The 124,865-nt window shown below is 44.0% G+C and overlaps 3 protein-coding genes across 13 annotated transcripts; 1 reads left to right on the top strand and 2 right to left on the bottom strand.

The window, feature by feature from the left end:
- Positions 1 to 30,950: 30,950 nt before the first annotated feature.
- Selenbp1 (selenium binding protein 1) lies at positions 30,951 to 39,992 on the bottom strand. The gene is made up of 12 exons (XM_027953768.2): positions 39,894 to 39,992; positions 37,218 to 37,274; positions 36,967 to 37,079; positions 36,536 to 36,721; positions 35,304 to 35,424; positions 33,986 to 34,168; positions 33,528 to 33,706; positions 32,323 to 32,401; positions 32,103 to 32,224; positions 31,780 to 31,872; positions 31,525 to 31,643; positions 30,951 to 31,311 (listed from the first exon to the last, which is right to left on the bottom strand). Exons 1-12 carry the CDS (start codon positions 39,895 to 39,897, stop codon positions 31,149 to 31,151), a joined length of 1,419 nt encoding a protein of 472 aa, XP_027809569.1. The 5' UTR covers positions 39,898 to 39,992; the 3' UTR covers positions 30,951 to 31,148.
- Positions 39,993 to 70,598: 30,606 nt separating this feature from the next.
- On the top strand, positions 70,599 to 73,353 carry Psmb4 (proteasome 20S subunit beta 4). Its single transcript, XM_027953846.2, has 7 exons — positions 70,599 to 70,771; positions 71,008 to 71,214; positions 71,438 to 71,584; positions 71,757 to 71,838; positions 72,522 to 72,638; positions 72,969 to 73,057; positions 73,244 to 73,353. The coding sequence occupies exons 1-7, from the start codon at positions 70,632 to 70,634 to the stop codon at positions 73,254 to 73,256; spliced, it is 795 nt and encodes a 264-aa protein (XP_027809647.2). The 5' UTR covers positions 70,599 to 70,631; the 3' UTR covers positions 73,257 to 73,353.
- A 2,889-nt stretch (positions 73,354 to 76,242) lies between these two features.
- On the bottom strand, positions 76,243 to 124,317 carry Pogz (pogo transposable element derived with ZNF domain). 11 transcript variants are annotated; one of them, XM_071618430.1, is made up of 19 exons: positions 124,061 to 124,317; positions 109,737 to 109,861; positions 108,567 to 108,722; positions 99,399 to 99,574; positions 98,212 to 98,320; positions 96,575 to 96,865; positions 96,277 to 96,495; positions 92,999 to 93,105; positions 91,706 to 92,043; positions 91,087 to 91,241; positions 84,542 to 84,642; positions 83,879 to 84,025; positions 80,522 to 80,656; positions 80,240 to 80,433; positions 79,943 to 80,083; positions 78,873 to 78,929; positions 78,588 to 78,700; positions 78,310 to 78,334; positions 76,243 to 77,940 (listed from the first exon to the last, which is right to left on the bottom strand). In XM_071618430.1, exons 2-19 carry the CDS (start codon positions 109,858 to 109,860, stop codon positions 76,269 to 76,271), a joined length of 4,260 nt encoding a protein of 1,419 aa, XP_071474531.1. In that variant the 5' UTR covers position 109,861; positions 124,061 to 124,317; the 3' UTR covers positions 76,243 to 76,268. The 11 variants fall into 11 exon arrangements, with proteins under 11 accessions (XP_071474531.1, XP_027809499.2, XP_071474532.1 ...); XM_027953698.2 differs by having other exon boundaries at positions 80,261 to 80,433; XM_071618431.1 differs by having other exon boundaries at positions 96,277 to 96,468.
- Positions 124,318 to 124,865: the final 548 nt, after the last annotated feature.

Below are 124,865 nucleotides of genomic sequence, written 5' to 3'. Positions count from 1 at the left end.
TCTTAAAGGGATCGCAGGACGGAAGCCCTGGAGTTCGGCTGTCTTTGGAGCCTTTTCCTCTTCGGTCCTCTCCTCCCACGTCTCAGTGTTTTCCGGCTGATCGTCAGTGCTGCCGGAAGAAAATCACGGGGTGACAGAATAACTGGAAAATCATGGGTGGTAGTGAGATGGGAAAGGAGACCACCCACACGCAGATCGGACGCGTGCCGGGGAGCGGGAAGGGGACCCCGGGCCTTTTAGACATCTGGAGGCCAGTTCCACCACGATGGAAACGGGAACGCGGCTTCTGCCTTTGATGTCTGCGACTTTACAGTTACCCCTTTGCTTAGTTAGGGTCGTCGTACTGGATGGAAGTCAGCGCGGTAGCCTGTCCGCCCAGGGCGGTGGCTGCTTGCTGTTGGACTGCGGCTGTTCTGGGCTCTTCTGTTCCAAGCGCACAACTTCTGCAAAACACCAACAGAGAGCAGTTGTACAGTGCAGTTAGCAAGAGCGAAAACTTATTGATTTGTAAACATGATAGACACAAGCAATCTTGATAATAATGTTGCCGAAAACTTGGTCTTTGCTGTGTCCCTGATATTAATAAAGACATAATTTTGAGATAAAGGAAAAAGAAGTTTTATTTCTTAGAAAAGGTGAAACCCAGGTGACAAATAACAGTCCCTTAGAAAAGTTGTTTTAATGGCTGTATTTCAGTTGTGCTCTGTCCAGGATCATAATTTATTTGTAGCTTTGAGAGAGAGCCATTTATAAGGTTTTGTTTTAATGAGACCTGTTGTTTTTAAACATAGATAATTAGACTTTGTTCTATGTCAGTGTATTAAAAATTGACCTTAGTGGTGGGGGTGTGATCTTAAAGCCAGGCATCATAGTGCATGCCTGTAATTCCACTGGCTGATGCAGGAAGATTGTGAGTTCAAAACCAGCCTCAACAACTTATCGAGGTCCTAAGCAACTTAGGGAGACCCTGTCTCAAAATAAAAAAGGCTGGGGATGTGGCTCAGGGTTCAATCCCTGATAACAAAAAAACAAAAAACAAACTAAAAGCATCTTTAAATAACTTTAATGGACTCTGCTGGTTCTAGCCAACTTAATCACATATAGACTTTTTGAGACTTACCATTCACAGATCTTTTGTAACTTATGGGAATACTCTTTCACCTGTTTACATCTTTTGTCTTGTCCTCTCCTTTTTATCTTGGACTTTATTTATTTATTTATTTATTTAGTGGTTGATAGATGTTTATTTCATTTATTTATATGTGGTGCTGAGAATCGAACCCAGTGCCTCACACATGGCAGGCAAGTGCCCTACTGCCCAGCCACAACCCCAGCCCTATCTTGGACTTTAGGACAAGAATATTACTTTATCATACAGAATACTTTCTCTTCCTGAAACATTTCTTTTTTCTTTCAATTTTTCTTAAGAAAATATATTCCCATGCTTATAAAATTCTTATACATCCCTTTTTCCAGTTGCTGGTATTTATAAAAATTTACCTTTTGAGTCAGGTATGGTAGTGTGTGCCTGTAAGTCCAGCAACTGGGGAGGCTAAAGACCGGAGGATCAGATTGCAAGTCCCAGGTCAGCCTCAGCAACTTAAGGAGGCCCTGTCTCAAAAGAAAACAAAAAGGGCTAAGGATGTAGTTCAGTGGTAAAGTACCCCTAGGTTAAACCCCCAATACCAGTGAAATTTATCTTTTGAAAAATCCTTATGAAACTTCTGAACTTAGACAAATTACGCCTTTTTAATAAGACAAAATACTTCATGCTTTTTACAGTACTTTACAGCTGGAGCTTTTTGTACTGTTTGCATATGGATTTATAGAATCTTAGAATTTGAATTCTTAGTAACACCTGGCTTTTTAGTGAAGACCCAGAAACAGATCACTCTTAAACTATTTTTCTATTTACCAACAAATTATAAAAATATATTAATAGACCCCAATATATATATGTTGTCTTACAGAATTCAAGAAGCCAATAGTACTTGTTGATGTTTCAGAAGTATAACTTTGCACATTAATCAGGTGTCTCTTCTAACAAATATATTTATGAAAATCCCATTTATGTTAAATCTAATTTATCCATTTAGTTGTTATATTTAAGTTACCCATGAAAATCAAGATATTCAACAAGCCTGCTGAAGAAAAATCCTAGAAGCAATAGGTATTTCATTTTAAACATTTTATAGAATCCAACGCTCTATTGATTGTTTGACTACCTAGAGAAATGTGTGGGTTAGTAATTTTTTTTCTCTTTCCACGTTTTTAATTGATGCATTATAGTTGTACATAATGATGGGATTTGTTGTTACATATTGATACATGCACACTATATAACAATATAATTTGGCTAAAATCCCCAGCACTTCCTCCCTCCCTCCCTCCCTCCCACCCCTGGTCCCTTTCCTCTACTAATCTCCCTTTGAAGAGATGTTTCTTTTCCTTTTCCCTCTATAGCTTCCACATAGGAGAGAAAGCATACATCCTTGACCTTCAGAGTTTGGCTTATTTCGCTTAAAATAGTAGTCTCTAGTTCCATCCATTTTCCTACAAATGACATAATTTCATTTTTCTTCATGGGGAGCCAGGCATGATGGCACACGCCTGTAGTCCCCAAGGCTTGGGAGGCTGAGGCAGAAGGATCATGAGTTCAAAGCCAGCCTCAGCAACTTAGCAAGGCCCTAAGCAACTCAGTAAGACCCTGTCTCTAAATAAAATACTAAAAAAAAGGACTGGGGATGGAACTCAGTGGTTGAGTGCCCCTGGGTTTAATACCCAGTACCCCAAACAAACAAAAAGCTCCATGGTGTATATATACCACATTTTCTTTATCTATTCACCTGTGGATGGCCACCTATGTTGGTTATTGTGAATTGTACTGATGTAAACCTGGTATGCATGTATCACTATAGTATGATGACTTTAGGATTCTTTAGGATAAATGCTGAAGAGTGGTTCAGCTGGGTCATGTGGTGGTTCCATGCCTTGTCTTTTAAGGAGCCACCATACTGATTTACATGGTGGTTGTTCTAATTTACAATCCCACCAACAATATAAAAAACATTCCTTTTTCTCCACATCCTAGTTTGTTTAGTAATTTTAAAGACATCCTTACTCTTAACCATTTAACCAACTTAAGTCATGTGAACTGAAAGGCATTTGGATCCATTCTTTATTTATGAGTGCTCATTTATTTATATGATTTATAGATATAAGCGTGTATGTAGACATAACTTATAATACATACCTAGGTGTGCACACATATACATAGAAACCGAAAGAAAATGAAGATTTTGGGGCTGGGGATGTGGCTCAAGTGGTAGCGCGCTCGCCTGGCATGCGTGCGGCCCGGGTTCGATCCTCAGCACCACATACCAACAAAGATGTTGTGTCCTCCGAAAACTGAAAAAATAAATATTTAAATTTTCTCTCTCTCTCTCTCTCTCTCTCTCTCTCTCTCTCTTTAAAAAAAAAAAAAAGAAAGAAAATGAAGATTTTATAGCTTTTTTTTTTTCCAAGTATTAGATCCCCTATAGGTTGGAGACAAAAGAGCTGCAGATATTGAACTATACAGATTGTCAGATTTAACCCCTTAGAAATTAAAATAGAGCCTGTCACAGATTTTTACAGTATGACTCAGACATGGGAAGGACCTGAGCAGTTGAAGATGTTAGGAATAGAGTCTATCAGTCATGGTGGACACTGAAATCAAAAAGATGGTAGCAAATTCACTCCCACCATTACCACTGTTCCTTCTTCCTCCTTAGAACTCTTCAATGGAGAAGATCTCTTTCCTTTTCCAGTGTATTTGAGAGTTAACCCTTGAATAATTGGTCTCTGAATAAAGACAGCAGGAAAAACAAAGGGCTAACTCCAGTTAGACAAAAGGGCTAACTCCAGTTAGACAAAACAGGACTATTTGGTGCAAGACCAAAGGTGAATTCACCAGAAAAACCTTGAGCTTAGAAAAAGAGACTTTTAAAAAAAATGCCATGGTCATCCATGCATGTATATGTCAAAATATACTCTACTGTCATGTAGGTCTAAAAAGAACAAATTTAAAAAATGACCTGGTAATAATTACTCTAGTAAAAGAGCACATAGAAGATCTTTATCAGACCAGAGTGTAATTTTGGATAAGGTTAGAGCCAACCTAGATATTTAAAGAATGTGGGAGCCCACAAATTCCTTAGTGAAAGGTTTTTAAGAAAAAGAATTTGGGGCTGGGGTTGTGGCTCAACGGTGGAGCACTCAAACCTAGCATGTGCAAGGCCCTGGTTTTGATCCTCAGCACCACATAAAAGTAAATAAAATGAAGATATTGTGTCCCACTGCAACTAAAAAATAATAATAATATTTTTTTAAAAAGAAAAAGTATTTGCTGGATGCGGTGGTGCATACTTGTAATCCAGCAGCTGGGGAGGCTGAGGCAGGAGGATCATAAGTTCAAAGCCAGCCTCAGTAACTTAGTGAGGCACTTAGCAACTTAGCAAGATCCCAACTCTAAATAAAATATGATAAAAGGCTGGGATGTGGCTCAGGGGTTAAGCCCCCCTGGCTTCAATCCTCAGTACAAAAAGAAAAGAAAAAAGAAGGAAATTTGTACATATGAGATCTTTTCATTTTACTGGGCCCATCTGAAGAGATGAGAAATCCCTGCAGGAATTCGGGTATCCCTTGATATTCCTGGGCCTATTGTGTCAGTGTCCTGAAGCTGAGTCCCTATGATTTGGGGCAATTCCTCTAGGTTGTCTCTGAAGCAGAATGTAGACCTCAAAAGATCTGGTGCCTGATGCAACTGGCTTTTCCAGATTCCCTTCCTCTCTGTCTCTTCCTTTTTCTAGCATTTATAGAGGAACTAACTGAAAGAGCAGAATCCCGGAGAAGAAGATAGGAGAAAACAGGTTTTTATGCCCACAGCCACATGTATTTAAAAATGATACCTTTTAAAACAGGCCCTTGCTCATGTAGCTTACATTCCAGATGGATATCAGGCAGGCAGATAAGGAAAAAGCAAAGCTGCCATTTAGAGCATAAGAAGCAAAAAGCTTATTCCTAGGGCCTTTTGATCATTTTTCTCCTTTTTGTAAAACAAGTCTAGCTGTAAGATGGTGTTTTGGTTCATGATTCCCTCTAAAGGCCATTTTCCCCTCCATCCTCCAGCTGGGGATCAGGACATAGAAAAACCCTAGACATTTCTTCCTTAAGGTCTGGGAGTTGCATTTATCCCAATTTCTTTTGACAAATTCCAGAGGAGTGGGTCTGTGGTTGTGGTTCAGTCACAGAGTGCTTGCCTAGTGTGTGTGAGGAGCTGGGTGTGATCCTCAGCCCCACATAAAAATAAATAACTAAAATAAAGGTATTGGGTCCATGTACAACTTTAAAAAATATATATTCCAGAGGAGTAGAAACCTGATTTCCATTTTTTGGTCAAAAGGAGTCAGGGCATCCCCCAATATCACTTATCTCCAATAAGCGAGGGTGTCCCTTGGATTTCATCCTGTGTAGCCACAGGTCCTCTCTCACGTGCAACCACAGAGATGGGGCCTATTGGATAGTTGTGCTTACCAACAAGGCCCTACCTGAAGCCTTCTCTAGCGAGCTGGGTAATTCCCTACTTGGAACAATCTGGACTTGTTTATCTGTGCTGCGTCCTGAGCCCACCACCAGTTGAGAAACTGTTGGAGGAAGAACTGGGCCTCACTCAATATGGAGGATCCTAACTTCTTGATAAATACTTGAGTTAAAGGAGAGCATCTGTCAACTGAATGTGCCTTTAAATTTTTTTCCTAAAGCCTGGCATGCGTGGGGCGCTAGGTTGGATCCTCAGCACCACATAAAAATAAAAAAATAGTTGTGTCCACCGAAAACTGAAAAATAAATATTAAAAAAAAATTATCTGTCTCAAAAAAAAAAAAGCTTCCCTGCCCTGTGGGTCCTTGTACTTGTTTGAACAAGGAGGCAAGTCTGTTCTGGGTGATAGCTCCAACTGAGAAGGGCAAATGATTGTGCTCCCTGAACTCGGAGAGATAAGTGGTAGTTTACTGTAATTATGTGAAATAGAACTTCTGGTCTTTTCCCTGCAGGACAGTGGGGCACACAGAAGAAAAGGTGCTTAAGAAGGTCTAAAGAAGGAAGTGTACGTTTGAAGCGAAGGGAGCTCCATCTTGGTCATCTCCCATGCTGGGTCCCTATTTCAGAGATAGGGACACCAGGGACAGACTTGGGGTTTGGGTCCCAGAAAGCATTTGAAAGCCTGGAGGTCCTTAGAGACTTTATTAAAGCACTTGAAAGAGAAAATATGGAAGAATTGAGGGTCAACAGGACTTACACTTAGAAGTAGACTGAGCACTAGGGTGTACATGTGGAAGAGGCATTTCTTACAGAAGGAGAAAGACTCCTTGGCTTGTGCTCAGGAACAATGGGTCACCTCTTTCCAAAGACCTCTGCTCAGTCTAAGACTTTGTCTCAGGATCCAAGATTTGTCAGTGAAAAACCAGCCTCTACCTCAGGCAAAGCCTGTCCAAGGAAGGGACATGACCTTTGTCCTTGGAGAGACCCACAGAGCACTCCTAGGCACATTCCCACCCTGCTAAGTGGTTTATTTACAAATAACAGGAGAGATCTGCTGGGCCAGGTGTCCCTGACTCAGTCAGGCTAGGTGGGGACCCATAGCAACCCTCTAGCTGCCACCAATCAGCATGAGACAGGGAAATACCTGGGATGCCAGATGACCCTCCCAGTAGTTTATGGTGGTTGATAACATGTTGGGAAACCATGTAGTTCAGCAGGAACACCCCTCTTGGCTTAAACCAATCAGTTCAAATGAATCCCCCTCTTGTAGTAACCAATCACCCCTCCCCAACTTGTTCCTGCCAGTGAATGTGCTAATCATGTTTTAGAGTTGTTATTTGATTTTCCCACGGTGTGTGATGACTTGCTAAGAGATGCTATTATGTATGGGGGGTCCCTGCCTTCTCCAAAGAATGTATAAAACCGCTGCAAACCCTGGGCTCGGGGCCTCTCAGCGTCACCTGTTGGTGTGTGTGCGCGGAGGACCAAGCTAGCTCGCAATAAACACCTCTTTGCTGTTTACATCGATCTTGGTCTCTAGTGGTCTTTTGGGGGTCCCGAATTCGAGCATAACATCAGGTGAGAGTGCCCTCCACCCTCAGACCAAGTCATTCAGAGACAGAAAGACAGATAGTTGTCAGTACCCCTGAGGGCTGTTGGTGTCAGACTTGGGACAGGAGACCTTCATGCAGCATCGGGGAGTTACCCCAGTCTGTCTTCTGCCTTCAATTGTCTAAAGCCTTCCTCTGTCCCATGCACCAGTTCTCTCCCACAGAAAGGAAACTGAAGCTAGTAAGGACATTTCCAATGCCTAGGCGAAGGGAAATCTGCCCGACCTACCCAACAGGCCTGTCATCTGACAGTCATGCTAGTCACTTTAAAAAAAAAATTAACATAATTTTTATACCTCTATTTTATTTATTTTTATGTGGTGCTGAGGATCAAACCCAGGGCCTGGCACATGCTAAGTGAGCACTCTACCTCTGAGCCCCAGCCCCAGCCCCAGGCTATCACTTTTAAAGTGTTTAAAGACAGTGCCCCCCCCCAAAGAGCACAGAGAAGAGAAATGAGAGCTCCCTTTTCTGTATTACTCATCCTCCCTCAGATCCCTGATGAGCCCCACAAATATTACATGGAGCATGATATCAGGCAGTATTTCTGTCTTGCTAATTCAAAGAATGAAATTTACAGATACAAGGGTGAGTGCAGAGAAACAGGATTTATTAGAGTAATAAAAAGAAAGCAGGGCTCCTGATTGGGAAGGGATGCCAAGAAAGGGTTGTATGTTTTCTAGGGGTTTTTAGGGGCTTGATCTGTCCCTATAGATGATTAGTGGGATGATATGTAAATTTTAGAATGTAAAAACGTGGATGTGTAACTGATGTGATTCTGCAATCTGTATACAGGGTAAAAATGGGAGTTCATAACCCACTTGAATCAAATGTATGAAATATGATATGCCAAGAGCTTTGTAATGTTTTGAACAACCAATAAAAAAATAATTACAATAGAAAAAAAAAAAGGAGCTAATCATTTCTATTTTGTCTTCTTCAACAACTGGGGGAGAGTAGTAGTTTTCAAGACTTTATTAACATAAAGGTGGCATGAGGGTTTGTTGGCGCAGGAGGAAGTGCTTTAGAGAACATTTTGTGGTTGTCCTTGTTGCTAGGTGTAGCTAAGGAAGAGCCATTGCAATTGAAGCTATCAGGGGCGGCAGCAGGATGTCCCCCAGGTCTGGTGTCTCCTTTTCCTCTCCTCCTCCTATGTGCCTGTGGGTGCTCTATGTTTCTGTCTCAGTAGTGATGAAAATTCACTATAAATTCATATAACCCACTTTTTTTCCTTTTCACAATTTTTATTGGTGCATTATAGTTGTATATAATGATGGTATTTGCTGTAACATATTGTACACGCACACAATATAACAATGTTATTTGGCCCATATAAAACTCACTTTTTTAAAAAAATATTTTTTAGTTGTTGATGGACCTTTATTTTATTTATATGTACGTGGTGCTGAGAAACCAGCCTCTAGCTCAGAGCAAAGCCTGTCCAAGGAAGGGGGCGTGACCCTGGTCCTAGGAAAAACCCACAGAGCACTCCTAGGCACATACCCACTCTGCTGAGTTGTTTATCTACAAATAACAGGAGAGATCTGCAGCGCCAGGTGTCCCTGACTCAGTCAGGCTAGGTGAGGGCCCATAGCAACCCCCTAGCAACCACCAATCAGCATGAGACAGGGAAATACCTGGGATGCCAGATGACCCTCCCAGTAGTTTATGGTGGTTGATAACATGTTGGGAAACCATGTAGTTTAGCACGTATACCCCTCGTGGCCTAAACCAATCAATTCAAAGGAATTCCCCTCTTGTACTAAGCAATCACCCCTCCCCAACTTGTTCCTGCCAGTGAATGTGCTAATCATGTTTTAGAGTTGCTTTATGATTTTCCCGTGGTGTGTGATGATTTGCTTTTGAGGGTCCTAAACTCGAGCATAACAGATTGAACCCAGTGCCTCCCATGTGCTAGGCAAGCCCTCTATCACTGAGCTACTACCCCAGCCCTGTAACCCACTTTTGATGTCAAACAAATTGGACTAATCCCCCACACCCCACCTGTCCCTAGTCACAGACAGACAACCTGCAGACGCACTCATTCGCAGGGAGTCAGCAAATGGGCTCTCCTTTCTCCTTGATGGAGTCCTCAAAACCTCAGCAGTTGTACCATATTAAGCTAAAATGCTTTTCGCTCTTCATGTCCCTGTTTCTGTGTGTACTTTAATTTCCTCTAAGGGTTGCCAATGCCTTTGCACCCTCAAGGTTCTGTTCCCTTACATGGGAATTTTGACTGACTCCCACAACTGGGTGGGGGCTGGATGGCCTTGCAAACTTTTTACCGTCAGAGAACATGGTGCTGAGTAGGTCATGGGTTCTTAACCTCCTAGTGAGACTTTTTTTTTTTTATGTCCTGAAAGCAATGGATCTCCTCACATTGAGACAGGAAGATAGACCACTCATAGACAGCTGGGGAGGGGTCTCAGAGAAGAAAGGAGGAAGAGAGAATTGGGAAATCCAGCTTCTGACTCCAGCTAGACTTAGCCCCAAGGACAGTTCCTTAACAACCCCTAGCAATGACCAATCACAAAATGTTTTCTGAAGCACTTCTTTGTTCCTAACCCTCACCCCTGCCCTTATGCTAATGAAGGCTTAGAAACTACTCTCTGGGGATGTGGCTCAAGCAGTAGCGCGCTTGCCTGGCATGCATGCAGCCCGGGTTCCGATCCTCAGCACCACATACAAGCAAAGATGTTGTGTCCACTGAAAACTAAAAAAGAAAGAAAGAAAGAAAAAAAAAAAAAAAGACTCTCTCTGGATTTGCTGAAGAAGCCAAAATAGAGAGTTGATCAGCCCCTTTCTGAATCTTATATTCACATGTTGTCCCACCAATCACCTGTAGGAACAGGTCAAACCCATAAAAACCCCTAGGCAGAAGACAGCGGACTCTTCTATGGACCTCTCCTGTACTATAGGAGCTTTTTCTGCTTTAAATAGATCTTGCTAGTCTACCCTCCACTTGTCCAAAGAACCCCTCCATTGAGATCAAGCTCCATGTTACACCAGGAAAAATGTACATACAGACCACGTTTTACATCTAATTTCAGAGAGGGTGTAGACTCCGGGGTGACAATCTCTTAATCTATTTTGTTCTGCATAGCAAGGGTATTTGCAGTACTGACTACTCCACCAAGGTACTTTTGTAGAGAAGGCAAGGGTGCTGCTTGATCTCATCACCATTACTCTTTGTAGCCTCCATTTCCCTCCTCTCTTCTATGGTTTCTAGGGAAACTCAAAGCATTGTAGAGTTAGTGGAATCAGGAGACACTGGCAAGAAAGTTTTCTAATAACAGCTAAAATGTATTTGAGCTTTATTGTGTATCAGACACCATACTAGACACCAAACACCTCACGTAAGGCTCACAGGTGAAAAACCAGCCTCTACCTCAGAGCAAAGCCTGTCCAAGGAAGGGACATCACCTTTGTCCTTGGAAAGACCCACAGAGCACTCCTAGGCACATGCCCACCCTGCTAAGTTGTTTATCTACAAATAACAGGAGAGATCTGCTGGGCCAGGTGTCCCTGACTCAGTCAGGCTAGGTGGGGATCCATAGCAACCCCCAGCAGCCACCAATCAGCAGGAGACAGGGAAATACCTGGGATGCCAGATGACCCTCCCAGTAGTTTATGGTGGTTGATGACATGTTGGGAAACCACGTAGTTAAGCATGTATTCCCCTTGTGGCTTAAACCAATCAGTTCAAACGAATCCCCCTCTTGTACTAAGCAATCACCCCTACCCAACTTGTTCCCGCCAGTGAATGTGCTAATCATGTTTTAGAGTTGCTTTATGATTTTCCCGTGGTGTGTGAGGATTTGCTAAGAGATGCTATGATGTATGTAAAGAGTGTATAAAACTTCTGCAACCCTGGGCTCGGGGCCTCTCAGCGTCACCTGTTGATGTGTGCGCACGGAGGACCGAGCTAGCTCGCAATAAACACCTCTTTGCTGTTTACATCGATCTTGGTCTCTGGTGGTCTTTTAGGGGTCCTGAATTCGAGCATAACACAGGTAGTAGACACTATAACTGTCTCCATTTTATAGATGAGGAAGTTGGGACTTGGTGACGAAGGGGCTTGTCCACAGTGACATAGGTAGCAAGTGCTGGGGTCGGAAGCCAGCTGCAGGCAGTCTGCCTTCAGAGCTTATTCTCTGGAACACCACCCTAGATTGCAAGTATACATATTTGCAGATGCTCATGTACAGATATGGGCAGACACTGAGGAAAGATATCAAACACCGCGGTTTGGTGCAAAGGGGTATCAAGAACACTTTGGAAATAAAGTTTGGGGTAAAATTTGCTGCTTTAACATTAGCAGGGAACAGAGAATAATCGAAAGTTTTAGTAAGAGGAGATAAAGTGCCATATCTGTGTAAGGAAGATTATTTTGACAACACCACAGAAGGCTAGGTTGATGGCGGACAAGGCTACCAAGGGGAAAAATACAGAACTATTCATTCATGGCAGGTATTGAGCCAAGAGCTGGGGATATAAAACTGAATATGATAGTTTTACTTTTACTGAAAATTAAAAACAAAAAATGTCTAATAGACATAATCATAATAAATATTTATATAGAGCTTAATATGTGCTAGGGATGGTCTAAGACATCATATATGTTATATATTTCATAGCAACTCTATCGGATTGATGCTACGATTACCCCCATTTTACAGATGAGAAGACTGAGTCATTGACAGGTTAATAATTTGCTCAAGGCTATACAGTTAGTAGGTGATGGAGTCAGAACCTGAATATAGGCTGGATGTACTCAGAATTTGCCATTAGGTAATCTTATACAATGCCTACTAATGTTGGAAATAAAATTAATAAAGAAACACAAAAGCACACCCACAAAGAAAAATACTGATAAATTCAGAGACATTAATATGAAAATCTTAAATTTATTTTTAAAAATGCTGTAGCAAGAATACAAGACAGGGTACTGTAATGCCAGATTCGTGGGACCCCAATAGACCTCCAGGAGCTGAATCCGATGCAATCACACAAGAGTCTTTATTGCAAGCTCCAGCAGTCCCAGGGAGTGAGTCCCGGTCCTTTGTCCAGTGAGATTTTATAGGTTTTGGGGAGATACTCTATGCCTCACAACATCACACAGCAGCAAATCATTCCATACCGCGGGAAAATCAAACAATTTTTTAAATTTACATTTTGGTTTTCGGCAGACACAACACCTTTGTTTGTATGTGGTGCTGAGGATCGAACCCGGGCCGCACCCATGCCAGGGGAGTGGGATCGAACCCGGGCCGCACCCATGCCAGGGGAGTGTGCTACCGCTTGAGCCACATCCCCAGCCCCTCAAACAATTCTTAACATTGATTAGCACATTCACTGGCGGGAGCAAGTTGGGTAGGGGTGATTGATTAGTGCAAGAGGGGGATTCCTGGGCTTGGGATGTGGCTCAAGTGGTAGCGTGCTCGCTTGGCATGCATGAGGCACTGGGTTCAATCCTCAGCACCACATAAAAGAAAATAAAGATATTGTGTCCACCTAAAACTAAAAAAAATATATATTAAAAAAAAAAGAGGGGTATTCGTTTGAACTGTTTGGTTTAAACCATGAGGGGTGTACGTGCTGAACTACATGGTTTCCCAACATGTTATCAACCACCATAAACTACTGGGGGGTCATCTGGCATCCCAGGTATTTTCCCTGTCTCATGCTGATTGATGGCTGCTAGGGGGGTTGCTATGGATTCTCAGCTAGCCTGACTGAGTCAGGGACACCTGGTGCAGCAGATCTCTCCTGTTATTTACAGAAAAACAACTCAGCAGGGTGGGTATAGGCTTAGGAGTGCTCTGTGGGTTTTCCCAAGGACCAGGGTCACGTCCCCTTCCTTAGGACAGGCCTTGAGGTAGAAGCTGCTATTATTTATTTATTTTCAAAAATGGAGTCACATCAGTTTCTCAGTACAAATTAGGAAAATATGTTTGTTGATCAGTTTCTGAGACTGGATCTCACTATGGTGCCAAGGCTGGCCACAAACTTGTGATCTTCCTGCCTTAGCTTCCCAAGTAGCTAGAATTACAGGCATGACCTGGCCCACAAAAGACATATAGCTGTGTTAGGCTCGAGTTCAGGATCCTCAAAAGACCACCAAAGACCAAGATCCATGTAAGCAGCAAAGAGGTGTTTATTGCAAGCTAGCTCCGTCCTCCATGCACACAGCAACTGGTGACGCTGAGAGGCCCCGAGCCCAGGGTTGCAGAAGTTTTATACACTCTCTGGGGAAGGCAGGGTCTTCACATACATCATAGCATCTCTTAGCAAATCCTCACACACCGTGGGAAAATCAAATAACAACTCTAAAACATGATTAGCACATTCACTGGCGGGAACAAGTTGGGTAGGGGTGATTGCTTAGTACAAGAGGGGGATTCGTTTGAACTGATTGGTTTAAGCCACAAGGGGAATACATGCTTAACTACGTGGTTTCCCAACATGTTATCAACCACCATAAACTACTGGGAGGGTCATCTGGCATCCTAGGTATTTCCCTGTCTCATGCTGATTGGTGGCTGCAAGGGGGTTGCCCTCACCTAGCTGAGTCAGACACCTGGCGCCACAGACCTCTCCTGTTATTTGTGGGTAAACAACTCAGCAGAGTGGGTATGTGCCTAGGAGTGCTCTGTGGGTTTTTCCAAGGAAAAGGGTCACGCCCCCTTCCTTGCACAGGCTTTGCTCTGAGGTAGAGGCTGGTTTCTCAAAAATGGAATCACATCCGTTTCTCAGCTGACAAATGATTGTATCTAGAATTTATACAGATCTTTTACAAAGAAAATAAATAAATAAATAGCCAAATTAAAAAGTGGGCAGAGCAGGCATGAATGCATGCCTGTAATCCTAGCAACTTGGGAGGCTGAGCCAGGAGGATTGCAAGTTTGGAACAGCCTCAGCAATTTAGCAACTTACCCTGTTTCAAAAAAAAAAAAAAAAATATATATATATATATATATAAATAAGAGGGGTTGAGGATGTAACTTAGTAGTAAAGCACTCCTGAATTCAATCCCCAGTGCCAAAAATAAAAATAAAATGGACAGAGGAGCTGGGTGTGGTGGTGCAGGTCTATAATCTTAGCTACTTGGGAGGCTAAGGCAGGAGGATCACAAATTCAAGGCCAGCTCTGGCAATCTGGCTAAACCCTGGCTCAAAAATTAAATAAAAAGGGCTGAAGATGTAGCTCAGTGATTGAGTACCCCTGGGTTCAATCCCCAGTCCAAAAAAAAGTCCCAAACACACACACACACACACACACACACACACACACACACACACGGCTGGGGATGTAGCTCAGTGGTGGAGTGCTTACCTAGCATGCATGAGGCACTGGGTTCTATCCTCAGCACCACATAGAAATGAAACAAAATATTTGTCCACCTAAAACTAAAAATAAATATTTAAAAAAAAAATAAATAAAGATATTGTTTCCACCTACAATTAAAAAATATCAAAAGACAGTAGAATGAATCAGACATAACTTTCCTATGTTCTTATATTGAAGTGGCACCCTCTTTTTCCACAGAAAAGCCCTCTTCACCATGGCCGATTTTAGGATTGTCAGTAAAAGAGTCCAATGTAGATAAATTTCCTATTTTCATGTCACCCTGTTTAGCTTGGCCACTGGCCAGGAAGATACCAGCACTCCAGGTGCTGGACACCCCTTACTAGTTTTTCACAAACGTATCCAGTATAGTACTTTGAAGTAATGTGCAAACAAGGCCTCTGTCCTTGAGCTGGGCTTCACAGAGATGTCTACATTTTTAAGATAAGTTACAACTGGGTTCCATGGTAACAGCTGGCAGGGGAGGAAAGAAAGGGGAGAAGAAGCTCTCCCCTTCTCAGGTGTGGTCCTTGAAGAGTTAACTTACCCAGAACAGTGAAAGAAAAAGCTGCTTTTATGTGAACTTCTGCAGACTGAACTTCTGAGCCCCTCCCCTTACACGCTGGGTATAAAACTCTGAAACTCCCTGAACTCGGGGTTCAGGGGATTGATTGATTACGCAAAGGCTGTGCCCCCTGAACCTGGCTGCAGCCAAATAAAATTATTTCCTGCTGTCTTTGGTGCCTTGCCTCGTTTGTCCCTACAACATTTTTGGCGACCCAGATGGGACAGAGGAGGTAAGGAAGGCTATTCTGCCTCTCGTCTCTGGGGACTGGCTTCCTGGGGTGATGGGGGACAGGAGTCCCCTTGGCACGCCCAGGCCTGAAGGAGGATCGACTCACCCAGCACCCTGGGGCCGCCAACCCGGAGCACAGCAGAACCCACAGGCAGCAGGAACCAGAATTAGGGTTTTGGAGGCACCGCCCATCTGAACAGGTAGGACCCAGGTCCATTTGGTTTTGTAGCCGACCTGACTTCCCCTTCGAGGCCTAAGCGGGTGGAAGAGAGGCCTGATCACCCTCTGTTGGGTCCCGAGTACACTCCAAAGTGGTTGGAGCTAAAATAGACCCAGGAAGTCGCCCGAGTAGCCTCTGTTCGGGGTCAGCGAGCAGAGGGGACACCGTGACTCCCTTTTCCGTTTGGTTTGGAATTGTTGGAATTTGGGCGGTATAGAAATTCTGTCCTGGCCATGTCTGTGGGAAAGTGTGTGAAAGTGTGTGAATAAGACGGACAAAGGGAAGGGTTCCCACCCAACGACCCAACCCGAGGGCCGAAGCGAGTGTAGAGTCCTGATCCGCGGTTCCGAGGCACCTCACACAGTCTATGGCGGAATTTCACCAACCAATACCCAGGTGAAAGCTCCAGGTCGGGGGTTGATACCGACCCGCAAGGCTAAGAGGGCCCTAAGTCCCCGCGAGGGGAGTGGCCGGAGATGGATGAAGCAAGTCTTGTCCTAACTGTGTTTGGTTCTAAGTGTGCGACACCGATGAAGGGTGGAACATGGGAGGCACACTAAGGAAACTGAGCCTTCTGAAATGTGTGTTAGAAACCTTTAGGAAGGTTTTCCTGGTAACTGTGGGGTGAGACTCACTTCTCAAAGGTTGCATACTCTGTGAATTAGAGTGGCTCACCCAAGATGTGCGATGGCCACCAGAAGGATCTTTAGATGAGAGCCATTGCTGAGGTCCTTTGATTGTTGTTGGAACCCCTGAACCATTTCTCTTATTTTGATTGCTATCAAGAGAGAGTACAGAAACAGTCCCCTTGGTTGAGAGCCTGTCTAGATGGACAGTCCAAGCTGATGTTAGCCAGGAGCATAGTGGTCTCTAAGACCCAGCAGAAAGCAGCTAAACAGAAAACCTGACTAGGAAAGTCAGGAAAGAAAACAGTATTCCCCGTGAGCCAGAAGAAGACCCATGACCAATTTTGCCAAGACCACTGGGACAGCAGACTGTCCCCTCAACCCCCTTGTCCTCAGAGGCAACAAATGATGGCCTCCCAATACTGGCTATTCCTTCCTCTGTGATGTCCTCAGAGCCAAAGGCTTCCTAGGACCAAAGACTCTTTCACCTCCCAAGAGGAAGGTGGGAGATTTGTCCCAAGACCAGAGCCACACCCTATAGATAAAAACTCTCCAGATGCCCCTGCAAGGGACTAAAGGACCTGCCCATATTGACCAGAGGGAAACACCTGAGGGAGACAAGGCAGTTTTGGGTGCCAGCCTTTCTCCACCATTGAGCTCATAAGCTGGAAAAATCATATTCCCTCCTACAAGGAGAAACCCTGGGCCAGGACTGATCTGATGGAATCCATTATCCAGACCTAGGATGGGGCCCAACAAAGAAGAAGGGCTAGAGATAAAGAGATGTCAAGAAGCCCTCAGAGAAAGTCCAAAAGAAGGGAAAAAGAGAACAAAACACACTGTCTGTGCCCAAGATTAGAAGGAATCGGAGTCAGCCCTGAGCCCTAGCCTAAGCTGAGCGCATCTGCAGACAAACAGAGCAGAGATAAGCCTCCCACTGCTCCAGCATCTCCCTCTTGCACCCTCCATAGCCCTGAACATTTCTCTGGGCCCCACATCTGCCTAAGGCCCCTCTGCCCTATGAAACTGGCAGCAATGATCAAAAGAGATGTGCCCAACTGACTCAGAGCTAAATGTCCAGGCCACCGCCGCTGCCGCCCCTCTCCCTGCCCAGAGGTGCCCAGGAGAGGAGGGGCACCATACAAATATTGCAGCCGCAATGCAAGTTTGTCAGTAAAAAAATGCACAGGCGCAAGCAACAGGTGATCAATGCAGCCTTTGTGGGACAAGCTCAGAGAGCCCTTTGCCAAAAATTATAATCCTAGAGGACTTTACTGAGAAATGTGCCAGTGAGCTGATTAAGGTGGCCACCACAGTTTTCATCAATCGAGATCCAGAGACTCAAAGACAAGCAGACCAGAAAGATAAAGAGGAGGATGGATCTCCTTACAAACCCAGAGTTCACTCAAAGGGGGGGGTCTCACTAGAACTCAGCCAGTGGTCCAAATGTTTATAAGGAAAAAAAGCGTGGCCAGACAAAAGGGGAAGCCTCCAATGGCCCTGGCAGGCAAGCACCCACTGCCATGCTCAAAAGCTGAGACTTGAACAGAGAAGGAGTGAATGTTTTCTCCCAAGACTTTAGCCCTAGCCCCTCCTTTCAGTTTCTTCCCACTTGCTCAGAAGTCGATGATTGACGAATATGGCAGGGGCCCCGTAGACACACACAGCTGCATCTGATGCACGGGACCCAGCGCCTCAGGAGGGCTCAGCTGCTGCAAGCCCCCAAATGAACCAGGAATATGTTCATGTTAACAGCCAATAGTGGGCCATAGGGTGCTCACTCCAAAAGGTCATGCCACCCTGACTCCAAGCCACATGCTGTGAGCCACCAGTAGGAAGGGCCACAGAGCCCCATGCACCCAGGCTTACTGAACAAAACACAATCGAGGCAGCTACTATATACAATTAGAGCAGGCTCCCACCTGACAAGAGGAGAAAGCCACACAGACAAGGAGAAACACCTAGGTGGGCACAATGTGACTACCACACCAGGACCTGCACGGGACCACACCACTGCCCTCCAACCTTGACAGACAGCCCACGGCGAGATTGACATAGGTGCCTTTTACACAAATGATGTCCCAGGTCATCAGCCTCTGCTAAGATTTAAGAGTTGGAGAATCCTAGCAGCCAAGATCCTGCACTGGGAGATAACAAAAAATTTCCTGCATCTTAAAGCACCAGAGGTTCTATGTATGCCTCCCTTCCCTAAATGACAGTTCCTCTCAGGGGCTGGAGTACACCATCCTTGGGACAGCACTGAACTCTGACTTAAAAGCCCATATCTATCAAGAAAAAGGTCAAATACTTTGGTTACCATCTGACTCAGCAACAGAACAGACAATAGCAACTGGGCCTCAAAAGAAACAGGAGTTCTGCTCAATTCCAGTCCCTTCAACCTGCCATCAGACTAGAGAATTCTTGGGGGCTACTGGGTTCAGACATGTATGGATCCCCAACTTTCAGTTATGACAAAAGCCCTCTATGAAGCCACAAAGGGGGGAAAATGGGATCCTCTTATATAGGGGTCATCTAAGCAAAAGGCCTTTGAGGACATTAAATAAGCACTCACCTGTGCACCTGGATTATGGCTACCTGACCTCACAAAGCCTTTCTTTCTGTATGTCCATGATTGGTCTGGAGTACCTATAGGAGTTTTGACTCAGATGCTGGGGGCATGGCACCATCCAGTGGCCTATTTGTCCAAACAGCTGGACTCTGTAGCCCAAGGCTGGCCACCTTTTTTTGGGCCCTTGCAGCCACAGCTCTTCTGGTGTTGGAAGCTGATAAACTGGCCATAGGACAAGAACTAGTTGTCAGAGTTCCTCATTCAATTTTGACATTGTGAAAATATAAAGGACACTATTGGTTGACTAATGAAAAGAATGGTCAATGTTATATGAAAACCCATGTATCTGCGAGAGGTCGTCAGAACTCTAAACCCAGCAACTTTGCTGCCCATTGGACCTGGAAAACCTGATCACAAATGTGTTGAGGTCATGGATGAAGTGTTCTCCAGCAGACCTAACAGACCAGCCTCTCAAGGATGCTGATGCAGAGTACTTCACAGATGGAAGCAGTTTTAGAAAAGATGGGGTATGTTTTGCTGGATATGCAGTGGTCACTCTGGACTCTACTGTCGAGGCAGAACCTCTGCCTCAGGGAACTTCAGCACAAAAAGTAAAACATTGCTTTGATTCAAGCACCTCAGTTGACAGCGGAGTCTGTGTGGATATTTACAGACTCAAAATATGCGTTCGCTACCGTTCATGTTCATAGGGCCTTATGTAGGCTAATTAACTCAGGAGAAAAAAAAAAGACATGATGTATGGGCAAAAAATTCTTAAACTTTTGGATGCACTGTGGGCTCCCAAGAAGGTTGTGATTATATATTGCTGAGGTCATCCAAAGGGAAACACTGTGGTTTCTCAGGGCAACCAGAGAGCTAACAGAGAGGCCAGGTTTGCTGTCTGCAAGAAATGGAAAGAAAATCCAGTCCCAGGTTTAAATGCTGCCCTTCTGCATGGCCGACTAGCTAACAGAATGGGAGCCAACATACTCGCAACATGAAAGTACGTGATTTAAGACTGAAAAAGGAAATTTTCTTCCAGGTGGATGGTGGAAATTTTCTGATGGCCGGAATAGCCATCCTGGAGATTCTAGCCCCAGCCTTTATCAAGACAGTTTCACAGAAAAACATGTTGGACATACAGCACTTGAGACAGTTCTGAGCTGACATTTCTATGTCCCCCAGCTCACAAGCTGTTATGCTCGAATTCGGGATCCCCAAAAGACCACCAGAGACCGAGATCAATGTAAACAGCAAAGAGGTGTTTATTGCAAGCTAGCTCGGTCCTCCGCGCACACACACAGCAACTGGTGACGCTGAGAGGCCCTGAGCCCAGGGTTTGCAGCATTTTTATACATTCTTTGGAGAAGGCAGGGACTTCACATACATCATAGCATCTCTTAGGAAATCATCACACACCGTAGGAAAATCAAATAACAACTCTAAAACATGATTAGCACATTCACTGGCGGGAACAAGTTGGGTAGGGGTGATTGGTCAGTACAAAAGGGGTATTCATTTGAACTGATTGGTTTAAGCCGTGAGGGGTGTACGTGCTGAACTACATGGTTTCCCAACATGTTATCAACCACCATAAACTACTGGGAGGGTCATATGGCATCCCAGGTATTTCCCTGTCTCATGCTGATTGGTGGCTGCTAGGGGGTTGCTATGGGTCCCCACCTAGCCTGACTGAGTCAGGGACACCTGGCGCTGCAGATCTCTCCTGTTATTTGTAGATAAACAACTTAGCAGGGTGGGAATGTGCCTAGGAGTGCTCTGTGGGTCTTTCCAAGGACAAAGGTGATATCCCTTCCTTGGACAGGCTTTGCTCTGAGGTAGAGGCTGGTTTTTCAAAGCAACACCTGGATGATCTGCAAACAATGTGAGGTTTGTGCTCACAACAATCCTTGTCAGGGGCCAAAGCTCCCACCAGAAATCCAAACTATAGGAGGAGCACCTTTTGAAGACTTGGAAATAGACTTCACTGAACTACCATGCTCACGGGGCTATAAGTAACTTGGTTTTTTATGTTCATACTCTGACTAGGTGGAAGCTTTTCCCACCCTCACTAAAAAGGCTAAGGTGTCCCCATAATTATTGGCTCAGACAATGGGCCAGCTTTTGGGCAGGGTGATATGATTACTGACCAAGAGTGTAAACGTCAGATGGAAGTTACATACTGCCTATAGGCTGCAGAGTTCTGGTAAAGTTCAAAGGATGAACAGGACTTTAAGGCTCAATTGGGTAAGCTGTGTCAGGAGACTCACTTACATTGTGATGAACTTCTCCCTATTACACTGCTGAGGATTAGATCCACTCCCACTAGGAGGACTGGATTCTTTTCTTTTGAGATAATATATGGGAGGCCCCCCCCTTATTAGGGGACTACAGGGAGACTTAAGAGAGATAGGAAAATTAACCCTGAGTCGACAGCTTCAGGTCTTAGGGAAAACTTTACAGATTCTCAACCAATGGGTTAGAGAAAGATTGCCAGTAAGTTTGACCCAGGTGCACACTCTTTCAAGCCTGGAGATTGAGTCTGAGTCAAAGAATGGAATATTCAGCCCCTAAACTTCTTTGGAGGGGCCCTTTCACTGTTATTTTATCCACCCCAACTGAACAGTCAAGTTTGCAGTGATAGGTCCCTGGATTCACTACACCAGACTCACACCTGCAGCTGCAGACTGGGAGTGCCCTCCAGATGCTGCTACACCCTTGAAGCTGACCATCCTGAAGAAAAAGGAGCACCAGAGAAGCTTGAGGATCAGAAGGACAACAGCCCTGCTCCAGTCACTCCGGAAGCTGACTGGCCGAAGCTTGAGGACACTACAGCCCTGTTTCAGCCACACAGGAGGGACTGGCTGATCAATGAAAGATAAACTTCCCACCAGAATTAATGAACTCTTTCAACCTCTGAGATAGTTCTTATACAGTAATGCATTGCCACCCTTTGCTTCTGGATATACGCACAGTTCTCTGTTTTGTTTTAGCTACTGGTTTGTTAACAGTAACTCCTAACTGACTGGACTCTGGGTAACAAAATTTCATTTATTTTTTTTTTTATCTTGGTTATATAAGTTTTCTAGGATTTGTTTGGTGTTATTAGTTTGGCTTTGTTAATTCATGCTGTTTAACCTATGCTAACCAAAATGTTAGTCTATATTTAGTTTGGTTTCCTTTGATAACCTTAAGGGATTCTGTTCTACTCCTATTCCAACCATGGAGATCATGTGAACCATGTGTCAAGACAATCCACTATATCTAAGAGGTGGTAAAACATATATTTAGGACCTGTCCCACCAGAGGAATGCTATAGATGGATGACTATTTGGAAAGGAAAAAAGAGGTCCATCGGAAAGAAACTTGATTTAGGAAGTCACCAATCTTGGGGTGAAGGTAACTGGCCACCTCAGAGGATTATTGCCACTTATGCTCCAGATACCTGGGCACAAAATATTGGAGCTACAGAACTCCTATTGACATGTTAAACAAATTATTCACTTATAAGCTATACTAGAAATTATTATTAATCAGACTGCCACAGCCTTTGACCTCCTAGCCACAAAACAGACCCAACGCAAGTGGCTAACTATCAAAACCACTTGGCATTAAATTACCTATTTGTTGAGAAAAAAAAAAATATGTGGAGAGTTCAACAGCTCAGATTGTTACATCCAAATGGATGACAATAGACAAGCAATTAAAAATATAGCCAACAACACAAGAGAACTAGCACATATCCTAGTTCATACCTAGAAGGGCATTAAAGTTTGGGTCCCAAACATGCTTTTGGAAGATGGTTTTCAACTCTTGGTAGATTTAAAACTTAACTGGTGTAATGGGTATTCTGCTGTTAACCTGTTCATTGCTCCCATGTTTGGCTCCACTGTGCATTAAAACTATTGGGTCCACTGTAGAAGCTGCTGTTGAAAGGATGACAACAACTAAGGTTTTGGCATTATATAAGGCCTTAAGCCAAGATAATGGTAATGATGCTCTTAAATTTAAAGGATTAAATTAAGGGGAGCATCATTAAAGGGGGGAATTGAAGTGGCACCCCCTTTCTCCACAGAAAAGCCCTCTTCACCATGGCTGATTTTAGGACTGTCAGAAAAAGAGTCCATTGTAGATAAACTTCCTATTTTCCTGTAGCCCTGTTTAGCTTGGCCACTGGCCAGGAAGGTACCATCACTCCAGGTGCTGGACACCCACTTAATAGTTTTTCATAAACGTATCCAGTATAGTACTTTGAAGAAATGTGCAAACAAGGCCTCTGGCCTTGAGCTGGGCTTCACAGAGATGTCTACATTTTTAAGATAAGTTACAACTGGGCTCCATGGTAACAGCTGGCAGGGGAGGAAAGAAAGGGGAGAAGAAGCTCTCCCCTTCTCAGGTGTGGTCCTTGAAGGGTTAACTTACCCAGAACAGTGAAAGAAAAAGCTGCTTTTATGTGAACTTCTGCAGACTGTGAACTTCGGAGCCCCTCCCCTTACACGCTGGGTATAAAACTCTGAAACTCCCTGAACTCGGGGTTCAGGGGATTGATTGATTACAGCAAAGGCTGTACCCTCTGAACCTGGCTGCAGCCAAATAAAACTGTTTCCTGCTATCTTCGGTGCCTTGCCTTGTTTGTCCCTACAACAATATGAATCCATAACCAGTGTAACTCCTCATCATGTTCAACCACAAAAATGGGAAGTTATACTCCATGTATATATGATATGTCAAAATAACCTTCTAATGGGGCTGAGGTTGTGGCTCAGTGGTAGAGCACTTGCGTCATACATGTGAGGCCCTGGGTTTGATCCTCAGCACTGTTGGGAAAACATATAACAGCAGCAGCACCCCAGAGAAAAACCCCAACATGGCATCTAACGACCCTCTTTCTCCTTTTTGTTTCTTTCACTGGCGTGAAACGTTCCCACCGGTGCCAATGTTCAAATCCTGCTGGTGGGAAGCCTTAGCCCCAATAAGAATTAACTTCTTGGGCTCCGGAGCTGACATATGGAAGAGCTTGCCAATAAACGGGCGACCTGTTATCTACCTCAGCCCTACTACCTCTCCTTAGACCTATATAAACACACAGCCTTTGGTAATAAAGTGGAACCTCTTTGGTGATCTGTGTCGTGTGGTGTAGTGCGGTGCAGCGTCTTCCAGTCTTCCAGTGGTGCCGAAAACCCGGGAGGCAGTGTGCTCGACAAACCGAGCCCCGTCTCCGCCACCGCCGTCACCAACGACACACACATTTCGCCCTTGTTTGTCTTTTTGGGCGCAGGCTCCCTGCACTCACCACTGATTGGGTCTAGGTAAGTTTCCCCCTCCCGGGCACGCTCCTGACGCCCAGTAGGGAGGAGGGAATACACCCCACTAAGACCTTCACTGGTGCAGTGGACCCTCTGGAAACCCGCTTCCCTTTGGGGCGTGAGGCTTCTGGGTTTACATGAGAGAGGCTCCCTGGTCTCTTCCTCCCATGCCAGAGCTGTGTTCAGCCTGGAGCTGAACTTCTGGCCCGGAGCTGTGTTCTGCTGGGGCTCTGTTCTTTCCTTCCTTGACTTTCTCTCGTTCCGGTGGAAAAATTTTCCTGACGTCAGGTGGCCCACGGCCTGGACCTTACAGGGTCACACAGACTGCACTTTGTCGGTGACGACCGAGCTGTGCCCTCTCTGCCTACTCGTAGTGGACTGGTCACTTTGGGGATGCCCACGTGATCCTCCATCTGCTCTATGCTTCCAGGAAGCTCCTACGGCCCGGGTTAATTCTTTTTCTCCCTCTGCTGACCCTTCCTCCACTCACTAACTATGGGAGCCTCCTGTCTATACCAGAAACCTCACCACTCAAGTGTCTCCTTAAGAATTTGGCTACTCTCTCTCTCCCCCCGGACCTCAAGCCCCAAATTCTTATCAGATTCTGTACCCAAGACTGGCCCACATATCCGCTAGATAATGACAATCATTGGCTTCCAGAAGGCTCGTTAGAGCCAAATTTCCTCCGGGACCTTTTAACTATTGCCGGTGCCTGAAAGGGTAGAAAGAGTTCCCAGGTGTCCCCGTCCTGCCTTCTGCTCTCTGTTCCCAACCTTCCCCTCCACGCCCTTCCCTCCGCTCTTCATGTCTGCTCTCCCTCCCTCCCAGCGGTACCGCATCCACGTCCCCTCTCTCTCCCTGTTGCTGCCGCCTCTGCCGCCGCCGCCGCCACTGCCACCGCTGCCGCCTGTGGCCTTGTCTGCGCGCTTCTAGTCTGCCTGGCCACCAGACACGTGCGCTGGTGCTCCACCTTCCTGGTGTGGCTGGCGAAATGGGCCGGTAGTGCGCCCGCCCTCGGCAGCTTGGAGAGGCCTCGGGATCCCACCTCAGCCGGTTGGCGAACCGCCGTCCTTCACCTTCATTGCGCCACAGCAGCTTTCCCGCGAGCCCCTGACTCGTGTGCCTCCCTTTGCCGCCCGGTTCCGACGGGCAGGCAGGATGGGTCCCACCTGGCTGCATTGGGTGGGATCTCCGGATCCCTCTGAGCCTCTCCCCCTCCCCCCACTCTGCTCACTTCTTCTGATAAGCCCCCCCCCCCCACTCAGTCTCTCTTCTCCTGTCAGTCCCACTGAGCCCTCTTATCAGATAACTCACGGATCCTTTGTTCTCTCAGGGAAGTAGCTGGTGCTGAAGGGATAGTCCGAGTGCACGTCCCATAACTGAACCTAACTGGGACTGCATGCAAGCAGTTTCTAATAAGGTAGTTGACTTTGATAAACTGAAGGACATTACCCAGAACCCTGAGGGGAAGTCCATCCTTATTTCTCAACCGCCTTACAGAGGCCCTGACCACATACACTAAGCTAGATCTTGAGTCTCCCATCAGGGCTACAGTGTTAGCAACCCATTTCATTACTCAATCGGCTCATGATATTAGAAAAAGCTCAAATGAGCTGAGGAGGACTCTCAGACCCCTATCTGAGATCTGGTGAAAATGGCCTTTAAAGCAGGCTCCATTGCAGAAAAAGGTCACGCCCAGACCCAGGCCTTGACAGCAGCCCTGAGGCCTACATCTCCAGCAAAGTTTCAGAGGGGACCCAGCATTCCTCTCCACCAGAGGCTTGCCTCAAATATGGATGCGAAGGTCACTGGGCTCGCCAATGCCCAAACCCACGGCCTCCTTCCAGGCCATGCCCCACCTGTAAGCAGACAGGACACTGGAAGATTGACTGCCCCTGGCTGGCCCTTCCTCGGCGCCTCTACGCAGGGGTATGACCAGTCAGGCAGTCCCTTCTCCTGAACTTTTGGGGTTCGCAGAAGACTGAAGAAGCCCAGACTCAAAGACCCCCTCAGCCCTCTCCGAGCCCAGGGTAATGCTCCAGGCAGTGGGTAAGTCCATAACCTTCCTTGTGGACACGGGGGCTACCTATTCTGTCTTGCCTGCCCATTCTAGGCCTCTGTTTCCTTCCCAGGTCTCAGTTATGGGGATTGATAACAAACCCTTCTCCCCAAACAGAACTGTAAAGCTGGCCTGTGTCCTGGAGGGACACCCATTCACTCACTATTCTGGTCATTCCATCCTGTCCAGTTCTCTCCTAGGCAGAGATGTTCTTCAATTATTAGGAACCACCCTCCAATTACACCCCAAGAATATTACCACCCATCTCCTTTGGCCTTTAACTCTTACCTCTCGAATGACCTGACAGTACCTACTGTGATTGCCCCCTGATCCCTAGGTCTGAGACATCTCCATGCTGGTTATTGCCTCCCACCACAAGCCAGTCCATACCCAGCTAGAACACCAAACTAAACTTCCTTGTGTTCCCAATTTCCTATCTCCAAAACCCATAGGGAGGGATTTAAACACATTATAGATGGGTTGCTGGCCCAGGGACTCCCAATCCTTACTGACTCCCCCTGTAATACTCCTATATTTCTGGTATGCAAACCCGCCGGAGCCTATCGCTTAGTCCAGGAACTCCGCCTAATTAATGAGGCAGTTATTCCCATCCACTCGGTGGTTTCCAACCCTCATGCTTTTCTTTCTCATATCCCCCTTTGACCATTCACTTTACTGTCCTGGATCTTAAAGCTGATTTCTTTACAGTGCCTCTGCATCCTGACCCTTATTACCTCTTTGCCTTCACATGGGAAGACCTTACATTCTTTAGGTTTCGACAGCTGACATGGACAGGCCTACCCCAAGGCTTCAGGGACAGTCCCTACCTCTTCAGTCAGGCCTTGACACAGGATTTAACTGTTTGTAATTTGGGGATAGCACTCTCTTACAGTTGGATAGAAGCCTTCCCTACCTCCAGGAAAACTGCTGACACCATCGGAAACTGCTGACACTGTCGCCTCCATCCTCATTGAGCAGATCACTCCTAGGTTCGAACTTCCTGCCTCCATCCAGTCAGACAACGGTCCAGCCTTCACTTCTCGGATTGTTTAACTAGTTTCCAAAGGAGGCTCCACATCCCCCACTGACCCCAATCCTCAGGTAAGGTTGAGAGGCCTCATGGCATTCTCAAGGATCATCTCACTAAACTTGCTATTGAACGCAGACTGTCCTGGCCCAATCTTTTGCCATTGGCCTTCACTCAAATTCGGGCAACCCCTAGAGCCCCCTTAGGCCTTAGCCCCTTTGAGCTGTTCTATGGATGCCTTTCTTAATCGCCTAAAACTTTCCTGTCACTCCTCCTCCCCTTGTGTCCCACCTGCCCTATCTCATGCTTCTATACAAACTCCTAAGAGAACACGCACACTGGTGTCTTCCTGCACCATCTGTTACTTCTGTTCCAGCACAATCGGGAATTAAATCGGACCCTCTTCAACCGGGTGACGCAGTCTTACTTCGAGAGCTACATTCTCAGTCGTTGAAACCTTGCCGGACAGGAACCCATACAGTCATATTTCCACCATGCTGGGGCCCACCAAACTCAAAGTTTCTCGCCAACCCTCTCCTGTTACTAATCATTAATCTCTCTCAAGCTTCTATCCCAACCCACAGATGGCGCTTCTACATCCAAGCGACATGGCAACAGGATGGCACCACCCACTCTCAGTCTATGGTCAAGGCAATTGGCCTTTCACTGACTGTAATCCGGCCCTTAATGTTACTGGATTCAACTGGGCCACCTCATCCCACTTATGTTCAGCAATGCTATGCTTCATAGCAGATCAAACTGAGGAATCCTGTTGAAGCCATATCACCAGGAGGCCGCCCCACCTGCTGATGACAAGACTACCCCAGAGGAGCCTCAAGAGTCACCTCCTAGACCTCCCCTTTACTCCTGCTCTCCACATCCTAACTATCCTCTAAAGCTTCGCCTGTCTCTCATAACCGCCCATACTCCACCATGACTCCCACTCTTCTAAGTGGTATTTTCACAGTCATCACCCTTTTCCAGGGGACATCATTGTCCTCCTCTTAAAGCATTCCGAACAGCAGTTGTTAGACTCCATACAGGATCCATATGAGCCTAATGTCGGGAGTCCACCACAGTATTCATGGCTACGACTACTTACTGAAACTGTGACCTTCTTAAATCTAACCCTCCCCGCCATTACACCAACTGATTGCTACTTATGCGCCTCTCTGACTCGACCTTTGCTTGCAGCGGTTCCCTTGAACTTCTCGGCTTCTGACCTCTCAAATTTCTCCACTCCATCTGCCCGCCGTTCTCTCCGAACCCTTTCACCCGACGCTCCATTATGGGAGCCCGAGGAGTCTAACCATACTGTGTGGCATACGTGTGGAGTGCCGGTGAGAGTTCGGGCAATAAAGTAGTTTCCATTTTGAACCTACAAGTGCCTCGTGGTTATTTGTGTCCAGCCAGACTATGGCAGATTGGCATGGTTGTAGACTTAACAAAAACCTTCATTCACTGCTGTTAGAGTATAATTTGGAATGACTATTCCATAAAACAGTTTGATATTACTTGCAAAGTTTAATATGTGAATATTTCAGAATATGGTAAATATCTCAGCAATTTTACATATGTCTAGACATATGCCCTAAAGACACAGGTGGTAATGTTTGTAGTCAGTGCTTGCATTAGCAAAAACTGGAAATAACCAAAATGTCCATCAACAGTAGACGGATAAGTTGTGGTATATTCAGGATAGGATGTTATAAACAGTGGAAATGAGTGAGCTACTGCGATACATCCACGAGGATGAAATGCAGAAACTGAAAGAACTCAGAAAAACATACGGTACAGTGCAATTTGTAAATATTTAATGTCAAGCAAAACTGAACCATATATTATTTGCAGATAAATACATATGTAGTTAAAAATTAAGCAGTGAAAAGTAATAGAATTATTACCATAAAATTAAGAATAGAGCCTGGCTTGTGGCATACTCCTGTAATCCCAGCTACTTGCGAAGCTGAGGAGGGAGTGTTGCAAGTTCAAGGCCCGCCTGGGCAAAACCCCAGCTGAAATTCCAAGTGACAGCCTGCAGGAATGACCAGACATGGAGTGAGTGCGCCATCAGATGGTTCTATGGCCCCAGCTAATACTGATGGCACAGAGGCAAGCTGGTCCCACTCAGTCTTATCTAATCTGCAAATTTGTAAACAAAATAATGTCATTGCTTTAAGCACTGAGTTTTGAGGAGGTGTTTTGTTAGACACACTAGAAACTGGAACACTATACATTCACATGTCCAGATTAGTTCCAGAAACGGCCTGTCTAATTTCATAAAAAATCCTCACCCATCTAAGAGAATGTACTCTAGAAAGTATCTTTCCGTGCTCATTTTCATGTTCTTACAAACTCATGTCCACCTACATAGAGTTTTTGTTGCTATTATGGTTGAGTTTGTTCTTAAAAAATGAGGACTAGGGCTGGGCCGGGGCTGGACCCCGGGGGGGGGCACTTGCCTGGCCCGTGTGAGGCCCTGGGTTGGATTCCGAGTGCAGAGAAAAACAGAGTGGGAAGGGGTGGGTCCTGCTCTTCTCCTGTACACTAACTCTGGAGAATGCACAACCCGTGGTCTCCTGCAGGCCAGGCCGGTTGAGAGCAGAGTAAATCCAGGAAGGGACGGTGAATAGCATGCAGCGTCTGGCCGGAGCAGATATCAGAGCAGTAGGCCAATGGATCAAGTCAAACACTTGGAAGATGCAAGTCGGGAGAACGAGCTGCCTGGCTGCAGGAAAGAGGGCCTCACTGTCCCTGAGATGATGTTCCCGGAAGCTGACATTAACCATAACAGCATGGCCCCGTGTGAAGGGCTGGTCACTCTCCAAGGACCCCACGGGCTGAAGATCTCCCAGTGCTCTCTCACATCCTTTGTTCCTGTGGACTGGGGTACAGCTTTTCTAGGGGTGTTCCTGGGCCCAGTGATCTCTCTAGAACCTTCCACCTGGCCTCACAGGCCAACCAGTGGAGCTGACCACGGTGCTGGCAGACCTAGATGACCGCCCGACGTTTTGCAGGGCACACTCAGCTCTGTTCTCATTCAGCCGGATGCAGGTGTGTGGGGGAGAAACCTTGGGGGGTATAGTAGAGGGAGGTGTCAGGGCGGCACAGCAGGGGTCACACAGATTGCTGATGTCGGGGTTGTCTGTTTTGTCATTGTTTTTGTGGTGTGTTTCAGTGGTGTAGGGTCCCGTGTAGAGAGATGAGACCATGATCAGCCTGAAAATAAAGGGAAGCTGGGCACAGAGGCGCACACCTATAAGGCTGAGACAGGAGGCGTGCAACCCTCGTGTCCTTTAGGCAGAACCCTAGTTATGGTGTCAACTAGTCACCATAACCCCATGCAAGAGAGAAAGGGTCTGTCGGGTGCCACCATGAGCATGCGCCTTGAGTGATGAAAGTGTGGAGATGGCTTCCCTGACGGGGAGGCAGGTGGACCCCCATCTACGCTCGGCAGGGTCATGAGGCCATGGGAGTGGGCATCACCCAATGGGACTGGGCCACACCCCCCTGAAGCCCAATCCCTTGCCTCATTTGGGTGGAACTTTCTCGAGTGCCTTCCCTTCAACAAACAGGGCTTCAGGCGGGTGTGCTCTGTCCCTTGGGTCTGCCTCTCTTGCTTCCCTTGTGGGAGCTGGGGATGGGGAGCCACCACTGAACCCCAAGAAAAAGGTATTTTCTCTGTCTCTGTGTGATTATTTCGTGCCAACCCCATTCACATGGAGTGACCCTGACTGATTTAGTTGCGTGTCGCCACAGGGGTCAGTGGAAGAGGAGTCCCATGCCCTGCAAAGACAAGGTGGTCTGAGAACAGGTTCATCCGTTTATTTCTTGGTGCTTTGGGGGCTCATGTAAAACAGCACAGGAGTAACCAGCAACAGAGATGCCGTTCCATGTGTTTCAACAGTCTCAGTGCGGCTTTGGCAGGACAAACTGCCAAGGGGCAGAAGCCAAGTCCCTCTCAAGGGAGGGCTCAGAAGGTGGCAGGAGGGGCTCCAGGGCTGGACTTCAGATCCAGATGTCAGAGCTGCAGTCACCTCCTGGGTAGCGGAGCTCATGGGCTAGGGCTGGCCCAAGGGGCTCCTTCCCAAAGTCTACCAGGAAGTTGGGGTTCAACTTCAGCCCCCCCTTTTCAGTGTCTACATCGATTTGCAGCATCACAGAGCCCTCCCTGGTGGAAAAAGGAAAGGGGATAAGTGAGGACACTCCCTCCCCTCAAGGTCTTGTGGGCGTAGGGAGTGGGTTCTTGAGGAGTGAGCAGGGTCTGAATGGGCCATCTATGTGGTGGGGTGCGGATGGGGACCCCAGGGAGTCTTCAGAAAGCCCAATGAGCCTTCTGGGAGAGGAGGGTGTTGGAGGGGAGCCCCGATAGTCTGCTTCTCACCTGATAAGATCAGGGTAAAACTGCTTGTCCCAGCCACTGTACAGAGACGTGGTGACGTACAGACGTTTCCCATCTAGGCTAAGCTGGATCATCTGAGGGCCTCCGGCCACCCGTTTTCCCTTGGGAGAATGGGATTTTAAAACTCAAGAATACCAGATCCTAGGAGGGGAGCTGAGCCCTTCCCGAACCTCAAGAAGACGCCCGCCGTGCCCGGACAGGGACCGGGGGAGGGTGGGGACAGGGAGAAGTCCTCACCTTGACCACCAGGGGCTCCGGCTGGCACTGGAGCTCCGGGTCCTCCAGCACTTGCACGGGGCCTCCCTTCACGATGCTGCCCCCAAGGAAGATCTGGGTGCGGAGGTGTTGAGGGGGCAGGGCACACAGTGAGCGTCTGGGGCGTGGCAGGAAGGGCCGCTTGCTTCCTTCAGGGTCCAGTCCCCAGCTGGCTCCCCACATCCCCCTCGGCCCCCCGGTTGGCCTTTCCTGCTCCTCCCCGTCATCCCCCAGCTCTTTCACACCCTTCTCCCCATCCCAGACACTTCTCCTCCTTCCCCCCTTCTCAGATTGCGGGACCCCACCTGTCCAGCGAGACGGGGCTTCTGAGGGTCCGAGACGTCATACTGCCGCAGGTCCCCGTGCAGCCAGTTGCTGAAGTAGAGGAAGCGGTCGTCCAGGGACAGCAGGATGTCAGTGATCAGGCCTGGGGGAGAGGGGTGAGCTCAGAGGCCTAAGGACTCTTGCTCCCCAGGCCTCCCCAGGGAACCAGCCTGCCATTCCCGACCTCCTCCAGGCACTCACCTGGCATTTCAGGCAGCATCCAGCCCTTGACTTTCTTTGGGGGGACCTGGATCACCTTCTCCACTGACCAGGTGCCTCCCTACATTGGGAAGTAGAGGGTGAGATCAGGAGGCGGCGAGCTGAGCTGTGAGAGTCGGGGGTTAGAAGGGCGAGGGTAGATGCGGGGCCTGCTTGCCACGAGGGTCCCCTTCCGTGCAGGTCCCCGGAGGCCATGTTTGCGCCGGCTTTACCCTGTCAGTCCCAGCCTAGCGCACCGCCTCCCACCGACGTCATGAAATGGCTTTACTTATTTTTTTTCCTCTTTTTCTTTTGTGGCCCTGAAGATTGAACCCAGGGCCACTCTATCACTGAGCTATCCCCCCAGCCCTACTTATATATTTATTATTTTTTTATTTTTTAAAAAATTTGTAGTTGTAGATAGACAGCATGCCTTTATTTGTTCATTTTTATGTGGTGCTAAGGATCCAACTCAGTGCTCCACACATGCTAGGCAAGCGCTCTGCCACTGAGCCACAGTCCCAGCCCCCTATTTGTTTTTTTATTTTGAGATAGGCTAAGTTGCAGAGGCTGTCCTCAAACGTGTGATCCTCCTGCCTCAGACCCCTGATTTGCAATGATTATAGGCATGTGCACTAAGTAGTTTTTGAATAAATGAATACGTATGGCCAGTTAGGGTTCTAGTGTGCTATGATCTGAATGTCTCCACCCAAACTCGTGTTGCATTTTAATCCTCATTGTGAGACATTAAGAGGCAGGACGTGTGGGACCTGTGAGGGGTGATCAGGGCACAGCTCTCACGAGTGGATTGATCCATGAATAGGTTAATGGATTATTCTGAGAGTGGGTTTATTATAAAAGTTTGGCTGTCCCTTGTTTGCACCCCTGCCACTAGGTGATGCCCTGTGCCTCCTGGGGATTCTGAATCCCCAGATGCCTCTCCTTGACCTTGAGCCTCCCAACCTGGATCCAGACCTGGGTGGGAAATAGATCTTTACTCTTTGCATACATCACTCTGACCATGGTAGCCAGTCACAGCAAAGGAGAACAGACAAGGCAGCCATCAGCCTGCGCTGTGCCAAGACAGGCAGGGCATGCGGCCTTGGTTTGTTCCCGGAGCAGCCTGGCCTGGTGGAATCAGGGGGCACCCTCACAAAACCCTGGCTGACAAGATGGCGGGGAGCCAAGGGCCGCCGGGGGCATGATACCTCATTCTTGAAGAAGCGCTGGATGTTGGAACTAAGGGCACAGCCCACAAATCCCTGGTCAGCAGCTGGGTCGTGCAGGAAGCGGATCTCCAGGGGAATGAGCCCATCCTTCAGAGGCAGGGTCTGTATGATCTCGTGGCGCTGCCAGTCCCACACGTGTATGTGGCTTCCGTACAGCCCTGGGGCGGGGGGAGAGCCGAAGGACGGGCTCAAGATGGGTGGTGGGTGGGGCAGGGAGGGCATGGGCAGAGGTGGGGCATGGACTAGGGAAGAAGGTGGAAAGGGGGGGGATCAGAAGGGTGCTGAGGGCAGTCTGAGCATTCGACACACCCCACACCACACCCTCAGAGTCTGGGGTCCTCACTACAAGGGAAGGAGGCATTAGACTTGGAGTGGGACTGGAGCAGAAGGACAGGGCTGTGGCTCAAGGCTTCTACAGCCCACCGGGGGATTCTCACCTGCCTCCACATTTGCAGGGTTGAAACCATCTTTGAAGACATTGGGAGGCGCCCATTCGGTGCTGATCATAACATTGTGTCGAGGCTGGTACCAGAAGTCATAGCCCATCGGGGCAGATCCCCCAGGCCGCTCCCATGTCCCCTTTACCTCAAAGGTCTCCCCATCCAGCAGCACAAAACCCCCTGGGCAGGGAAGGAAGGAGGGTGTCAGGTAGAGGCACCAGAGTCTCCACCCACCCTCAGCTCCCACCGCCACCTCCAGGAGACTCTAAGCCCTTTGTCTGTCCCCCTCCTCCACTGGGTGTCCAAAAGGTCCCTCCCAGAGATGGTCAGGTGAGACGTGGGGCCTCCTTCCCTGGTGCCCCATCTCCCTCTATCTTCATCCTTCTCCTAACCTCAGGGCACATTCTTCTCCCTTCAAGGCAAGATATCTTCTGGAACTCGGGACCCCGTGCTTCTCTTCCCCAGCCTCCCACAATCAAAGTGGCCCTCCTCCTCGAGTCTAAGCCCCACTCTGCTCACTTAGAGAGGAGACATGTTATATCTGTCTATCACTCAACACGAATGCCCGATATTTTGCTCCCTTGCTGTGTGTGTTAAGACATCTTCATGTCTTTGCAAACACACCAGATGTCTACTCCTAAGTATTATTAAGTCTAGGAATATCGCATTCCTCCCACCTTCTGGACAGAGCTGTCAAATGCGGTCCAGTGCAGTACCCTTGGCTGAATGACCTTAGTTGATATCCCACTCCAGACCTTGGAGGGGAGGGGCTCTGAGAAATGCAGTGCAGAGTGGCCATTAGAACATAGATTCTGGAGCCAGACTGCTGCGTCTGAGTCCCAGCTCTGTAACTTATTATCTCTGTGATACTGGGTCGGTCAGTTAGCCCATTTGCACCCCCACTTTCTTATCTACAAAACAGGAATCGTAGCAGCGTCTGTTTTATAGTTTGCATCTGGCACACAGTATACCTAAGTGTGAGTCCTGATCATACCGTATGTGAGAGGGAAATGTGAAGACTGAGTCTCGAGCATTGTGGGATCTACTCAAGCCCTCGCCAGGCCTGATATTAAATAGATGTGTTATCTGGGACCTTGTCTGGTTCACATTGCTCATGGCAGACTGTTTTGCCTATGCCTTTTAACTAAACTCATCAGTCAAGGCTCATCTTCATAGACATCATTGAAAAAACAGAATCACGTGGTAACATTTTAGATATTGCATGGGACTTGGCCTGTTGGTGCCCCTGGCTCTCTACTCCATTGCTCCCCCAAGGACAGACACTTTCTGCATTTCACACGGTGCCAGCAGGTACCTTTTCCATTGCCCTTGGGATCTCCCAGGGAGCTGATCATGACCTCCCCACTGGCCAGGCAGTGGCTGGTGTGGAGGTAGCCCAGGTTGCACTTGGTGTGGACCTCCTGGGGCTCGATGACCTGGAGAGGGCGGCACTGGGTCAGAACTCTGCGGGGCCAGGGGTTCTCCACTCCCTACCTCCACCCCTCTACTGTCCTCTCTTCCTTCACATCATGATCACAACTCTTCCTGTGGGAATATGACAAAGATTCAGCCTGGTGACTTCTACAGAGAAGCAAGGAAGAGTCAGAGAGGCTGCTAATAACTTCCCAGGTGGAGAGCACCAGCTCTTCCCTTATCTGTCCTGAAGGGGCCCCTAAGCTCCTCCCAGGCTGGGCATGTGCCAGTGTCAACTTTTTATCAGCAGCAACCAGCACAGTGAGCGACTGGCACCAAGAGGATATGAACAAACAGAGGAAGAACTGGAGGTTTCTGCCTAAGGGAAGCAAGCCCTGAACTCATAACTGGCGAGGAAGCCAGTCATCGTGGAGCACACCTGGAATCCCAGCAGCTCAGGAGGCTGAGGCAGGAGGATCTCACATTCAAGACCAGAAACCTTGTCTCCAAATAAAAAGGGCTGGCGGGGGCGGTGGGGGGGGTGGTTGTGGCTCAGTGGTAGAGCGCTCGCCAAGCATGCACGAGGCACTGGGTTTGATCTTCAGCACCACATAAATGTAAAATAAAGATATTGTGTCCACCTAAAACTAAAAAACTAAAAAAAAAAGGGGGGGGGGGTTGTCAGGGGTGCTGGGGTGGTGGCTCAGCAGTAGAGCGCTCGCCTAGCACATGCGAGGTCCTGGGTTCAATCCTCAGCACCACATAAAGATAAATAAATAAAGTAAAGGCATAAATAAATAAATAATATAAGGGGCTGGAGATGTAGCTCAGTGGTAGAGCACCCCTGGGTTCAACACAAAACTGGGTTGGGGGAAATGCTTCCTTTCTCTTGTCAGAGTAGAACAAGAACCTCTTTCCTCTTCCCTGGTGCCCTGGCGCTCAGTGCTGGAGATGACGACTTAGCATGCCTAGGAAACTTTCTCCTGAAATCTCACCTCTAACCTCCCTCCCTGCCCCTAAGCTGCATCCTGCACAGAGGGGAAGGCAGCTGGTTTACGAGGGGCTTCCTGCCTATAGACTGATGGACTGGCAGGTGCGTTAGGGTCTCCCAGCCAGCGAGGGCAGAGGACATGCCTTATGCAGCTTTGGGGCCCGGGGCTCAGAGCCCACATCCACCACATAGATACGGGAGGAGATGAGACTGGGCAGCATTAGCTTGGTTCGGGATTTGGTGCTGTCCCCAAAGCAGCTGCTGCAGGTGTTCCATCCTGAGTGATGCAGCTCGTCCTTCAGGTAGGGCATGGGCAGCCGGTGGATGACCTAGGACCGAGGGGGAACCGGGGTGAGGCTTGCCCACGGGACACCTCTGTGCACTTTCAGAAAAGCATCCCCAGGGATTCATTTTGGTCTGAATCACAGCCTAAGCTGGATTTGTCTGTAGGTGAGTGTGCGTAGGGGTGTAGATGAGTAGTGTGCGTCTTGCACAACCACACCCAGGGAGGACTAAGACGGCTAGGAAGGGCAGTGCAGGGTCCAGGGCTGGGGAGGGCCAAGGCCTGCCTCACCTGGCAATACTGGGGAGACTTGGGGTCAACATCAACAGTGGCCAGATAATCCGGGGCCTCAATGTTCGTGTTTCGGTAAATACAGGGCAAGTAGACAATCTCCTCCCGGGGACCTGGAAGGTAACAAGCAGGCAGAGGGGGCAGTGGGGTGGGGAGGAGTGTTGGGGGCAGCCCTGGGTGTGCCAGGGGGCTGAGGCCAGGCCTGAGGTCCCCCACCCCTGCCAGCCTTGGAATCAGTCCAGGGCAGTTACCTTTCATGGCCTCCAAGGGGGTAGGGTAGCCGGGGCCGCACTTGCCACATTTGGTAGCTGTGGAAAGAGCGGACACGTTGGCTAGAGCCTGCTCCGGAGGACAGGGCTCCTCCCTTCCACCTGCAACACACACCTGGCAGGCTGAGGCAGACGCGCTGGCTGCCGTCCAGGGCCCCACTCCAGGCCCCTCACGGCCCTAGCTGCACCACCCTGGCCTGTCGCCCGCCACCCCTCCATCCCTGACGATGGTGACGGTGTGGCAGGACAGACCCTCCAGCAGGGCCCAGGGCAGGTGGGGAAGGCAAGCACAGCAGAGGCCATGTGGCACAGTGGTGGTGACATCGACTTGGGTCCCAACCTCAGCCCACCTCTGGCTACCACGGGAACTTGGGCAAATTGCATAACCTCTTGGGCTCAATTTCTGCTTCGTCTGTAAAAGGGGATGATAAGAACACCACGCGGGCTTTCCCGAGACGTACACGAGGGCTCCCAGTGAACCCTGGTGGTTCTGGGGGGGTAATCCTCAGGGAGCAGGAAGGTCTGCCTAGCAGTCTTCACCACGGTGCTTACCCAGTGTATCCCCGGCAGGGCCAGAGGACACTTCCTGCTTTTCTCTCCTAGGGCCAGTCCCCAGAGGGCGGCCAAGCCCTGGATGACATAACCCATCCAGACAGGGAGAGGAGGCTGGGGTTCAAGGCGATTCCGGCCAGTTTCCACTCCCCTACACCCTGCAGTCGTAGGGAATGGCCCTCCTGACCCTGAAGTCTGGCAAGAGAGGTCACACTGACCCTCAGGGCCACAGTCAGCCTCTGAAGGACAGCTGCCCGGACCCCCAGCGTGGGAGTCTGGGGCCAGCCAGGAAGGACGACCTAGAGGGAGCTGCAGCTGGATGAAGTCCTGGAGTGCAGTTCGGTGGACAGGACGCTGCCTCCCGCCTGCCCTGGGACACACGTAGGCCAGGGGTAGTCAGAACCCAGCCTCTGCACTAGGAGGGGCGGGACCCCCGCTGGTAGCAGCCCAGTGACTGGGAAGCTGAGAAGCAGCAACAGCATTTCAGACCCCAGAAACCTGACTGCAAGTTCCAGATTTGACACCGACTCTATTAAATGGAGGTAACAATAATAATAATATCCTACCTGCTTCTCCAGTTAGATTTGAAAGTCAAATAAGACAACATATTCACAAGCACTTCCAAGTAAAAAAGATATATGAAAGACGAGTGTGTGGAAGCATGGGTAAATAAGGCAATGTTTGCAAAAGGCTGGAATTATGAAATGATTATATAAATATGGGCAGGGCTGTCAGAACAGGGAAGAGCATGCCAGGTCCCTCTTGATGTCTTGAGAGAGAGCTCCAGATTGGGGGTAGGGGTGGAATGAAGAGAGAGAGAGAGAGAGAGAGAGAGAGAGAGAGAGAGAGAGAGAGAGAGAGAGATCCTGTCCAAAGAAATTAAGGAGACTTGTTCTGCTATACAACCAAGTCATGGCAGAGCTTGGCACAGGATGTCGGGGGATGAGAAGGAGGTTCACAAACTCCAAGTCACCAAAACAGATGCGAGGTGAGGCGCAGTGGTGCACACCTGTAATCCCAGTGGCTGGGGAGGCTGAGGCAGGAGGATCTCGAGTTCAGAGCCAGCCTCAGCAATTTAGAGAGCCCTGAGCAACTCAGCCAGACCCCATCTCTAAATAAAACATAAAAAAGGGCTGGGGACGTGGCTCAGTGGCTAAGCACCCAGGGTTCAATCCCCGGTACCAAAACAGAAAAACAAACAAACAAAAAAAAAAACCCAGAGACACAAAAACTGCAGAGCCACAGAGAAGTAAGGGTGCGGCCAAGGGTGACTGGTTCCATGGCATCTGCCCAGTCCAGCTCTGCCCACTCCCCCCAGATTTCCCAGGGTCGGGCTGTGCAGGCCACTTAGGTCGAGGGAATGTCAGCCCTCTTTCCCAAGGTGATCTCTGTCGTAAGCATCTCAGGCTAGGTCTCTGAGCATCCTGGGTTTGGGAGGAACCCTGGGAAAACTCAAGCGGGTTTTCTCTGCCAGTCTGGCGGCTGAGCCTTCTGCCAGCCCAGGGAAGGGCCAGCTCCAAGAGACAAGGACACCAACACTCCCTCCCAAACCCACACTCCTCAGCCTGACACCCAGAAGCTACAGATGGAGGAATAGAAGGACAGTGGGTTGGAGAGGACACTGAAACAGGTCTCGGGTGAGAGAGTGTGGGTCTCTCACTTCCCCCCCCTGACTCTCTGTGTGGAGCAGCCAGAAAGAGACTTGGGCATGGAAGGCTTGGGCTCCCTCCTCCCTGGAATAAGAAGTCGGCCCAGGGCTGAAGGCAGGATTGTCTATCTCCTACAGCGACACGAGGGATTTCTCTAAGAATCTCTGCTGCAGGAAGGCAGCCTGGCCCTGCCTCTGCCGAAGAGCACTAGAGAGTAGCCCCTGGCTAAGCTGGAGAATGCAAGGAGGAAAGAGTGGAAGGAGAGAGAGGGAAACCTGTGTGCAGAGGAGAAAAATGGAGAAGAGTTCAATCCTTCCTTCTCCAACTGCTCCCTCCTCTCCAGTTTTGAGGCATTTCCGGGAGGGAGGATCCTTTAAACTAGAGGGGGGGAAAAAAAAAAACTAGAGGTGGCAGACAAAGGGTGGCCAGTGTGCGATTTCTGGAAGCCCCTTCTTACCCATGCTGCTGACTGGTAAGCTTTGGTTCCGATGGTTTGCCAGGAGCAGGCAGAGGGGAGGCAGAGAGCTTTGCTGGTGTCCAAGGCAGGCTGTGTCCAGGAAGGGGCAAAGGGAGGGAATTTGTACAACCAATTGGGGGCGGGGTGGGGCAGGGGGAGGGACTAGGCTGCAGCCCAGGCCGAACTGCACAGGGCAGCTGGCCAGGACTCTCTCAAGCGGCCTGGCAGTTGGTGCTTGAGTTACAGGGTATGTGTTCGTGTGTGCGTTTGTGTGGGGGGAGCCTGGGCTTATGCAGATGGTCTGTGCCTTTGGTGGGTGCCTGCGTAAGTGTCAATTTGTGTGTCTGTGTATGCGCATGCTGCTCTGTGACCCATGCATGTACCTCTGTGTATGAGCCTCATGAGTGTGCACATGTGCTTGTGTGAGAGTTGGTGCTTGTGAGTGTGCTCATGTGTTACTATGTGCTTGCATGTGTGTGTACCTCTGTGGATGTGTGTACCTGTGTGGATGTGTGTGCGTATGTGCCTGCGTGGAGGGTCTGTTTGTGTGAGTGTGCGCATGCCCATGTTCTTGTGCCTCGGATGCTCTCCTCTGTATTTGGACCTCTCTGTTGGCATTTGGTGGTACCAGGGGCTGCGGGCCTGTCTGTTCCTTCTTCTACAGCCAGAGTCTGCTCCCCGCTAAGGTCTTCCTCTTATTCCAGTCCCCCATGCTCCAAAAGGCACAGTCCTGCTCACCCAGGGACTCCCCACCCATGGCTTTCTGCCACAGCTGCTCCAACAGAACCAGAGGTGACAAACGGGTCCGGATTCCACTTTTCCCCAAACCATTTATTCTCCTTGAGCTTTGAAGTAGAGTTAGAACCAGCGGTGCCTATTATTACCCTCGTAAACCTCGAGTGGTGAAAGTGGAGTGCCTCCCCCTCATCTCCCAGCCTGCTGCCTCAGTAGCCCTCGGGCGACGGAAGGCAGGACCCAAGGGCAGCCCAACAGATGCTACTGTCCCCAACTGGTCTGGTGATAGCCAGAAACCCCTCAGGGACTCTACCCTGCAAGAAGTCCTCTAGCTGGGATGGCCAGCGACTGCTCAGGGTGGCCATGCCTGCTGTAACAAGGCACCAGGGTCAGTAAAACCACTGCTCGCTGCAGACCTTGAAGCAGAGGGACTCAAAGCAGGGCTGAGGCCTGATCCTGCTAACTGCCTCTGGGGTCACCCTCATCCTAAGAATCCAGCGTTTGAAGGGCTGGATGAGAGGGAGACCACCCTCCCCCCACCTGGGAGCCAGGGTCCTCTTCTTTCCTCAGAGTTGGCTGTTTGTGCAGGGAAACCCCTGTCCCCATTCCTAAGGGAACTGCTGAGGCTGTGACTCTACCAGCCACTTTCATCTCCTGGATGGAAGCTCTGGGGTGAGGGTTTATTGGACGGGGAAAAGGGTAGAGTTTGGGCTTAAGATTGTCAGTGGAAAGAGCTACAGGGACACCTACAAGAAAGGAGAGGCCTTGATGGGATGACAGGCGCTCAAGTGATGCACTGTGAGTCACCTTTTGCTTCTGACAGGCAGCTAGAGAGTCAGATGGACAAGGCTGGAGAGAAAGTTCTCTGTACCAAATAATAATGTAGAAATATCCGATATAAATCCATTGTGAAGAAAGGCGTGAGAGAGAGGGAGGGAGGGAGGGAGGGAGGGAAGGAAGGAAGGAAGGATGGGCTGCAGGGTGGGGCCAGGGGAGTGAGGTGGTCGACACTGTTTGCATCGTGTATGGCGTGTATGGCGTGCGTGTACAGATATGGAACGACACACCCCACTATCCTGTGGGATCGTAATGAACTGGTCAAAAAAACAAACAAAACCGGGCTTTGGTGCAATGAGTGTCCTGGTTCCCATCAGTGAGGGGCCATGTGCCCACCAAGGAGGACCCTCTGTAGCTGTCCACAGCAGGGACCATCCCTTATCCTCAATGTCATCCAACCCCTCTCTTGGTGATCCTTGCCCCGGTACCATCAGCCAGCCGGGCATCAAAGCCAGCCTCCTGTGCAGCCCACCACAGGGGACACCCCTGAGAGCTGCTTCCTTGTTGTGCCGTCGCCTGGTCTCCAGGCTACTTCTGCCCATCCTGCCTTCATCCCGATCCTGGGGTCTTCATTTCCTACTTCCTTTCCACTCTCCTTTTGGCTCAAGGTAACCCTCCCTCCACGATCTGCAAGAAAAAGCAACCCCACCCCTGCCTTTCATCAAAAGTTCTGGAATCATTACCTCTGAAAAACCTGCTAAAGTATTTTGTTTGTCCTTGAGTCTGTTCTTGACCACCGGCTCTTACATGGTTCTGTGCTCCTCTGACCTGGCTGCTCCGAGTGGCTTCTCCATAGCACCCCTAGCCTTTCTCACTGAACTCTTGCTCTGAAGTCCATGAGCTGGTTGGGGAAACTGTCCCAATCTGGGCCCTGCAAGGGGAGGCAGTCCAGGGAAAGAGGCCAGCTACTCACAGAAAAATTCCCAGGGCCTCTGCCTTCTTCTGGCACAGATGGATCTGGGGCTTCCAGTTGTCAGTAGACTGAGCCCATTTGGCAGAAACATCTGCTAAATCCTCCTGATTTTGTTTCTCAAGAGCTGAAGAGCTCCTTCCCTAATCCCATCTGCACCTCCCTAGGTGTAGTAGGCTAACCACAGCTGGGTGACTCTGGAATTCACAGCAAGAGTTGGTGGCTGGGGAGCAGCCCAAACTGACCCTGGTGCTGATGACCCCCATGCTGGCACCCCAGCCCAGAAGCAGCTTGCATGGGAAGGCCAGGCTGGGCTGGGCCTGTTAGAGTCTCTAAACAAGTCTGGATGGCGCCTGGCATTTTGCCAGAGGGAGTGGTTTGTGCCATAACGCCAGCGAGCCATTAAGTGTGGAGATTTCTTATTGGTTGACTGCTGTATCTAGTTTATGCTAATTAGATAAGCTGTGTGGAATGTATAAATATCGCTCCAGTCCTACAATAAACGGCTCCCTCCCTCTCCTGCTGTATCAATCTACACAAGTTGCTCGTCACCTCCCCCCCGCCCCCCCCCCCCCTTATTTTGCTGCAGCCGGACTGCGGCAGAGGCCCACTGCATTTCTACTGTTTGCAGCCAAGATAAAGTGCAGCACTGGAAGACAGGGGAGGGGGGGTACGAGACCTACAGCGGGACTTCTCAGAACGTTGGCTCTGGTCTCCTCAAACAGAAGTGAATTTCCCAGGCCCTGTGGGGGCTGGGTGGCTGCTGTGTGGGAGGATGGGCTGTGGCTAGCTCTCCTGTGCCCTCCCACCCTCAGCCAGATTACTTTGGACCTTTTCCTTTGGCACTGGGGATTGAAGCCAGGAGTATTTTACCACCGAGCCACATCCCCAGGCCTTTTTATTTTTTAATTTGAGACAGGGTCTCCCTAAATTGCTGAGGGTGGCCTCAAACTTGCAACTCTTCTCTCTCAGCCTCTTGAGTGGCTGGGATTACAGGTGGTGACACTGTGATCCTTGTGCCTCTTTACGGCGCAGGTTCCAAGACCATTGATGGGGAAGATGGGAGGTGAGGAAAAACAGGCTAAACCTAGTGAACAAAAAGGGAGGGAGATGATAGAATTAGTCTGTAAGAATAATCTAATGTAGAAAAAAAAGAAATTTGGTATTCTTTATCTCTAGCAAAATCAAAACAAAAGGGAAGCAATCAAACTCCAGTAAGAGGGAGTGACTTTGGGGAGGTGAATTAAATCAACATGCATGAAGCAGCTAGTACACGTCAACTTCTTTGATCTTTGCTATAATCCTGTAATCTTGCAGGTAATGCCATGTCCATTTTTTAATATTTATATTTTAGTTCTAGGTGGACACGTTATCTTTATTTATTTATTTCTATGTGGTACTGAGGATCGGACCCAGGGCCTCCTGCATGCTAGGCAAGTGCTCTATCTCTGAGCCCCAGCCCCAGCCCCACCAGGTCCATTTTAGCTATGAAGAAACTCAGGCACAGAAAGCATCCAAGCCCCTGGCTGATGGCAGAGTAGATCGCCCACCCAGCCCCCTGCGACTCCAGTTTTGCAGTCTCTCTGAGCTGCTTTGCTTTTTCTTCATTTTGCTTTGATTTGTTTGGTTTGAGGGAAGGCAGAGTGGGGAGGCAGAAGAACAAAGGAATGCAGAAAGTTGGGGGGTTGGGTTTCTTGGAGGTCCCAGGACAGAGGGACTCTTTCTCAGAGGTGGGGAGAAAAGTGAAGAGACTCTTGTCTGCTGAGTTGAGCGGAGGTGACGGGGAGGAGGATCAGCAGAGATGGTGCTGCAGAAAGGAGACAAGGAGAGCCAGCGGCCATGGCACCTCCTGGCAGCCCAGCGGTTTGGGAGGCTGAGGCAAGTTTGAGGCCAGCCTGAGCAACTTACCAGACTCTGTCTCAAAGTGAGAAAAAATACCAAGGGCTGGTAGAGTGTCCCTGGGTTCAATCCCCAGTTCCATAAATAAACAAGCAAGTTAATTAAAAACAAAAAGATAAAAAATAATAAAAGGAGATGAAGGGGGGGCTGGGGCTCAGTGGGAGAGCGCTCGCAGGCGCTGGGTTCGATCCTCAGCACCACATAAAGATAAATAAAATAAAGATCCATTGACAACTAAGGAATATTCAACAACAAGGAGAGGAAGGGTCTGCATCCAAGTGCTAGCTGGTGTTGCCTTAGGAGGGGGACACTGGAAGGAAGACATTTTCCACTTTCATTTTATATACTTTTCTCCTCCCCCCCATCTCCCCTTTTCCTCCCTCCTTTTTCTCTTCATTCTTTCCCCTAAGAATGGGGCTGGGGCTGTGGCTCAGTGGCAGAGCACTTGCCTAGCATGTGTGAGCACTGGATTCGATCCCTAGCACCACTTAAGGGTGAGCATGTGAAATAAAGGCATTCTGTCCATCTACAGTGACCAAAAAAAAAAAGGGAAAATTAAAAAAAAAATTAAAAAGTCATAAACACATATTAATTGTACTACTTAACGGGTTTCACTGTGACATTTCTGTGCATGCATATCTCATGCTCTGATCATTTCCACCCATCCTCCCTTCTCCCCTCTCTGGCCCCCGACCCCTCTCCACCCGTTTTCCACCTCCTCCCCGGGTCCCTTTTCCCTTACATAATAGGCCCTCTTCTACTTTTGGGGTTTTGTTGTTGTTGTTCTGTTTTTGTTTTAGTTTCCACATATGAAAGAAAACATGGGACATTTGTCTTTCTGTATCTGGCGTATTTCACTTAACATGATGTTCTCCCACTCCATCCATTTTCTTGGGAATGACATAATTTCATTCTTCTTTATGGCTGAATGATATTCCATTGTATATATGATATTTTCTCTATTCATCTGTCGACAGGCCCCTAGCCATATCTTGGCTACCGTGAATAGAGTCACAATAAACATGGGTATTCATTTCCTTTGTACATACCAAGGAGTGGTATCGCTGAATCATGTGGTAGTTCTATTTAGGTTTTTTGAGAACCTTTCATGCTGATTTCCATAGTATTCGCACTAACTTATACTCCCAGTAACAGTGTGTAAGGGCTCCTTTTTCTCCATATCTTCACCAGCATTTGACACACACACACACACACACACTCACATCCTCTCTGACTAGGGTGAGATGGAATCTTAGTGTAGTTAAGATACACATTTATGCATCTCTCTGATGACTAAAAATTTTAGATCAGAACATTTTTCCTACAGCTATTGATCATTTGTATTTCTTTTGTTCAGGTCATTTATCCACTTTTTAAATTGGATCACTTGTCCTTTGGTTGTAAACTTTTTTGAGTTCTTTACATATTCTAGTACTAATCCAGTGTCAGGTGAATCACTGGTAAAGGTTCTCTCAGTTCTCAAGGCCGCCTCTTCCCCTGTTGGTTGTCTCCTTCGCTCTGTAGAGGCTTTGTAGTTCGACATAATCCCACTTGTCAGCGCCTCACAAGCCTGATTTCAAGACATGATGACAGAAGCAGCGTGACGCTGGCATAGACGCTGGCCAATGGAGCAGGAGTCACGGAGATGGACCACGCACCTGCAGCCGACTCAGCCCCAACAAAGGCGCCCAATCGCACACGGAGAGACAGCCTCTCCGACAGACAGCGCTGGGAAAACTGGGTATCCACAGGTAAAAGACGGAGACTAGACCCTACCTCTCACCCCACGTAGAAATCAACCCCAAATGAATCAAAGACCTTGATGAAAAAACCCCAAACTTTGAAACTACTGGAAGAAAACAGGGGAAACACCTCAATGTATTGGCGTAGGCCACCAAGAAATGTATTTTAAAAGCAGCTGTTGTTCGGGAATGTGGCTTAGTGGTAGAGACCTTCCCTGAGTATAAGCCCCAGCTTCAGCAATTTAGTGTTTAAAACTTTTACAAAAATACCAATGTTTTTTCCTTGACTATTTTACCCGTGTGTGTGTTTGTGTGTGTATGTGTGTATGGTTCCTGAGGACCAAGTCTAGGGCCTTGTCCATGCCAAGCACATGCTCTACCACTGATTTATGCCCCAGTCCTACCTCCACCTTAGAAGAAAAGAGTAGGTTGAACAAGAGGATCCAAGTTCAAGGCCAGCCCAGGCAACTTAAGGAGACTCTGTTTCAGAACAAAACAAAGTGCTGTGGCTGTGGCTCAGTGGTGGAGCACTTGCCTAGTATGTGTGAGGCACTGGGTTTGATTCTCAGAACCGCATATAAATAAATAAATAAAGGTCTATTGACAACAACAAAAAAATATTTAAAAAAAAAAGTGCTAGGGAAGTAGCTCAGTGGTACAGTGGTACAGATTGAACCCCTGGGTTCAATCTCCAATACTGAAGAAAAAAAAAAAAAGATTAGTATAAATTTTTACTTATTGGGCTTGGGGCTGTGGCTCAGTGGTAGAGCACTCGCCTACCATGCGTGAGGCACCGGGTTCGATCCTCAGCACCACATAAAAACAAATAATGTGTCCACCTAAAACTAAATATACATAAATAAATAAATATTTTAAAAAATCTACTCGATACGAATTTTAAGCCACAATACCATAATCAGGCTCAAACTAATTGAAGTCTTTACTATTGTCAGATATTCAATGTTCCAATTTCCCCATTAGTTCCTGTTTTTATTTTACACTTTGTCTGTTTATTGGACTCAAGAGCTAAAGAGGGTCTGTACATTTCTATTGTCTTTTTTGATGAATTTTGAGTCTCTTTAATCTATTGGTGAGGAACAGAGGTTCCCTGAAGACTGATTTTCTGGTTAAACCAAAAGGGCTCTGACTAGGGCAGAAGTTACGTCCCTCGTTATACATCTAATGTACAAGAAAAATAGGAGTCGTGGGTATGAACCCAACCACCAGGTCTAGAAAAGGTAGCAGCTCTTCTAGTTACAGGGACACAGGTGAAAAAACACTTGGCCATCACCGTGCCCCCCCCAGCCCTCCTCCAGTGCCAAGCCTGGCTCCAGAAGAGCTGAGACAGAGCTGTAAAACGGCTTTTATGCAACAGTCCCACTTTACAGAGCCTCCCTGGGCTGGCACCTCAGGTGAGGGCCTGGGAAGAAAGAATTACATCAGTCTTGGTTAATGGCCCAAACGAAGCATCAAAACCTCTCATAAAGCTTCCATTTTGGACATGTTACAAAACTGTAAATAAAATATCCAAAGGAAAATGAAAGCCGTTGTATCTGGGGTTGGAAAGGACCTTTGGTCCCTGGAGTCATGTCCTGAGTCACAGTTTCTCTCTCTCAGGACGGGCAGGAACAAATCCCCCCTCTGGGAGCCCAAACACCCCCTGCCTGCCCTGTTTTTCCAGCTCAGCTCCTATCCTGCCTGGGAAGAAGGTAGGGATCTTCTCCCAGTGTTCCCGAAACACAAGAGTCTAGAGACTTGTCCTCAGTTATACCAGGGATGGGGGACCCTGGAACAGAGCCTCATTGCCCGCCCTGGATCCCCCCAGGTTCACAGGGACAAATGCTGAAAGTGCTCGTGGGAAATGAAGAGTGTGGGATTGGGAGCTCCAGAATTCCTCTCTCAATTTATCCAGAGGCTGGGTAGGGGCTGTGTGTGCTGGTGCACACTGTGATCCCTGCAGGAGGCAGAGGCCGAGGATTCCAAGTTTAAGGCCAGTCTCAGCAATCGAGATCCTGTTTAAACTTTTTAAAAAAGGGTTGGGGAGGTAGCTCAATGGTAGGGCACCCCTGGGTGCAATTCCCAATACCAATGGGAGAGGGGAAAAAAAAAAAAAAAGACTGTTCAGAGATGAAAGTTCAAGAAGGCTGAAACAGCCAGGCGTGGTTTACACACCTATAATCCCAGTGATTTAGGAAGATGAGGCAAAAGGATTGCAAGCTTGGGGCCAGCCTTGTCAATTTAGTGAGACACGGGCTCAAATAAATAAATAAATAAAGTGTTGGGATGTAGCTCAGTGGTAGAGCACCCCTGGGTTCCATGGAGCCAATAAATAAATTAGGCTTAAACAAAGAGCCAAGAAATAAGTAAATAAGACTTAACCTGAAAACTAATGACTGTTCCTAATTTAGAATGATCGCCAACAAATCAACTGTGAAAGTGAAAGAACCCATGGGGAAGAAAACCCGTGACAACTGAGGCAGAATTGGAGCAGCGCAGTTCCCAGCCAAGGATGTGGTCAAAGTTTGACAAGAGCCACAGAAAGCTAAGGAGCAGGAAGGATTCTCCTCCAGAACCTTCAGAGGGTCACTGCCCTCCTGACCACCCTGATTTAGGACTTCTAGTTTCTAGAACTGTCAGAGGATGGTGAATTTCTGTTTGTTAAAAAGAAAAAAAGAAAGCAACACAAAGATATGCCAAGGAGATATGAAAATGAAATATGAACGGTTAAGAAACATAAGAAAAGGTACCCAGTCTCTCAGCAATTAGAGAAAGCTTGCCGAAGCAACAATAAGTGTGATTTTTCAAAGTAAAAGGATCGAGCTGGATGTGATGGTGCATACCTGTGATCCCAGCCATCCTGGAGGCTGAGGCAGAGCATTCGTAATTACGTTCAAGGCCAGCCTGGAAATTTAGCAAGACCTGTCTTAAAATAAGAATCTTTTTCTAAGATTCTACATTTTAGTTGTAGATGAACACAATACCTTTATTTTATTTTATTTTTTATGTGGTGCTGAGGATCGAACCCGGTGACCCGCACATGTAGGCGAGCACTCTACCACTGAGCCACAACCCCAGCCCCAAATACCTATTATTTATATGTTCACAGAAAAGGATTTGTAGAGACAAATATTTCTTCCTTTATTTATTTCTGTGGTACTGGGAGTTGAACCTAGGGATGCTCTACTACTGAACTACATCCCCAACCATTTTTATTTATTTATTTTTACTATTTTTGGTATTGGGGATTGAACCCAGGGGCACTTAACCACTAAGCCGCACCCTCAGCCCATTTTTATATTTTATTTAGGGACAGGGTTTCACTGAGTTGCTTAGGGCCTTGCTAAATTTCTGAGGCTGGCTTTGAACTCAAGATCCTTCTGTCTCAGCCTCCCAGCCTCTGGGATTACAGGCTCTTTCTAAGTTGCAGAGGCTGGCCTCAAACTTGTGATCCTCCTGCCTCAGATTCCTGATTTGTTGGGATAACAGATGTGAGCCACTATGCCTAGCCACAAGATAAACCTTCCTTTGTCATACCAATGGAACTAACAGTTGTGGGAGACCAACCTTACACGTGACTAAGTCACACTCCCCGGCTGGGTGCTGAGGCGCTCAGTGGCAGAAATGTGGCAGAGCTTTCCCCACCCTTCTTGGGTGTGAGGGTTGGTGTCCCGTGCATGGGTGTGTCTTGCTACAGTCCCATGGGTGAAGCTATGCTCACCTGTTCCTTTGTAATATAACCCCTTGCCCTGTTTAGGATAGAATCTTCCAGGAAGTGCCTTGTGTGTGTCCCCTTCTCTTACTGTGCCCTTGGGTGTGGCCTACCCAGGTGTCGGTCAACCTGCTGACAGTGGGCATCATGAAGATACTCAGCCCCCTGAAACCTGACCCCTTGCCTCATTTGAAGAGCTTCTCCTCAAAAAAAGGGGTCAGCGCGTGCTCTCTCTCTCTCTCTCTCTCTCTCTCTCTCTCTCTCTCTGTGGACCCTTAAGGTCAGAGGAGCTGTCACAGTGATCCCAAAGAAAAAGGTATTTGTGTCTCTTGTGGGGTTATTTTGTGCAGCCCAGTCAGCCCAGTTTAACTAGAGTGACCCCTGAGCCTTTTAGTTGTGAGATCAGAAACCCAGCAAACAGTGGTTACTTCTGATGATTTGGATTACAGAGAGCAATTTTTATTTTTACATTGAATATGAATTACATACTGTAAAAATTTTATAATTAAGCTTGAGACACATGCATAATTTAGGACAAGGATAGTGAAAGAATACAATAATGTTGTGGCTTCTTAGGTGGACACAAATTTTCGAGGGGGACGTAGCTCAGTGACAGCATGCTTGCCTACCAGGTGAGAGGTCCTGTCTAATCCACTTGACACTCAGCACTGCAATCAATCAATCCGTGGTTAAGATTCAGTACTGGTGCCCTATGCAGAAAGGCAATTTGTCAATGTCCATCGATAGTTAAACTGTGGGGCTGGAGGTGGGCTCAGTGGAAGAGCACTTGCCCAGCATGTGAGAGGCCCTGGGTCCCCTTTCTGGTACCACAGAAATAACTAAAATAGAATAAATGCTGACTAAGCACTTCTATAAAGTCTTTATGAGTTTGTTTTACTTATTTTTACAACAATTCTATGAAACGAGTACTCTCTATGTCCCATTTGCAAATAAGGAAGTGCCAGTTTATGAAGGGGGAGTTACTTACTCAAAGTTACAGAGCCAGTGAGTAGCTGAGCCCAGGATTTGTACCCAGGTGGTCGCTCTAGCGCTCTGCCCATAACCCCTGCCCTGCAGTACATCACGTCGCGTACCCTTAAGACAAGGTGCTTTTTGTTTTTTATTGTGTTTCTTGCTGGGAGGGCTGACCAGTACACACAGCCCTTTTATAGAATTTGGAGGGAGGCTAGAGGCCGGAGGCTCACCTTCCCAGGCTTCCTAGCCTCCTAGGCCTTGAGCCCCAGCAGGTGTGCCGGCTGAGACTGCTGCAGGGCAGGGGGGGAGTGCGCTTTGGCTGGTGAGGGGCGGGCAGGGTGGGGTGGGCAGCAAAGCCGCGGGAGCTCCTGGGACCCAGCCTGTGGTGCCAGGGCGGCACTTGGAGTTAGAGAGGCAGAGGCAGTGTCCTGAGAGTGGGATCTAGGACCAGGAAGGGCACTCGGCCGCTCCCAGCTGTGGTTCAACCACGTGTGCCTTATGACTCAGCAAATCCCAGGTACTCAGCCCGCGGGGGTGATCCTTGAGGCTGTGGCACCCGGGTGGCCCGAAGGGGAGGGAGGTCGAGCCCACTTCAGCAACAGCTCTTCCCTTAATAAACAGCCAAATACCCACTTGTGAGCTTTTGGGTCCCGACCAAACCCAGGACACCAGGTGACCTCATGATACTGGCCCCCTCCTGAACCAGGAATTAAGTGACCCACCTCCTCAGCCCAGGGATGCTCACACCTCCAGTACAACTAGCCCGAGCCTGAGGACATCCCTGAAGGAGGCGAAGCTGCAGATCCTGCCTGGGCTGCACCCAGCTTGCCCTCGCTTGCGAAGGGACCCTCCTTGCTCAGTTCACCCACAGGATTCAGAAGAAACACTGCCTGAAAGATCCTGAGAAGAAAAAGCATTCCAGCCCGGTTTACAGGTGACTGGCTTTCTGCCAGACACCATCACCTGCCAGATGGCCTATTATTAAGAGATTAACTGCAAAAAGGTTAGAGCCACACTGCCACTGTTGAATTCTGGTTCCACCAGTCACAGGCAATGCGGATTTGGGCAAATTATCCAAATTACAAAGTACTTCAGTTTCCTCATCCCCATGAGAGAGACAATAAAAACACCTACTCTCATCGTTTGTCTTGGAAATTAAAGAACAATATATGTCAAGTACTTAGAAAAGCCCCTGTAAGAGGTGTCCACTTTACGCCTGAACATAACTATTGCTGCTCTGTTTTATACTGAAGTTCATTTTAAAGCTGACTTTTTTTTTTCTTTCTTTCTTTTCTCTTTCTCCCTCTTCCTAGCCATGGGGGAATCCAGATCAACCTTCTTGCCATCCTAGGCTGAGTTGTCTGTCCTTCAGTTCACAGGTCACAAGAATGAAGTAATTCAGACTTTAGGGCTGGCACCAGTATGTCCAAGAAATGGCTGTCTTTCAAGGCTACACGTGAATCATGACTCTTAACAGTGCACAGCTGGGGTGTAGCCTACGTTTCCCCTCTTTAGAAGCCCCCGACGGAATCACAATCCCTGGGCAGGAGTCCCCTGTGTTTCTCTTTTGGTAACAAACAATAAAACTTCATTTCCCCTTTTCTCAAAGGCCTTGTCCTTTTTATTGAGTTGGCATTAGGGACAAGAATTGAGCTTATGGTATCAAATTTGGCAACCCAGATGAGACCCCCTCCAGCCTTCCTGAGGCTGCAAGGTGACTGGAGTGCTTTTTGAGAGTTGACCACTGGAAAATTAGGAGATGAGTGAGTTTATCTTGGGTTTTAACAGAAAAGCTGGTCCTATAAGTAAAGGGAGGGACTGGGAGATCGCCCAGAGCTGCACAGGCTCCTTTTGGTTCAGGGAGCTCCCACTTTCTCCCCCTGAATGGTACAGGTTGCTCCACTAATAGGTCTACTTTGAGGAAACAGAAACTGCACACAGTAAAGTGGTGACACCTTGGCCATCTGGTAAGCTCCCCTAGTATGCACACCAGACCCTGAATTCCTCGCATTTGGGGACATTGCATGCACTTGGTACCATCAGTATAGGAATCACGTATAAGTGGGAGTGGGAAACCTTGAGTATTCTCCCCCATCTGGTCTGATGTTTGTTTTTGTCCTGGGGATTGAACCTAACTAAGGGTGCTTAGCCACTGAGCCAGTGGTTTTTATATTCTTTATTTAGAGATTTAGAGACAAGGTCTCATTAAGTTGCTAAGGGCTTAACTAAGTTGCTGAGGCTGGCTTCGTACTTGCCAACCTCCTGCCTTATCCTCTCAAGCCTGGCTGGTCTGTCTGTTTTAAAGATTTCCATCTGTCAGTGCTGGTTTGGGGGATCCCTTCCAGTTGTCTGTCTCTGTGTTTTTGTTTGTATATGTTACCGGCCCTTTAAGATGTGGGCAGTCTCTTGGGAAAGATCAGGGCTGAATGGGCCACGTACAGTTATAAGCCTATGATTACGAAAAAGATGATATTTTACTAGAATACAACCTGGCCATTGAATGGAATTCTAGATTATTATACAGTCTTGCAGTTGATTGTATAATATTGTATAGTTGTATAATGACCTCTGATAGAGGTCAAAAGATGGGAAAGATTCTGTCTGTGCAGGCATTTATGCAGTTGCACAATCAGGAGTCTGAATGGCCAGAAGCTAAGTTGATGGTGCAAAGAAATGCACTGCCTCTGGTGTGCAAGGACAGCAGGACCCTGGAAGAAAAGCTGCAGAAGATTTGAATCCTTTCAACCCAGTGCTGTTGGCCCAGCACTTTCTCAGCCTGCCCCGGCTCCAGGCCTGTGGGTGGGAGAGGAGACCCGAGACCCTGGGCTGGAGGAGATTTTTCAGAAAGCCGCCTGGGCCACAGAGAATTGGGAACAAGCGGAGTGAACCCCTGAGGACTTGGCCTCTGCCCTGCCTTTCGCCTCCTTGACCTGCCGTATGTATGCATTTGGGGCTGTCCTGACCCAAAAGGATGTGAACACCACGAAGCGTGCTGCTCCCCCACCTCACTGCTGAGCTTTCTCCCAGCAGCAGCAGACACTCCTGGGTGAGCCCTGCCTGCTGTTCACGTCACTGAACAGGAACAAGGACTCCCAGAGTCCCCGCATATGCAGGTACATGCCTCTTGACCTGCTGGTTTCTGCAGAAAGGATCCTGAAAACCCTGTGACTGTCATCTGACAGAGTGCCCTGGACATAAGGAGAGTCAGTGGGTGGAGGGGACAGAAACTAAAGTCCACTCCTGTTTTATTGGCAACCTCTCAAAGGGATCCCCCGGGAAGCCTAAAGAAAAGGTTGGGAAGGGCCTCCCTCCATTAAGAATCAATATGCCCACTGCAAGAAAAAGGCCCACAGGAACCCCTGGCTTCAGTTGACATGGGGGACTCATTCAGTTAGTGACGTTTTGATAATGACAACAGTGACAAGTCAGGCTCCACATTTTTTTTTTCCTCCAACCCCTTGAAAGCAAACTGGGAGAACGAAGATTAAGCCGTAGCTGTTTGTACATGCCAGTTGTCTGACACCTCCCTGGGATATGATTTGTTGTGTAAATTAAATGTTCAAATAACCTTCTCACCCAAAATGCAACACGTCCGTTTGCATGTGGCACTGGAAAACACACTCTGGTTCCAGCTTTCATTTTCCAACCAGACAAAGAAACAGCCTCCTCTGCTGGGGACCAGCTAAAAGGTAAGTAAGGCAGTATGGCCCAAAGGACCCTGGGAAAGGTGATCAATGCTAAAATCAAGATTTTACCTAAGGAGGAGGTAATCTGACCCAGGAAGAAATCACATCTCCCTTAAGCAGAGGCGTTGATAAGTATCCAGCCTCTTCTGGACAGATTTTTAAAAACCCAATTGAGTTGGCTTTGCCAGATCCCCTATAATACTCCAATCCTGACTGTTATAAAGCCTCACAGTGATGAGTACCGATCTGTGCAAGACTTGAGAGCCATAAATAATATTGTTCAGTGTGTTCATCCCACAGTACCAGATCCATACACCCTGCTGACTGCAGCACCAGATAACTATGGCTAGTCCATGGGACTAGGTATATGGGATGCATTCTCTGCATCCCATTGGAATGCAGGAAAAAATAGTCCCAATTACTGTTTGCTCTGAAAGGCAGGTCCCTGATATCAAAGTAACTACCCAGTATTTGTGGACTGTCCTAGCTAGGGATTTAAAACTCTCCTACTCTGTTTCCTGAGAGTCTAGTAAAAGACCTGCAAGGATAATGGCTGGACTGAAGAATCCTTTGGCAATATGGGGATGACCTGCTTATAGCTGGACCAACTATGCACACTGCTTTTTAAACACTGCTGTACTCGCCTCATGTGGATATAAGGTGTCCACTAAAAAGGCTCAGATTTGTAAATAAGTCACCTAACTGGGATTTCAGATTAGCCAAGGAGCTAAATTTTTGGGCTGGGGTTGTAGCTCAGAGGTAGAGCACTTGCCTAGCATGTGTGAAGCAGTGGGTTTGATCCTCAGCACCACATAAAAATAAATAAATAAATAAGGGTATTGTGTCCATTAAAAAAAACAACCTAGATGATTATCCAGGCGCGGTGGCACAAGCCTATAATCCCTATAAGTCCTCAGGAGCCTGAGGCAGGAGGACTGCAAGTTCAAAGCCAGCCTCAGCAACTTAGTGAGGCCCTAAGAAACTCAGTGAGACCCTGTCTCTAAATAAAATATATTTTAAAAAGGGCTGGGGATGTGGCTCAGTGGTTGAGAGCAGTTGAGAGCCCTGGCTTCAATCCCCAGAACCCAAAACAAAACAACAACAAAACTGAGGACATCAAACATTCCCTTGAAATATTGTCATAATATAGGTTGTGGCCAAACCAAAGCAGGTGGCAATCACACACTGTCCTGGTCAACAGAAGACTGATAATTCTGTGGCCAAAGGAAATCAGGCTGCCAATAGGCAGCCAAAAGGGTCCCAGAGGACAAACTGTTTATGGGAGTCCCAACACCTCAGCTTACATCAGACCAATACAAAACATTTTTTTTTTTTTTTTTTTTTTTTTTTTATGCTGAGGGGGATGAGAAATGGGCCGTGGAACGGAGTCTGGACTCCTGGATAGTATTGCCAAATGGAGATGGGATTCTCATGGGCTCATCCTCCACCTGAAGTGGGGTCTGGCCCTGGTAGAACCCTACAAGACTTGTAATCTGTGAGAGGGATGCCTTGGTAAATCTCATCAGGCCCTACTTGTCAGGGCTACATTTCCAGTGGACTATTCAGCAAGAAATTCAGAACTGTCTTATGTACAACAAAAATCTGAAGACCAAAAGCCTACTGCAGACAGCCTACAATATGTAAAAATACAGCCTTTTGATGGTTGACAAATAAATTTTACCCAATGCCCTGAGCTATGAGAAATTTCAGGTATTTGATTGTATTGGTAGACACCTCTGGTAGGTTGGGTTTATCCCACCAGAACAACAACAACAACCTGACTTCAGAAATAACCAAAGTCCTCTTGAAGGAACTGATCCCTAGATACATGCAATCCCCACAGGAACTGGGGATTGGATCCAGGGGTGTTTTACCTCTGAACAGCCCCAGTCCTTTTTTATTTTTTGTTTTGAGACAGGGTCAAGAATAGAGGCTGGCAGGGCACAGAGGCACATGCCTGTCATCCCAGCAGCTGGGGAGGCTGTTCAAAGGATCTCCAGTTCAAAGCCAGCCTCAGCAACAGTGAGGCACTAAGCAACTCAGTGAGACCCTGTCTCTAAATAAAATATAAAATAGGGCTGGGGATGTGGCTCAGTGGTTAAGTGCCCCAAGTTCAATCCCTGGTACCAAAAAGAAAAAGAAAAAGGGTAGAGGCTGCATGTGGCCTGCACAGCACAGACTTTCTCTAAGTCAGACCCAGGGTGGGTCAGCTGTGGTGGAGGGTCCATTTGGCACACAGGAGCTACCCAACCAGCCCATCACCTGGTAAAGGGTTGCTTACATTAACTCTCTCCCTGCATGGAGGGGGTAGAAACGTGTTCTCTCTTGAAGGCAATTCCATAATTTTAGATTTGGATTTGCTCTCCCTGTTCCCATGCATCTGCTGACCATCTGTGGGCAGCCTGGACGCCTCCCTATCCTGGTGCCTCACCCTATGAGGCTTTGACAAAGGTTCTCATTATCCAGGAGAGACAGGTAACAATCTCTGAGCCTCTGGGAGGGGAGTTTAGGTCACTCCGTAAGGAAACAACCCCAGTCATCTTGGTATGATGTAGTGGGTAAGAGGCTGAACGCGGTTTCCAGATCGCTTGGTTCAGATCCGAGGGCTAACACATGCTACCTGGGCACCCCTTTCACCATTAGCCCCCCATCTGTGACAGGGGAGATACTAATTCACATTGCAAATAGTAGCTGTGGGGATGAAGTGATACTCGTAAAGCACGTAGAACAGGGCCTGGCATGTTATAAACACTCTATAAATGTGAGCTATTAAAGAGGCAAAAGAATAAGAAGCAAAAGAGGAAAGTCATAAATACCAGCTATGACCTCAGGATCCGTTGGGAAAGTCAGTCTGGTGCACACAAACCTACATGGGAATGTTTAGACCACTTTGATTTGGAATAGCCCAAAACTGGAAAGATGGGGGTGGGGTGGGGCACACCTGTGATCCCAGCTGCTTGGGACGTTTTTAAACTGGAGGCCAGGCTGGGCAACTAAAAAGGGCTGAGGCACGGCTCATTGTGTTAAATCTTCAGAATGGCAAAACCAACCAACCAAAAAAAAAAAAAAAAACACCTAGAAAAAAAATGACCCAAATGCCCTTCAATGTGTAAATGATTAAATAAGTGGTGGCACATCTGCACCACAGTGTATTACTCAGCAATAAAAAGGAATGAACTATTGGTACATGCAACCATCTGGATGGATCTCCAGAGAATCATGCGGAGCGAGAAAAGCCAACACAAAAGATTTCACACTGCAGGATTCCACCCAAAGGGACGTCATCAAAGTGGCAGAGTCACAGTCAGGGAGAACAGACTAGTGAAGTCCAAGGATTAAGGAATGGAGAGAAGTGAGTCCAGCTAAAAAGGACAACAGGGGGACCCTGTGACGTTGGAATTGTTCTGTATTTTGAGTGTATCAATGTCAACATCCTGGTTGTGATGGTGTAATAGTTTGGCAAGATGTCACTACCGGGAGAAAATGTGGAAAGGGTACACGGGATCTTTCTGTATTTTCTCTTACAACTGCATGGGAATCTACAATTGTCACAAAATAAAAAGTTTAATTAAAAATGGGAATAGGGGTTGGGGATGTTTCTCATTGGTAGAGCACTTCCAAGGCCCTGGGTTGTATCCCCAGTACTGCAAACAAACAAACAAACAAAAACAGGCCAGGATTGTAGCTCAGTGATAGAACTTAGCATGTGTGAGACCATGGGTTTAACACCCAGTACCAAAAAAGAAATAAGGAAAGAAAAAAAGAGAGACAACAGTAATTTCTACCCCTATTCCCTTCCTTACTGAGGAATTTGTGCACGTGTATTTCTATAATATTTGCAAAGTTCCAAGGTGTAAATGTTTCCTCCATGGCCAATTTCAAGCTAAATATGTGACATCACTATGGAACTGGGAAGAGATGTGCACAATGAGGATTCCTAGTACAAGTGGGCAAAACTTTTTGCTTTCTTAGTTTGGCACAAGTTAGAAAGATTGATACTATCCCATGTTAGGTGTGAGAGAAGGGCACTCACGCATTGTTACTGTAGAGTGTCTGTGCACTTGCCTAGCATGTGCAAGGCCCTAGGTTCCATCAGAACTGCAAGGCAGTGGGGGGAAGGGGGCAGGCAATACATGCTGACTTGGAAGGAGAGCCAAGATATTTGAGTGCCAAAAGAAAAATGCCACACTGTATGTGCAATATGATTTCATTTTTAAAAAATAAACAATGCTGTTTGCATCAGTCTGGAAAGACACAACAAAATGTAAATAAAAGTTACTTCTTGGAGAAAGAGTAATTGCATGTTTTACTTTGTATATTTATGTATTTTTTGAAGTCAATAAGCAGATATGGTGTGTGATTTTGATTTTTTCCATTTTTTTTTTTTTTTTTTTTTGGTGCCAGGGAACTGGACCCAGGGATGTTCTACCACTAAGCAACATCCCCAGCCCTTTTTAATTTCATTTTGAGACAGGGTTTCACTAAATTGCTTAGGGCTTCATTAAATGGCTGCCACTGGCCTGAAACTCGTGCTCCTCCTGCCTCAGCCTCCCAAGCAGTTGGGATTACAGGCGTGCACCTCCACACCCAGTCGCTTTAATCCCATATGAACTGGCAGATTTTGTTGATTTTTTTTTTTTTATTGCAGAAAATAATTCCTTGGATTCTTCCCAAAGTGTCGTATAATAAAGACTATAAAGCTCACTTTCACCTATCACCTTGAGGCCACTACACACACATATATGCTGTTTTGTGTATTTAAATTAACACAAATGGTATCATATCTTACATATCATGCATTCTGTGATTTTCCCTTTTCAATCAAAAATGTATCATGAGCTGGGCTTGGTGGTGCACACTGTAATACTAGCCATTCAGGAGGCTAAGGCAGGAGTTCAAAGCCAACCTCAGCAACTTAATGAGGCCCTAAGCAATTTATTGAGACCCTGTCTCTAAATAAAAAATAAATAAAAAGGGCTAGGGAGGACTGGGGTGTAGCTCAGCGGTAGAGAGCTTGCCTAGCACGTGTGAGGCCCTGGGTTGGAACCTCAGCACCACATAAAAATAAATAAAATAAAGGAATTGTGTCCATCTACAATTAAAACAAATTTTAAAGAAAGGGGGGCCTAGGGATGTGATTTAATGGTTGAGCATCCTGGGTTCAATTCCTGGCACCAAAAAAAAAAAAAAAAATAGTGTTATGAGATACATTAGATTCTTGCTCTTTGTCCTTGTAATATATATTTGTTAGAAAATACTGCATTTGGTTTTTCTATTTCCCCTTTGATGAACTTTTACACTGCTTCTGATTTTTTTGCTGTTACAAACAGTGCTCTGATGAATGTCTGTGCGTGTGTGTCTCTGTGGGTGATAGGTTTACAGGGTCATTTAGCATGTATGTTTTTCAGTTTTATTAGACGCTGTCAAGTTGTTCTCAAAGCAGCTGCATCAATTCCACTCCCATCGGCAGTCTATAAAAGTACATTTTCCCATGTGTTTTCCTACAAGTGATCTTGCCAATATCCTCATTTCTGAGACCATATTGCTGAAAAAATGGCACCTCAAAGTTTTAATTTAAATTTTTGTGTTTATTAATGAAGTGTACATCTTTTATATTTTTATCGATAATTTGGATTTCTTTTCTGTGTGTTAATATTTATATTATATGCTCTTTTTTTCTTTAGGCTTTTTTTTTTGCTTTTTGTTTTGGAGGTTTTTTTTAATTTCCCAGTAATGGGGATCAAACCCATGGATGCTCTACCCCTGAGCTATATTCCAGCCCTTTTAACTTTTTACTTTGAGATGGGGTCTCCCCAAATTGCCCAGACTGGCCTTGAACTTGTAGTCCTCCTGCTTCAGATTTCTTTTTTCTTTCTTTCTTTTTTTAAAAAAATTTTAGTAGTAGATGGACACAATACCTTTATTTTTTACTTATTTACTTTTATGAGGTGCTGAGGATCGAACCCAGTGCCTCACATGTGCTAGGCAAGTGCTCTACTACTGAGCCCCAGCCCCAGCCCCCTGCTTCAGATTTCTGAGTAGCCAAGATTACAGGTGTGGACCACCTTATGTGGCTCCAGTTATATGCATTTAAAAAATTTTTTTGTAGTTATAGATGGACACAATACCTTTATTTTTATTTTTTTATTTTTATGTGGTGCTGAATATGGAACCCAATGCCTCATTTGTGCTAGGCAAGTGCTCTACCCCTGAGCCACAACCCCAGCCCTAGTTATATGCATTTTTAAAGTCATGTGTTTTAAGTTCTAGTCCTTTATATGGGACATTCCTCCCCCCCACTCTGTCACTAATAATCTTGCTATTTTTTCAGTAAAATTAAAAGGGGTGGGGGGGCTGAGGTTGTGGCTCAGTGGTAGAGCAGTCGCCTGGCATGACTGAGGCACTGGGTTCGATCCTCAGCACCACATATAAATAAATAAAGATCCACTGAAAACTAAACAATAAAAAAAAAAAAAAGGCAGGGATTGAATCAAGGCCCCAGAACATGCTAGATGCTAGGCGTGCTCTACTACTGACCTATACCCGCAGCCCCATACCAATAGTTTCTTTTTTTCTTTTTTTGGTCAAAAACGGTTGGTCATCCCGTTTCTGTGTAAAACGGGGGACCCAGCCAGGCAGCACCACTGTCCCCACGTGGAGAGGTGCTCTACCACCCTAGGGACACACAGACTGTCGTCAGCCTGTGCCTTTCCTGGACCTGGTCTTAGAACCCGCCGCCACCCCACCCCCGGTCCCCTTGTCCCCTTGGTCCCGTCACAGGATGGCGACAGGAAGAGGGTCGGTTCCAACGACCCGGTTTCCCGCGGTCCCCTCCCCTCGGGGCTGCGGGTGGGGATCGCGCCAGGCCAGCTGGGGCAGCCTCTTTCTTTCTAACAAAGTTGCGTTATTTTATTTTATTTGGACTTTTCTTTGGTCCACTCTCTGCGGTGCCGAGGCCACCCGGAGCCCCACGCGGGCGGCCAGTCCGAGCCTCGCCAGCCGCCGCAGCACCCGGCGACGGCACCCGGCGGCAGCACCGAGGGCCTGGGGTGCGACCCTGGGGTGCAGCTCTCCGTGAGCCGGACGCCGCCTGGGCCGTGGACTCCGCGGCCTCCGCCTCTGCTGGCCACGTGACCGGCCACCTGCTGCAGCCCCGGGTGCAACTACAAAGTAATTGTACTCTGTAATGGCATTCTGATTTATAGAGAGAGATATACTGATATTATCCATTTTATAAATAATTTCCTTTATATTTTGAATTATGTTTCAGACATTTAATGTCATAGAAATATTAATTCTCTCAAAATTGATTTAATGTAATTTCAATGGGAATCCCAATATGATTTGGTATTTTTTTTAATATTCATTTTTATAGTTTTTTTAGGTGGACACGATATCTTTGTTTTGTATTTATGTGGTGCTGAGGATCGAACCCAGTGCCCCATGCATGCCAGGTGAGCGCTCTGCCACTGAGCCACAACCCCAGCCCCTGGTATTCTTATTAACTGGATAAAATGATCCTAAAATTTATAAGGAAGTCTAATTACCTAGGAAGACAAAGAATTAGTATCCATAGTATAATAAAAGCTCATCAATTGATAAGGAGAAGACATAGAATCCAACAGAAGGGACACATAACAGGAAGAGACAATGCACAAAGGAGAAAATTTTCTGCCAAAAAGTAGAAAAAGATGCTCAAATTCCCGGGTGGTCCAGGAAATGCAATGCAGAGTGATGAGGTATCACATTTAGATAGGAAAAAAAAAAAAAATGAAAAAGAGCTATTTTGGTCAATCGCTGGCCTGTAATCCACCCTGACTCTGGAGCATACTCTTGGCAGGAAGCATGTTGGAACTGCCCTTTCATCTCCAACCCCTGCCTCTATTTGACTTAGGAGGGACTCCAGAGAAATCTGAATATCCCTAACCGGGTTCCCTGGCCTGGGAGGGCTGCTGGGGTGGAGTCTGGAACCCCCTCTACCCGTTCCAGAACCTGGGAAGAGGGAACAGAGTAAGAGGTTTTCTCCTGGGCTCTCTGGTACTTAGAGTGGAGTGGGTGGGGCCCGGCTTTCAGGGACAGGTACAGGTCAAGAACGCACGCTCGACCTGCAGAACTCTCAAGTGGCTCTGGGAGTATGAAAATAAAAGATGGCGATAAATGTGACATTTTAATCATGCACTAGTCTTGATCTAGTAAAATTACTGAAATTTAGGGAGACGAATTCTTTTTTTCTTTTAGGCACACAGAGCAAATGATCTATACAGGTGGAAATTTATATTGTCATTAAGCCTCTTTGATAGGAACTATTTATGCCAGAAATAAACAGAAACATAACTAGAATATATACTCAAGGGGAAAAATTTGGGCCAAAGAGCTTATATTCAGCAAAACTGACTTTGAAGTTTGAAGAGCTCAGACAACCATAACTAGTATAACCAGCATCCAGTAACCAAGAAAATGTAACTTGCATGAGCCCTCCCTGAGTGATCTAGAAAAAGGCTTTGGACAAGCAACATGAGTAGAGCAACATCAACATAATCATCTTGAAAATTGTTAAAGCATGGGGCTGGAGCTATAGCTCAGTGGTAGAGCACTTGCCTTGCATGTGTGAGGCACTGGGTTCGATCCTCAGCACCACATAAAAATAAATAAAGATATATTAAAAAAAATTGTTAAAGCATAAGAATCAGGCATTATGATTCTTTATTCTTTATTCGTTACGTTCTGCCTTTCCTGTAAAGCTGTAACACTGGGTAACCCAATTACTGTTTTGGTTTTTTTTTTTTTTTTTTTTTTTTGGTACCAGGGATTGGTCCCAGGGGCACTTAAGCACTGAGCCATATCCCCAGCTCTTTTTTTTTTTTTTTTTTTTAAAGAGAGAGAGAGAGAACTTTTTAAAAAATGTTTATTTTTCAGTTTTCGGTGGACACAACATCTTTATTTTATTTGTATGTGGTGCTGAGGATCGAACCCAGTGCCCTGTGCATGCCAGGCAAGCACATTAACGCTTAAGCCACCTCCCCAGCCCCCCAGCTCTTTTTTTGATATTTTATTTAGAGGCAGGGCCTTGCTAAATTGCTGAGGCTGGCTTTGAACTCACAATCCTCCTACCTCAGCTTCCTGAGCCTCGGGAATTATAGTGCGCCACGGAGCCCAGGACGCAAGCAGTAAAACGCAGACTATAAGGTGAGCAGGAGGCACCCAGATCAAACATCCTGGATTCTTCAACAGATAATCATTATGAAAACAAAGGGACAGGGGAGGAAATGTGTATGTTGAGAAATCAAAATACATTTCAAATTAAATAAATGGAAAAGACTGATGTATAGGGTCCAGGGAAGCAAAACTTGCATGATTAAACTGTAAAGAAATGCAGGGGCATTTGGATACTATGTTAAGAGGAGACTGTTGTACTGGGTCCAGAGCAGCTAGAAAAACTCCATTTCTTGATTTCAGTGCTAGTTTCATGAGTGTTTGTCAGATAATAACTCATTAAGTCATGCATTTGGGCTGGGGTTGTGGCTCAGTGGTAGAGAGCTCGACTAGCATGTGTGAGGCCCTAGGTTCGATCCTCAGCACCACATTAAAAAAAAAAAAGGTATTGGGTCCAACTACAACTATAAAATAAAAATTTAAGAAAGTCATGCATTTGTTTCATGTGATTTTCTGTACATGCATTTATATTTCTATTATAAAGGAAACAAAATACATATACAGGAAATATATATATTTCTGTATATGTATTTTACATGTATATTATATATATATATATTTATATATATGAACAAATTCTGGACTTCTGACCCCAGGTATGATAGGTTGATAATATCTTCCAAAAATATGTTTATGTGGGAATCCCTGTAACCTGTGAATGTTATCTTATTTGGAAAAAAGGATTTTTGTGGATATGATTGGAGATTTTGAGATGAGAGGGCTGGGGTTGTGGCTCAGTGGTAGAGCGCTTGCCTAGCATGTGAGAGGCGCTGGGTTCAATCCTCATTAAAAAAAAAATGAATAAAATAAAGTTACTATGTCCAACTACAACTAAAAATATTTTTCTAAAAAGATTTTTAGATGAGGAGAATATTCTGGGTTCTTGGGTGGGTCCTAAAAGCAATCATTAGTGTCCTTATGCGAGGAAGGCTCGGGGTATTTGATGCCCAGGGAAAGATGAGGTGGAGCTGGAGGCAGAGAGTGGAGCAGCAGCAGCGGGCTGAGGAAAACCAGTAATACCAGCAGTCCCCAGGAGCTCCTGAGAAGCAGGGAATAAATTTGCCTCTAGATCCGGCAGAGGGAGCCTGTCCCTGCCAATACCTTGATTTCAAACTTCAGGTGCTAGAGTTCAGAGAATCACTCTCTACCGTTTTACACTACTGAGGTTGTGGTTACTGGTTATGGCATTCCCAGGAAACGGATACCCTGGGTACGTTATAGTAGGCCGTGGCTGGTCAATCCTCTTGCTATATTAAGAAGGAGGTAAATAAATTATAAAAAAAAAAACATATTTAAAAGCAAGGTACATTCAAATGGCTGTGGAAGGAATGAGGTCTAGATGAATTAAAATTCCAGAAAGGGAGAACTTTTCTGGGGTGAGCTGATTATAGGCTGAGGATCAGGCTAATCCAGCAGAATGCTTTGCTTGGGCAGGAGAAATCACATAGTTTTTAGTGATCATGTAAAACCAGAGTAGCAAGCTAGAAATTTAAGAGGCCTCAAACTATGTCCAGTTTTACGCATGGAATATTTGCTGAGCACTGGGCATGCACAGGAGACCAGAGTGGAGCTACAAGCTTCTAAAAGGCAGTCTGAAGCTCCTGCAGTTTGGCATGAGTGGTCAGGAAATAAAATCCTGCTGAGCTAGCAGAGGGAGAGGACCTCATTTACTCAAATGGTGTCCCCCCCAAGATATTTGCCAGATTTTGTGGCTGCATGAAGCAGAAGTCTGGAGAGCTAGTTCAATCTCCTCCAGCGTTTCAGAGCTCAATTTTCAATCAAAAGGTTGTGAAAAACATGCCTGAAGAATAGGAATGCGCCAGACTGAAACAGAAACCCAACCTGACACAGTCTGATTGGACCGAGGTGATCAGACCCCCATCTGCCCAATTGGAAAAAGGGAGAATGTTCTCTAGTGGAAGGTAATATAACAATTATTCGTAACTTATGACAAATAATAAGAAGGTATAAGATTTGCAAAGAGAAAACAGGACTAAAATGAAAAGAAAAAATAAACGATAGAGAAGTAGACCCACACATGACCCAGATACAGACGCCCCTTGACTTATGGTGGGGTCACATCCTGATAGACTTGTCATAGGTTGGAAATACCATAGTGGAAAATGCCCTTAATGCCCTTAGCCTATGGAACTTCATAGCTTTGCAACACAAACTCTATGGGGAACCAGCTGTTTGCCCCTGTGACTGAACGACTGACCAGGAGCAGTGGCTCACTGCTGCTGCCTGGCACTGCACGAGGGTATCACAGCACAGATCACCAGCGTGGAAGATCAAAGTTCAAATTTTAAAGTATGGTTTCCCTACTGAATGTGGAACATTTTTGCACCACTGTAGAGGTGATAAATCATAAGTTGAATCATCATAAGTGGGGGACCATCTATATTAGAGTTAGCATTTGAGAATGTAAAAATAACTATGATTGACATGTTAAATAAAATAGAGAAAATGAAGGGCTGGGGTTGTGGCTCAGTGGTACAGCACTTGCCTAGTATGCATGAGGCACTGGGTTGGATCCTCAGCACCAATAAATGTAAAATAAAGATATTGTGTCCATCTAAAACTGAAAAATAAATTATAAAAAATAGAGAAAATGATGAAAATATGGAGAATTTAGACAGAGGACTGTAGTCTATAAAAATGTCAAATGGGCATTCTAAAATTGGAAAAAATACAAAATCTGGAATCAATTAACTAAGTTATGAGTTTAACAGCAGATTGAGTATAGCAGAGCCTGGGGAGTGAATTCAAAGAGAGGTCTGTAGAAAATGCTCCAAGTGAAGCCATCGAGAGAGGATGAAAACAACAACAACAACAAACAAAAGGCAGGAAACATGAGATGCTCAAATATCTAGCACAGGACTGAAGTCTCAGAGGAGAAGAGAAAGAAGTTTGGGCAAAAAGCAATATTCAAAGAGATAATGGGGCTGGGGATGTGGCTCAAGTGGTAGCGTGCTCGCCTGGCATGCGCGGGGCGCTGGGTTCCATCCTCAGCACCACATAAAATAAAGATGTTGTGTCCACCAAAAACTATATATATATATATTTTTTTAAATTTTCTCTCTCTTGAGAGAGAGAGAGAGAGAGAGAGAGAGAGAGAGATAATGGCCAAGAATTTTCCAAAACTGATAAAAGATTCAACCCACAGACTGAAGAAGCTTAGCAAATGCAGGTAGGTTAGATACAGATAAAATCCTGCCCAGGCATACCCTAGTAGCACACTCTGTCAGTTAGCTGCCACTGTGACAAAACACCCGGGGTAAACTACTAATAGGGAGGTTTATTTGGCTCATGGTTTCAGAGGTTTCTATCTATAATCACTTGATCCCACTGCCTTTGGGCGCGTGGTGAGGCAGAACCTCATAGTATGACCACAGAGCAAAGGAAGCTGTTTACCCTATGGTGGCCAGAAGGTGAGGAAGGTGGCAGGAGGGGAAGACAGAAAGAGGGGAAGGAGTACAGTCCCACTGTCCTCTTCAAGGGCACGCCCCTAATGACCTAGCTGCCTCCACTAGGCCCCACCTACTAAAGTTCCACCTCCCAAGGATGTCATGGGATGGGGACCAAACATTCATTGCATGGGCCTTTGGGGACATTCCAGTTCCAAACCATAAGCCCAAGAAGAGAATTCAGACAGGGAGGGGGGAGAGAGAGAGAGGAAGAGAGAAAGGAAGAGAGAGGGAGAGAGAGGGAGAGAGACAGAGAAAAGATGACCTACCTTCACAGAAATAAAACTATGACTAAGAGGTAACTCCTCCACAAAAACAATGGAAGCCAGAGGATAGTGAAATAACATCTTCAAAGTTCCAAAAGAAAACAACTGTCCATCTCTATCCCAAAGGAAATAGTCTATAAAAATAAAACTAAAAAGCAAAAAAACAAACAAAAACAAAAAAAACCCCCCACAACACTTTTATGAAAACATCCTTGAAGAAGAATAAAATTAGAGGTTTCATAATCCAAATTTCAAAACATACAGTAAATGACACTCTGATACTGACATAAAGACAGAAACTTAGACCAATGGATTTAGAAGACAGAGGCCAGAAGTAAATGCTCACCTACGATCAAATGACTTGACAAGGATTAAAAAGGATGGAAAACAGAAAGCAACCATTCACTGGGGAAAAGACAGTCTTCTATGCCAGTCTATACCTGTCTCAGATTAAAAAAAAAAAAGAAAGATCAGGTGACGTCGCTCAGTAGTAAAGCACTTGCATAGCAAGTAGGAACCCCTGGATCAATCCCCAGGACTGCAAAACAACAACCAAACAACAGAGCCTTTGTGCATTAGAAGGCACCACTGTAAGACTCAGTTTCTACATTGGTGGGACTCTCCCTTAGGAAGCAGGCAGTCTTCTAACAAGTGTGATGAGCGCTGGGTGGGTGCTACAGACTTGAACTCTAAAGGACATAAAAATGAGAAACTCTTTGGAAGGAGGTCAACATGCTAACGCAGCCTGGACCAAGTGGACGTGTTTTCTTTTTCATCTTTTGTGTTATAACCTCTACAGCCAGGTTAGGTCAGGCAGTGATCCCTGTTTGGGGGTTGAAGCTTCAAATTCCATTCTTTTAAGAAGTGGAACAGTAAAAATGTTTGCGGAGTGGTGGTGAGAATGGTTATTAATTCCAACTTAGTCTAGTTTTATTTGCTTTCTGGGAATTCCTATAATCAAGGACTTCCTGCCCCGTCACAAAACCAGTCAGATGCGAATTAAACTGAAAGTAAGAGCCATCCAGGCTGGGGTTGAGGTTCAGTGGTCTTGCTTATATGGGGCCCTGGGATCGATCCTCAGCGCCACATAAATAAATAAAATAAAGGTATTGTGCCCATCTACAACTAAAAAAAAAAAAAAAAAGGCTTTAAGGAAAAAAAGAAAAAGAAAAAGTAAGAGCCAACTGGACACCTTAGCGGAGTTTCCGGAGCTTTGGAATATTGCATTGTCCGTGATTTGATTTCTGCCAAGCTGCTCCTGCTCCTACTCCTTCTTGTTTCTTTTCAGCACTGGGGATGGGACCCAGGGCCTCGCACAGGCCAAGCAAGCGCTCTACCACTGAGCTGCAGCTCCAGCCCTCCGTGATTTGGTTTCTGTCATCCCACTCTCAGGCTGGACAGCTCTGATCCTTCACTTTTCTTTTAGACTCTAAATTTAAGCATTTAGCTTCCTTCCTGATCTCTGGAATCGGTACTAGCTCTACCAGAGTCTTAAAACCAGCCAGCCACCTTGAACAAGCACGGAGCCAGGTCGTGGCTGGCAGGCTGATGTGAAGTTTATATGATCAGATCTCTGGTAGCCAGGAGCCAGCTTTCCTGGATTCCCTCAAGTCAATTCTCACCACAACTGAGCATCTACTATTTATGAGTGAGCCTCTGGGTGGAATATAGATTTCAGGAGAAAAGTATTCAGAATACCTATTTTTAAAGAACAAGGAATTAAAATCTGTTCTTACCACTAAAACTAGTGTCAGACTGTTTACCTTGGACAAGGTCTACCAGTTTGATTAAAGACACTGCTTCCAGCCCCCCTAGGGTCACATTGAGAGGGGAACCCCTGGAATTTAGTTTCTTTCTTTCTTTTTTTAGAGAGAGAGAGAGAGAGAGAGAGAGAGAATTTTAATATTTATTTTCTAGTTTTCGGCGGACACAACATCTTTGTTTGTATGTGATGCGGGCCACACACATGCCTGGCGAGCGCGCTACCGCCTGAGCCACATCCCCAGCCCCTCTTTCTTTTTCTTTTTGGTGGGGATGGAGGTTACTGGGGATTGAACTCAGAGGCTCTATACCGCCAAGCCACATCCCCAGCCCTATTTTATTTTTATTTTTGGTCTCACTGAGTTGCTTAGTGCCTCCTTGTTGCTGAGGCTGGCTTTGAGCTGCAATCCTCCTGCCTCAGCTTCCCCAGCCCTGGGATTACAGGCCTGCACCACCACCCTCCGATCAGAATTTAGTTTCAATCCAACAGTCTCAGTGGAATGTTTCTGCTGCTTAAGAGGTGACTACAGGCATCTGACAATAAGGAAATTCTCAGCGTTTCGTCTGAGGTCCCAGAGAGTAAGTGAGCCATCTGAGGTAGGATTACTTTTTTATTCTGGGTTTGAAGATTCATTTCCACCATTCCTGGTGGTGTGATAGGGATTAACCAGTCTACCTCAAATCTGGTTTCTTATCTATGAAATGGGTTGAATAATGCCTGCCACATGGGGCTGATTTCGAGGTACAGATCTTGGATTCACTGATACTTTTTTTTAGGACGGGGGCTTACTGGGGATTGAACCCAGGGAAGCTTAACCACTGAGCCACATTTTCAGTCCTTTTTATTTTCATTTATTAACTTTTAGTTCTTATATTGTTTTTTACCACTTTTCTTTTTATTGGTCCGTTATACTTGTACATACTGATGGGACTTGTTACATACTCGTACATGCAAACAATATGCAACAGAACGATACCGTTTTATTCCTTTTCCCCGAAATAGTCCTTAGCTGTGGGCGGACGCCGGCCGCGCAGCCCCGGGCAGCTCCACGGCTGAGCTGCCCGCGACACACCGGGCCTCGCCAAATTGCTGCAAACGGCCTCGAATTTGCCATCTTCCTGCTTCAGCCTCCCGAGCCGCTGGGATTACAGGCGAGGGCCACCACGCCCGGCGATGTTGTCATTCGCTTTTTATTTTTATTTGTAGCAACCCCAAAGAAAAACACCAGAAGGGCCGACTCCTGGCTCGGGTCGGTGTTTCCAGGTGTCCGCCGCCCCACCCCATACCCACCCTTCACATCCCCCCTCCTTGAAACGACTATCAGAATACCGTCCAGACGCGACGCGACGCGACTCGACGCTGGGCAACTCCAACCGTCGGTCTCAGGGGCTACTGAGGCCCACGCTAACTTCGGATATGACCTCACCAACATGGCTGTTGGAAGTGGCTTGCGGGAAGAAGAAAAGTGTTGCACTGAAGGACCACTTCCGCTTCCGCGGGCGCCGGCGCTTTCATTTCTTCTGCTACGGTGACTAAGATGGAACCGTTCTGGGAGTCGCGGTCTGGCCATTGGGCCGGGGGTCCGGCACCTGGGCAGTTTTATCGCATCCCATCCACTCCGGATCCCTTCATGGGCCCAGCGTCCGCGCTCTGCGGGGGTCCAATCACGAGAACCCAGTAAGTCCTTCCCCTTAGGCTGCGTAGGGGTGGGACCGGGGGCCTGGTGCTCCCGGCTGGTTCTTAGCGAGGCAGGGCGACGTGGGGACTCCCGAGGGACTACCCTGGGCGTGCGAATCGCAGGGGAGGCGCGGAGAATGCAGGTGACCTGCATGTCAGAAGCGGAGCCCGGTGCTCGGAGAGGGGACGCGGGGCCGTCCCCGCGCCGCCCGTCGCCAGACTTCCCCACCCCGCAGGAACCCCATGGTGACCGGGACCTCGGTCCTCGGCGTGAAGTTCGAAGGCGGCGTGGTGATTGCCGCGGACATGCTGGGCTCTTACGGCTCGCTGGCCCGTTTCCGCAACATCTCCCGCATCATGCGCGTCAACAACAGCACTATGCTGGGAGCCTCCGGGGACTACGCCGACTTCCAGTATTTGAAGCAGGTTCTCGGCCAGATGGTGTAAGTCCCGGCGCCCAGGAGGAGTTTCCAGGTCGGGGTGGAGGTCCTGCTTTATTCCCTGAGCGGGGCGAAGGCTCGAGGCTGCCCCGAAACCTGGGGGAGTTGTGGGTCGGAAGTGTGGCCGGGGCGGGCGGAAGCGATTAGGTCTTGATGACTTCTTTTTGGGGTGGATGGAGATCCCAACTTCCATTCTCAATCTTTATCACAACCAATTCCTTTTAAGGATTGATGAGGAACTGTTGGGAGATGGCCACAGCTATAGCCCTAGAGCTATTCACTCGTGGCTGACCAGGGCCATGTACAGCCGCCGCTCCAAGATGAACCCTCTGTGGAACACCATGGTCATCGGAGGCTATGCTGATGGAGAGAGGTTTATTTGAATACAAATAACTTACTTGACCACCCAACCTAGCTCCTGTGTAGTGTCTGTTCTCTCTCCACCCCCCCAAGCCATCCTTCTCTTGTAACTCAGAACCCATGAACCTATTCTTCAGCTAAGAAACTTAAGCTTAAATGAGTTCTGTGCCCCCTTGTGTCCTTAGCTTCCTTGGTTATGTGGACATGCTTGGTGTAGCTTATGAAGCCCCTTCCCTGGCCACTGGTTATGGTGCATACTTGGCACAGGTAAGTAGTGGGTCTAGAGGTGGGAGAGAGGAGAGTAGTAAATCCGGGATTTAGTGGTTGTCTGCTTCCCTGCTCTTGGAATTCTGATGAGGGACACGCTGGGATCCCTAGGCTGGGCAGCTGGTTTTCTTTGTATCTGATCTATAAATGTTGGCACTTAGATTCAGTATGTGCACAGAGTGGGTGCTCTAACCCTTTAAGAGGGGCTTATGGGGCTGGGGTTGTGGCTCAGTGGTAGAGTGCTCACTTGGCACAAGTGAGGCGCTGGGTTGGATCCTCAGCACCACATAAAAATAATAAAGGTATTATTAAAAAAAAAAAAACTGAACTAAAAAAAAAAAAATATATATATATATATATATATATATATATATATATATATATAAAAGTCTTGGACTGGGGATGTGGCTCAAGCAGTAGCGTGCTCACCTGGCATGCATGCGGCGCTGGGTTTGATCCTCAGCACCATATAAAAATAAAATAAAAAGATGTTGTGTCCACTGAAAACTAAAAAATAAATATTAAAAAAATTCTCTCTTAAAAAAAAAGTCTTAGTAAGCATTTCATTGACAAAATAGGTAGACCTCTTCACTCATTTATGGCTATTTATAGTATGCGTTAGAGACAGAGAGCCTATTACTCATCCCCTTATGTTTCCCACATTTTTCTTCCTCAATCTCTAGCCTCTTCTTCGAGAAGTTCTGGAGAAACAGCCAGTGCTGAGCCAGGCTGAGGCCCGAGAACTAGTAGAACGCTGCATGCGAGTGCTGTATTATCGAGATGCCCGCTCTTATAACAGGGTGAGGAATGAATGAATAATAAAAATTTGGTAACCTAGGGGCTGGGGTTGTGGCTCAGCAGTAGAGCACTCACCTAGCTCGCCTGTTCGTGGCGCTGGGTTTGATCCTCAGCACTACATAAAAATGAAGAAATAAAATAAAGGTAATGTGTTCAACTGCAAATTAGAGAAATATTAACAAAAAAATTTGGTAACTAATTGGCAGGTTGTAGATACTTGTAAACCCTGAACAGATTAGCTCATTTCTATAACTCCATATTTTTGGGGGGAGGTTTGCACACACTCCTTCATTTGAGCTTGTCCATTTTCATTGAAAGCTGTTTTCTTTCAGTTTCAAATCGCCACTGTAACTGAAAAAGGTGTTGAAATAGAGGGACCACTGTCTGCAGAGACCAACTGGGATATTGCCCACATGATCAGGTGATTGAAATTTAGAGTAGGGAAAACAGTAGGTGGTAGAATAGTTGGCTTGCACTAAGCTGGGCTTTTCTGGAGGGTTCCACCTGAAAACCTGAAGAGGGTTTTGGTTGGAGGGTAGAGCTGCTTTTAGAAATTGATGCCTTTATACTTTTTATTCTAATTTTTTAATGCTCTTTTCTTTTTTAGTGGCTTTGAATGATACAGCTGCATTATCCTGACGTTGTAACCTTTAACTTTGAACTTGGTTGGTTCAAAGGTAGCCTTTCTTTTGTAAAATAAATCAGTCTTTCAAAGTACTTGCCAAGTGGTTTTGTTCTGACTGGGTCACACCAAGGGCTAAACTACAAATACTGCTGTGCATCATCTCTCTCCCTGATCAGAGAACCTTAGGCTCTTCATTCTATGTATGAAGGTACAGAAGACCTGTGATAGTCAATCTGGGACAGTTTCCTGTAGAAGCCACACTTGATCTTTTGTGACAACTGGATGCTGTTGAAAAAGTTTCCCTACTGCACTAGATTCTAGAAGAGTTTTTTCTCATTATTGATGGCTTCAAACCATCATTAAAACACTATTTCAAAGATATACAGAGCAACTGAAATACTGCATGTCTAAGATTACTTTTGTTCATATATGAGTATGCAACCAGTGAAACTCCACATCATCTACAATCACACGAATGGGATATTGTTATTCTCCATGTACATAAGATATGTCAAAAGGCACTCTACTGTCATATCTATAAACAGCACAACAAAAACAAGTTACCCTTGGCTGGATGTGGTAACCTCCAACCCACACACCCCTCTAACCTCACTTTTTATGTAGGGACTGTTGAGCAGTGCAACAATATTTAACCAAAGTGTTCATCTACTAAATTTTAGCAATGTCAGGAAATTACTTACTAGTATTTCATTAAAAGTCCCAAGTATAGCCTTTGAGTCAGACTGTTGGATATTAGTAATGTTGCATCCCTGGAATGGTTTTAAAGTTTGAACTTTAAAAATGAACTCCTTTGATGGTCCTGATGTATATCCTCTCCAAATCTTTTTGAGAAAGCGTATAGGCAACAGTAAATTTAAGCAAAAGAAAACCATGAGCTCAACTATAAAACTTCTACACATTCAGTCTCAACACAAAGTAGTCAATAAATACTTGTTTATTGATTAAACTGAATTATAAAAAACAAAACAAAAAACCTTCTACTACTAAGCCATGCAGGCAGAGTCCACAAAGACAACTTCCTGGCCAAAACCCAGCTGATCACTGTAGTATGATCTTAGAAAAATTAACCCATCCAGAAAGTCAGTGTGCAGAGGCCAGAAACCCAGCTCTGCTAAGGCTGTGGCTGCTGCGGAGACTACCAAAGAGTAGGATTAGGTTGTAGACAGAAGTGACCATAGTCTTGAGCTTTCTCAAAGGCAGAGGGCTGTCAAAGTCCACAGTCTGTCAAAGTGGCATCAGGCAAAAAGCTGGGGAAGAGAAGCTCAGGTGGATCCTTAGTTCAGCTTCAGATGCCACAGGTCACAAAGCTGGCCAAGCTGTTCTGGAAGGGACTGCTCCAGTTCACTATATTATAGTGTGCTGGGGGTTAAAAAACAAAAACAGGGCAGGGAGAGAAATGGGTGGTAACAAATGTCACACCTGTCACCACCAGGCCCCTCACATCTTGAGCATACCCCAGTCTGTGAAAGCCTTTTAAACAGGGTCACCTAGAAAAAAAGACAGTTTATAAATCCATTTCCCCTCATTTTATTAAAGGTTCCACTTATGTACATTTTAAAGATGAACCATTTACAAGCTTGTGCAGGTTGCCTCCTCGGCTCACAGGAGGGAAACATTGCTGATAGCCTCAAGATGGACAGAAGAGTGGTGTAGATGTGGGAAAGGTGGACTTGGTTTTTTTGCTCCTTTTCTCTGTATGGTACAGTACATTTTGGTTTATAACCATGAGTACATAGTTTGTTTTAAAAAAAATCCCTCATGCAAATTGTAGAAAAAGATTTTCTTTCCTTGAAGCTGGCAGTGAAAAATAAAGATTCATGTCTGTTTCTTTGTGCACACCCCCACTGTTCTTCGTGTCAGAATTCTTCTCTAAGTATTAAATGTGGGAAAGTCACAGGGTAAGCAGGATTTGCAACAAGTGTTTTTTTTGTTGTTGTTGTTGCTGTTGCTTTTTTAAAGTTCAACACTTAACATCTGCACAATGAGCTCCTGGCTGCAGGACCTGTGATCTTGAACAGGCATGCTGTCCACTCAACAGGATGAAGTTCAACATGGCAAGGACTGCCCCAAGGGCTTGCAGGATGAAGACTCATAACTGGGAATGGCTTCCACCCTAACATTGTTTGACCACCTCAGTACCTCATTTGCTAATGACACATGTATGATCCTTTGTCCAGAGTGATGGTGTTAAGAATGGGGAAAGGGCCAAGGATCTCAAGTGCAAAAAATACTGTTTTTGTTGTGTTCCTGTTGTAGGAAGGGTGGTGAGAAAAAGACAAATCTATTCATCATTCTGGATGATTAAAGGTGGTTTCATGCATTTTTAAAGCCACAATTTTATATCTAGAGTTGCTGTAGAAACAACATCTCTGGAAAGAGAAGGAAAAGGAGAAGGAAGAGAGAGTTCAGTGGGATTTTTTTTCCATTTTCATTTTTATATAAAAGTGTTAAGACCACAATGAAAAAAGTTTCTTTTATCCATATATATATAAACCAGTTTGTGAGCTACATACTTTTGTCTTTCCCATCTTCAGAAATGTCCTCACATTGACAATGGTTATTAGATAGCATCATGCCCAAAGACATTGGCCACACAGTAAAACAAAAAACCCAGAAGGACTATGGTACAATTGAGGTAAAAGGGGAACCAAAACAATTTAACATTCGCCCATAAAGGATTTTTTTTCTTTTTCTTGATTTTTATCATAAAAATACCAAACACAGTAATTTAAATAAAAAAAAGTCACAAAAAACTTTAGCGGAAGTAAATGACCAATGGGCCAGCTCCTTGGCTCAGACGTGATCACTACTAGTTTTCTAATAATCCACAAATTCACAGGGATGTGTAAGTCAATGTTGGGGGGGAGTGGTGGCAGAAAATTAAAAATATAAACCAAGTACCTCACCCTGGTATGCCCCTTTCCCTAACCCTCTCCCCTCCCCCACTTCCCCACCCCCACTCCACAAGCGCTGAAGACCCCAACACTCAAATCTCCATCAGATCTAGGTCAGCTTCTTCAAAGCCATAGAAAGACTCCGTCTCACTTTCCCCCTCAAAGAGCTGATGAAGGCTTTCGGGCTCAACTGTCTCTTCAGGAGACGACCTGGGCCGGGGAGTGGAAGCTGAGGGCTCCTCAGACTGTTCCCCGCTCAGCTTCAGCTGCTCCTCCAGGGAAGCAATGAGCTCCTCCTGCATGTCAGCATTGCGTGTAGGTGAGCTGATGTTGCCATCAGGGCCTGGCAGGACACTAGCCACAAGAAAGGACCTCTGAACTAGCTCAGGACAGTCCCCGATAACGCCTAGCACCTCAGCCAGCCAGACCAGCACCAGCTGAAGCAGGACATCAGAATCACACGCAGTGTCTGCCATCTCCCGAGCCTGCTCCTTCCACTTTTTGTGCAGGAAGTTCTTGACAGTTCGTTTGATGCACACATCTAATGGCTGGATTTTGGAACTACAGCCTGCTGGAACCACTGCAGGCAAGGTGCTCGAGGCACTAAGCATCGCCAGTACCTCCTCTGACAAGTGAGTGCGATGACAGTCCATCACCAGCATGCCTTTGCTGCGCTGGCAAGCTGTGTGCTTCTGCCACACTCGGGATGACCACAGCTCCATGATCTCGTCATCGCTGTAGCCACCCTCCTTTGCCTCTAGCAGTATAGAGTCCGGCACCTTAGCAGGCTGAGCCATTTGTCCTCTGTAGAAAACCAGGGTGGGAAGGACAGTGCCATCTGCCAGAATGGCCAGCACTACGTCACACCAAGGTTCCCCTGTGCCCACGGTCTGCAGGGCGTTCTCCTTTCGGTCGTCACTGCTCAGCACCTCTGTATCCAGGAATAGGGAGATCTCATCGATAGCCACGATCATAGACAAGGGTAGGTCCTGGTTATGAATCTGCCGCTGTACAAACTCAATGAAGAGTCCTGCATTCTCTGCCACGTCCTTTGGCAAGGTGTGGGCCACAGCTCGCCGGGCATGAGGAGTCAGGTGGTGTCGCAGCATGAAACGCACAGCCCACTCATAGGAGATCTTAAACCCCCCCTCCAAAGAACGCCCTATTTTGGTGGCTTTCTGAAACAAGGTCTCCTCATTCACAGGCAGCTGCTGCTCTCGCTGGGTCAGGACCCACTCGGCCAGTTTCTCTTCTGCCTCAAAGCTTAGATATTTGCCCTCTAGATTCTCCCCCTGGGAGGCCTGGAAACGACGAAGCCAACGCCGGATGCGTCGCTGGGGATTTCGGAAGTGTTCAGCAGCCTGTTCTGTATTGCAGCAAAGGGCAAAAAGGACTACGCGAAGCTTCTTCACGGAAAGTTGCTCCTTCTTGCCAACCCCATTGCCTCCGCCACCTGACGCTGGCTCAGGTTCCTGGATGACTGGGCTCCCTTCGTCCTGGTCATCAACATTCAGACATTCAGCCCCCTCTGGGGCCAAGGGTGGGAGGGCTAAAGGCTGGGGGTGAGTGGGAGTTGGTGGTGGGGTTGCAGTGGAGGCTGGAGATGGGAGTGCCTGGGCCACAGGGATGGGCAGCTCTTCGGGCTCAGCTGGGGCAGGAGGCCCAGCAGGTTTCACAGTGGCAGCTTTATTAGGAGGGAAGGAAGGAGGAGGGTACATATTCTTCAAATTCCGGTCATGCACTCGGTCCCGAGTCTGCCCATGCCTAAGGGCATTGGGTTGGAGAGCAAAGAAAGGAGGAGAAAGATCAATTAAACTAAGAAATTTAAATGACAATCATAGTGAACATACTGTAAAACTAAAATTAAATCATGAAGTAAAGAGTTTTTGTGGGGCTGGGGATGTGGCTCAAGCGGCATGCAGCCCGGGTTCGATCCTCAGCACCACATACAAACAAAGATGTTGTGCCCGCCGAAAACTAAAAAATAAACATTAAAAAATTCTCTTTCTCTCTCTCTCTTAAAAAAAAAACAAAAACAAAAACAACAACAACAACAAAAAAAAACAAAAAAACAAAAACAAAAACAAAAAAACTCTCTCTCTCTCTTAAAAAAAAAAAAAGAGTTTTTGTTACCTTAAGTGAGATATCCAGGTGAGCCCTGGGGGAAATGAAACAATAAAAAAAAGGTTAGCTCAGTGAAGGAAGAAGTCCTCCAAAGACAGTGACCTGGGCTTTCAACCGACTACCCACACAGACACTCTTCAGAGTGTGCACTCAGTGGTAGGAACTTGAGGTCAGAGGCTCTTAACTTGGTGCGCTGTATCTGAACCGTGAGTGGGCGAGGCCGGAGGACCGTGCTCGCACTCTGGCCTCACTCAGTCTGCCCGGGGTCACCCACACTGCCCACTCACCACGGGGCAGGATGCTGCTGGATCTGTGAGAGGGATTGAACACCAAATGCTTGGCCATGGCGTCTCCCACGGAGGTGACAAAGGTGCATGAAGTGCAGGCCAGCTTGATTCCACTAAGAAAATAAGAGTCAAGAGCATGTGAGACAAAGACAGCAGTGACACTAGAGAAATTCAAACTTATCCTCTCCTCTCTCAAATTCATTCACATAACCACCCACAAAATAATTAAAAGGATCTAATATAAAAATGTGAAAAATTAAAGAGTACCATTAAGTTTTTCATTACCTCACAGAATTTTTAAACAAAGCCAAGTACTTGGGGCTCTTCCGTGGAACATGATTGCTGAGAAAGACAAAAAAGTGACGTAAGTTACGGAGTTCTGCCAGCTAAACTAGAGGTCATCAGCCAATGCCACTGTCCCACAAAAACAATGCCTCTTTAATTCCTCCCAATCCCAATCCAATCCAGTTTTCCTATCACCATGCTTTTTAATTTTTATTTATTTATTTATGTATTTATTAATATATTTTATTTACATTTTTTAGTTCTTGGCAGACACAACATATTTGTTTGTATGTGGTGCTGAGGATCGAACCCGGGCCGCACGCCTGCCAGGGGAGCGCGCTACCCTTGAGCCATATCCCCAGCCCCTCACCATGCTTTTTAAATTTTAGTAATGTGTATGAAATCACTTGAGGGTTTTTTATAATTAACATTTCAATTTATTTTTATTTTTATTTATTTTTTAAAGATATTTTTTAGTTGTAGATGAACACAATATCTTTATTTATTTTTATATGGTACTGAGGATTGAACCAAGCGCCTCACACATGGGAGGAGGGCACTCTACCACTGAGCCACAACCCCAGCCCCACATTTCAATTTAGTAGGTCTAGGGTAGAGCTGGAGTTAGCATTTCTTTTTATTTTTTTGGCACCAGGGATTGAACCCAGTGGTGCTTAACCACTGAGCCAGCCAGCCCTTTTAAATTTTTTATTTTGAGACAGGGTCTCACTAAGTTGCTGAGACTGGCCTTGAATGTGCAATCCTCCTGCCTCAGCTTCCCAAGTCTCTGAGATTTCAGGCCTGTGCCACCACATGTGGCTACAGAGTCCGCATTTCTAACAGGCTCCCACCTAACACTTCTGATCCTTGGACCACACTCTGCAAGGCTGTAGGAAAGTGAGCACAGGCCACCAAAGCCAAGTGAATATGGGTTTGGCTCCACCCTGCTAGGAGAGCTGGGCAAACAGCTCTAACAGTTGAGGGAGGAAACAAACTAGAGGGGAGAGAATGAAGAGAGTTCTAGAGAATCTGAACTCCCAAGTAGGAAGACTAGTTTAGTCATGACTTACTTGATCATGTGGTTGGCATAAGCTCGAGAACAACAGGTACTATAGCGACACAGAGAGCAGTGTACATAAGTAGGGAAATGATTAGGGAAATCTGGGATCTCAAAGCTGCACTCCAGGCACGTCTGCCGGCCCATGACGCTCCTGTGGAGAAACAAACAAAAAACAAGGAAAATTCTCTTTCTGCCAAGTATCCCCAAACTTTAGGGTTTTGGACAACTAATCCTGCAAAAGGCTATCCAATTACACTGGCTAGCAGGAATAATCCAGCCCACACAGCATCCCCCCACGGCCCCCCACCATTTAGAAGAAGGCGCTGACATTTTCCTAACGGCTCTCTTCTGGATGTTGCGCTGGACAGGGGGATAAAGGAAGACAGGCAGAGGGTCAGCTGAGGTCGTCAGTGGGGCTCCCTCCTGCAAGGCGCTGGAAGGTGTATCATTGGAGGCTATAGGAACAGTTCGTGGCTGCCCGCGGGAAGCCCGGATTGTCACCTGAGAATCAAGTGAAGAAATAATTAGGTACCAACCACGGTAAACCTCAGAACACTGAAAATCTCTATTCCTCTTCTCCCTGCTTTACCTTGGTGCCTGGTTTCAAGCCCTCCAGCTGCTTGGGTTTACGGAAGGTTTTATGGTGCTGAAGCTTATGTTCAATTTTGTCCTTTGCAAAGAGGAACTGAAGCCGGCATTTGTTGCAGTGATAAACATTTCTTTTCTAAAGGGGATGAGGGGGGAATAAAGAGAGACAAGAATCCCTTAGAGGTTCCCAGTGAATTTTCTCCTCTGAGAAGGTAGATCAATGCCGACCACCACTCTTCCCATCTTTCTGTTGTTAATTTAATAAGAAAGAAATACACAAGAAAACCTACCACTGAGAATCACCATCTCTCACATTCCTCAAGGAAGAGGGAGTAAAGGGCAGGGCAAGTAGGTCCTCAGGCCACCCCTTCGGGACTTGTAACAGTTACGTAAAGCTTCACTTGACCCTACTCTTTCTTTACATTGCACACAGTGCTACCTAATCCTGGACATCATCTTTTTGATTGTTTTAAAGAAGATAAAATGCACATGGTAAGTAATCAAGCAAACAAATAAAAACTATATTTATTCTTGCATTCTTGCATGTTACATGGTTGCATCTGACTCTGACCCTTAGTCCCATCCACAGAAAGAGCACGTTACCAGTTTCCTGAGCATCTTTTCATGGACAGTCTATGCATATAACCATTTGACATACATTCAAATCTGATCACCACTTTTATTTACTTATTAACACAAATGACAATACTTGTCTATATCTTGCTGTTTTTCCTTTTCTAAAAAAATGTTTTTATTAGTTATTGATGGACCTTTATTTATTTGCTTATATGCAATGCCGAGAATCAAACCCAGAATCACACATGCTAGGCAAGTGCTCTAGCACTGAGCCACAACCCCAGACCTTGCTTGTTTTCCTCTTAACACATCAATATATACAGATATACTTCCTTTGTGGGACCATTTTGAAGATTCAATCTGGCTGGTACTTAGGTCCTTCAAAACTAGAATTCTTGTCTATGATTTTCTTTGCTAGGATACAAGGAAATGTAACATTAAACTGAGTTACAAGTGACAATTTCCATGCCCCTGTTTGGAAATACATTTGTGGTGGATTATTAGCAGTCACTATTGTGCAAAAGAGGAGCGTGAGAGAAGAGGGGTGCTTACAAATAACAGTGTGCACACGTCTCTGTGCACATATGTGTGAACACTGTGCACACATGTACCCATTTTGTTCTAAATTTTGTATCATTTCTTATGTACCTTTGCTCTTCCTATAGATCTTTTCTTTTTTTGGTAGTGGGGACTGAATTCAGGGGTGCTTTACCACTAAACTACATGCCCAGCCCGTCTTCTTTTTTATTTTGAGATAGGATCTCGCCAAGTTGCTTAGCATGGCTCTTTTCTTGTAGCATTTTAAAACAAGGTCTCTTCTACTCCATCTTATAAACAAAATACTACAAAAGCAACATCACAAAATTCTTCCCTGCTGCTCCCTTTTGCCTGTCTTCTACCCTCTGTTCTATCCTTCATAAACAAACTTCTTTAAACAAGTTGTCTGTTTCCTTCCCTCTTTTATTTCTCTTGCTAAAAATCGGACTTCCACCCTATCAGCCAGCAAAATGATTCTTGTCAATGTTGCTAAATTAAAAGTCTACCTCTAAGTTTCTACCTTACTTGACACCTCCTTGCAACATGTGACATTTTAAAGAAATTATTTTTTAGTTGTAGTTGGACACAATACCTTTATTTGGTTTATTTATTTTTATGTAATGCTGAGGATTGAACCCAGGGCCTCACACATGTGAGGCAAGTGCTCTACTGCTGAGTCACAACCCCAGCCCCACATGTGACATTTTGGTCACACTCTTTTCAAAGCACTTCATTCTCCTCAGCTTCTTCAACACCAATACTCTTCTGGTTTTCCTAAACTATGGCACTGGCTTTGTAGATAGAGACTATGAAGGATCCTAAGCCTTTATCTTATTCTCCACAGTGCTGGAGAGCTCATGACAAGTAAGTTTAAAATCTATTGAACTTACATAATAACGATCTACAAGTATCTTTCAACAACTCAAAACTTTTCTCCCAGAATTCAGACCTATTATTCAATAGTATACTTGATGTTCACAAACAATAACTCAGAATATCCAAACTCATAATCTTCTTTTGGGAAGATTTATGAAACTACTTCTTTGGGGAAGAAGATTATGAATTTGGACAGATTCTTCCCAACTTATTGTTTGCATCTCTGTAAAGAACCCAGGGAGGGGCACTCAACTACTGAACCAACCACTGAACCACATCCCCAGCCCATTTTATTTTTAATTTTGAGACAGTGTCTCACTAAGTTCTAGGGGGCCTCACTAAGTTCCTGAGGTTGGCTTTGAACTTGCGATACTCTTGCCTCAGCCTTTGGTGCCGCTGGGATTACAGGTGTGCACCACCGGGCCTGGCTAAACACTATGGAATCATAAACATCATATATATCAACTTTATCCTTTTTTTCATTTCAAAAGTCAACTGCCGCCAGGCATGGTGGTGCACGCCTGTAATCCCAGCAACTCAGAACACTGACACAGGAGGATCAAGGGTTCAAAGCCAGCCTCAGACCAGCAAGGCACTAAGCAACTCAGCAAGACCTGGCTCTAAATAAAATATAAAAAGGGCTGGGGATGTGGCTCAATCCCTGGTACAAAAAAAAAAAAAAAAAAAAAAAAAATCAACAGCCATTATCATTTCTCACTTAACTACTGCAAAAGCCTTCTGGTTAGTATTGTTAACTCTGGTTTTAATCTCCTTTAATCTATTCTCCTCAAGGCAGCCAGTCCACAATCTTAACTAAAAGCAAATCTGAACACATCACTCCAGTGCTTATACCCTTCCAATGTCTTCCCAGTAATTCCTATTCATGGTTTACAGGGTCCCCACACCATGTGTCTCTACCTTCTCACCCCCACACTGTAACTCTGTTATCTACAAGGAACATCTCTCAGTTTCCTGAGTCGCCATGGTCTTGATCAGGTCCATATTCTCCTGTCCTACTCTGTCTGGCTCCTCCAGATTCACCCCTCAGGTTGAATACCTCTTTTTGGAAGCCTCACGAGGCCCCTAACAGGAACGTGCGTTTCTGCACCCTGCACAGTCCCCAACATGACACTTGTACTTTACCTTTCCTGCACCCTGCACAACCTCCAACATGACACTTGTACTTGACTGTGTTTTGTTTACCACTGAAATCTCTACCGCCTACCCTAGGTACATGGCCATACCTGAAATTCCATGATTTTTTTTTTTTTTTTTTACAAACACATATATATTATCTGCCTAGCTCAACCCTGGCCCCAGCATCCACAAATGAAGCAAGTGAAGACAAGGGGTGCATGGTGCTGGGTACCTGGTGCCTCATGTAATGCTGCTGGAACGCGTTGCCATTTTTGAAGACCTTCAGGCAATAAGGGCAGAGCAGATGCCGTGTATCCTCGTGGATCATCCGAAAATGGACATCTACCTCAGAGTAGAGTGAGGAGCGATACTGACACACCTGAAACACGAGAGGAAAAATGAGGCTAAAAGTGAACAACTGTGGCCTTAAAAAGGTGGCAACCAAAATTTTTAAATTGGGTGGGGGGGAGGGTTTGCCCTATTTGTGTAGAAATTATTTTTCTGAATTTGAAATGCAGATAGATCTAGGTGATTAATTTTAAATTTAGCTGGGACTAAAGATAAAATTAAAGAAGGCCAAGGAAGTCTGAGAATGATCCATTTTCTATAATTAAGGAATAAAGCCTTCTCTGTCCATCTCCAAGGGGCGAATCCAGGCATTCTTTCAGTATATGCACATGTTCTTTGGCTGGGTAAATATTACACTTGTCATTATGTTCTTTTGTTTTTATCCTACAAATTTCATTTCTTTACTGAAGAAAGAAAGTTATTATCTATACTTCTTCAATGTTGGAAACTGAATGTTTGCAGCCGTATTCCAAACTATTCATCAGTGAATTCTTTGTATTCAATCTGAGAGCCAAATAGCTAAAATGCCTAGAGAAAAAGGCAATACCTGGCAAACATAAGGCATCTCCCCAGGCTTATGTGTATCCTTCATATGCTGGAGAAACAGAGGCTCACTTTCAAATGCCCACTCACAGATCTTGCACTTGGCTGTAAACAAACAAGCAGAAACAAAAACAATCAATAAATGCACCTGAAAATCAGACCAAAAGTTCTCATTATCTTTTTTCTGACACATCTTTGACCATCAGTAAATCATGGTTTCCTTCTATTCTTTCTTTAAAATGGTTATGTCTCAGGGGTAAGGAGGGGGAATGGAAAGACTGTGGAGTGAATCAGACATAAAGGTGGGGGGGGACAGGAGTTCACTGGATTAAACAAAGGAGAAGGAAGGGGAGGAAGTGAACAGGATTGGGAAAGACTGAAATGAATCTGATATCATTTTCATATGTTCATATATGAATACACTACATCATGTACAGCCACAAGAATGGGATCTTAATTAGAATAACTCTACTCAAGTATATCTAAAAAGAACAAATTTTTTTAAAAGGAAACAAATAAAAACAGGAAAAAACATTTTTTAAAATGGTTCTGTCTTAAAATTTGTGGTGCTATAACAACTAACCTATGTCTCTAGCTCAGACTTCTTACCAAAGTTCCATTTTAGATTTTAAGCTATGTCCATTTTAAATTGTCTACTTTCAACTCTAGCTTAATTCAGCATTGTTCTGTTTCCTCCTCTCACTTCCTCATCTCTAACTCAAAAGTCAAGTACCAATCTCGGACTCCCATTTTCTGTTACCAATATTTCAAAATGCATCTAGGAATTGCCACCTCTCTGTTATTATAGACAAAAACTGATGGAAGCCCACATGACTCTCTCTCCAATAAATATATAGTATCACCATGGACAAAAGAACTATTTTAAGATACTATATGACTTTACTCTGCTTTAGGACAACAATTATCTCTTATGAATAATTCAACAAACATCTACTGAACACCTAAATACAAAATAAGAATTTGCTTTCAATGTCAATCACTAATGAATATTCTTACCTTGTTATAAGAGTTATCATTTCTTTTCCAATATTACACATTCAAGATAATTATATTTTGAAATAGGGTAGGTATGGTACTGAGTGCCTATAATCAACTTGGAAGGCTGAGGTAAGATAACTGTGAGTATAAGGCCAGCCTGAGCAACTTAGCAAGGCCCTAAGCAACTTAGTTGAGACCCTATTTCAAACAAACAAAAGAAAAAAAAAAAAAAAAGGAAGAAAGAAATAGGCTTTTTGGTCAAGCTTGAGGATGCAATTCTAAACTTTTGACAAAAAATTTTAACTGTTTTATTTTTTGAATTATACATATGGCCAAAAGGGGGGTTATTTGTGTTTTTTTTTTAAATTTTCACTGGAATTATTAAGTTTCTGCAAACATGGAAACTGTAAATTTCAGCTTTAAGCATTTTCTGGACTAACTGTTCCACCCCTGAAAATGAATAATATTGAAGTAATTCTTATATTTTATTTAGAGACAGGGTCTCACTGAGTTGCTTAGCACCTCTCCATTGCTGAGGCTGGCTTTGAACTCGAAATCCTCCTGACTCAGCCTCCCGAGCCACTGCGCCTGGCCTTGAAATAATTCTAAGTAAAAAAACAAAGGCCAGGGATTCTTAATCTGGGGTCCATGAAATAAGGCTCCAGGAACCCAGATATCTTCTGAAATTATTTGAAAGAGTAGAATGTCTGTTTTTCTAAGAGGGTTCATAGATTTTGTGTTTATTCTCAAAGGTATCTGCAGTCTATTTCAAACTACTGCCTAGAGATTTATTAGTTGTTATGAGGACAGAGATAAATAAGAAATTCTGCCTTAAGGAAAAGAGAAATGGTGATAAGTCACATAAGCTAGATTTTTTAAGAATGGGAGTGTGTGTGTCTGTGAAACAAGAGGAAAGACATATAGGCGTGAAGTTCAGGATATGTTTGGGAAAGTTAACTAAAAGCATCACACACACTATGTTTTCTCCTAACTCTAATTTATTTATTTCCTTCAATCCCCCTACCCCCCCAGAACACCTTCAAGCATTGGTGCTTTCCAACCTTCTGCCAGGCCTTTCGGATTGGATGTTGTCCTTGGGCAATCTCCTTCAACCCTGAAGGCTTTCCTCCAACACATCAGGCCTATTGCCACAGCTATCACACAACATCAATAATAAAAACAATATTTACTAATGCGATTTCTCGTGTATAAGCACCATGCTGGGATTTCCATGTATTATTCACACTAAGAAAACAAGTGAGATATAAGGGAGACAGGAACTTAAGACATAAGAGGATCCAAGAGATCTTTAGGAACCTAACATATCAGTTTTACAGAAGGAGCTAATGTGCAAAATGATTCAAGAATGAAAATGGCCAGGACAGTGGTATGCCAGTGACTCAGGAGGCCAAGGCAGGAGGATCCCACATTCCAAGCCAGCCTCAGCAAATTAGCAAGACTCTGTCTCTAAATAAAATATAAAAAAGGGGCTGCAGACATGGCTCAGTGGTTAAGCACCCCTGGGTTCAATCCTCAAAGGGGGAAAAAAAAAAAAAAAGGATGATGAGGCTGGCCTTGAACTTGTAATCCTCCTGCCTCAGCCTTCTGAGCTGCTGGGATTATAGGTGTGCACCACCACATCTGGCTCCCCTGTGGCTTTCTAAGGCTCCTGTGAACCCCACCCTGATTCCATACAGTCTGTGAGTTTATGAATCAGTTCTCCCTTATGACTCCATGTGCATGGGTACCTTCTGTTGAACCTGACCTGGTTCAGCCATGTTTAAATCATCCCTCCCTCAATGGTAACCACTTCCTCATCTACTGTTCTTTTTCTACCAACAAATTTTTTTGGAAAGTTTAGAAGACTAACTTAAGTTGCCTTTGATGGATGCTAAGAGATGGGAGTAATGATGCCAGGAGGAATAACATTAGAATCTTTGGGAGAAAGAAAAAAAAAAAAAAAAGCAACTTAGGTTAGCCAGTACAGAAAACAAACATAAAGATTAGCCCTAACCATTTTTTGAATTATGAACCCCTTTGAGACTAATAAAAGCCATGTAACCCCTCCCCTGAAGAATGCACCAAGGGGTTCACAGTACATCCAACAGACAAGCAGGTTGAGTTCTTTATGTTACATATAAATTTAAAAACTATGGCCTGGGGATATAGCTCAGTGGTAGAGTGCTTGCACAAGATCTTGTGATCAATGCCTGACACCAAATACACACACAACTATTAAATAGCACCAAGCAAATTGTGAAAGAACTCAAGAGCCACACAGGTTCCTTACAGTCCTGCCTGTAACAGGGTACCCCGCTGTATGCCTGTAATACCAGTTTGGGGAGGCTGAGGTGGGAGGATTGCAAGTTGGTCAGCCTGGGCAATTTCGGGGAAACCCTATATTAAAATAAAAAAGAAGCTTTGTGCAGTTGCAGTACTGTAGCCAATGAAGTTTATCTGAGGTGGGATTACTGCTAACTAGAAACTTTTCTTAAAATAAAAAAATGGAAGGCGGGGGCTGGGGTTATGGCTCAGTGATAAAGCGCTAGCCTCACATGTGCAAGGCCCTGGGTTCGATCCTCAGCACCACATAAAGATAAATAAAGTTATTAAAAAAATAAAAAGAAGGGGCTGGGGTTGTGGATCAGAGGTAAAGCGCTCACCTAGCATGTGCGAGGCCCTGGGTTAGAACCTCCTCACCACATATAAATAAATAAAATAAAGATATTGTGTCTAACTACAACTAAATAAATAAATATTAAAAGAAAGAAAATGGTTGGGGATATAGTTCAGTGGTAGAGTGTTCCTGGGTTCGATCCCCAGTATCACAGTAAACAAAAAGAACTGGTAGATGCTTTGGAAAGGTATTTATCTGTTAGGATCACAAGGGTTTTTTTTTGGTTTGTTTTTGTTGGTGATACTTCTGATCAAACCCAGGGGTGCTCTACCATTGAACCACACACACACACCTTTATTTTTATCTTGAGATAGGGTCTTTCGAAGTTGCTGAGACTGAGTTTGAATTTGTGATCCTTCCGCTTCAGCCTCCCAAGTTGCTGGGATTACGGTGTGCACCACTTACTAACACGTTTTTTTTTAGATGTTGATGGACCTTTATTTTATTCATTTATTTATTTGTGGTGCTAAGAATCAAACCCAGTGCTTCGCACATGCTAGGCAAGCACTCTACCACTGAGCCACAACCCCAGACCCAATTTAAGTTTTTAATCAGTACAAAATTTTAAGTCATAAGATACTCAAAAATAAAGCCAGGGATAACACAAGTAGGAAGCCAAGAGAAAAATATCAAGAAAGAGTCTGCACTGTTTTATTGTTCCCATAGAGAATTCATACATAAATGGAATGACAAAAACCTACTTAATAGATTCTAAAAATGAGCTAGGAACCTGAGATGGAACTTGGTAGCAGAGTACAGGCCTAGTATTCATAAGGCGCTAGGTTCAATCCCCAGCAACACCACACATATTTACATACGCGCGCGCGCGCACACACACACATCATGCATGCACAGCAGGTGTTTTTACTGGGAGGTGTGTGATGAGGTACTCTGGCTTCACATCATTGACAGTGAAGAATTTTGGGTAGTAAAGTAGATCAGGATGGCTATCCTCTGGCATCATACTATGGTGTCATAATGACTGATTCTGTCCACCCCCAAATGATTAGTCCTCAAACTTCCACTGTTCAACATGGAAGCCACCAGCAACATGAAGCTAGTGAACACGCGAAATGTGATAAACCCAAATTGAGACCTATATTTCAAAATCCTATATTCTGATGGAAAAAAAAGAATCCTTATATTAACTTTACCTTTTTAAGAAACTTTACTTAAAATGACTACTAAAAAAAAAAAAAATCACAATTCTGTACATGGGTTAAATTATATTTCTACTGACAAGGTTACTTCATGGTGATCCCACTTCTCTCACTAAAAACTGTTTAGGAATAGGCCTGTGGCCTAATTATGTCTAAGGGGATATAAAAGAAAAACAATATCCTACTCATATAAAACAGATTCAAGAAAGACAGAGGAAGATGTGGCCCCTTCTGTGTCTAGACAAGTCTATGTCTGGATGTAGTACCCGAGACTAACACAGCCAGAGATAAGAGTTAAGAAGCAGTGAGGCAGTGAATTTCCGGAGCTGAAGCCTACTTTATCTCTAGATCTGTTAAGTAACATATAGATGTCCTTGTTGTTTAATTCATCTTTAGTCAAAATTTTATTTGCAGCAAATGCATTTAGATAATAAACATTTCTGTCTTAATGCTTTTAATCATGATGTTTCAATTAACTAAAAGCTTTTTTCAGTAATTCCCATCTGTCTAAATTCTTCTTATAGAAACCCTACAAGTTTAACCACCACTCTCTGTGAACCCTGACCACAAGATGTTTTTCTTCTCTGAATTATCTCATTTATCCTTCGTATCAAAGAACGCATGTACGCATGTTTATAATATATTGTCTTATAACATTTTCCTATTCACACATAGTATTTGTCTTTTCAACAAAACTGGGAATCCCTTGAAGACATTAGAAATATTCTGAAAATGGGGCTCAAATTCTCAAAAGGTTAACTTACTACAAGTGCATATTCTTTTTTTTTTTTTTTAGAGAGAGGAGAAAGAGAGAGAGAGAATTTTTTTAATATTTATTTTTCAATTTTTTTTCGGCGGACACAGCATCTTTGTTTGTATGTGGTGCTGAGGATCGAACCCGGGCCGCACACAAGCCAGGCAAGGGCACTACCGCTTGAGCCACATCCCCAGCCCACAAGTGCATATTCTTAAGCAAATGGCTTAATTCCCCTGAGCTCATGTTTAGCCTTGTGTATCCCCTTCTATAAGATGTACAAAGTAGGGCTGAGGTTGTGGCTCAGTGGTAGAGCACTTCCCTAGCATGTGTGAGGCCCTGGGTTTGATTCAGTTGTCCATTGACAACTGAAAAAATACTAAAAGAAAAAAAAAAAAAAGATGTACCATGTAGATAACATTCCAGCTTATCATATATTTTACTGAAAACAGTCCTCTTCTTCTTCTTCTTTTTTTTTTTTTAACATTTATTTCTCAGTTTTAGGTGGACACAATGTCTTTATGTGGTGCTGAGGATCAAACCCAATGCCTCATGCATACTAGGCGAGCACTCTCCCACTGAGCCACAACCCCAGCCCCCTGAAAAGTCTTAATGGTCAAGGTCTGTAAGTAAGACTTATAAGAAAACAGGGTTAAGTAGGCATGGTGGCACATGCCTGTAATCCCAGCATCTTGGGAGGTTGATGCAGGAGGACTGCAGATTTAAGGCTGGCCTCAGCAAGTTAGTGAGGTCCTGTCTCAAAATAAAATATAAAAATGGACTGAGGAGGTGGTTCAGTGGTTAATCACCCCTGGGTTCAATTCCTGGTACCAAAAAAAAAAAAAAAGGAAACAGGGTAAGAGAGTAAGTAAAGTTAATAGATAGCTACAAATATGTAAAGTACTTCCTCTACAATGTCACCCACAGGTAAGTACTAGAATTTAAGTTTCCAGACTTACTAGTAGATTCATAGGGACTGTGAACATTTTCCAAGTGGCACTGGAGCTGGAAGGGCGTGGAAAACTGGCGGTAGCAGTGCTGACAGATGGTGTGACCGTCCACCTCACCGTTCTGCTGATCAAGCTCTACGTGGTGCTTCATATGGTTCATGAATCTGCAGCAGAGCACAGGGAGAGCACAAGAGACAAACCAGCAGCCTTTGAGAAACACAATGGTAGAATCATGTACAAACATTATCTGCTTTCCTCCCTCAATTTCCCCGTCTAGGACAGTCCCAGGTTCAGAAAGATAAGGGGTTCATGAAACTAAAAGCATTCTCTGGGAGGAGATGCACTGGTCTCCCTTACTCTGCCAAAGCTACTTTTATTACAATACCTCTCTTCTACAGCACCAGTTATTAATTTAATAACCCCAGCAAGATTATATCATAGGAACTTTCTCCAATGAGAAGGACTTTAAAATATAAGAAAAATTAAGCAAACTCCCCTCACCCCCAGCTGAGGACCAAACCCAGGGCCTTGTGTGCACCTGTGTGTGCACTGTCATTGAGCTAAATCCCCAACCTCAAATTAATTCATCTTTTTTTGTAAGTTAACCTCCAAAGCTCTTCACACTTACCGAATGTTGTTTTTTAGCCTTTTGGTACAATGTGGGCATCGGAAAGATGTGGCAACCTTAGGGAAGTTTGTGAGTTGGGATACTTTGCCACCATCCCGTCCATAGTAGAAGTCATCTACTAGCATAATGAGTTTGGTCTGGACAGCATCACCAACATTCTCATTTGGCTCTGGTACTTTGGTAGGTGGTGACAGAGCAGGAATAGGTGTAGACGAGGGTGTGGAAGTAATAGGAGCTGTTTTCTCAGGGGATGGGGGCTTTGCTGCTGATTGGACGCTGGGTTCTGAATCCAGGGACTTTCCTTTCTTCTGGTATTCAACCATTTCTGGGCAACAGTACTAAAAAGAAAGAAGACATCTGATCATCCTCATTATCCAGGTGGCTACAATGTGCTAACTCAACTTCACTAATATTCTCTAATAACAAACTTTTATTGAAATAGGTCTTGCTATGTTGCCCAGTCCGACCTCTTGGGCTGGAGCAATCCTCTTGCCTCAGCCTCCCCACTACAGTTACATGCCTAGCTTAATAGTAAGGGATTATTACTCAGCTTTCATCCTTCAGTTTGCTACAATGTTTCCAGATTTCACTCTTCTTCTAGCGTTATGTCCAGTCATATAGCCCCTGAGCATCATGCCTTATACTTCTCTCTCTGCCTTCTTAGATCCCATAACTACTTACTACTATCATTTGGCTCTGAGCTCCCTGGCAGATGAAGTTCCAACCTTTCAACTGGACTAATATCAAAAAATGAAAAGGTCAGAAAATGGAAACCAAGTAACACACAGCTCCTGGTTCACTCAATGTCAATTACTAGAAAATGAACTGAGGTCAAGAGGATTTGAGATCTTCACCTAAACCTGCAGTTTCGTCTCTGCAGTTTTGAAATCTATCACACTAAAGAAGTAAGGTCACATATGTTCTGATCTATTTGAAGATCTTTAAATGTATTACATCCCAAAGTACACAGCTCTTCTATAGTGGACCAAAAGACAGAATAACTTTTTAAAAACACAAAGCCGGCTGGGGATGTGGCTCAGCTGGTAGCACACTCGCCGGGCATGCGTGGGGCGCTGGGTTCGATCCTCAGCACCACATAAGAAAAAAAAAAAAAAAAAGATGTTGTGTCCACCGAAAACTAAAAAATAAATATTGGGAAATTCTCTCTCTTTAAAAAAATATAAATAAATAAATAGATAGATAAAAAGCCCCTGCTTCACAGTCTCCCCAAATTAGAGGTATACAGCAGTAAGCCACTTAGGCTGGATCCTTATCACAGGAGGTATCACTTACACACATGTGACCTCTCAAAGCTTCAGTAACACGGAATTGAGCATTACACCGCGGGCATATTTTCCGTCCACCATCCTGGAGGTCAAACACTGGGATGGAAGAGGTCACTGGAAGTGAGAAGGATTGACAAGGTCAATACACTGATAGTGGGAAGACTAAACACGACCTGAGGGGGCATATCCAAGGATGAATGAGCAAGAAGAGGTACATTCATTGCACTGTTCTTCTAAGTCTAGGCCAGGAGCTAAACCAGCCCAACTGACAGTTTCTATTTGGCTTATGAGCTAAGAATATTTTTTATATTGGGGGGAAGTTAGGTAATTTTTTTCTTTTTAAAATGTGGTAAAATATAACAATATTCACCATCTTAACCATTTTCAAGTATACATTTCAGTTGTTATACAATCTCCAGAACTCTTTTCAACTTGCACTACATTCCATACCCATTAAAAATCACTGACCAACAACCACTTTGTCTTCATGAATCTGACTACTCTAGGCACCTCAGTAAATGGAATCATACAGTATTTGTCCTTCTGTGAATGGCTTATTTCACTTAGTATAGTGTCCTCAAGGTTTATCCGTGTTGTATCCATGGGTCAGAACTTCCTTTTTGGAGACAATACCTTTATTTTATTTATTTTTATGTGGTGCTGGGGATCGAACCCAGGGCTGAACACGGGCTAGGTGAGCGCTCTACCGCTGAGCCACAACCCCAGCCCCCAGAACTTCCTTTTTAAGCCTGATAATATACATCATTATACATATATGCACATGTTGTTCATCCATTCATCGCTTGATGGATTTCTGGGTTGTTTTTACCCAATATTATGAATAACACTGCTATGAACATGGGTATAAGTATCTCTTCTAGTTCCTGCTTCCAGTTCTTTTATGTACCCATAAATGGAATTCCCAAAGCAGATGCTGATCCTTTATTTATTTATTTGGGGACTGGGGACTGAACCCAGTGGCACTCTACCACCAAGCTATATACCCAGCGTTTATTTTTTTTTTTTTTTATTTTGAGATAGGGTCTTGCTGAGTTGCTAAGGCTTGTATAGGACTTATAATCCTTCTGCCTCAGCCTCCCACCTTGCTGAGATTATAGGCAGGTGTCACCACACAAGGCTTCGTAACTTTTTGACAAGCCACTACACACTGTTTCTCATGCTGGCTGCATAATTTTACATTCCTGCCAATAGTGCACAAGAATTCTACCTTTTCCACATTCTCATCAATCAATATATATACTTTTTAATTGCTGGTGAATTGAAATAAAGCCTCACACGTTCAGGGAAAGCCCTTTGCCACTGAGCTACACCCTACTTTCTGATTTCTGATAGTCACTATCATAATGGGTATGAGATGGTATCTCATGATGGCTTTTGTGTCTGTCTCCCCCACTCACTGGGTTTTGAACTCAGGGACAATTAATTACTAAGCCACATCCCCAGCACTTTTTGTTTTTTATTTTGAGACAAGGTCTCACTAAGTTAAGGCTGGCCTCAAACTTAGGATTCCCCTGCCTCAGCCACCCAAGTAACTGTATTATTACATACAGGTGTGAACCATGCGTCTGGCTGACTGTGGTTTTGATTTGTATTTCCCTAAAGATTGGTGATGCCGAGTACCTCTTCATGTGTTTGCTGGCCACTTTATTATTTTCTCTGGGGAAATATCTGTTCAAGTCCTTTCCCATTTTTTTTTTTTTTTAAATTGGATTGTTTTCTTGTTGTTGAGTTATAGGAATTCTGTTCGTATTCTAGATAGTAACCTCTTTTTTTTTTTTTTTTTGGTACCAGGGATTAAATCCAACAGAAAAACTCAAGCACCTGAGTTATATCCCCAGCCCTTTTTATTCTTTGAGACTGGGCCTCTCTAAGTTGCTAAGGCTGGCTTTCAACTTGTGATCCTCCTGCCTCACCCTCCTCAGCCACTGGGATTACAAGTATGCACCACTGCACCCTGCTGGACTATAACCTCTTTACAAATATATAATTTGCAAATATTTTCTCCCATTCTGAAGGTTGCTTTTTCACTGTGTTCTTTGATACACAAAGTTTTAAATTTTGATATAATTCAATTTATCTAGTTTTTTGTTTTCCTGACTGTACTTTTGGTGTCATGCCCAAGAAACAGAAATTGTCATCTAAGTCCAAATTGTGAAGCTTTCCAACTGTTTATTTTTTTTTTGGGGGGGGGGGGGCGTGTACTGGGTACAGAATCCAAGAGCACTTTACTACTACCTCCCTAGCCCCTTTTTATCTTGAGACAGCTAAGTTGTTTAGAGGCCAAGTTGCTGCCTGGTCTCAAATTTGTGAGGGCCACCGTACCCAACTTCCAGTTACTTTGTATTTTATTTAGAGACAGGGTCTCCCTGAGTTGCTTAGTGCCTCCCTATTGCTGAGGCTGGCTTTGAACTAGTGATCCTCTTGCGTCAATCTCCCAATCTTCTGGGATTATAGGCATGCGCCACCACACCAGTCCAATTACATTTTCTTCTAAGAATTTTATAGTTTTAGCTTGTATGTTTAAGTCTTTGAATCACTTAGAATTTATTTTTATATTTGGTATAAAGTAAGAGTGCAATTCCAGTTTTCTCAACACCACTTATAAAATAGGATTTTTACATTTTTAATGGCTAAAATAAAAGCAAAAGAATTAATCTTTTTGCCACATGACAATCCAAACTTTAGACTGTAGAGCACAGCCATGCTAATTCATTTATGTTATCTGTGGCTGGTTCTGCACAATAGCTCAACTCAGTGGTTACTACAGATACCATATTGCACAAAGCTAAAATATTTTACACTCCTGCTCTAATCCACTGAAACCCTCACAACACTCATATCCTTCCTATTTTAAACCTCTCTAACAAATTCAAAAAATGTTGTTCAAAACTCCATCTTCTCCCTGAAGCCATCTTTGATTATTTCACCCATCTCCAACCAATCCCCAAAGAACAATTACACACAATCCCTTGTAGCTGATTTAGTTGCACCATTCATAAGTAGCTCTCCCTTTAAAGTTTTTTTTTAATTAGTTACACATGACAGTACAATGATCTTGACATATTGTACATTTGAATCAGATGGAATATAATTTCTCGTTTTTCTGAGTATACAGGTTGCAGAGTTCTTTAAAGTTTTTATAAGAACAAATTATAGCAACTATAGTTTATTTCTCCATTTCAGAATATAGAATTCAGATAAAAGAAATATTTTATTGATGTTTTTGAATGACTAGCTGCTCAAGGTCTCTCAAAGTTATTGTACCTTTCATTGAAGTATCCGGTCCGCTGGTTCTTTGAGCACCATGGGCAGAACTATTGTTGGATACCACCAATGGCCCAGGACTCTGGCCTAGGGAAGGGATGGTGTTGAGGGTATTCACCAATTTGGCTACTTCATTGCTATTTTCACCTGTAACCCCAGGTCGTTTCACAGTGACAAAGCTGGCAATGCTCACTGCAGGTGGAGAGGGGAAGGAAGGAGCTACGTTGACCAAGTGATAATCATCTGTTCTCTGCCCACCACCCATCCTGGTCTGCCATATCCTTTTCTCAAGGCTCACCTAGCTTGGGATTCGAGGTCTGGTTGGACTGGCCTGGAGGCTGAACAGCTAGTTGCCCCAATGAGGTTGGCTGCGTGGCAGTGGGAGTAGTGGAAGTGCTGGGAGTGGACTTGGTCTGCTGCGACTGGGACTGTGGGACGGTGCTTCGAATGGTGAGAGTAGCTGGGATGACGGTGGTGAAGGTGTTGGTGGTGGGCCTCACAGGCATTGTGGAGCCTGGTCTCACTGGGGTCATCTGAGAGAATACTTGTGGGACTCCAACTGTCGGCTTAACAAACTGGGTACCTGGGGCTTTTAAGAGAGACACACAAAAAAAGTACCAAACCTTCATCAATGGGCTCACCTATAAAACATTCTCTTTTCTTTACCAGAAATGCTAGAATGGGAAAAGATAATTTCCCCAAACTGTTCAATGACCATCAGAGGTATACAGATTCTAAAATCTAAGAAATCAATAGGTATCCAAGCTGATGGAAAAAAAATCATTGTAAGTAACCTAAGATTCTCATTAACTCCTCCTCATAAAACACCTTACCATACTACTTTTTTATACCAAGAATACTATAAGTAACTTGACTTTGGTATTAGAAGAGAGCCAGCTTGAGTGTTTAAAGGTTAAAGATAGGCTTGATCCTGGAGAAAGAGATTCTTCTTCCTCAGATTACGAAAGGGGTCTTCTATTCTTTTTTATAACCTCAAATAGAAAAGAGACTATGCCATTCTACTAGGATGTCCCAAAGGAGAATAGCTCCAGGCACGATAGATAATTCCACTGAAAAACGAAATACCAGAATATGATGGGGCAAACTGGTCACACTTATGGCCAAAAAATCCCAGTGGGCTTTGAGAACAAAAACAAAACAAAACAAAACAAAAAAAACCCAAAACACATTAGGAAGATAAGCTACAGGGGATACCCTTACAATCAAACATTAAGATACTCTTTTTTGGCCTAAACTTAACAAGAAATGTGGGGAGTTGGAGGAAAATATATTTCTCTGTGTGTGTGTGTGTGTGTGAGAGAGAGAGAGAGAGACAGAGTGAGTGAGTGAGTGTGTGTGTGTGTGTGTGTGTATGTGTGTGTGTGTGTGTGTGCTGGGAATAGAACCTAGAGTCTCAGGTATGCTAAGCATGTACTGTACCACTAAGCTACACACCCCTCTCCCCAAGATTCTTTAAAAAATATTATCTAGTCATTGGTAAATATCCTTGAAAGATATATCATTTGCTTAATTTATGTCTAAAATTGATGCTACAAAATTAAAGTGAAATAAGTTTATAGTCTCATTCATATAAGTGAGCAGAAGTACTTGGAGTACAGAATTTGGGAGTTTGCATTAATAACGTTCCTTCAGGATAACAAACTTATTAGTTGACCAAAATAGTAGTTAACAAAATAAACAAATAGTTACTAAATAAACCCAGTTTTACTACCTCATGAAGGGTGGTGAAAAACAGTAGAAAATTAGGACACCACCCTGGCAAAGGTTAAAAACATTTTTTTAAAAATTGGGCTTAAATCATTAAGACTTTTGTACTTTAACATTTTCTTTGAGTATACCTAGAGTATTTGTAAATGATAAAAACAGATCTTCTAGATGCTGGTTTATTTCAAATGGATAGACATTCTTCCTTACCTGGGACTAATGTAATTGGTCTAACTGTTTGACCTTGCTGCACGTTCAACACAATTCCAACCTGATTCATTGCATTTTGTACAGGCCGAACATTCCTTACAGGAAATCCCTGCATTAAAAAGCAAAATGATCTTTTAACAGGCAGATCTAACACTAACATTGACTGTAGTATGATCTGTATCTTCCTACACTCTTACCTAATGGTTCTCTCTCAAGTCAGAACTTTAAAATGACTGAGATGGAAAAATTTAGAAAATTTTGGCAAATTTTTTAGTGACAAAATAACAAAACTGGATAATAAAAATTGGCACATGAGGCAAAATGAAAACCTGTTTCCTGATTTAACAGGAAAAAACTGTATCTACCAACTAGTCCCTAAACTGCTAAAATTTGCATAGAAGTTAAAAAAAAAAAAAAGACAAACACTTAACAATATTCACTGGAGTAATTCAACATGTAAACAATCCTACAAAATTGTCCCTTAAGTCCACTTTAAAGGCCACAAGCCTCTGACAAATTTTTTTAAGCATTCTTTAAAAAACAAAAACAAAAACTTTGTTTTATTTATTTTTATGTGGTGCTGAGGATTGAACACAGTGCCTCACACGCTGAGTCACAATCCCAGCCCCTCTGACAAATTTATCAGAGAAAATTTTGTTACTCGGAAGCCACAAGCAAAGAGAAGCATTTGTCTTCATATTCCAAATTCAACATAGGCTTTCAAATTCAAATCACCACATTATAAATAAAAAAATAAGCTGTTTTCCTTTTCTTTCAAAGCTCACCAATTTCATTTATAAATCTCCAAAAGTCAATTAACTTACCCACATGAAGAAAAATAGCCTAAGCAAAGGGTAAGGAGCCTTGAGAGCCAAATGATAAAGTGCCTTATCTTAGAGCTTTCCCACTAATTTCTTCCTAGACCTTAATCACATCAATTAATAGACCCCTTCAGGGATATGAAGAAATCACCCAGCCACAATGCTATGCTGGTCTTTCCACAAAAGTGAGCATCAAATTAAGAAATAGTAAATGAGAAATCCAGCTCAAAAAACTTAGTGAGAAATCCAGCACAAAAGACTTAGTGGCCATTACTAATGATGTCAGACCTTAAATTAGACTTAAATTAGGTTCACACAGTCTTTCTCTCCTTGTCTACCAATCACAGAATTCAGAGTCCTACTCACCTGGGTAGTGATGAATATTGGTTGTGAGGCCACAGGGGAACTAGTCACATGGTTGGCATTCTGCATGACCTGGACAGGCCTCAATACTGGTTGGGTAACCATTGTGCCCAGACCTGGTGCTGGATTCTGGGTGAGAATGAGTGGCTGTCCACCTTGCTGGACCAAAGGATTGCCAGCTAAAGGGTAAAAGGAAGAAGAAGAAAAAAAAAAAGAATATCAGCAACTTTTTTTTTTTTGGTGCTTGGGTATTTGAACCCAGGGCCTCATGCATGCCAGGCAAGCACTTTACCATTGAGCCATATCCCCAGCCCTAGAAACATTTTTTAAAATATTTATTAATTTATTTTAATGTGGTGCTGAGGATTGAACCCAGTGCCTCACACGTGCGAGGCAAGCACAGTACCACTGACCCACAACCCCAGGCCTCCCAGAAACATTTTTAAACAAACATTGAAGTTTTAGGTAAGAAATGGTGTCTCAGACATAAAAGTATCCGACTGCCACTGACCTCAGGTCTCACCAAAAACTTAAGCTTCACCCAAATCTACAACTAACAGAAAAACAAGTAGGTTGGGTGGTTCACTAACATCTCACCCATGTCTTAAATAGGGATAAAGGATACATTAAGTCTTGTATGTGACTATTATATTGACCACACAATCTCCCTACAACAAATCAGCAGAACAAAAGAATTCATGTCTTTTTTCATACTTTTACTGGGTAAAACCCATTTTATAAGAATGCAATTTGTGGCTGGGGTTGTGGCTCAGTGGTAGAGCACTTACCTAGCATGTGTGAGGCACTGGGTTCAATTCTCAGCACCACATATAAATAAATGAATAAAATAAAGGTCCATCAACAACTAAAAAAATATAGTAAAAAAAAAAAAAAAAGAAAGTAATTTGCTATTAGCTAATCCCCTTAAACTTTTTAAAAGAGAATGTGAACATTAATTCAGTAAGTAGACAAACATCTAAGGAATGACAACCCTTGCTACTGAGTCAAATCTGAGAAATTCCAAAGTCTCTAAACAATCACTGTCTTTTTTTGTCTGTTTATTTTGGCCGTATTGGAAGCTAAGTCTAGAGCCTCACACTGCTGGGCAACAACCATTGTCTTCCATGAGGTATGGGAAAGACAGAAACTGATGTGCTGCCTACTTTCTTTTTCTGTATGTCATCAGAACTGATCAACAGAAGGCCAAGTGAAAAACTAAACTACACCAACTGAAATGATCTAATTTCAAAAGACAATGATTCATTCATGAGTAAATATTAACAAACTGAGCTAATTATTACTGAAATGTCTTCAATTCTTTTTATTTATGAGAAAAGCAATTTTATAAATATGTTTAAGTTCTCTATTTGTATAAAAAATCATTGATACTGTTTCCTGATTTACAAAGGAATATTTAAAATAATACAGAAAGTTTCAGGAAGCTAATATTCCTAAGTCAAAGATTCAAGCAAAAATATTGCCTCAACTTTTTATCCCAAAATTATCAAAATGGGATGGGCCTCTCTGAAATTTATCTTCCACTTGATAGAGTCACTAAAGTTAGCTACAGGGCTAGACCACCGAAGAGTAGGTATACAGGTGACAATTAATGGGCCAACAGTGGCTTGTCCCCATTTTCTCAGAAGTTTAGAGTTCTTCAGTGGACTATTGGGACAGTAGACTAGTGACTATAGGAGTTGACAGACAAAACAAAAAATTCCAACAAGATCTACCTAGGCTAACTTTACTGACAATTTATTAATTGTATGTTTTTTCATTTTAAATGTTTTACTATAGAAAAGTTCAAACATATATAAAAACAGGTACATGGAGGTTCATTATAATGTCCTATCACTTACCTTCAATGATTATCAATTTATGGCAATCTTATTTCATCTATAACTCCTACACTTACCAATTCCCTCATTATTTTCAAACAAGTCCAGATCATATCACCTGCAAATATTTCAATATATATCTCTATGAGATAAGGAAAAAGTGAAAGAATCATACTACCATTATCAGTCCTAAAAATAAATTCTTTAGTATAAATCCTCATAATTCATATTTACAATTGTAGTATTTAAAAGAATCGTGTTTGAATCAGATTGCTAAAAGGTTCACAAAGTAAAACTGATGGACATCTCTTAAGTCTATTTTAATCTTCTGGGTTCCCCTCCATTTTTTTTAATATTTATTTTTTAGTTGTAGCTGGACAGAACACCTTTGTTTTATTTATTTACTTTTATGTGGTGCTGAGGATCAAACCCAGGGCCTCACACGCGCTAGGCAAGCGCCATACCGCTGAGCCACAACCCCAGCCCATCCCCTCCAGCTCTTTCTATACCACTAAATTAGTGGGTAATCAACTAGACCAAAAAAAAAAAAAGTATTTTATACTAATTATTTTAACTACCAGGGCAAAAGAAAATAAATTATCTCTGTATATTTACCATTAGTCTAAATATTCATTTAAGGTAATCATTGTCACCATCCCAACTAGATACAGGAAGGGAATGATGCAGTATTTTTACATTTGTGTGAATCAACCAGCATTAGCAAGTCTCTAAACACAAGGCAGGTTCCCACAAAATCTGTACATACCCTACCATTATAAAGAAATGTTAACCCAGCATTTTCTGCATATATTCCCTTCCTGCATCAATGTCATGTTTGAATTTTGGTGGTTTTTTAAACTATATACTAGATCTTAGCCAAAAGGCTGAGAAGCAATATATACTTTTCAAAAAGTACAGTTGGTGTAAACAAAAATATGAGGTTCTAAACACATATTAGGTCCAACAATTCAATGGAAAGCAAGAGCTGGCATGTTAGGTCATGTTAAGTCACACTGGGTAAATTAAAGTACACTTATTTTAGAAACATTTTTACTCTTATTTTAGAAGCTTTTCAAATGATTTCTACAATCTTAAGCCTTTCCTCAAAGAAATTCTGATAATTCAATTGTCTTACAAAATTCTGCTTCTGGAGGATTAAAGTGGCAATCAAAATTTCTAAGGTTTGAAAAGCCTTTAAAATAATTACCCAACCATTTCTCTAAGTCTGCACTCATATGAACTAGGTGCCATGGCCGTGAACTGTCTAAATATGGAAGGAGACTCAGCAGCTTCTTTCATAATACATGCAGTATTACAAATATTAAGGTCTTAATTTTTAAAAATTTCAATCTTTTAAAAAAAATTTAAATACATATTTTTAGTTGTTGATGGACCTTTATTTAATTCATTTATTCATATGTGGTGCTGAAAATCCAACCCAGTGCCTCACACATGCTAGGCAAGTGCTCTACCACTGAGCCACAACCCCAGCCCATTAAGTTGGTCCGTGGGTTGTGGGTTACTGTTAAATTGTTTAATTTCATTCTTTACATTTACTTACATACCCTTAAGCCCAGAAAAAGAGGCTTAAATTCAATAAGACCTAAAAATTAAGTTATACAGTAAGAATAACATTCAATTTATATCACTCACAGCTTAGAATTAAGCAATAGTTTATTTCAATTCATGTTTCTTTCCTAGGCAAACAAATGCTCAATCAGGATTACAGGATAACTTCTAAATGATGAGTAGTAGATTTTGAAGAACAACAACAACAAAAATAGAAATAATGTTTAAAAACTATACTCCTGAATCTTAACAAAACACACACACACACACAACCTCACTCACACTCACACACACACACACACACAGCTGTCCCAAATCCCCAGCTTGAGATATAGTGAACACTCATTTAAAGTGTACAATTCTGGGCTGGCACCACGGCGCATGCATGTAATCCCAGTTACTCAGGAGGCTAAAGCAGGAGAATCCCAAGGTGGAGGGCAGCCTGGGCAATTTAGCAAAACACTGACTAAAAGTAAAAATTTTAGCTGCACGCGCCTGTAATCCCCAGCAGCTCAGGAGGCTGAGGCAGGAGGATTGCGAGTTCAAAGACAGCCTCAGCAACTTAGCAGGGCCCTAACCAACTCAGTGAGATTCTGTCTCTAAATAAAATACGAAAAGGGCTGGGGATGTGGCTCAGTGGTTAAACGTCCCTGGGTTCAATCCCTGGTACCAAAAAATAAAAAATAATAAATTTAAATGATAAGTAAATTAAAACTTTTTAAAAGGGCTGGGGATGCAGTTCAGTGGGAAAGCACTTGCCTAGCATTTGTGAGGTCCTGGGCTCAACCCTAGTACCACATATAGACAGCAATTCAGTGGACTTTGGTATATACACAGGTTGTGCAATCATCACAACTAGTTAAATTTCAGAACATTTTTTTCACAACAAAAGAAACTCCATATCTATTAGCATTTACCCATCTTTCTCTTCTCTCCTAGCCCCTGAGAACCCCTTATCTCTTCTCTGTCTCTTTGGATTTGCCTATTCTGAACATTTAATAAGCAAAATCATATAATATGTGATCTTTTGTGCCTGGTTCCCTTCACTAAAGCATAATTTTCTAAGATTCCTCAGCATTTAATTTCTTTTTATCCATTGTATGGATATACCACATTTTGTTTATCCATTTGTCAGTTAATGGACACTCAAATTGTTTTCAGTTTGCGCTACAATACTATAAACAACATTGCTATGAACATTTGTGCACAGAGTTTTTTTTTTGTGTGTGTGAACATGTGTTCTATTCTCTTGGAGACAGCTAGAAATGTTGACTCATATGATAACTATATGTTTTAACTTTTCTTTTCTTTTCTTTTTAGTTACTGGGAATTGAATTCAAGGGCACTTTACCACTGAACCACATCCCCAGCCCATTTTATTTTTTATTTTGAAGTAGGATTTCACCAAGTTGCCCATGCTAGTCTTGAACTTGGGATTTTCCTGCCTCAGCCTCCCGAGTAGCTGGGAATACAGGCATGTGCCACCAAGACTGGCTACGATCAACTTTTTGAGAAACTGCCAACTGCTTTCCAAAGCAACCACACTATATTGTACATTCTCACCAGCAATTTAGGATAGTTCCAATCTCTCCACATTCTTTATAACATGTTACTGTACATAATAGGTATATATATTTTTAATTACAGCTATCCTAGTGGGTATGAAGTGGTACGCCATTGTGTTTTTATTTGCATTTCCTCAATGACATGATATTTATCATCTTCTTTCAAAGTGGTTACTGGACACTTGCATATTTTTTTTTTTTTGGAGAAATGCCAATTCAAGGTCCTTTGTCTATTTAAAAAATTTTTTATAGATGGCCACAATACCTTTATTATTTATTTTTTTTAATGTGGTGCTGAGGATTGAACCCAGTTCCTCACATACAATAGGCGAATTCTCTACTACTGAGCCACAACCCAGCCCCCTTTAACCATTTTTAAACTGCATTATTTGTCTTTTTAGCAGTCATATATATATATATATATATATATATATATATATATATATATATATATATAATAGATACACGTCCCTTATTGATATGATTTGCAATTTTTTCTCTCATTTTGAGGGTTATCTTTATTTTCTTCACTGTATCTTTTAAAAGGTCTTCATTTCCATAAAGTCCATGTATCTATTTTCCCCCCCTTTGGTTACTTCTGCTTTTAGTGTCATATTTTGCCTAATCCACGGTCATAAAGATCTATGTCTTAATTTTTTTCAGAGAGTTTTGTACTTCAGTTTCAGCACTTGTTAACCTTTTTGATCCACTTTACTATGGTTTGGTTAAATGTCCTCCAAAGCCAGCCCCAGCAACTTAGTGAGGCTGTAAGCAAATTAGCAGTATCCAGTCTCAAAAAAAAGAAAAGAAAAAAGAAAGGACTGAGATATGATATGGCTCAGTGGTTAAGCTCCCCTGGTATCAAAAAAAAAAAAAAGACTCAGGTCCTAAACTTCATTATACTGTCACAAAATATAAGGTCTAAGCCCATAGTATGGAATCCTTTACCTTTCTTGCACAGATCTGGAGGTCAAGAAATTAGTATTTTAATATAACCACTCTTTAGTGGTTATATTAAATTAATTAATAAATACAATCTTAAGAGACAAGGAAATACTTTTATGTAGAGAGGGAGCAAGGAAAATAAGAGAAACACGAAATGACAAAAACCAAATGTACAAAGGAATAGTCTTTCTAATAATTATTGGAGGTAGCACTATTAGGAATCAGGAGCCCAACTGGTTTTAAAACTAATTTAAATGGAGGGTGGAGCCTAGGGAAAAAGAAAAGACAACTTTCTAACTTTCTAAAATATCGAATACATGAGGCCAGGCATAGCGGCACACACCTGTATTACCAGCAACTCCTCAGAGGCAGGAAAATCTCAAATTCAAGGCGAACCTTAGCAATTCAGTGAGATTCTCAGCAATTTAGCAAGATCCTATCTCAAAATAATACATAAAAATAGCCGGGAATGGGCTGGGGATGTGGCTCAAGCGGTAACTTGCTCGCCTGGCATGCGAGGGGCGCTGGGTTCGATCCTCAGCACCACATAAAAATAAAGATGTTGTGTCCCCGAAAAATAAATATTAAAAAATTCTCTCTTTAAAAAAAAAAAAAGAGCCGGGAATGTACCTCTGTGGCCCATTTCAAAAAAAAAAAATTCTAGCACACTAAAAGTAAAACAATACTGAATTGCCTAAGTTATTCTCCCTTGTTATGTTACTATTATAATACATAAATAATGGACCAGTACACTTAAACTGAAGGCTTAAAAGGGAAATAGGGTTTGTAAGAGGAAATATTTCTTCGTTTACTCTGAAATCTTATCCTTATACTTGCTAGCACTTTGAGATCTGATGAAAAAAGTTACAGAATTGTATTATATGCCCCCAGAAATGCTGGACAAACTGGATAACTTAATTTATGCTTATATATGTACAAAAATTTTCTGGGAGAAAACACTCCTGGTTAACAGTCTAGCTCCATTTTTTTTCTTTTTACCATGAATATAGGTTAACATTTCTAAATACTAGTGGTTTCAATATGGGGAAAGAGCTACTGGTCGGCACTTATTTAGAGCAACCTATGAGGGCAACTTGACAATATCTACCAAATTTAAATGTCTAATCCAACCATCTTACTCCTAAGACTTTTTTTTTTTCAGTATTTATTGTTTAGTTAGTTATAGGTGGACACAATATTTTATTTTTATGTGGTGCTGAGGATTGAACCCAGTGCCTCATGCATGGTAGGCAAACACTCTACCTCTGAGCCACAACCCCAACCCAACCCCCTAAGACTTTATACCTGCAGATATGCTTACACAGTGGGCAAATACCTGTAAAGTGATGTTATGGTTTGGATATGAGGTGTCTCCCAAAAGCTGTTAATGCAGGAATCATCAAAGATGAAATGATCAGATTATGAGAGCTATAACCTAAATCGGTCCACTAGTTTGAAAGCACTAACTGGGTGGTAACTATAGACAAGGAGATATGGCTGGTGGAGGTGGGTCACTGGGGCATGCCCTAGAAGGGTTCATCTGCTGTCATCTGCCCTCTTCCCATCTGCCAAAACTGAGTAGCTTTCTTTTGCCACATCCTTTCATGATGATGTGTTTCACCTAAGGCCCAATGGAGTTGGCTGATCATGGACTGAACTTCTAACACTTTTCTTCTTTTAAGGCGGTCTTGTCTGGTATTTTGGTCACATGAAGGTAAAATTAACTAACACACCTGAGAATGTTTACTATATCACTGTTGTAATCATGAAAACTGGAATGCTATTAAATGTAAGAAAAAAAATAGGAGTATATCCATAAATGGTCATATCAAAAATAATAGTACTATACACTCCTCTAAAAGAAATTTAAACTTTATTCTAGATATAATATCTCTAGAAGGCCAATTTAGAAACAATGTTGATCAAATCATTAAAAAAGCTGCTGAGTGCAGTGGTGCATGCCTAAAATCCCAGAGGCTCAGGAGGCTGAAGCAGAAGGATCTCGGGTTCTAAGCCCACCTCGGCAACAGTGAGGCAGCTAAGCAACTCAGTGAGACCCTGTCTCTAAATGAAATACCAAATAGGGCTGGAGATGTAGCTCAGTGGTCGAATGCCCCTGAGTTCAATCCCCTGTACCTGCCCCCAAACCAAACCAAACCAAACCAAAACAAAACAAATTAAAAAAAGCTGGGATGGGATGACCTCCGATCCAACAGTATGATTTTTAGCAATGTATTCTCATATTAAGGATGTAAGACAGATATGTTCATTAGAGTTCTTTAAACTGCAATATACCCATTTACAACCTATTGTTAATAATCATCAAGTAATGGGAAACAGTCACCAAAAATGTTATAATTAAGGTGAGAAGATATTCACTACATAGTAAAGGGAAAAAAGCAAGCAAAGAGTAATGTAGAATCTTGTATGATCCTATTTTTTTGTAAAAAGCTCATCACTACATGTAGCATATAAAATTACATGTATGTACAGAGGAAGAATTACAAATTATCATCTCCAGGTGGTGGAATTAAACAACTTTTTTCTTCCTTTTGTTTTTTTTCCCCTTAGTTCTTCTATGATGCACATACTATTCTTGTGGTAAGAAAGTTTTTCATTTCCGAAGAAGATAAAATAATTAAAGTCCACTACAGGAACGCTATGTTCCATGAAAATGATTATTTTTATTAAGAATCCTGAAATATAACTGGAAAATAATTCATCTTCAAAAAACATAAAACACTTCTCAGCAAGGAAAAAGAAACCAATACTATACAGCCCCTCTAATCAATAAAAACATTAAAAATACTACTCGTTTTTGCCATTTCTTTCAGGTGGACAACAATCCTAACCTATCTTCCATACCAAAAGCCAAATAAAGCTGCCAGACAGAATACACAACAACGCTGCCCTGAGAAAATCCTTAATAAAGGAATAGGACTCTTCTAATTTAAAAATAGAAGCAAAATCAACCAAGGAACAGCCCCAGTTCTCTATAATAGGAATGTTGGGTTTATATTTTTTCTCCTAGAAATTATCAGCAGCAACAATCTGCTGGCTTCTGACTTGAAACACCAGTATCAATTCAACACCAACTTAGAAGGAACAGCACCACCTACAGAATCACTTCCGTATCAGTCCTTCTCCAACTAACAGAGCCACACATCGGTATCTAACAGGTATAGCTGTCCCTAAGACCTTTCTGTCCTCTTACCCCTCTAGCCCAGGAAGAATTTCCCCATAATCCCACTTACCATTGTTGTTGGCAATTAGTGTGACAAGAGTCTTCTTTGTACTGTCGCTGTTCTGTGCCCCGCTGCTACTAACGGTGGATGTAGAGAGGTGCCCAGCAACAGAAGCATGGGCAGCGATGGGCACTGGAGCCGAGACAGGCTGCTGGCTCACAGAAACTGTGGGGAAGGGGAGGCATAGTCACTTGGAGACAGGGACAGAGGACACTAAAGGATACTGCTCTAATCTTCCCTTTCCATCTCGCCATGGGTCTCTACAATCAAAAAGTTTCCTGTTTCATTCATAAATCCAACATTCATCTCATTTTTCCTCTAAATTATCCCATAGTCCATTCATTTAGACACAATCCCTTCTTCGTCTCACATGTTCTCATTAATTAAATGAGATAACCGACCCCACTGAACCCAGATGTTAATGTTCTGCTTACATAGCACTAGCAAACCTCTAAGACTCACAGGCTTATCAGCACTACTACTGGTATTCATATCCATTTGTATTAAGCCAACTACAAGACCCTGTAGTGTCCTGTTTCAGCCTAAACCAATGCCAACTTCAGGACGCAAGGCAAGGAAGATAAAAAATAGCAACCAGTACACTTTTTTGGGAGGTGGGGGGAGATGGGGGAGTACTGTCACCCACTTTCTAGAATTCAGGGTAATCTAGAATTGGACCCTGCAATATCACATGTATGAAAGAGAAGCTAACAAACCTAAAATTTGTAAACTGTCCACGAAGGCAGACACAAAGCAATTTCTGCTCAGCTCACAAAGGAAACCAAGTTCAAGTAAAATTAAACAAAACAAACAAAAAACAAAACAAAAAACCCCAAGCCTATGGGAACCTATATTTGACTGGATACATAAATGAGCTCAGACACACACCAGCACTTGACATTCTATTCATTCATCATTTAGTAAGAGGGATATTGATAAACACTGGGTAAGCAGCCTCTCCATGTTTTTAATGAATTAAATATAGTTTTTTTCTAGTTTTTCGATGAGGAAGCTCAAGTACACACAGGACACAGGCTAGAGCATGGAAAAGAAGGTAGCATCAATGCCACAATGAGGCATCCCCAAATTCTTAAAAATCCTTCTCCACCTTACAATTTCTTAGCCAAAACACCAACTTAATTAATTTAAACAATTTAAGATCAAAAGAGCTTTTGTTACCTGTAGTAGTTTTATCCACTGAATTATAATCCTCAACTACAGAGTCCTCAATGACGTCACTGATTTTCTGCCATGGCTCCAACTCCTCCTCCTCACATTCCATAAACAGGTCGGTGTCCGCCATGCTATAAGAAAGAGTTTAAATAAGACATTGACCTAAGAATTGGAGAAATAGTTATACACAAAATATGGAATCAGAGCTGAGTCATGCAAATACAGTTTATTTAAAAATCAGTATTTTAGGGCTGGGGATGCAGCTCACTGGCAAAGTGCTTACCTAATATGTGTGAGACCCTGGGTTCAACCCCGGCAATCACAAAATATTTTTTAAAAATTAAAAATAATCAGTATTTTGCTTATCATTATTGTGCATTAATATGTATCTTTTAAAAATGATGTGTTATAAGCAGGGCACACTTGTAATCTCAGCTACTCTGTAGGCTAAGATAGGAGGATTGCAAGTTTGAGGCCTTCTCTCCAAATAAAATTTAAAACAAGGGCTAAGGGTGTTGCTCAGTAGCACAGAACTTGCCTACCAAGTGTGAGGCCCTAAGTTTGACCCCCAGCACCACAATAAATAAATTAAAATAAATTTTTAAACAAAAAAAGAGGGGGACTGGGGATTGTAGCTTAGCTTGATGGTAGAGTACTTGCCTAGTATGCTTGAGTCCCTGGGTTCAGTTGCCACTGGGGTTGTTAAAATGCCGTACGGTGACTACTCAGCCTTTTTGGTGCTCCTATAAATTTTATACCTAAGATGAGAGCCTTACTTGTCATACTCTAGTCCCAATACTACTACTACCTTCTAATTCTAGTCTAGGAAATTCTAGAAGGGGCTCCATCATAACTTGAACGTACCTTTAATTTGAAAACACCTTCTATGCTACATGCCTCTTTTAAAAATTAAGCCTACAATTCTGCACTGGAAATAAAAAGCTTCTGTTCTTTTGCTTGCCAATATTAGCTGACTAAGGCTCAGTCTGTCTTAGAATAGGAACAGTATTATTGCTCAATGTTCAAACAAAGCCTTTACTGCAGAGGCTCTTGGCGCCCTTAGTGTCTCAGTAGTTTTTTCACCACATCCACTAGCCAAAAACAAAACTGAACCACCATGTTTATTAAGTCATTAGGTTCATACAACCTGATAGCAGTAGTTTGGGCAATGCCCAACAGATGGCATTGTTTCTCTTGAAAATTTAAAATATTCTGCAATGCCCCACTGAGTTAGTTACTACCAGGCGCAGTTTGGGAAACAGTTTTAATTGGTGAAGTGTTGAACTTGCTTTTAACTGGTCTACAATCTCTCTCTCTTTTTTTTTTTTTAACTTTATTTGTTTATTTTTATGTGGTGCTCAGAATCAAACCCAGGGCCTCACACATTGCCAGGCAAATGCTCTACCACTGAGCCACAACCCCAGCCCCTGGTTAACCTCTTTCTACACCAAATCTTTAATTTTTCATAAGGAAAAAAACAAAACTGAATTCCCCACCACCACTCTATTATTTTGCTATAAAGACACTTGGATACTTATCATACTAGAAGAACAGGAGGAGGAAGCAGAGAAGAAGGAAGAGGGTGGGAAAGAGGAGAGTGGGGAGGAGGGTGTGAAGGAGGAGGGTGTGTAAAGGAATTTTTACTCAATTTAAGGATATTCTTATATCTTCTTCTCAATTGCCAGACAGCCCGGAATGGTAAACATGCCTACAATTCCAGCTACTGAATACTGGGGAGGCTGAGGCAGGAAGAAAGCAAGTTTGAGGCCCGCATCTGCAATTTAGCAAGATCCTATCTCAAAATAAAAAATAAAAAGGGGCTGGGGATGTAGTTTGGTGGTAGAGCATCACTGAGTTCGATCATACATACACACACACATACACAAATAAATAAGATAAAAGTGGATTTAAGAAACTAAAGATCAGCGTACACTGAACACACTGCTACATCAAGAAGAAAATCTGGGCAGGGCATAGTGGTATGTGCCTGCAACTCAGGAGTTTGAGGCAGGAAGATCCCAAGTTCCAGAGTAACCTGGGCAATTTAGAAACCTTGCCTGAAAAAAAAAAAAAAAAAAAAAAAGATGGGGGAGTGTAGCTCAATGGTAGAGCACTCATGGGTTCAATTCCCAGTGCTGGGGCGGGGAGTCGGGATGGGGGGCTTGGATAAGGGCAGTAAATTTGAGACTCACACTGTAACTGGTGAAGGGCAAATTCTTATCATACAAGAATGAATCTCCAAATTAAGACCAATGGCCCTTTCTGCCTCCTCCTCCTCTTCCTCTTTAAATTTAACCCAAGGCCTTTCACTTGGCAAACTAAGGTCTCTACCACACTGAGCTACAGGTCCCAAGGCCCTCAGCTACTTTTAATGATATCTAAATTTTTATTAAATACAAAAGTGGTCAATTTTGGAAGCTGGGTATCTTTATCAACTCAAAATTAACCTTGAATTAATCTACATCTCTACTTCCCTCCAATCATTTTGAAGCAAGTTTCAAATATATTCATAAGTATTTTGGTATGTAGCTATAAAAGACAAATAACATGTCTTAGAAACTTAAAAAAAAGAAATTCAAGTTATGTGCAATGGCCCCTGCCTATTATAAGCAGCTACTCAGGAGGGTGAGGCAGAAGGATCTCCAAATTCTAGGATAGCCTCAGTGATCCAAATGCTGGGCAATTTTGTGATACCTTGTCTCAAAATAAAATAGTAAACATAAAGGGCTGGGATGTAGCTTAGTGGTACAAAGCCCATAGGGTTCAATCCCCAGTACCTCAAGTAAATAAATAAAAATAATAAAATTAAAAATGGGCTGGAGTTGTGGCTCAGTTGTAGAGCACTTGCCTGGCATGTGCCCTGGGTCCAATCCTCAGCACCACATATAAGTAAATAAAAGATCCATTGACAACGAAAATTTTTTTAAAAAATCAGTACCATTGTATGCCTAATGTCAAACATCTAGTCTACATTCAAATTTCAAATGCTCTCAAATAGCATACTTTTAAGTTTGTTTGAATTAGAATCCAAATAACATCCACACATTCTTAAATTTCAAGCTATAGGTCATCTTCCTTCATCTTTTTTTTTTTTTTCCCTTGCAATTTATTTGTTAAAGAACCAGGTCACCTCCTGTAGTTTCCAAAAGTCTGGATACTGTTGATCACATACAAGTGGTATTTAACAAGCACCTCTGTTCTCTGTATGCCCTGAAAATTGATAGCTGGATCTAGAGTCATGATGCAAGTCTAACTTTTATTTTCCTCCAAGACTACTCATTGGGGTGATGCTTTATTCCTTTAGGAGACATATTCAATGTCTACATACAATCTTTTTTTAAAAAAAAAAATTAATATTAGAACGTTATAATTATACACAGTAGTTGGGTTCATCCCGACAAACTCATATATGAATGGAATTTGTAGATCCAATCAGTTTTATTTTTTTTTTAATATTTATTTTTTAGTTTTCGGCGGACACAACATCTTTGTTTGTATGTGGTGCTGAGGATTGAACCCGGGCCGCACGCATGCCAGGTGAGCGCGATACCGCTTGAGCCACACCCCCAGCCCAGATCCAATCAGTTTTAAATCTATCATTCCTTCTATATTTACAAGTAGAACACTTCCATTAAAATAAATAAATAAATAAAATAAAAACCCATACCTACTATTTGGTTCTCAAGTGTTATTGTTCATACAGGAAAAGTTTTGATTCTCTATTCTTCTTGATTCTTTCCCTTTACCCTTAAAGTGGTAAAGTTTCCCTTTACCATTTTTCAAAATGAGTTGATTCAGCAGCATCCAAAGTAACCAACAAGCTCATTCACAAACTACTATTACAATATCACAATTTAAACATTTAATGTTTTGATCCATGCAGTTACCTTTACTGGTCCTCAAAATGTTCATTTTGGCCATTGAGAACATCTTCCCTTGGCTCCTGAGCCCTTTCACCCACAACACCAGTAACTGATAAAATCCTTGCTAGTGAATAGATGTTACACACTCATCTCATACATTTCCTGCCCCAGACTAGAATCAGCCATTTATTTAAGGACTGATATTTGAGGGGAATGATATTCTAAGACCAGAATCTAGATGCTAAAGGCCTTTCTAGTCATTTTAAATATAAACTACCTCCACAGTAACACCCAACTGTTAAGTCAGTGTCATAAATTTTGCTCCTATATTATGTGTGGAAAAATTCCATATCCACAAATAACATGTCTTAGAAACTTAAAAAAATAATATTTCTCCTAAACCCCGTCCCCCCACCTCCAGTACTAAGGACTGAACCAGGGGGCTCTACCACTCAGCTATACCCCAGCCCTTTTTTATTATTTTGAGACAAAGTCCCACTAAGTTGCATTGCTAAGGCTGGCCCTGAACTTGTGATCCTCCTACCTCAGCCTCCAAGTCACTGGATCACAAGCATGTGCCATAGCACCTGGCTTCAGTTTTATGTGTAACCTACACTAATTAAATAATTATTGCTTCAACACTTACGCTAATCTAACTGTGTGTATTTCCTTTCCTTCTCCCTAATATTTAGATCATTTTCCCTTTTGGCATAATTTATGTGCAATCAATAAATTTTGTCTGGTGTGGTATGTATACCTGTAACCCTAGCAATTTCAGAGGCTGAGGCAGGAGGATGCAAAGTCTGAGGCTAGCCTGGGCAATTCAGTGAGATTCTATCTTCCAGTCTCAAAATAAAAGTCAGGCAAGGAGGCATAGTATGCCTGTAATCCCAGCAATTCAGGAGGAATAGAAGTTCAAGGCCAGGTTCAGCAATTTAGCAAGACCCACAGCAACTTAGTAAATCCTGTCTCAACTTTAAAAATAAAAAGTACTAGGGATAGAGACCCCAAGTTCAACCCCCGGTACCAAAACAAATAAGCAAATAAAATAAAAAGACTAAGGAATGCAGCTTTGAGGTAGACTGCTTGCATAGCATGCATTAAGCCTGGGTTCAATCCCCAGTACCTAAAAATAAATATTAAGGACAATGTATTTTTTAATATATAATGAAACAATGAAAAGCTAAGTAGGCTGGGCAAGATGGTGCACGCCTGTTATCCCAGTTACTTCAGAGGTTGAGGCAGAAGATCAAATTTGAGGCCAGCCTGGACAAATTAGTGAGACCCTGTCTCAAAATCTTTAAAAAGAGCTGAAAGTATAGCTCAGTAGTGTTTTCCTAGTTGCTCAAAGCCTTAGGTTCGAGTTCCAGTAAGGGAAGAGGGTGAAAAAGGGCTAACCAAGGGATATTTAATAAAGCCTTTTAGCAAGTAATTTTTTTTTTAAATTTTAATATTTATTTTTTAGTATTTGGCGGACACAACATCTTTGTCTGTATGTGGTGCTGAGGATCGAACCCGGGCCGCACGCATGCCAGGCGAGCGCGGTACCGCTTGAGCCACATCCCCAGCCCTTAGCAAGTAATTTTTAAAACCATCTTTCCTTAACCACCATGATTCAGAGATTACCACAAAAATATCAAACAAAATTCTCAACTACTGCTAACAAAAATTTATCTATACTATACAACCAATAAGGACTTTTTCTAAGCAAACGTATGATGTGTTTGGGGGTGTTCAAGATTTAGAGCTAAAAGTCTATAACTTGACTTCCAAATTTCTACTTTTGATAAAATTTCCAGTAGAGGTTAAAAAAACTCATCAGATTCCAGTATTCTCCAACATATATCAGGGAGAACCCATGCTGTGCAGTATATCTGCAGAAAAGATTCAACAACTGTACATAGTTTATGTAAAGGGAAATCTAGATTATAAAAGACATCATTAAAGAATCTTCATAGGTACCGAGTGGAATTTAGCTAACTCAGAGGTATTCAAACAGGGTCAATTTTGACCTTCAGAAGATGTATGGCAGTGTCTGTGAGATATTCTTGGCAGTCATAACTGGGTGAAGAAGATGCTACCAGCATTTTATCCAGTTCACAGTGACTAAGGTTAGTGTCAAGATCGAGAAACCCTGATCAAACTGAATACATGTTCTGAATAAGAGGGAAACTTAAAAGAAAAACAAAATCATCCTACATTCTATACACAAATTTTTTTTTTTTTGGGGGGGAGGGCAGAGGTGTAACAGGGATTGAAGCCAGGGGCACTTAACCACTGAACCACATCCCCAGCCTTTTTAATTCTGAGACAGCGCCTAAGTTGCTAAGGGCTTAACTAAGTTATTGAGGCTGGCTTTGAACCTGCAATCCTCCTGCCTCACCTCCCAAGCCAATAGGATTATAGTCATACACCATCACACCTGGAATAATTTCTTTTAAAAATATTTATTTTCTGTAACACAGTAAAATATGGTTCCTTTGAACAGTTCAAATGGTTGTATCTTGTACAGTAAAAAAACTTTTATAAAACCCATATATTCCTAGTTTGCTTCACCCTATAATTATTTACCTGTGAAACTGATTTTCTCTTCATATTCACTTGACAGCTTCCATGTCATTCTTGCCTAAGTACACAGTTTCTCCTAATAAAACTGGAGCATCATCAGCCCCTACCATTATGGTTCTGCTTGTTACCATCATTATCGACTAGTAAAATAATTTCTGTGAAAATAATTTCCAAGTCTTTTTGTCTAAGGCACCCTTTTAAAATCTTTCTAGTTGTTGGCCCTTTTCATTTCCTCTATAGGCTGCTGTCCCTTCCTCCAGTACCAGGGATCCCATCAGAAGTACTCTACCACGGAGCAATAGCCCCAGCTGTTTTTGAGACCAGATCTTACTGAATTGCCAAAGCTACCCTCGAACTTGCTTTCTTCCTGCTTCAACCTCCCAAATAGCTAGAATTACAGGTGTGTATGCCCCTCCCCCTCATCTATGGGTTGCTTTTGCTTCATATATGAGTTCTTGTTGCTCTTTCAACCTCTAAATCATTTTCTCAGAGGGCAGTGAACCAAAATGACACCTGAAAACCTTTTTCTGAGTTCTTTCTCAAAATCTCATGGTTGTGGGGCTGGGGATGTGGCTCAAGCAGTAGCATGCTCACCTGGCATGCGCACGGCGCTGGGTTCAATCCTCAGCACCACATACAAATAAAGATGCTATGTCTGACAAAAACTAAAAAATAAATGTTAAAAAATTCTCTCTCTTTAAAAAAAAAAAATCTCATGGTTGTGCATGAACTCAAAAATCAGAATAATAGCTCTACATCTCAAAAGCCTGAGTTTATGATAATAGGTTTAAGTAGAAAAATGTTAGCCAACAATTCAAATTACTGCCAAATAATCCAAATTTAAATTTAATCATTAGTTCTGTGGTTTGTTCTTTCTGTAAAAACCAAACAAACAAAAGCCAAAACCTACTTGTGGAGTATTTATTCCCGACAATAATGCTTAACCTGAACCAAGCACTGAAATTTAACTTGAAGTGCACAGGAAATATGGCAATGAGGAACAAGTAAACATTGCTACAGGGAACTAAATGAAATAAATCCAAAGGCAGAACTTTCCATAAGGAAATAAACAAACCCAGAAGATATGACATTCTATAAAACAACTAAGTTGGTCTTTTGAAAAATGTCAATGTCTGCCAGTCATTCAGGAATCCTAGCTACTGGGGAGGCCAAGACAGGAGGATGGAAAGTTCAAGGCAAGCCTGAGCAACTTAGTAAGAGACCTTGTCTCAAAATAAATAAATAAGGGTCAGTAATGAACACCACTGGATTCAATCCCCAGAACCAAAAAATTATATATATATATCACACACACACACACATCAATCTTGACAGCTGGGGTTGTGGCTCAGAGGTGGAGCACTCGCCTAGCACGCATGGGGCACTGGGTTCGATCCTAACATCACATTAAAATAAATAAATAAATAAATAAAGATATTGTGCCCACCTATAACTAAAAAATAAAATTAAAAAATATATATATCAATCTTTCTCTTGCTACACACATACATCCACTCACCCATATATAGGCACACACAAACTGGGAAGACCATTCTAGATTAAAAGAAACTAAAGAGACATAACCAAATACAACATGTCAACCTTTATTAATCACGATTCATACATTGCTATTAAAGACATTTTGAGTACAACTGGAACATTTAAATATAGATTAAACACCAATGTTCAGTGGACATGTCAAGTGTGACTTTTTTTTTTTTTTTTTTTTTTAGATTTTGATGGACCTTTATTTTATTCATTCATTTATATGTGATGCTGAGAATCGAACCCAGTGCCTCACACATGCTAGGCAAGCACTCTACCACTGAGCCACCACCCCAGTCCAAGTGTGACTTTCTAGTGTTTCAGCAAATAGGTATTTTTGGTTTTCTTATAGATACAAATACCCCCTCTTTTTAAAGTATTTGGCACATGCCAAAATATCAATAATCATTGTGTCTATATGGTAGGTTTATCAAAAGTATTTCTTGTATTCTTTCACCATTTTTACATGCATGAATTTTTCTCAATACAAAGTTGGAGGAGGGGACTACTTAATCAGACCCTAACTGGTATCTTTATACTGTATTCTGTTATTATCTTTTTGGCATTTACTAAATAATTGGTAAGATGGTCAAATTTTCTGTTCACTTTTTTTGTTTCTAGGAGCAAGTTTCATTTTTTAAAAGGTAAAAAATAAATAAGAGATGAACCTAAAGTAAATTATATAGGAGATATGGTGAGATGAACATTACCTTCTTCCATTAATCATTTGACATCTTAGTAATCTGGTTGGTTTTTGAATTTTATAGTAGTAATTGTACTGGTAACACAATTTTCGTGAACATTATAGGCTTTATTTAAAACTGCAGCTCACACAGGACTATAAGCCATGAGCATAGTCTCATCTTTGGCACTCATCCTGCCATCCAGAATCTGGGAGTACCAGATTAAATACTTTTCTGTGGGAAAAGGGGTTATAGCATACTGTACTTTGTACTCAGGTCCTGTATAATCAGCTCAACAGACATCCACATAATTGAAAAGGCAGGATACAAACAGACCCTTTAAAAGCAACAAATACAATCTTGCAGATAACACCTGTCTATTTTTGAGGTATTGAATGGGCAAATAATTTACCTATCTTCATCTCAAGTAAAATTAGGAAAAAATGTAGATTCTATCACAACCCTCCACACATATTTGGTTCTTGAGCTTTGAAGTCCTTTAATTTGGGGTTCTTTCATACCTTTAACAAATTCCAGGAATGAAGAATTCAGCATCTAACATTTTCAATTCACTGCTAGAACATACCTGCCCATAAACTAAGATAAAAAGAACATTTGGAAATGGAAAAGTATTTTTAAAAAAACAAATAAAAATCTTCTCTTTTTTTGAGATCGCAGTCTCCCTGTATTGCCCAGGCTAGGCTTGAACTCCTAGGCTCACGTGAGCCTCCTGTCTAACTTCCCAAGTACTTGGGACTACAGGCAAAATCTTAAGAATACCACCCTGTCTTACTCCAGGGTTGAAAACTAAGCAATGCTAATCCTAAAAATAAATGCAATTTATTTTTCAAGTTACCAAACTTTTGGATTTAAAAAGGACTAATTCCAGAAAACCTGTAAGGTTGTATCTGTATCTGGCTATAAAACTAATTATAGTTAAATATGTAATAAAAAGCTTTTACATCGCCCATTTTGTCCCTCCTAGCATCTAACTGCTATAATATCTTTAAAAAAATATTTTTCTAGTTATAGACACAATAATCTTATTTTTATGTGATGCTAAGGATTGAACCCAGTGCCTCACACATGTGAGGCAAGCACTCTGCCACTGAGCCACAATCCCAGCCTAAGTATCTTAAATATAAATAGTCATAATGGGGTTTAAAATAACCTTAAAAACCTGTCTGATTTCCAAACTCAAAATACTTTCTACTTGTCTGGCCATAAGTTCCATTATCAAGAAGTACCCAAACATTAATTAGGTTAGGTACTTTTTTTTTTTTTTTTTTAAGAGAGAGAGAGAGAGAGAGAGAGAGAGAGAGAGAATTTTAATATTTATTTATTTATTTTTTTTAGTTTTCGGAGGACACAACATCTTTGTTTATATGGGGTGCTGAGGATCAAACCCGGGCTGCACGCATGCCAGGTGAGCGCGCTACCGCTTGAGCCACATCCCCAGCCCTAGGTTAGGTACTCTTTACTAAAAAACTAACAACTAAAGTAAGCAGTAATTCCTCTATTTTAAGAGGGTTCAATATCCAGGAGTCCCTTTCATTTCCCATGGAAAAAATTTATTCACTGCTAGTTGTCTAAATTTCATTTCTGGTCTGGGGGTATAGATCAGTAGAAAAACACTTGCTTAGTGTGCTGGAGGCCCTAGGTTCAGTCCCAAGTATTGCTAAATAAATAGATGTAAAATAAATAAAGATATATTTCATTTCTACTTCCTCAATTTCATTTAGAACTGCTAAATCTTAATAAGTTAGTCAGTGTCTCTCTCTTCTTCTCAATTACAGTGCAAAAATACATTCTTGTATTTATGGTTTTATGTTACAAACCAGAATACCAAAGAATCTATCAAAGTTTTACCATATTGACAATTATGACGAAGCTAGCAACCAGCCCTAGGGTCTGTAATTTAAGCCACCCCTAACAAAAGTTAATTTAAAAAAAAAAAAAATCTGGAGAATAGAAATTTCATCTGGAAATGTTTTATTTTACTGTGATATGCTTGGCATCGTTATGCACTTTATCTCAATGAATTCTCATTCCAATTTTATGTCCCAAGTATCACTTTATACAGATAAAGTCAAAACAGAGGTTGAGAGAGACCACAAGCTTCTGGGCAAGGTGGCACACACTTGTAATCCCAGTGATTCAGGAGGCTGATACAGCAGGATCCCAAGTTAAGAGGCCAGCTCAGCAATTTAGTCAGGTTGTTAGCAACTTAATGAGATCCTGTCTCAACATAAAAAAGGGGTGAGGATATAGTTCTCTGTGGCAAAGTGCCCCTGGGCTAAATCTTCAGTACCCCCCCCCCAAAAAAAAAAAACAAACAAACCCAGCCAGGATTCAAAGCAAAGTTGTTTCTTGTTGTTGTTGCTGGGGTTTGTTTTGGTACTAGGGATTGAACCAAGGGATGCTCTACCACTGAGCCACATCCCAGCCCTTTTTATTTTGAGATAGAGTCTGCGTAAATTGTATGATTCTCCTGCCTCAGCCCAGTTAGATCTCAGTATGTGGGATTGTAGATGTTCACCACCACACCCAGCTCAAACCATAATTTTTGCTCTGTAACTGCTCCCCTAGTCATTGCTTTTTTCATTATTAACTCCAACTAGCATATGTAAATTCTCCAGAGGGTTCTAAACAGAGGCAGATTTTGATGATCTGGGGAGCAAAAGCACAGGACATGCCCAATGATTCTCCAATTTGAAGTTATTTTAAATTCTCAAAATTTTGTCTCAAAATTATTAATGACCCCAAATATTTTTTATATTTATGTGGGTTACAACTTTCCACCATTTACCACATTAGAAATTAAAATGAATTTTTAAAATAGTTATAGGTACATTAAAAAACAAATCCATTACATGGTCATATTTACAACAAAAAGTCACTATTTTCTTTCCAAACTAAAAAGTAACAGTGCTTTACATGTTTGTAAATCCTTTCATATCTACCTTAACAGGAGACATAACTTACTAGCTTTCTCACAGCGGCTTCTGCTGTCAGTCTATTGCCTATATGTTATTTTGGTTAAGTACATAATGAAAATCTGGCACTGTCCAGATTAAAGTGGAAAAGGTTTTTTTGTTTGTTTGTTTGTTTGTTTGTTTTGCATCAGGGATTGAACTCCAGGGTGCTTAACTACTAAGCTGTTATCTCCAGCCCTTTTATTTTTTACTTTGAGACAGGGTCTCACTAGGTTGCTGAGGCTGACCTCAAACTTGCTAAGTTGCTGAGGCTAACCTCAAACTTGCGATGCTCCTCCCTAGACCTGGGATCACAGATATGCACCTGGCTGAGAGAAGTATTTCAATAAACTTTTCAGTTAACAACGAATAGTGATAAATACTAAAGCCAATAAATAATAGTTTTCTTAAAGAATAGTTTTGCATATTGGAATCTGAAACCATATTAATTATTTTTTCATATCTTGTTACATTAAAATCCACTGGTGTAACTTGTATTTTCATAACATCATGCACTAGTCATTTGGAAAATATAGATTTACTTGACTATGCCCATATTTAAGAGACATTTCATCATACATTTTTTTTTTAAATCACAGTTGTTAACTACTACTATTTAAAAAATCTTTTTAAGTACTGGTAAGCTGTAAAACTCAAGCTGTCAACTTTCTTAAAAATCCTAGTTTTCACTTAAATTTTATCTCCAGTAACAAATACTGACAATTGTTTTCCTAGAGGAGACAAACTCATTTCATTCACTTTCAAGAAAACATTGCCAAATACCCAAGTGTGAAAACTATAGTTTGTCAGTCATCTTTTCAAGTAAAAGTGCCATTTCATGAAACAAGCAGCTTACAAATCAGTCTCACAAATGCTTTTCCTCATGACAACAATCATACCTCCATACACAGCATAAATCATTTATGCTTGCTTCTCAGTTCGTCTTAGAAATTTTTAAAATGTACTGAAAGCTAAGTTTGATTAACATTAATAGTTTTTATTGCTTGGTCAAGGACACTCTCCTCGCCACAGCAGAATCTGGTGCTAGTGCCTTGCCCTGGGCTAAGGCACCAAGAGTAGTTTTTAACTAGCACTACTTTTGAGCCATCAGTGGAAATGTTAGCGAAAGTGTCTTAGTGTGATTCTGAAAATGGTATGGCCTTGAGCCTCCTCTTAAAGGGTTCAAGGGGGATTCCTAGGGGTCAGCAGGCCACACTTTTGTGAAGTGCTTTCCAGTACTTCAAGATGGGAGTGGAAACAAAATCCGGTTCATGCAGTTGGCTCCTTCAGTTTGAGATGCAGGAAACCAAGTGAAAAGACTGCCATTTGTTTTCACATTATATTCTGATCACCTTTATGAGAGACCGACAATTCTCAACGTAGTGGTTCCTATAATCAGGTGGCTATAGGACCGCCCATTAAAAATGCAAAGATAGCACTCCCTCCCCACCCCACTCCAATTTCGGGGATGAAGGTACTCTCTGTGCACCCTTCAGTTAAGAATGATTATGCTAAATAAGTGGTTCCAATTTGGGGTCCAAGTTCCCAGTCCCTGAGCAACAGTCTAGAAATCCATTGTTGTCCACCGAACGGCAACCCGCTCCCTTCCCCTTGTCTCGTGGAGAGAATTCCCTCAGAAGTCAGATCCCCCTCGGTGACGTTTTCCCTGCAGCGGGAGGTGTCCAACTGTTCTCATAACGCAACCGGCGCGCCACCCGCGTCGCGAGGCGCCGGGGCCAAGCGACGCTCCCGACTCTCGGCTCCTTTTCTGGGCTAAGGAGGCCTGAGCCAGGGACCAGGGAACCTGCCGCGTTACAGGCAGCACGGAGAGGGAGGAAGGCAGGTGGCTCCACGACACGACTTCCCTTCAGTAGGTGCCAGGATCTCGAGAAAATAGTTCTTGAGAGAAACATGGCGCCACCGCGGCAGGACATAATCACCAGAAAATAACGACACTCTGCCCCGTCCCCTTTCAGAAATCACGGCGCCGTCCTCGGAGACCCCGGAGGGGGGCGACGCCAAAGGCTGTCAACGCGCAGCAGTCGCCGAGTCCGGGGGGCGGGGGCGCGGGCGGCGGTTACGTAACGGGGGTCGGCCCGGCCATCACTCCGCTCCCGCGCTACCGGCGCCCCACACCTTCCCGGGGGGCGGGGCGGGAGCCCCCACCGGACCGGGCCGCCGCCCTCCTCCAGCGCGGCCTCGCCCCGCGCCACCCCTCCCGCTGCGCCGCGCCGTCTCGCCGCCGCCCGCGCCCCCGCCGCGCCCCGCCCCTCCCCAGCGGGCCGCCGCCCGCGCCGCCCACTCCTCCGAGACGCTCGCGCCGGGCGTGCGTGGGGACGTCGGTGTGTGCGGGACCGTGGGGCGCGAGTGCGCGCGCGCGCGCCGCGGCGGGCGCCGGGGGGCGGGGGTGGCCGGCGGCCGGCAGGCAGGGGCCTCCGCCGCCGGCCGCCGCGCGGCTCCACGACCCGGGACGCACGCACACACACGCGCGCTCACGCGCCGCACCGCACGGCCGCCCCTGCCACGGGCCGCGCCGCCACTCGCGGTGGGCGGGCGCGCGCCGCACCCCCGCCCCCACCCGCGCGCCCGCCCATCCCCCTCTCATTGTCTCGCCTCAGAACGCCGCGCCGGGCGAAAAGATAACGGAACCCCCGGGAGGAGGGGGTGGGGATAGCCAAGGCTCCGCGCTCACTCACCTCCCGTGGTCGTCGCCGCCGGTAGTCTGACCCGAGGAAGGCGCCGTCGCCTTAAAGGGACCTTGCACCCGGCGCTGGGAGAAGGGGGTGGGAGCAGGGGAGGGGACGGGGGCTTGGGGGGAGACGAAGAGGAGGGAACCGTGGAAAGCTCGTCTCCCCGAGGGTGAAAGGAAGCCTCCCTCGGGTTCGAGTGATTTGGGGTGGATTTTTTCCCGAGGGGGGCGGGGGGCCCCGAGGGAGGGGGTGGGGGGGCCAAGGAATGCGGCTCCGTGTACGGGAGCTGGCGCGGGGGAGAGAGACGCCGACTCCCCCCACCGGCCCTCTCGCCGCGGAGGGATACGGCTCGTCACTTCCGCCCCCCCCTCGCGTGGCCTTCCAATTGGCCGGGGTCCGTGACACGTCACGGGCGCACCCTACCTCGGCCCGGGCTTCTTTTCTAGTCAAGTTTGTCTGGGTCTGCAAATAAATAAATAAAGGGAAAAAATATTTTAATGGAAGAAATAATTAGCCTAAGAAGCAATGTCCAAATTTTGGTGACAAAAATGGGACTTCTAAAGAAAATATCCCCTAATTTACTCGCTTAGACTTTCCAACAGGGATCTGAGGAGCCTCCCCACTTTCCATTCAAGGCTTATACCATATCAAGAGAACTTTAGGACACAGGTCAGATGATGAAGTCCAGTGGCACCGGCAACTGTCATTGGAACAAAGGGAGCAGGATGGCACTCCCCTTCCTCAAGAGACACTTGGCCAAGTAGCCTTGTGGCAGTGGACTTATTTAAGAGAACAAATTTTAAAAGTTCTT

This window comes from Marmota flaviventris, chromosome 10 (assembly GCF_047511675.1).
Source record: "Marmota flaviventris isolate mMarFla1 chromosome 10, mMarFla1.hap1, whole genome shotgun sequence".
Classification (NCBI taxonomy): Eukaryota; Metazoa; Chordata; class Mammalia; order Rodentia; family Sciuridae; genus Marmota; species Marmota flaviventris.
This window is presented reverse-complemented; position numbering and strand designations above follow the sequence as displayed.

Excerpts from the sequence above, each read along its gene's own strand:
- Pogz (XM_071618430.1), bottom strand. The coding sequence starts at position 109,860 with ATGGCGGACACCGACCTGTTTATGGAATGTGAGGAGGAGGAGTTGGAG. Across the intron at positions 98,321-99,398 it reads CAATATTCATCACTACCCAG|GGATTTCCTGTAAGGAATGT; the intron begins GTGAGTAGGACT and ends TTTTTAATGCAG. Across the intron at positions 78,335-78,587 it reads CAGCAGCATCCTGCCCCGTG|GGCTCACCTGGATATCTCAC; the intron begins GTGAGTGGGCAG and ends CATTTCCCCCAG.
- Psmb4 (XM_027953846.2), top strand. The coding sequence starts at position 70,632 with ATGGAACCGTTCTGGGAGTCGCGGTCTGGCCATTGGGCCGGGGGTCCG. Across the intron at positions 71,215-71,437 it reads CAGGTTCTCGGCCAGATGGT|GATTGATGAGGAACTGTTGG; the intron begins GTAAGTCCCGGC and ends ATTCCTTTTAAG. Across the intron at positions 71,585-71,756 it reads GGCTATGCTGATGGAGAGAG|CTTCCTTGGTTATGTGGACA; the intron begins GTTTATTTGAAT and ends TTGTGTCCTTAG.
- Selenbp1 (XM_027953768.2), bottom strand. Across the intron at positions 34,169-35,303 it reads TCCCAAGGGCAATGGAAAAG|GGGGTTTTGTGCTGCTGGAT; the intron begins GTACCTGCTGGC and ends TTCCCTGCCCAG. Across the intron at positions 33,707-33,985 it reads CCCTGCAAATGTGGAGGCAG|GGCTGTACGGAAGCCACATA; the intron begins GTGAGAATCCCC and ends CCCCCGCCCCAG.